The 144,179-nt window shown below is 41.1% G+C and overlaps 2 protein-coding genes across 5 annotated transcripts; both read right to left on the bottom strand.

Annotated features, from left to right (window-relative positions):
- Positions 1–31,383: 31,383 nt before the first annotated feature.
- On the bottom strand, positions 31,384–131,429 carry LOC147880627 (putative aldo-keto reductase 1). Of its 3 annotated transcripts, none has more exons than XM_087370482.1 (8): positions 131,359–131,429; positions 37,212–37,338; positions 36,933–37,100; positions 36,618–36,818; positions 32,906–33,078; positions 32,393–32,492; positions 32,047–32,200; positions 31,384–31,817 (listed from the first exon to the last, which is right to left on the bottom strand). In XM_087370482.1, exons 2-8 carry the CDS (start codon positions 37,251–37,253, stop codon positions 31,639–31,641), a joined length of 1,017 nt encoding a protein of 338 aa, XP_087226608.1. In that variant the 5' UTR covers positions 37,254–37,338; positions 131,359–131,429; the 3' UTR covers positions 31,384–31,638. The 3 variants fall into 3 exon arrangements, with proteins under 3 accessions (XP_087226608.1, XP_087226607.1, XP_087226609.1); XM_087370481.1 differs by lacking the exon at positions 131,359–131,429 and adding an exon at positions 37,415–37,497 and having other exon boundaries at positions 37,212–37,277; XM_087370483.1 differs by lacking the exon at positions 131,359–131,429 and adding an exon at positions 37,415–37,457 and having other exon boundaries at positions 37,212–37,287.
- LOC147880628 (uncharacterized) lies at positions 106,100–107,954 on the bottom strand. Of its 2 annotated transcripts, none has more exons than XM_087371107.1 (3): positions 107,107–107,954; positions 106,803–107,005; positions 106,100–106,522 (listed from the first exon to the last, which is right to left on the bottom strand). In XM_087371107.1, exons 1-3 carry the CDS (start codon positions 107,868–107,870, stop codon positions 106,365–106,367), a joined length of 1,125 nt encoding a protein of 374 aa, XP_087227233.1. In that variant the 5' UTR covers positions 107,871–107,954; the 3' UTR covers positions 106,100–106,364. The 2 variants fall into 2 exon arrangements, with proteins under 2 accessions (XP_087227233.1, XP_087227234.1); XM_087371108.1 differs by having other exon boundaries at positions 106,100–106,492.
- Positions 131,430–144,179: the final 12,750 nt, after the last annotated feature.

Raw genomic sequence — 144,179 nt, 5'->3', positions numbered from 1 at the left:
CACAAAACTTGCCTCCTTCAATTGATCCTTTTCATGTTGCTTTATGGAAGTCCCGACGGTCACCTTCCACACCCCTGGGGAGTGGCCAGGAACACCAAGTATAGACTGATCAACACACCACGTATGGGCAACAGAGGTATTGCAAAACCACACAAACTGTTCTTTGATACCATTAGGATGTTGTCTTCTCCCCTTGAAGCAAGGTGCAGGTACACCCTCAGTTGCACTTCGACCCAATGTATTTATGAGTGCTCCACAATGAGACTTAGATTCAGAAATGAATCCAAAGCATGTCACCACACTTCTTGGCTCTGTTCTTCTGATAGCCCAATTTGTCTCATGCACAACACTCTCCTTGTAGCTAATCTCATCTCCATTTACAATTCTAGTGGGAGGTCTCCTCCCTCCCATTGGTTGCTAAGTAGAGACATAAATATACTCTGGCCTATGACTGTCATGTTCCTTAATTGTAGTTGGAGTGGCAGAACCTCTTCTCCTTCTAATTTGAGTTTGCTCCATTGTGGGCCTTTTCATTTCAGTTGTGTGAAGGCCAGCCTCTTCCATAACACCATGGGCAACATCAACAAGTCTCTTTGTTGACACCTTGCCAAAATCCCAAATCAAAATCCTCTCCCTCAGCTTCTCCAATGCAGGTCTTGTTCCCAAGTGTTTGCCTTCCATGTAAGCTTTGTAGTGTGCACTTTGAAGCACAAACATTGCCAAATATGTTGCGGAGGCCTCATATAAGCTTATGTATTTAGCATACCCATGAGCAGCCCTCATGCTAGAGTGCTTGGTCTCAGCTAAATTCACAGAGGGCACAAATCCAGTGTCCTTATGTTGTTGCATGAATGAACCTCCCCACTGGGAAACCCACACATCCCACAATGCCAACCATGTCTCAAGGGCAGACAACTCATTCTCCTTAACATGAGTAGGTGTCCAAATTTCCTTTATTGCCTCCTTACAAATTCTTGCACTACTATCTGATTTTGCTCTTCTCCAATTCCTACACAGATGCTTATGCTCTTCCTGAAATGGATCCCTGATGCATCTTCTAGTATGCTCTACCATGCTCATCTCCCAGTTGTTGGAGTTGAAACATCGATGTAGATACCCTTTTTTACAAAGTGTCCTTTTCCTAGGACAACTATCAGCTAATCAACAACCTCATGTCTTTAAGATGTCAACTATTGGTCCAGGTTCTTGGCTTGACTTGGTGAATAGGATGAGGCCAAGTGGTAACTTGGGTTTTCAATGGTTGCACTTTGACCATGTTCATCGGGTGAAAGGATGGTCCACCATGGGTGCCCATGTATATGACCCTTTCATCAGGGAGCTTCTCACCATTGCATTATGTGAATTTAAGCTTGAAGATGCTGGTGCACAAGTAAAGTTCTGGCAACTGATGAATGAGCAAATGTTGAAGAATGGATTCCCTTTGCCTGAATTCAGAGGGTTCATGGCAGATGGTGCAGGAGCGAATTGGCTTGGAGTTAGAACAGTATATAATGGTGGACCAAACAATGTCATGGAAGGTAAAGAGAGAACATGTGGTTTATCCAGGCCATAATCAAATCGTTCTGATCCATGTCTAGATGATTGCACAGCTCTTTGAAGCCTCCTCCTTTGTGACAATGGTGTTAATTGTGTCAAGAACTTCATGGAAGCCAGCTTCATCCATCTCCTCTATGGCTTCCTCTTTGCCACCAAGCATCATTTCCATAACAATATCTTTGGCAACATCCACCTCGATATTTTTGCAAGAGAGTGCAGGGTTCTTTCTAGCACGGTCAGATACCATTTCATCCACTTTTCTCCATTTACCTCGACTACTTCCCTCACCAATTGGATGCTCATGTACTCCCACATGAATGGCACATCTTGTAGTATGTTCACGATCATGTGGAATGCAGTACTATATATAAGCTTTACATTGCGAAACACAGATAGGAATCTGACAACAATGAATGCAAAGCAAGGAACCACATTCCCTTTCAACTGGACCCACACGACATATTTTTCTTAGTTTTCCCCTCCATTGTGTCTCATTGTAGAGACCAGTCCGTTCCATATATGGACAATCCAAATTGCAACACCTCAAGCCTGTACACCTACTTATTCTAACCATCCCGTTGAATGACTCTTGCGAGCTAGTAGAGTACAATGTCCAAGCATGACCATCATTCTTTTGGTCCATTCCAAACATAGCAGACCCTTCAAGACAAGGTGGGAGCTCAAACAAAACATAACCATTATAGTTTTGTGGCAACTCTGATACTTGTTCTATAGTCTAAGCAGAGGCAAAGGCAACATGCAAAGCACTACTAAGTGGGAGCTGTTTGAGCAAGGTCATCACACTTACAGTCTCCTTACATGTCAAAACGGGTGCATGCCTTTGCTCTATGATGATAGAAAAAACACATTCTGACTTTGCTTCTATCTTGAACCCAAGCTCTCCTGCTTCAAGCTCAATGGGACGATGAATGACACCAACATCCTCTAGTCCAATCTCCTCTTGGAGAAGAATGTTATTGTTTTGCAGTTGAAAGAAATCTCTCAGCTCCAAAAGAGAAACCTCGCTTGTGTCATATCTAATATCCAAAGTTTGAGCTCCATGCTTGATCACAAGGAAAGATGGCATAGTTAGATACGAGTATGGATAGCAAGCAAAAAGCAATCCAAGTGGTCTAAGAGCTAGGATGACTGGCAGGAAGGAGATTCAACTGAGTATCAAAGAAGGAGACACGAATGACTAGCTAGAAGGAGATTCAGCTGAGTATCCATGAAGGAGACCCAAATGACGCGAAAGAAGGAGACTCAGCTGAGTATCCAAGAAGGAGTTTTAACAGAGTATCCAAATCAATGACGCAGCAGAGTATCCAAGGCTCGGGGGGGTCACTATGTATAAACCCTCTATACCGTGTGCGTTCAAGGCCTATTTCTAAAATCCCTTATCTGTAAAATTTTCATTAATAAAATGTACCCCTTTTCTATACAAATCTGTAAATTTTTTCCAAAACTATTTTAAATAGTCCCTTATGTATATTTATTTCTGTAAATTTTAGAAATAAAAAATATCCTCTTGTTGAACTCACGTGATAGGGTTACATATGATGAGTGACCCCCCCGAGATCCAAGGTTTGGTGGCCGCCATCCAATAAATCTTTGAACAGGACATCTTATCATTACATGGGATGTGCAAAGATCACGTATAAATGCTCACAAGGAGGCATTACCCTAAATGATGGCAGTAGCCTAAATGACGGCAAGTGAGGTGTCAACAAATTCAGCCATTCAAAACTAACCAGATAGTGCTAGTTCCCTAAACCCAATCCCATCATCTTTGGACACCTCTCCCCTCTCCTACACCTCCTTCCCCTCCTCCTAACCATCTCCTTCGCCATCACCTCCTTTGGGTCGTCACGTATAGATCGATGCATAAGGATGCAGAGAACGTTGCAAGTTCATTAATCGAGTCTATGGCAGAAGGTATCCCAAACGCTGAGTCCGCGTCCCTACTACTTGATTGCACCTTCGACCTGTGGATATGTAGCTGATATAATAAGAGATCCAAGCAGGACAGCAAGAGTAGCCTGATGGCGAGCCAGAACACCACCATTGTAGTCTAGCCGCTCTATGTGCTACAAACGATCTTGGTGGATCTAAACGTCTGGGCGATGGGCAATTTTGTGGATCGAGATCCGAATATGGTGATTTTCGGCTGATCTTGTTGAAGGGCGTGGACAGGGGAGGAAGCGTGCATCTTCCTGGCTTATTAGGTTTTATGAGAGCGCCAAATACAAATCTTAGTCTGGAGAAGAGAGGTGCACAGGTATGATTCATTGTTTTCTTACGAATTAATTTGGGGTAGTGATGCGGGGAGGCCTGAATTTTTGAATTGATACCTTCTTCTCTTTCTCATTCCAACTCTCTCTTCTACTTTTGTGCGAGCTCGATTGAACTCTCTGAGACTTGTGGTTGTCTCCTTGCATCCAACCTTTCTCCCTTTCTTCTTACGCTCAACACGTCTTTTCTACCTCTGGCTAAGAGTAGCTTCGTCTTCCATTTTGTCATGACATATCTAACCTGTCATGCGTAGCTGATCACGTGTCTTCAACGTCTTAGCGTGTGGCTCCTTCATTGCAGTTTAGATTTTTGGCTTTCGTATTTGCATATGGGCTCTTAAAGTTTTCTGGTAGGTTGATGACGGTAATTAGTTTGTTGATAATCTTTGTTCATTAGTGCCTCTTCTAGCAACGCAAAGCTTTTTCGTGTGCATGTTCCGATCTCTTCTAGCAACACAACGCTCCTTGCAACTTGGCAAACAGATCCCCCAACTACTCATGAGAGCCCCATGAAATGGGGCCGTGATATCGCGGCCCCCTGGGAGCATGCTTTGCCCCATTTCATGGGCTGCTGGGCTGCTCATGATAGCCCCATTTCATGGGGCTCTCAAGAGCATCCCAGCAGCAGGAACCTCCAAGGCTGGAACCTCCAGGAGCCGTGCTGAGAATGGCTCCGTCGGCCTTGAGATATTCTGAGAAAGCAAACTCCCTCTGAGTTTCCGCGAGCATGTCTGCAAATCTTTGCACAAGGTCCTTGTCCACCCAGGGGCTCTGTTTCAAGAATGCAAGGATGATCAACCACAGGCATGTAGCATTCTTGAAGCGTCTGCAGATATCTCTCGAGGCAACAAACGACATTGATGTATTTTCTGAGATCCGCCTGAGGATTATCATCCATGAGCGTTTTCTCGATGGCACGGATAGCGTGGAAAGCGTCCAGGAGGAAGGACGTTTGTTGCAGAGTGGCATCGATCTTAGAGGAAAGCCCACGAGTGAGGGTGGCAAGGCTACGGAGAGTATTGATGGCGGAGTGCAAAGGAAGAAATCTACGATGGAAATGGAGCAGTTGGGAGTGGGAGGAGGAGAGGGAGGGCTGAAGGTGAGAAGCCTTGTCCAAAGAGGAGAGGAGGAGAGATCGGGAAGCCAAGAGCAGGGGGAGTTCGTCATTGCTAATGACCATGACCAAGAAGCGGATTCAGGTGGACAATCGGAGACAATACAAAGTATTGGTTTGCTAGTAGCAGCAGCAGGAACCTCCAAGGCTGGAGGAGCAGTAGGAACCTCCAAGGCTAGAACCTCCAAGGCTGGAACCTACAATATCTCAAGGCACGCTGCTGGTAGTCGTAGCATGGGCTGCTCATGAGAGCCCCATGAAATGGGACAAAGCTTACGTTTGCAACCGATAGTTGATCAGAAAGCTCAATTTCAAACACATATCTATACTATATTAACGAGGCTATTCACTGAGAACCATGGAATGAACATGAGCCCCTAGATCTAAATTGATGAATGGAAGCCCTTAGATTAAATCTACTTAGTCCACGTTGAGTTCTTGTCTCATTTCAAGCCTCCTTGCATGTCTCTCCTCATGTTCATGACCAGGCCTTCTAGCGAGGTGATTCAATAGAGGTACCTTTGGTTTGGATGTATGGGATTCATTTTTCCTCACTCAGATTCGGCTATGGCTACAGGAAAACATACGACAAGGTGAATTTAGGGCAACTGTTGGCTATGGCAGCCACCATGGATTGCTTCACCTTTCCGTCCCCCAGTATCTCACCATCATTTGCAAATGTTACTTCCTTCAATTTGTTCAATTTTTGCTCTCTTGAATCAAAGCAAAGCGACAAATGTTCTTCCCCGATCCATCGTTTTGCATCAGGACACTCTTCCTTTCTTTTGCATGGGTACACCCAACGTTGCATTCTGAATGCTCAAAATTGAGCTTACGTTTGCAACCGATAGTTGATCAGAATGCTCGTTAATATAGTATAGATAGTTGAATTGGATTTGAAATTCAGAATATGGTCACTGGAAATTGAAAGGAAGGACCATCGGACGGTGCCAGGTTTGCGGGAGGCGTTTGGAGATCGGGTCTGATCGTCGTCTATGATGTTCAAAGTCGATTGGTTCAAACTGAGGTGGCGCAGTTAGCTCTCAAACCCTTCTGAGATCTTGGCCCTTGGGGCGTGCCAAAGATTCGTGTTCCGATTGAAGACAGGTAAGGTCTCTCTTTGGTACTGTGCGTGGGCGAGAGAGAGAGATTTGGGTTGTTCCCATTTGGCCATGCTCACCTTCAATTCACCCGGTGTCTGTTCGCATCTCCTATCTTAGGATTGGCGCAAGTGCATTTTGGGTGCTCTTTTTTCTCTGAGAGTTCATCGCCTTAAGGGACGCCTCTTAGGAGGTGCAGGATGTTCGCTTCTGCCATGCTTTCCGGCAACCCATTATTTCAGGATATGTGCACATGTGTAGCGATCGAACGTTGAATAATGTCGCCCTCGATTTGCAGCCTACAGGTGTTCCACCAGATCTGTTTTTCAGAGCACCAAGGTTCTTATTATAACGTTGAATTATAAGAATGCTCTTGAGAGCCCCATGGGCTGCTCATGAGAGCCCCATGAAATGGGGCAAAGCATGCTCCCAGGGGGCCGCGATATGAGCCCCATGGGCTGCTCATGAGAGCCCCATGAAATGGGGCAAAGCATGCTCCCAGGGGGCCGCGATATGAGCCCCATGGGCTGCTCATTAGAGCCCCATGAAATGGGGCAAAGCATGCTCCCAGGGGGCCGCGAGGCTGCAAATCGATGAGCAGCAGCCCATGAAATGGGGCAAAGCATGCCCCCAGAGGGCCGCGATATCGCAGCCCCCCGGGAGCATGCTTTGCCCCATTTCATGGGGCTCTCAAGGGCATCCCAGCAGCCCATAAAATGGGGCAAAGCATGCTCTTGAGAGCCCCATGATATGGGCAGTCTATAAAGAATTCAAGGATGGGCAGCTTCATCTTCCATTCTCATTGGTGGAGCTAAGGCTTGGAGATCTGCTTTCTACTGCTTAGCAGCTCCCTTCTTACTCCTCCGAGTAAGGGGGTCGAGCGAGTAACCTGACCCGAGTCAGGGTGACCCGAGTTAGCTAGCCGAGTTAACCAAGGGTTAACATTCACCTCGGCTTAGAAGAACATGTGTCCTCAGATCTTCAAACTCCTGTGGACATTGTGGCCAGAACAACTGAAGCGGGGTCTGGATTTCTCTGCCAATGCCTGGTCCACTCGCGGATTGAGTTGTCCCCTTTGCCTGGCATAGACCTGCGGATCTCTTTGTCAAATGCTGAGGTATGCCATTCATCGGCACTCACTGTAGGCGCTAGATTCCCATCCCGATCCACATAAGTGGTCAAAAAGTTGAAGACATTCTTGGGACGATGGGGAAAACTAGTGACACCGCCTCACCCCTCTGCTCTTGAAATGCAATCATTGTTCATGGGCTGCCCCATTTCATGGCCAGCAGCCCATGAAATGGGGCAAAGCATGAACTCGCGGCCCCCTGGGAGCATGCTTTGCCCCATTTCATGGGCTGCTGGGTTGCCCTATTTCATGGGCTGCTGGGCAAAGCATGTTGCCCCCTGCTCATGAGAGCCCCACGAAATGGGGCAAAGCATGCTCCCAGGGGGCCGCGATATCGCGGCCCCTTGGGAGCATGCATATCGCGGCCCCCTGGGAGCATGCTTTGCCCCATTTCGTGGGGCTCTCATGAGCAGGGGGCAGCATGCTTTGCCCCATTTTATGGGCTGATATCGCGGCCCCCTGGGAGGATGCATATCGCGGCCCCCTGGGAGCATGCTTTGCCCCATTTCATGGGGCTCTCATGAGCAGGGGGCAGCATGCTTTGCCCCATTTTATGGGCTGCTGGGATGCTCTTGAGAGCCCCATGAAATGGGGCAAAGCATGCTCCCAAGGGGCCGCAATAAAATGGGGCAAAGCATGCTCTTGAGAGCCCCATGGGCTGCTGGGCAAAGCATGCTGCCCCCTGCTCTTGAGAGCCCCATGAAATGGGGCAAAGCATGCTCCCAAGGGGCCGCGATATCGCGGCCCCTTGGGAGCATGCTTTGCCCCATTTCATGGGGCTCTCAAGAGCATCCCAGCAGCCCATAAAATGGGGCAAAGCATGCTCTTGAGAGCCCCATGGGCTGCTCATGAGAGCCCCATGAAATGGGGCTCTCATGAGCAGCCCATGGGCCCATGAAATGAGGCAGCCCAGCAGTCCATGAAATGGGGCAGCATGCTTTGCCCCCTGGGAGCAGCCCATGAAATAGGGAGCTAGAAGCCACTTCAAAATCTCTTTTGTTTGCTGTTTTTTGGTAAACTTAGTACATTATAGCTATAACTAGTTATATCTTGGTAAACTTTTACTAGTCTATTAACTAGTCGGAGCTGTGTATATGTTAGTTGTATGTTTGTATATTTCTTGGAGGTAAGTATATTCTAGTGGTTACGTATATGTTAGTGGACTATATCAGACTAGTGTTAGATGTCACAATACTAACAAATCCACAATGACAAAAAAGTGACTAGCCAGTAGTCTACTTACTTTACTCACATATAGTTAGTATACTTACGAATTAACATGGATGTTACTATGAGATGTTACTGGTATACCCGTGTTATTATACTATGTGACTAACATAACCGAGCTTTGTGTGTGCAGATGGAAACAGGAGAAAGTGTGAGCCCTACCAAGACGAGAGGGAGGGGCAAAGAGAAATCTCGGACACCACCTAAAAAAAAAGGGGGAAAGAGGACCAGAAAGGTTTAAGAGGAACTCGAGGCGGGAGATCAAGGTGGGCATAAATCAGAGATGGATGTTCCTGCTAGCACAGAAGACACGGCAGATGTTGTGGATGATGAGATGGACTCAGTGGTGGAAGATATTTCCTTGGATCTTGTTAGTGGGGTTGATGTTATTTTAAGATGCAGGATTCTCAGTTCAGATGAGTGTCCTAGGTTGCCCTTGTGTAGACTTCTTACATATGCCAAGGTTAGGGGTTTGAGAAGTGATGTGGCTGCACTTAAGAGTGCTTTTCAGCATGAGGGATACCTCCTAAGAAGGGTGTATTTATAGTTTCTGTTTGCACTGGGAGTGGAGAGGAGACAGAGGTTACATCAGAGATCAGGCAGACTTGGTCACCGATGTGGCGAGAAGTTAAAGCCTGATTTGCTATACCTATCTAACAAGATGTTCTATGTGTGGGAAGGAAACCATAGAACCATGGCTTGGATGGCTGTGATTGAGGAATCATATAGAGAGACCAAAGCACGGCATATTAGGGTGATGTGCACCTTGATTGACCCACGAAAGACAACTGAAATTTCTCTTTTGGCAAGTTTGCAGCGCATGAACTCGTAAGATTTGTTTAATAGTACTACCTTCAATTTCAGCATTTGCAGCCTCTGTTTCAAGGTCCCAAGGAAAATCTGAGTCATCATTGGTATGGGTACCTTCTTCAAGTTCATTATCCCATTCCAGGTCAGCCATAAAGAATGGCATCTCTAGATCGATTGGTTCTTCATGTTGGAGTGGAGGATCTACCTGTAGCGCCTTAGCTTCGATCTATGAGAAGATGGGGTCTAATGAATGGCAGTTATCGATGGTTGTCAATGTTTGTATCCAGTTATTGACATTGCTTTGTGAGTCACCCGCTATGGCATGCTGTTGCAGGGGAGCTGATTTGCTTGAGATTATAGTGGAAGATGTGCCATCCAATGCTCTAGGCACAATTGGTTTAATAGCTCCTATCCCCACATTCACCTTGACTACAGTGTCTCGATTCTGGATTGTTAGTCTATCAGTTCCCAAGTCATGGAGGACTGATGCTTCCTGTAACCAAGGACGTCCCAGTAAGATTTGATAGGATTTTTTGGGGAGATCCAAGATTGTGAATTGAAGGGAAAAGCGGACTCCTGCGATCTTTGTGGACATGCCATTCACTATCCCGGCTCAGTGGTTGTCTATGATTGAGTTTTTAAATTGTTTAATTGTTTACTTTTTAAATTGGGCTGGCTTGGACCTAATGTCATTGTCCTAAATCAGCTCGGTGCTTGGAACATCATGCAATATATCACCATGCTGGTTTAGGTCAGTTATGTGATTGTCTTAAACCAGCATGGTTGAACATCAATATATCTTGCAATAGAAAGAAACAACAATTATTGTTATTATCTGATTATTAACTAGTCCGGTGGTTGTAATTGCTATGTTTTCTAGTAGTTAAATATTAGTTAAGTTTAACTTTTAGATTGGTTTGGGTCATATACTAGTTAATTTCTAAATTGGGCTAGCTTGAACTTAATATGATTGTCCTAAACTAGCCTAGTGGTTGGAACTGCATGCAATACATCAACGAGCTGGCTCAGATAAAATAGCAGTTATATGATTGTCCTAAACTAGTGTGGTTGAAACAAAAATATATTTCACAAACAAAAACAATTGATGACCAACTCGGTTGTTGGTTGAAATTGCTATGTTTCCTTGTAGTTAAATTATTTAAGTTTCATTTTTGGGTTTGTTTGGGTCATATACCAATCAAGTTCCAAATTGAGCTGGCTTGGACTTATGTGATTGTCCTAAACTAGCCCAGTGGTTGAACATCATACAATATATCACTGATTTAGTTCAATTCAAATAAGAGTTATTGATTGTCCTGAACTAATGTGGTTGGCCATAAATAAAGAGAAATATATTTTGAAATAATTGATGATCACTTCGGTGTGGTTGAAATTGTTGTGTTTTCTAGTAATTAAATTAGTCTATTTTAATAGTAGTTAAATTAGTTTAGTTTAGTTTATCAGATGGTTTGGGTCATGTTTGGATTGTGATGGTCAAAAATCAGCACGGTGGTTGGAACAACGATATATAATTCATACAAACTAAACTAGCCTAATGGTTGGAACATCATACAATATATTATTGATCTAGTTCCAAGTCAAACAAGAGTCATGTGATTGTCTTGAAGTAATGTGGTTGACCATAAAATAAATAGATATATATTTTGAAATAATTGATGACCAGTCCGGTGTGGTTGAAATTGTTGTGTTTTCTAGTATTTAAATTAGTCTATTTAAATAGTAGTTAAAATTAGTTTAGTTTAATTTATCGGATGGTTTGGGTCATGTTTGGATTGTGATGGTCAAAAATTAGCCCGATGGTTGAAACAACAATATATAATTCAGTTTGTTAATGTGATTGTTGTTTAGTTGTTTAATTACTTCTAATCTCATGTAGCACTATCTCTGCTGCATTGGTGGATTTCATTGTAGAAAATTCATCTTCCTATTGTATTGCTCAAAAACATATTTGAGGGAAGTTTCATAGCAACTCTGATTGCTTGAGATGACAATTTGGATTTGCCATCCTTGCAATTATTCAAGTAAGTCATCACACTCTTGGAGATTGCCTTTGAGAAAGAGACCATATATCTGCTCAATTGCTCTAATACTACTTGAATTTGCTTGAACTTAATGATTCCTCTCGTACCAAAAAAGCATTGCCTTATCTGTTTCAACATATCCTGAACATCAGTTGGCAAGCTCAAAACCTTGACTCCACCATCTCCAATCTGAGCGTTTGGGTATAAATGTAAAATATCATTTCTCTTCCATGACTTCTCCAAGAATTGTGCTTGAAAATCACCTCCAAGAATTCCTAGCATCTTTTCAATCATTCTTTCACTAATGTTAATATTGTGACTCTGATAAACAATGTAATATTGTGATTTTTCAATCATTCTTTCACTGATGTTAATATTGTGACTTTGATAGACAATGTAATATTGTGATTTTTCAATCATTCTTTCACTGATGTTAATATTGTGACTTTGATAGACAATGTATCCATCCTTCACGTTCACTTCATCTATTAACTTGGGGAAATTGGAGATAGAATCCAAATTAGGCTTTTAAAGAATATGTGAGGAGCTCTTGTATGTCACAATTTCTGAGATTAGGATAGGAATGATTATGTGAAGAGATATTGCATATCACAATTTCAAGAGTGGGGGAGGAAATATTGTGTGAGAAGCTCTCCATTTGTGTAGAGGGGGAGGACGAATTGTATGATATTCTCTCAGACTATGCAGAGATGGAGGAGCAAGATGACATGTTTTGGATCTCGGTGTGCACAAGGGGATCCATTGTGAGAGGGGATAGAAGTTGTTAGAAGAGTGCAACAGAGAAAGGTCAAGACGTAACGGCAGTGAAGAGAGTCAAAAATGGCAAAGAAGTAACTAGATGAAACAGTGAAGACAAAACAATGAAAGGAGTCTAAAATGATGAAGAAAGGAGTAAAAAATGGTGAATGAAATGGAAAAGTGGAGGCTTGAATAGAGTGAAGGCCATCGCAGTGGTTTGGCTCAAGCAAGAGCCACCATGGTGTAAGGCTTGAATTGGTGACTAAAAAATTGACAACACAAAAAATTGCACTCTATATAATCGCATGCACATCAATTTTTTTGTGTGGCCAATTTGAGTGGTGATTAATTTAAGGTGGCTTCCTAAGATGGCTCATGATTATTTGGATGGCACCATTGAGCCGCTAGTCAACACAGTAGCTCAAATTTTGATTAATTTAAGGTGGTCCATTAATATTAGAGTGCCACTATTTCTATTTAATTGTGGCCTCAAACACGAAAAATGCTATGCTCTCATCCGGCCCTACTCTACTACTTTGCTCCATGTTCCCTCCTCCAGTTCTCATCTTCCCCTGCTCTGCCACTTTTCTCCATGCTCCCTTCTCTAGCTCTCATCTGCTCATCTACCCCCTTGCTCATCTGCCCCACTGCTAACCTGCTCTTTCACCATGGCAAGAACTACAGGAAATGCAACCAACAACACTATCCCCCCTCAATACAACATGATCCCGATCTTGAACTTGATTTATCATACAAGGTCATTGTGTTGCACTTGCCAAGAATTGAAATGCCTGCTCTTGTGAAATGCCTACTCTTGTGAAATGTCTTTGTAATCTCCATCAATTGGACCCTAGATCTCTAAGTTGCCATCTTGGATGGCATGCAATGTGCATGTAGCTGGCCTCTTTATGATTGTGCTCTATGGATTTCCTAGAGAATAAACGGCCAATGATTTTTAGGGCAGAGTTTTCTTGTGTTATTGGGGAGGCTAGAATTTGAAACTTGCATTTATACATGGACTTCAGACTCTCCATTGGCCTCTCCATCATCTCCTCCATTGACTCCGCAAAAATTCAGACACAGCAAGCTAGGTTGGCCTTTATGAATAAGATAATGTATCATGGTATATAATCAATTGGCAATACTAAGTTGTATAAATATCCTCTTTTGAAATTTTTCTCAACGAGACACATAACCGCTCAGCAATGGTTGAGTGGTTATCCTCGCCAGATGTAAAATTTTAGGCTCTAAGGCTCTTAGCAATTGCCGAGTCATGATTATAATTGTATTCTTTTTGGTTCATTTGTTGCTCCATGAGGCTCTCAACATTTGCTGAGTTGTTAGTTTTTATAAACTATCTTTAAATGTAGATGTAATTTCTTTTGTTCAATTTTTGCACGATGAGGCTCTCAACAATTGTTAAGTTGTCATAAATTGTCTTTGGATGTAATCTCTTTACTAAACTTTTGCTACCTAGATAGTGTTTTTATTGCAAACAAGGGGAATTTCGAATTGTCCTTTGAGTACTTCCTGTGGAATATTACAACCTATGGAAATTTAAATTGTTTCCTAGGGATGCGTCTTTTCTCCGCCCTCCCTTTCGTTTGCTTGAAGCATGCCCCAAAAAGTCATCCTCAAACATGAGCTGCTGCAAGACAATTTATCCATTAGAAACACGATGAGTTGCAAGACAATATTTAGAAAATATAGAATGCTAAATATACATCATTATGAATAAGAAACTTATGATTCTTGTCATCAACAAGTAAATGATCCATACATAAGCCAATTGATGTGTTGCTCTATTGGACGGTTGTCGTAACCGGTATTGCTATGTTGGACAGTAGGGGTAACCGGTTCCTTTCCCATGCTTGTAATGTTTAGTCTCTCTTGTATTTCTTGGAATTCACTTTTGTTGGGAATGGTCTATTCATAATGAGCTGACTCGGCTAATGTGTCTGCAGTAGAGAGGAATTTAGAATCCTTCACGTTTGAGTCCAATAGTAAATATTTGTCTATATTTGCTCCACGAACTCTTCATCTTCCTCAAGATTTTGTGTAATGATTGTGAGGCAATAATCCTCTACTGTTTAAAACACCATCTAAATATTTGTAATCAAAACATGGTTGCTCTCACATGTGGGGAGGATTGGAGTAGGAATGAATTCAGGAGGAGACTCTAAATTAGATAATTGCTAGAGACCTATAACCAATTTGGTAATTTCTCTCCTAACCACTTCAGTATCAAGCCTCTGGCTTAACTCCCTCTCTAGATCTAAATTGATCTCCTCAATAATATCATGGGCTTCGTGATCCTCTTCCCTAGTAGTATCCTATCTGTCCTCCTCTCTTGGCTCCTGCCCTTGTAGTATACTATCTGCTTTCCTCTACTTCTTAAATGTCCTCATGAACTCCATCTTCTCCAAGAACCATATGCAAATAGCAGACAAAGCCATTCATGTATTCAACTAGACGGCATTTTTTATTATGAACGGGACATGCCATGTCCATTCTCTTTTTATTTAGTGGCACCCTACTTATGTCTCTATTTATCTTATGTTCCTAATCTCTTATAGCCTAGATATCATTGATGTGAACATACTGAGCACCCTCAATCATTACTGCATCCCTTGAAGTGTACTCTTTAAATTGCACCTCTATCTCTTCAACATACAGGCCCATGAAGACACTACTAGCAAATCACTAATGGAGAGATTGTTGTAAAACATACAAGAGATCACTAAATGACGATGATGCTGGTGAACATTTTATAGAAAATAAAATAATTTTTCTCTCTGTGTTTCTTCAACATTTGCATCATCATAGATCTCTATATCGAGATCAAAATGATCCATTTGCAAGATGTTAAAAAGAGTATCGTTGGCAATGATCAAAATTTATTGAAGTCACTACAACGCAATATGGGGGCTCTTTTTGGATCAAAGAGGCTCTATCGTGCTTGGCGACTTCAAAAAATGGGACGTTCCCGAAAGAGATATCATGTTGTAGTGATTTCGAATGTCATACCAGGGAAGACACTTGAACCAAAGAACCCCAACAAAACACTTCTAGACAGCAGCAGAAAGAAGACGATGGGAAAATGATTTAACTAATAGATAATTGCTTTGCGATGGGGAAGACACTGGAACTGAGAGAGAATTACTTCTTGATGGGGAAGACACTTTAAGTGAATGCTTCTAGAAGCAACAAAAACATAGAGAATGACTTCCCCAAGTAGAAAGGACACTTAAGGAGTGATGATATGGTGGGAAATTTAGGAACATGGGAAACAATTTCTAGAATTTCCTATGATCTGGACATCTTTCATGGCATAAGGTGCTAGCAGACCCTCACTCTTTTCCCACAAATACACCAAGATATTAACACTAGGGAAAAAGAGTGGACGCCTTCTTGTCAGACACGTGTCACACATAGATTTTCTATTTTGTCGCCATCGTATATCACTACTACCACTACACGCCAACGTAACTACAACATTTGTTCTTGTACTATTCAACTAAATCCACTCACCTCTGACAAGAGACCACTACACGTCAACTTACATGCAATGACCATTCTCGCTACTAGTTTATGGGGAATTTAACACATGCTAGACTTTTTGGACTGTTTTCACTCGACCGCCTATGCTTTTGCTTCCTTGGTTCTTGCCTCCTGCCTCTTGGATCCTCGCTATCGAGTTGTCTTGATGGGACAAATTGATGTACTGGGGTCAATACCAAGGATTACAAGGTATGTGGTTGTGAGTGTGTGAACACGTGTGTGTGTGTGTGTGTGTGTGTGTGTGTGTGTGTGTGTGTGTAGGTGTGCCTAGGTTAGGTGTGGCTGATGATGTGTCAATCAATAGGTGTGATTGAGTGAATCTAGGAGTGTGATGTGTGATTTAGAGATTCATGGAGATGGTGGCATGATTATAAGATCTTGGTGGCTTCTACTATGACATCATCTATGATGTTCATTGGATGTATCTTGGTGCCTATATATTGGTCTTCTACTCATGAATAAACAATTATTATCGTGCCTCATTGTCTATCTTGTGATCTCTCATTCTTTACTTCATCATGCTTCCATGCTCTGCCCAACATGTGGTATCAAAGCCACCTTGAAGCTCCTGCCTGATGGCATTCCTCTCTCTGCATAGATTTGTATCCCTTGTACTGGCTCTATTGTCTTATGAGAAGTTATCTCTGACTCCTCAATCAAATGTGTTACACTTTACCCTCACTTTACATTGATTTTCTCTACTTAATGGTGACTACCATATGCCCACATTGCATTGAACCAAATTGAATGGTATTGCAGTGGTAAGGGACTATTCTTTAGCATATACATAAAGGTTATGAATGACTATAAATAAAGGAGTTTTGATTATATACCTATAGATCACAACCCTGTGTAAATTCTTGGATTCCCTATTTGACATAATCTCCCCTCTTTGACTAGCATCCTTGAGAGTAAATTCTAACCAATCGATGGGGCATTTACGATGAATTACTGATAAATCTAGGGGACAGGGCCTCCCTCTATTTCTCCTTCACCATGCTTTTCTATCCTTCTCTCTTTAGCTCTTTCTTCTTGTTGTGTGTGATCCATTTCTCAAATTCTCCAAAATTCTAAAGAAAAAATGTGTTCACTTTGAGTTGCAAGGAGAAACTCATTCTCTTTTTCTTTCCTTTTCCTTGTCTGATCTCTTTTACAACTCATGGATCATTGGTATCATCCTAAAGTCTTGGCATTTCTAGATTTATTTGCATAAAACTCTATAGTGTAAAACATTGAATCTTGCACCAGCCATCCTTTTGCCATGCTACCCTCTGGTCTATCTTTATGGTCAAATGAATGATTGGGTGTAGCCATTTTTAGTGAAGTTCAAGATATATATTGCTTACGGCTAACTTTCTTGATTGACTTATGCATTTTTTCATAAAATTGTTCTACACATATATTCAAGAAATTGTTTATTTGAAAGTGCACTACTTGAGCTTTCCATAAACCAAAGGAGGAAACCAATGAGAACATTTGATATGGTTTAGGGGGTCTCAAATATTGTGCTGCAATTGTATGCAAACATTTGGGGGAAAGATCAATAAATTTTTCTCATTTGGCTGGAAAGGCAAACTCTATGTAGAAATGTACTCTAGATTCATGGAGCTAGTGCATGATAATCATAAAGCTTTGATATTTGGTGAAATTATAGCTATAAAAAAGTTGATATACCTGGTTAAGGATGAGGAGGAGGTTGAAGGCTATGGAAACTGATGATACGATATCCAAATGGCAACATAAGAAAAATTTGCAAAGAATGCATAGGGAGAGACAACACCAAGAAAGATTCCTCGTTGTTGAGAAACTAGCCTTTGAGGTAGCATTTGCACCCATTTAAGAAGTTCCATCAAAACAAAGAACACGTGCTATGGTTTTAAGGCAGCAACATCAGCTCCTTTGGGAGACTAACAAGCTCTTTGCTTTAAAAGCTTTAATTTACACCTGAAGATTCTTCAAGCTCTTGTTTTCTAACACCCTGGGACTTGTTTTTCTAAGAGATCATATTCTATAACTTGAGGGATGGCCTCCAAAATGTGAAAGGGGTGCATAAATAAGATCAACTAAGTTGCAAAGAGGAAGTGAAATTTTTATGGCATAGTAACACAAGAGTTTCTCTACATAAGAATTATGTATGTAGGCTAAAGAGGGGATGCAAACAGTATGAGCAGCACATCATACACATGATTGACACAGAACAGGTGGTATCGAGACTTGCAATGCTAAAATTTGGCTATTTTGTTTTCTTTGAAATCATTATGTGGGTTATATTTCAGCCACATCTTATAAAATTTTGGGGGGGGGGGGAGAGAGAGACAGAGAGAGAGAGAGATTATATTTAAGTTGCAAGGAAATTTCTCACATGTGATAACGAGATTGATCTATATTATGAAAAGGAGACAAAACTCTCTAGGACAATAGAGTTTGACATTCAAACTGTTCAGCCCAACCAGGCTTATTGCAATGTACAAATAAGAGATCTACGCATAAACTATAGACCTCAAAGGTTGACAGAGGAGCTCAACACACAATTGAGCAACACAAGATGGACTAATTGCCTGACACATAGTCGGATTATGATGACCACATAGGCCGCTTCAAATTGAGGAAACAAAGTGAGGGGATGCAGACATAGCAGCAACAGCCACAACCTCATTACTTGCCCTTATATAGATATTCATGCTGACTCACTTCTGAGATACCACCTTGGCTTTGAGATACCACCTTGCCTATTAGAAACTGTGATTGCGTCAACAAAAGGTTGCAACTCTTTCAAGATCCCAAGGGAAACTCTCATGAACTCCAAAACTAAGGGAGGAAGAGATGATCTTCACTATCCTCATACCACTATGTCGAACCTTGCATGAAATAGTGTCAAGTGACACAATACCACGTGATACTTGAACCTTAGGAGGGTGATGCTCCCCGCACAAGGTTTACTACACACACCAGTATTGATAATAGCCCCCCATAAACTGAGGGGGGGAGGAAAATACTACTATTAAGCCAAAACTATAAGCCAAAAGTGAATTATAATGCTTCAAGCTAAAAGGCATAATCATCATCTAAATAGCTATCTTCTTCCAAGTTGGTCACATGAATGTATTCTTCATGTACCAATCTGGCTACCTCATCCATACCATTGTCTTTGAGTAGGCAAGCCTTAGAACTTCTCCCCTACTTATCATCATATGATTTCTTGTAACAATTGTTCTCTTCATGACCTTCTTTTCCACGATATTTGCAAGTGACCATTGGCTTCTTACCATCTTTCTTTTTCTCCTTAGCTGCAAAAGCTTGCTCACTATTGCCAATTGTATGCATCTCTGCTCGTCTTTCTTCACTCAACAGGATTGAAACCGCCTCTTAAAAAGTTAATGCATCTAATTTTAAACAAAGAATAGTCACTAATTCAGTGTACCTCGAGGGGAGGCTAGTAACTTGTAAGTAGTATTTCTTTAGCATCGTCATCCTCATCAATTCAAGCTGAGAGATCCTGCAACTGCTTTATGATAGACTGCATTTTATTGAGGTGAGTTGAAAGTAGATCCCGATCTCCCATCTTGGCTCTGATACCAATTCTTGGTATTAGATTTAAGTTACAAGGAAATTTCTCACACATGATAACAAGATTGATCTATATTATGAAAAGAAGACAAAAACTCTATGGGAAACAGAGTTTGATGTTCTAACTACTCAGCTTGACAAGGCTTATTGCAGTGTACAAATAAGAGACCTAGATATGAACTGTAGACCACAAAGGTCAACTGAGGGGCTTAGCATACAATTGAGAAACACAAGATATACTAATTGGCTGACACATATTCAAATTATGCTGACCAAACAGGGTTCTTTGAACTAAGGAAACAAAGTGAGAATGATGCACACACAACAAAAACCATGACCTCATTACCCACCCTTATATAGATGTTCATGCTGACTCACTTTTGAGATTCCTCCTTGCCTTTAAGCTTCCACTAGCTAGGGCTAGCCAATCAAAAATTGTGGTTGCCTTCACAAAAGGTTTGCAACTCTTCCAAGATCCCTCAGGCATGAACTCCAAAATTGAGGGACGAAGAGATGATCTTTGCTACCTTCATTCCACCACGTCGGACCTTGCATGAAATAGTGCCAAGTGGCACAATACCATGTGACACTTGAACCTTAGGAGGGTGATGCTCCCCCAACAAGGTTTGCTACACACACCAATATTGCTAATGAGAGAGAGAGAGGGGGTGGGGGGGAGGGATATTCTTTACCAAGCCTAGTGGTTGAAATAACAACCACCATGCTGGTTCTAGTTGGGGATCTATGCTAGTGTGATACATTGAATGTTCGATGTGTGCACTGAGTTCTAAAGTCCCAATTGTGGAACATGAAAGGAAAACCCCAACCTAGCCAAAATAGTAAATTTCTTATCATGTTGCTAGTTATGAATCTTGATTGTGTATAATAGTGGTCAGGTACTTGAGGTTGTATGCTTTCATAACTAGGGGCCAATGCATAAATGGCCCCTAGTTATTCTTTCAAAACTAGGGGCCAATGGTTAGTCACTTGAGGTTGTATACTTTCATAACTAGTGGCCAATGCTTATAACAAGGGGCCAATGCATAAATGGGTTTAGCCATTTTTTGTGAACTTCATGGTGATTATGGAGAGCCAATATTTGTTTCCTAGTTTTATCCACCATGCTGGGTGTGTCGTTTTGTAGAGGAAGATTGTTTGATGAATCCATGAGGCTACAACTTGTTGGGGAGGCTTCCAAGCAAGATAGAGGGAGCTACTTATTGAGGAGGGGAGAAATAGCTACAGAAGCAAAAGAGACCAATGGTTGTAGCGACTATGTTGGTTGCTACAACTACTATTATGCTGGTTAATTTTTGTTTGCATTTTATGAAATTTGGGGGGGATCGAAGTCGTTGATATTAAACCATGTCATGATGGCACTACTAGTTACTACCAATTAGTGAGCACATCCATGAATTTGATTTTATCCTGCATGCTTGATATTAAACCATGTCGTGCTGGCACTACTAGTTACTACCAGTTAGTGAGCACATCCATGAATTTGAGTTTATCACGCATGCTTGATCACAACCACCGTTTGGCCTAATGCAAAGATTGAGCAGTAAAAATCCCTAAATTTTATTTTTAAAAAAACTTGTTGATGTCAACAGGTCATGAACTAGTTGACCAACATATCACCATGTAGTGAATATATACACAACGTAGTATGCACAAAACACATAGCATGCTAACGATCTATATCATGTGATAATAAAATGTATTCTAATATTATCATGCAGTGTTACTACATAGTGTACAATATTTAGACACATGCATGGCTGACATGTGTGTCCTTTTTTGCATGCTTTTAGGCACATCAGTGTTTTCCATTGGCTGGGCATACCATCTGGTATAGCAAAATATTGACTTTTATCCCACATATATTGCCATTTTTTTGCTCTATAGATAGCTCACTAAATCCCAATTTTTGGTGATTTTATTGTGTTTGTATTAAAATTTTACATTCATTAGTCTAGGATTTGCAGCACCTTAACTAACCTAGAGAATAGACTTTGACCTGGCATGGAAAGCTATGAATGACTTGAGATCTGGTCGTGTTGGAGCATTGCTCCATGTGGATCGATGCCCATGCTTCCCAATGAATGTGCAATCTGTAGGCCACCTAGATCCTCATCATGTGTTGCAAGGGAGGACAGGTTTTGTAGCCTAAGGTCTCTATGGGAGCCAGTGGTTTTGTCCAAAGGGAGACCGTGAGTGGCACAGGAGTGAATGCATTTGCGACACATGCAAGCATTGCAGTTTGAAGCTGAAGAAGAAGACATTCAATGTTTGTCCAAATGAAATGAGGGAAGACAACCATGTTTCTCTAAAATGGAGGAGATTTGAAAATGTCAATGTTGAAGGATCCAATAAAAATAGATGTCTACTATCATATAAGAGCACCCAACCAAGGGAGCTTGTAGGTCACGTGGTTCAATCCATACCAAAATATGTGCTTCGCAATTTCATGGCCAGCTGGCAGCTGGCAGGATAAGCAGGTGAGATTGCTTGCATAGGAACTGCAAAGCGATGCAGCTGAAGAAGAGATTGTGATATAGGAGGAATATGATGCAGCTTCGCAGCTTGAGCCTCGTATGACTGTAAAAGAGCAGCAAGGTGATGAGCTTGGCAAAGCCAAAGAAGAGCAGGCAAAAGAAGCAACTCCTGCTCTCACATTGAGCTCAGGTGACAAGCCCCAGGCTGGTGAAACTCAGGTAGGTATACTTGTACAGGAAATGCAAAGTGAGGAAGATCAACTACCATGTGATTACTCAAACATCCTCTCCCCCCCACCCACATTGAGTTTGGGTGACAAGCCTAAGGTTGGTGAAACTCAGGTAGGATTGCTTGCAAAGGAAATCCAAAGTGAGGAAGACCCCAACTACCATGTGATTACCCAGACATCCTCTCCCCCCCACCCACAGTTTTGCCGGCTCATGAAGAAAAGGCTACCAGAGAACTACCACCTGAGCCCTCAGAGCTTGTAGCTAAGGATAATATGGAAGCCATGTATGAATATAAAGGTCATACACATGAAGAAGAGACTGCAGTACAGCAGGAATACGCTGCACCTTCTGAACAAGTAGGTCCTACAGCTTTAAAAGAGCAGCAAGGCCAAGAGCTTGGAAAAGAAAAGGAAGAGCAAGCACAAGAAGCAACTCACCCTCTGACATTGAGCTTGGATGACAAGGCTGAGGATAGTGAAACTCGGGTAGGATTGGTTGCACAAGAGGTGCAAAGCGAGCAAGGCAAACTACCATGTGAATATTCAGATATCTTCCCCCCAACCACAGTTTCAATGGCCAATGAAGAAACGGCTACCAGAGAAGTACCAGCTGATCTCTTAGAGCTTGTTGTTGAAGACAATAGGGAAGGCACATGTGAGTGTGCAGTTCGTGCAACCAAAGAAGACACTCCTGTTCAGAAGGAATATGATGCGCCTTTTGAGCTAGAAGGTTCTAAAGCTATAAAAGAGCAACAAGGTGAGGATCTTGCTAAAGTGAGAAAAGAGGTGGAACAAGAAGCACCTCCCCCTCTCATGCTGAGCTTGGATAACAAGACTGAGGCTTGTGAAACTCAGTTAGGATCGCATGCACAGGAGGAAGTGCAGAGGGAGGAAGAAAAACTACCATGTAACACTGGTCCTCTTACCAAGACACTACGAACTTGGTTTGCTTTCTTGAGCTCCTTACCACGAACCAAGCTCTGATACCATGTGAAGATAGTGGGAGAGAAGGAAGGAGTCTCACTTGCGGCTTTCTCACATACACAATGGGGGAATACACACAAAGGTGGAGGCTGAAAACAGTTTTCCTCTTCTTAGTTGTGAAAGCCAAAAGAACTCTAGTACAAAGAAATAGAAGAACCCTATATGTGGGTCTCAAACCAAACTCAGCTAACTAAGGTGGCATACTAACTGAGCCACGAACTAGAGTACATAAGGATAGTTGTCATCCAACTATTATTCATGGGCGGTGTACCAACCGCATCTGCAGCTAACAAGTCGGTGACATAAATGCACAACGGTCACCCTGGCATATCACGAGTGGAGCTCGATATCTCAACAATGATAACACATATGAGAGGATACACTGGTGTAATAACCTCTAAATGGAGTGCTCATACTATGAAGTCCATAATTGTTAATTCTATGATCAACATCCCTTTCAGTGGTAGGTTGGATGAGGATAAATTAAGGAGATTTGGTCCTAAACAAAAAAATAGACATAGTACAAAGTAAAAAATAATGTCTTACCCATCCTATTCTACTTGCAAGGGATGCCTTTGCATTTATGTACAAGTTGACATAGGGTGGCATTTTCCTTCTCGTATGAAGCATAGTTTTTAATTGACTTCTCAAGTGCATTTATCGTCCTCTTATTTTCCAAGAGAGTTGCCCTTATCGAGGATTCATCTCAACATCACGTGTTATCAGATCTAGGCATATTCATTATTTTCAATTAAATTTAGTGTACAATTAGTCATTTGTGTGTGCTCTCTAGTTGTGCCCTCTCTCCTCATCTCCACTCTTCTTCGAGCTCTTGTCTCCATATTTGTTTATGGTATCAAGCGCATGGTTCTACCTTTTGCTAAGGCATTGACATCCTTGTGAGAGCATGAGAGATTGAGTGATTGAGAGTCATTTTTTGATTATTTCAGAGAGATTTCCATTTTCTTTTCTTGAGTGATTCTTGAGAGTTCTTTGGTGAGAATTCCTATCCATTTCTATCAAAGATCTCTTTTGGAGAGAGAGATTTGTGTTTGTAGTTCAATTATGAGGGACTGGAGAGGCCCGATTGCATATTTATCCTTCGTCCTTCTGTAGCATGCAAAGCTTCTTCAGCTCTTAGAAAAGGTAGCCTAAGGTAGGTTCAAGGAAGCTCCTAAGGCTATCTACGTCAACTTAGCAACTAACTACAATGACCTATCTACAACATGGAACAAGCAAAACTCCATCAACACAGTGACCCTCAAGGCTTGGTTGACCAAGCGATAGCCCTCCAGTAGTGTCAATGCATGCCTACAACATCTAAGCAACCTAAAACGTGGGTAGGAGGCAAACAGGGTGCAACGCTATATACACAAGCAACAAGCAAGCAAAGGCCATGGATCTATAGCCAACTACATCCACAACCTTAACCTAAAGCATGAAAATAAAACAATGCCATAGCTATGGACTCTAATTGGCTACATGCTTCAACAAGTCCAAAATCATAGCTTATGCAAGAGTGACAAAGTGAATAAATCTTCAATGGATGCAGCAGCGCCAAAAGCTTCAGCAACAAACAGTGATCTACAACACCCATAGTCGCCTCCCACAACACCCAATGACTGATAGTGCAATGCACAGCCATGATAGATAAAGCACCAATGCCTGCACGTGCTTAAGCAGCTCCACGCATAGACGAAGCTTCCAATGCTCCAATACAAGAGTAGCACTCACAAGCCTCCTGCGACCAAGGGGAATGCCATCAACCTCTAGCCATAATGCAAAGCCAACAATGCATCCAATAGCACATCCAATAGCTACCTACAATGTAGTAAGTGTCTAGCAAGCACTGATCCCTCCAACAAAGAAGCTTCATTGAAACCATCAGCTATGATATCGTGAAACGACCAAACAAAATAGACAATGCAGTTTTAGACAATAACATAATATTTTACAAATTTTGTCAGCACCTACATAGATGCTAGAGCATCAAGGAATATTCCTCCTATTCTTATCCAACCAAGGGTTGGGCATGCATGTGACATGTGACAACCCTACACACTTGACAAGTGGTACTAATCTTATCTTCACTCCTTGGGCTTTTGATCAAGGTCTTGCCATGTTGCACCCTATCTTATCTTGCCATGTCAACAAAGTGTTCACACTATTATGTCATTAGTGACATGTGACAACACCTCATTTGGTCTACCACATCAGCAAACAACAATGCACTAGTGTCATGCAACATCTTATCTATCAGCTTAGCAAACTTATGTCATTTCCACATCAGCTTGCCAACTTAACGCTACCACATCACCCCGACTACGACATCACCTACCATGCTAGTGCAACCATGTCACAAGCCATGTCAGCACAGCCACATCATTAAGGCCACATCACCCTTCCATCTCAACACTGTCATGTGGTTTACATCCCCTTGGCAGGCACACTTATCTCTCCACATGCACTACATGTGCACATAGTTGCCACCTCATCATTGTGTTCCATTGGCACACCTCTTCACAAGCACACACTACATGTGAATCTGATTGCCACATCATCATTTTCCCTTGTTTTTATCTCCACCTAGATCAAGCCATATTCTTGGTCTAGGAAGAATTTTAGGGTGATCTAGGAAAAAACATTCAATTCTTTGTGCTCTATGTGCTTGTCTCATCAAGCGCACATTTTGGGTTTTAATCACACACTTTTAAGGCTCAACATCAAATCCAATTATTGCACACATATAATCCCCTTCATTGATGCATCTGACCCAGCACCTAAATGGAACAAAAGAAAAAGAAACTATGTGCTTCTTTTCATCACTTGATGATTGTTCTAGCTCTAGATCAGAGTATATTAGTTCACCCATAGAGAAAACTCCAAAGCAACCAATCAAAGAAATGCTCAAAAATTTCTGATTAGTTCCTACATGGAGTCAATCCCTATGCTCACATGCAGTCTCACATAATCACACGTCCTAAAACCTGATGTCTACACATTATTGAGCATACTTTAGTGTATTTAGAGGTATTGACAGATTGTTTAGTAAGAAGATTTGCACATGATTCCTCTTTACACTCACATGCCACCATTGTAAAGATGTAACGGCTATTTTTTGGCATTTTTGCATGTTATATTTGAGCCTTGTAAAGCCTCTTGGCTATCCTTGTTATAAATTTTGACATAATCCTAGTAATAGATTGGATGATATGTTTCTTCACCAACAGTTTAAACTGCAATTGATTCAGATAGTGTCTCTCACAGGCACTATGAGTATATTTCTTGCATCATGCCATTCAAGAACGCAAAGGTCATTCCAATGAGGTAGAAGCAGAGGTAGAGCATGTTAGAGGGGAGTGGTCATCATTAACAAAATCAACAACAGTATCAACATCAGCATCCAAGAGAAAATCATTCCAATAAAGGGAGATTTTAGGAAAGGGGAAATGCATCCAAGTAGTTGTCAAACATTCAGTGCAACTACTCTCATAAATTTGGACACTATGAAAGAGATTGCCACAAAAAGAAATATGACCAAGGACGTCAATCTAGCAGCAATAGAGGGAATTTTCATGGAAGAGAAAATCATCACAGTGGACATTCAAGTCAGTGTCATTATGCCAATGATCCTAACATTGTATCTGGCAAGTGAGGATATGAAGAAGACTAAGATAGTGTACATTGATATTGATTGTAGTTCCAAAGGGGAATGCAACTATCAGGTTAATCGAGCAGATCAAGATCCTTGGTACATCATCTCACATGACAAAGTATCAGGGATGGTTTAGAGAGATGAAACCATTAAAAGATCCAAAGAATATTATCTCTCTATTTTCTACACTGCAGATAACACACCGAATCCAATTCGAGGGAAAGGCATTGTCCCTATGAACAATTTCATCGGTATGAAAGGATTGGTGAAAGATGTACAATATGTTCCAAATCTCAGCAATAACCTCTTGTCAATTGGGCAAATGACAGAGTATCAAGTCAAGCTAGTGCACAGATGCCTCAACTGTATGGTTGCCCAAGATCACTTGGGCCACGTTGTTACGGATCAAAAGCCGTTGGATGGCCGTCATGTGCCGGTGGTGACACCCTCTATTCTGAGGTTCTTCAGGTACTAAGTTTTTCACCCAATAATTGTTGTGTTTAACTTTTTGTTTGGTGATCATCAAGACGCTCTCCATTGATAATCTCTCTAACCAATCTTTGAATATATAGGGAAGTTACGCATTCGGACCAGGTTCGGCAAAAATTCTCTAACAAAACCCAGGTGATTTATGTGTGTTTACATCTGCATCATTTCAGAAGCCTCAAAGAGGAAGAACGGATCATACTGTCAAGATCAGGGCCTGGGGGAACTCACTTTGATGAAGAGATTGCGAGAGCTTTGCAAGCTGCAGGGAAACATTCAACTAGTGGTACTCGCATAACCACTCAGAATTGTAGTTACATAAGACAACTGTTTGACCTTTTATAAAATCTGCATACAAAGGAAAGGTGTCGAGAAATACACCTATGAAATTTATCTCAATGCTACATTTCGTTGATGTTCAAGTGTGTTGTCCTGCCAATTAACAGAGTGGACAAGTCAAGTCTCTTTCAATCAGGACAGTGCAGATGGAGATGTCCAAGCTTGAAATTTCAGGCAAAGTTCCTCATAAGAACGTCCCTTGAGGTCTTGGCATTGTGCTTTGTGGATACTTGTATTTGGGCTTTGAGGACACTTAGACTCCATCACCAATTGTGAAGTGCTTCATTTCGTCCACGTAGACATTTGCCAATGCATTAATGCTATCCAAGCTCTCTACTATGTATATACGTATACATACATATGTGTGTGTGTATGTATATATATACGATCAAAGCAGGGTGAATCTGACCAGCAATAGCAAGCCATTACCTAGCTTTAATCCAATTACTCTCTCTCTTAAGTCCACATCAATCTAAGGTGAGGAAAATCACACACACACATACACACACACACACACACACATACTTCCCCAATAGTTATGAATTATTTTTTTATGTACCCCCCTGTGAAATCTCCCCTTTATACTCTCTTTTTAATCACCCCACACACCAAGCACACTAATCCTCCCATAACTCCACTAATCCCTTCTCAACCCATGCACTCATTCGCTCCTTAGTCCACTTGTGACTAAAGATTTTTTTTTAATTCTCTAAGAATCCATATGGTTGTCTATATTCCTAGGTAAGTGAACCCTGACCTTGGAACCTAGACTTGTTATATTTTTTTTTCAATGTTGTGTTTGTCAGACTCAATATTATTAAAAACTCTTAATTTTGATGGAAGTTTTTGCAAACTTTGGTTGTTGCTTAGGTGTCCTAAACATTGTTTCCTTAAATGTTCCCCTTTTTTTTACTTTTTATCCAATTGATGGAATTAATTGTATGGCTCAATTATTGATGGGACATTTTAATCTAAACACACACTTTGGTTTTCCAACTAGCCTTTGGTCGGGGCTAGTGCCATACAGTTAATTCACTTCCATTGGATAATTCTTTAGCATGGATAATAATCCCTAGTCATTTTCTAATCCACCTTGTTTTTTACTAACCTTTATATCTATTTTGTAGAAGTGGTTTTACGCATGTACTATTGGCATCATTTTTTCATTTTGACACTTATCATACAAATCCACTTTTATTCACTTATTATCAGTAGTTGGGGAGTAAGTTCCACATGGTAACACACACTCTCTCTCTCTCATGCACACACTCACACTTTCATCCTCACATATACACACACACATACACACCTAAACACTCTTTCTCTCTCTCTCTCTCTCTCTCTCTCTCTCTCTCTCTCTCTCTCTCACACACACACACACACACACACACACACATTTATCCTCACTCACATACAAGTATGGCTTAATCACACTCACATATACACACACACATACACACCTAAACACACACACTCTCTCTCTCATGCATGCACTCACACTTTTGCATGGCTAGTTGGCACTTTACCAAGTGACACTTACAAAACTCATAGTTGGTTATCTGAGTTACCATTGATGCTCAAACTTATGTTGCTGGGTGATTTTTCTGGTTTATGCAAGCCGCCATCACTTTGATTGATGAGTTATCTAACATTGATCGCTCCTGATGAAGGAGTGCTATCACTAGGACTAGTACAAATATATTTTCTTTACATTTGCCTTGGATTTGTGTGATTTGGTAGGATTGTATTAGTTAGCTCATTGGCACATTGGATGTATGATTGGGTTGATTTCAAAAAATTGTGTTTGCTATCATAATGAATCCTTGGGGCACTCTGCATGATTGTCACAGAAATAATATCTTGGGCTTTCTATGGCCCTTTAGTTTAATGGTGTTGTTGGTCAAGCATCTTGGTATTTAATATGTTCCGTTTGTTAGTTTATACATATAAATTAATTCTTTTTTTAATAGGTATGGACATATAGCTTAATTATCCCTTTTGTTAATTTTATTTTTTAGACATATGGGTTTCCCTTTATAAGTCTTGACATAATAGACTTAGTGTTCCCTTTACAAGCATGGATATATAGCTAGGTTAACCTTTTTTGGTTTTCTTTTTAGAATTATGGAAGTATAATTAAAGCATAATTTTTCTTTTTAGAGCTATGGAAGTATAGTTGAATCATACCTTTGGTTTCTTTCTTATCTTGGCCATATTGGTATTTGGTCCGTTTATTGCCTCATGTTGTAAATTTATATTGGTTATTAAATTTGCTCATGATTAAAGTTGGTTGCAAAGATTATTATCTTTAGAATGATTGTTTCTTTTACGTACTTAAGCTTATTTTTGCAATTTATATTTTGCAATTTGTAATGTTATACATTTAAATAAAATTTCTTGCATTGTAATGTTGCTTGTAATTAATGTTAGCTTTAGAGTACTTGTCATTAATTCTACATGTTAAAATTGATGTTAGATGTATAAAATAGTGTGACTATATGATGGTGAATATAACATAGTCACCTTGAAGGCAAGAAAGGTGAAGTAATTTTACAAGGTTGCTGAAAAAGACCATTCACTTCTTTCCTAATACGAGAGGAACCTGCAAGTTCTGGCAGGTTCAAGTAGCAGTAGAGCAATAGATATCTTTATCTTCAAGACAGGAGGATTAGTCCCATCCAACATCCCTCTCTCCATAGTTCAAGATCAACAGATGAAAAACCATGGATACCTACGTAAATTCCCTTAAAACAATGCCAATTGCAAAACCTTTGCGCTAACCACAAGCTTGACAGCTGAATTCAAGTCACCCTCCTTTCTTCAAGCAAGGACCTCCACCTTCAATTGTAGAAGCAAACATCTAGACATTGATACCATGTTAGAAACCTAAGCATGTTTCAACAAACAGGCAGATACCATGCTAGATAATGACCTTGCATCAAACTGACCCTTAGACAACAGGCCTGCCAGGATACTACACACCACCACTAATGTCACTTATAACATGGGCCACAGAAGTAGATGAAGAAACACAACCAGATGTGCAAAATACAGAGCCAGATGTACAGCCCAAACACAATGCAAATATATAAATAAATGAAGTGCAAAAATTCTCAGAAGTATACCAACACCACTCGGCTCATTTATGCCATCAACACAGGCCAGCATGCTGCACTCCTTGCTGTGGATCCTTAGGCTAGGGATTGGTTTTCCCATAAGCCTTTCATATGCTAGCACTCTCATTCTATCCATACGAATGAATACATATTCACATAGAATGTTGAGATTGCACCCTCAACATAAGGCTGAGCACCATGCATAAAAGTAGAACTATGGCACCAGCTCCTCCTGCTTGTAAGAAATTCACCTGCGCACCACCAAGGCTGTAGCTTTTGCCATGCTTTAAGCTTGCTGTCCATTCAATAAGGGGCATATGCAATATGCAGGCCCTGCCATGGCATGCAATATCTACTAAAAAGAGAAGCTACTACAGAGCTCAAAGAAGGCTGGGTGAACATTGGTTTGGGGGTCTATCCTGTGCATTGGTGCAACAGCCTGGCTGCAGATCGCACAGCCAATTGAGCCATTTAAGCTGCTTCTCTATCAACTGTAGCAACCTGGGTGGGGAAGCTCTGACCTTTGTTCATTGACAAATGTGCACAGTAGCCTGAACAACAAAAGTGCAACCACCCTCTCTTCCTTGCACACATATGGCAGTACAGTGCACAAGCTTGGGAACAGCCTGGGAAAGCTGAGAGCAGCAACACAAGCTCTTCCAACATCTATAGCCATGCAAATGCTCAAATTCCAAGTTTGGGCTTGGTGTATCACCTGCAATAATATTGTTCACCAAGAGGAAAGAAAGAATGGACTTAGGGGAGAGAATAGAGGAAGGAGAGAAGAACATGAGGGGTTGCAGAGAGTCATGATAGTGATCGAAGCATTCATTTCGTATAGTTATAGCCTGTTCACATGCTACAAATCAGACAATGATCACAAACAACATTCACATGCACTTGCAAATGACATCACAACCATAGACAATATCACACTCGGCATAAATATGAGGGCATAATGCATGTGCCTTTCATATCAAAGACCTTGTAGATGTCTGCCTTTTGGAAAGATCCTGCAGATGGACACCTCCAGACTTGGAAGGTGGTGTATAGTAAACCACTCTCCCTGAGGTAAACTTACTGGCCAAGAAAGTAAAAGGATGTCTAACTCTTCCAGTTACCCATATGAGATTGATTGTCTGTCAACTTAGGTCCCAGATAAAATATAAAGATTTCTCATGCCGGCAGTGGAGTGTTAGCAAACTTGTATGTTTTGTTGTAGTCGGAATCACAGTATCTCAGGCCTGCAATTTCATCTGCAGGTACTGCTGAAGCAACATCTTCGAGATCTTTCTTTGACAGCTTCACATTGAGAGAACCTAAATTCTCATCAAGATTCTTGACCTTTGATGTGCCTGCCAGAGCAACAGCATGTCAATGTCAATCTTCACAATAAGTAAAATTTAATATGACATCGTCCTTCCCAGACAGAAGATAGTTTCTACTTCTATCTTCTACTGCTGAAAGAGCTGTGGGCACCATTTTTACCTGGAATAGGTACAACATCATCCCCCTGATGTAAAACCCACGCTAGATTCTACTTCTATCTTCTACTGCTGAAAGAGCTGTGGGCACCATTTTTACCTGGAATAGGTACAACATCATCCCCCTGATGTAAAACCCACGCTAAGGCAAGCTGCCCAGGTGTACATCCATGATTCTCTGCCAGTTTTGCAATGCGCTCATAAAAAATTGTATTTTTCTGTAGATTTTCAGCCTGAAATCTAGGATTTCGCTCCTGAGTGGATAAAATAAGAGAGGAATATTAGACTAGTACACAACCATGCATATAAATGGTCAAAATGAGAGCTCTGTATTGATGGTATTGTCAAGCCTACCCCCTCCCGCCCCCCCCTCTCTTTTTGCCCCCTCTCTCACTTCAAAGGAAAAAGAAAGACTCATGACAAGAACAAAAGCATATCTGTGATACCAGTCGACCGTCTGTTTTTGATAAACTCTCAGCTGTAGCTTTTCCTGAAAAAAACCCCCGTCCAAGAGGACTGTACACCACAATTCCTATACCCAGACTCCTGCAGGTAATCACAGGATCAAAACAGATTCGGTTACCTCTTTTTCACCTTGGTATTGCCAGAATTGTTTTTCACAAGCCTTGCATTTATATCCCAAGTGTGTAATTAATAGAAGGAAACTAATCCAATATCATGTCCCTAGAATTACATCACATCTCCACACACAACAATTTATTAATAGAAAGTATGAGTCTTGTGAAACGCCTTCGGAAAGAGGAAGGTCAATTAAACTCTGTACTGTGGCTTCAAAAAAGAATGCGGAAACAACAAGAACCTTTTGATTAAGTTTGCAATTATTATATGATGACTATAATGGGATCATCTGAACGCTGCAGATAAGAGAAAGAGAAACTTTTTATGCGATGCATCTAGACACAAAGAGAAACATGGTCAATAGAAAATTAAATCTTTACCTGCATAATGGTATAACATCCTCCTCAACATCCCTTGTCCACAGAGACCATTCTAGCTGCACAGCACTGATTGGATGAACAGCATGCGCGCGCTGAATCGTGTCTGGACTGGCCTCAGACAAACCTATGTACTTTATTTTTCCTTCTTCCACAAGCTTTTTGAGCTCCTCCATCTGTTTACAATCCCAAATATCAAACTATGGGAAAGAACCCTCCATCTCGAACTCTATTGATGCCAATCAAGCATAGGACAATCCACAAAATTACAAATAGCAGGACATTTTGAGAAAAATAATATAAAGCAGTGCAGACAACTACTATTCCTTTCACTCTTACTATTATTGCACAGAAGTTGATCAAAATTTTCAATATTAGGGGCATTAATTGAGAGCCTTCCATCAAAAACCACAAGCTAAGATCCCAAGGAATCACGGATATTTACAATTAAGCGAGTAATATGTGCGGACAGAACTTGCAACGACTTCACTCCAGCAGAATCAGCAAAGTTATCAAGAGATCTTCAAATACATGCGCCAACTGTGGGAACATCTATACATTGCATCGAACCCCCAACAGATCTATTCACATATTTGTTTTATGTGGATACGGCATATCTTTTGACTGAAGAGATTAGAGAGCAGCACCCATCACAGCACTCCTTCCTGGGAAGCGCAGATATTGTCAATTACAAATAACATTGAGGCCCAAAAAGGTTGAATTTGGTTATGGATTGGTAACATGTGTATGACAGTACATAAATGCGCAGAGATGTACAAACACACGCCTCTTAGTAAGACTAGAATATTACCAAACTTCCAAATAAGATATTCTGTAAGATGAATAAATAACAATAAACACATACATACATCCATACACACATTTGTATTGTGTATACACGACCTACAAAAGTCGTTGGGTTTCTCTTCATGATAATCGTATCTCGTCTATGGCACACACTTCTCGGTGGTGTCGGCAAAGACTGCACCACATTTGGGCTTCTAAGATCCCTCTTCGGAAAAAGTTTTTCCTATGAAGAGCCTTGCTTGGTTCTTCCTTTTGGGCAAACCTTGGCTCCTCGACGTAATGCTCCTACCACTTGTCAACAACGATGCTTGTCCTTATGGGAGTCTATGCCTCGATGTAAGGTGCCACCCCTTGGCCCCTTAGCCGAATCCCGAGCTAGCTCGCATCCGCCTCATATCCATGTCAAAAACCCAACATGAGTGTTGGAAAGGTCACCTCCCCATCTGTAAGCCCCCAAATGAGGAGAGCGTGGGGGAGGGAGACCTAGGGCAGGATGTGCCCAAAGAGAGATTACCTGGATGTGTGGATCTGGGACAGATCTGGGGCATTCATGGTTGGTGGGGTATCCCAAGGATGAAAGGTTGCATCAGGAGCAGCTCATGTGCAGGAAGATGGCGGGGACACAGTGTCTTGGATCAGGCTTGGCATGAGGCACTCAGTGGACTGCAGCAGGACCCTATGAAAGGCACGATGACATCAGCAATGTACGGAACTGTACAGCACTGTAGAAGGGCCTGGCAGAGGCGCTTGCATGACGGGGTCCTTGGCAAAGTATATGGGCAGGTCTATGGCCTGCAAGCATGGCTGGCAGGTGGCAGGACAGCAGCAGCAAAGGGGCTGGACCCTACATGGAACAAAGGGCCAGCAAAGGGCCCTAAATAGGGCTGGATAGGCAGCCAACCAGCCAACCAACTGGTCGGTTGGTTAGGGCTGCTACAGACCAGCCAGTCGGCCAATTTAGGGCTGGCTGGTCGGTTGGTTCAAGGGGGCCTTGAGCCCTATAAAAGGAGAGGCCTCAGGCCTCATTTCATCATCCAGCAGCCAGCACTCCAGGAGGCAGAAAGGAGCAGCAGGAAGCCACCCTCTGGGCCTATATCCAGGAGGTGAGAGGGTGCTTGAAGGGCTGCAGACTTAGCCAGGAAGGGCTGGACCTTGGCTGTCTTCTAGGGCAGCAAGGTGCTGAGATCATCATACCTTCTGGAGCAGCCATTCAGAAGCAGGTTGGAGCAGTGGAACAGGGACCTGTGTGCTGCAGACAAAGCTTGGCAGGGGCTGCCCACCTAGGCTGATACACAGGCAGTAAGGTGGAGAAGAACTCACTAGACGGAAAGTCTACAGACGCTCGAGGTGGAGCACGCGGACTCGAGTCTAGAGATAGCCAGCAGATAGGAGAAGGACCTTGTGGTAAGATCAGAGAACCACATCATTGGTGGGACTCTGGATCTGTCTCTTTTGTATTGTGTCCATAGTTGTGGACGGAAATATATGTTTTGGTGGTTTCTCTATCTGGTTGGTACATTGTCTATTGATGAGTCTGCACATCTATTGAACGCACATAAGTAAAGAAGTTTGTGATTCCACACCCACACCACACTGTGTGAGCTCCTGGGCATTACTATAAGTCTTCCGTTGTGTGTACCCTTTGTTGGGTAATTTCTAACAATGAGCTGCCCTCCTACGTGCGGGTCTCACATGTTGTGCCCGTCTCCTCAAGATGATCTTTTCTAGCATTGTGTTGAATCTCATGATTTCTTACTCCTCTTACAACAACGGCCACAAGCTCGTTTCCCCACTGCTTCCCTCGGCAAGAATTTCTGGTTGTTTGATTTTCATCCTCAAAGGCAAGGTTATAAACTTTTATTTTATTGGGTTCTTTATTGGGCACTGTAGACCCTATGGCACGACCGCAACCATCAGGTCTTTGGTGATCCCTCTCTGGCCAAGTATCAGTACTCCCGGGCATCACTAAAAGAATCATTTTATGATTGTCCACATGCATGGGATCTAGATTATCTTGCCTTTTTGTCATATAATGATATCTTCTGATGTTTGTAGCCGGTTGTCCCCTTTCTTGGGGACTGCTCTTTGCAATATAATGACAATTGGATTTCACCCAAAAAAAAAAGAGTGTGTGTGTACATGTCATCTTCTGATTTTGTACCAGCGTATCCCCTCCTTGGGGAATACTTTTGTAATATAAAGCAAATGGATTTCAAAATGTGTGTGTGTACATAGACAGATAGAGAGATGAATCCGAGAACATGCACAAATTCTTCCTCTGAAAAAATTCAATAAACTGTGCAATCATGACAGTGACAAAGTTAAAAACTGTAAATTCCATCAGGTATAGCAAGGACTTGCTACTATGACATCCCGACTGACTTCATCGACTCCCAATAGAGGGTGTAGACCATAGTATAAGCATATGCTCTCACATATACACACCCTTTATAGAACTTAAGAGTATGTGTTCTAGACTCTAGGTTCATCGTGACTTGGAAAATGTCTTCAATTAGAATTACCATAAACTGTGAATGGCAGCCAGATAGGGCTGTCCATGAAAGATTATTGATAAATTTGCATCAGCATGCCATGCTAGTGCATTTTCGCTTCATGTGCTTTTAGTCTTCACGTCGCTGGACCAGCGTGCTCTTATAATGTTGGAACTCCGCGTGAAAGCCACAACAGCATGCAAGTAACTCTATACATACTGCACATATTTGACGCATGACAGGCAGACAATGCAATAGATCAGGCTAACTTATTAAATAAACTATTGCAGCCGCCACACAACCCGCTAGTTACGTTAGTTGGTATATATACTTCAAGATTCAAGCGTCGTACAAAATAATTTGCTGTAGAACACTGATTTGATATCAAAATGCAAGGGAACGAATTTAATACGAACCGTTTCTTCAATGGGCACGGATGTGTCGACTCGATGCTGATAGTAAAGATCAATGTAATCAACATCCAGCCTTTTCAGACTAGCCTCACAAGCTTGTCGCACATATTCTTGACTTCCTTTCACCACTAACGTACCATTTTCGAAAACATTCCCAAACTTTGTTGCGAGCTGAATTTTCTCTCGAGGGAAATGCTTCAGAGCCTGTTGCAAGAGGAGGTCTTTATTGTCTGCTTGAAACTTACATCCCTTTGCTAATGCAGAGGCGTAAAGGATGCAAGATATCACATGTAGCTAGGAGGACGATCCCGAAAGCACCTTGCCAACCAAGATCTCGTTGGTGAAAGGGCCGTACATATCAGCAGTGTCAAAAAATGTAACTCCTCGTTCATACGCATGCTTTATGAGCGCAATGCTTTCTTCCTCCGATGGGAATGGCGGGTATGCAACTGAAAGTCCCATGCATCCTAAGCCGATAGCAGGAACCTGATACGGGCCACAAGTAAAGCAAGTAATGTCACGATTTGCAAATCAATATATACTGGCCGTTTTCCGTAATAGCTGTCGAAGGTTGAACCAAGAGCAAAGCAAACTGACCTGGAGGCCGTGAGCCCCGAGTCCACGGAGGGGGAGGGACATGATGCAGAACCGAGAAAGGCGCAGCTGATGCAAGCTTAGCAGGAATCAGTGAGGAAATGGTGGGAAAAAAGGGCAGAGATGAGAACGAAACAACAAAGAGAGACATAAGAAGGGAGAAGAATGAAAGGGAAAGAGGGAGGATGAAAGGGAAAGAGAGGTACCTGGAGACAGGGTTGGGAAGCGGAGCAGGAGCAGGAAGAAGACGGCAATGGTGGCGAAGAGAAGAAGACGAGAGTTGAGGAAGTGGGAGGGAGGAATCGTCATGGCTTGCATCACTATTGAAAATTCATTCCCTACACCGTCTAACGTCCCTTTCATCTCCCTTCATGAGAGCAACGTAACACAGCACGTGCATTTGCCATCTATTCGTGGTCATACACAAGGTCAATCCAACACCTCGCGAGAACCCCAGGGGGAGTTTCGCACAACACATGGCAGCGCGGTGCGAACAACTAGAGTTGTCTGCCACTCTTTGTGTCAATCTGCGGCACTTGTCTCTTGGTAATCTACTCTCGAGTCTCTTTCCGCCCATGGGAATGGTGAGGTGGCATTATTTAAGGCACTCACCCTACGGTCTTCACTTTTCCAATGGTCAATTTACCCGATTTTAGATTAGAAAGCCTTCAGATCGGACGATGGAGATCTCGTTTCCACCGACCGTGGCCCTTGACGATAAAATCACTGTTCTGAGGCAATATTATGGTCCAAACAAGATGAATGCTCATAAAGCATTCAAACGGCCTGCCTCAAATGCGTAGCTTGGAAGAGAGAGAGAGAGAGAGAGAGAGAGAGAGAGAGAGAGAGACGACTTCGATGTGCATGAAGGAGAAGAGGGGGAGGGGTGATGGGCTTGCCTAATTCAAATAGAAAGAGAGAGAAAGAGGGAGGAATAGGTAGAGATAATCAATCATAAAAAACAAAAAACACACAGGTGGACCAATCAACAATTCACAATAAAAACTTTAAAAAATTCTGAATTTTGCCCATCTCAAAACTGAAGCCTTCACTAAGGCTACCTACAGTAGGCCAAAAACCATCAACATTGGCTGAAGGATTTTCGCAATGAGCGAAAGCTGATTTTTCAACTTAACATCTGAGGAAATTCCCGATGTTAGCGGGTGCTCCTCTACATCCGAGGAGCAAGGCAGATTTCCAGGACAATGGCTACTTTTGGCCCCTCGGGGTAGCCTTAGCGACCCTTGAGTTTTGGCAAAGCCAAAAATCGTGGTTTTTGAATCCAAACAAGTTGAATACATTCAAAAGGCCTGCCCTCGAAGTTGAGAGAAAGGAGAAGAAGAAGAAGAAGAAGAGAGAGACAAAGGGGGAGAAAAAAATGGGGACAAAAATAGCAAGCACCAATTGGATGAGGACAAAAACGAGCATGCCAAAAATAGCATTTTATCATCTCCACCAAAACCAACTGATCACTATAGCCTTTCCTACAGGCAGGCCAAAAATACGAAAATGTGCATGCGTCCACGTTTCAACCTGTGATTCGTTGGTTTGTGATTAATTCGGCTATGCATGTATATCCACCCGTTTGCAAATTCGGTGGCCTCATGCAGGTTCAATTCGCCTTTCATTCGTTTTCAAAATGCTAACTCGTCATACGTGAATCGTGAATATGACCTGCACCTCATTTATGACGCAGTATTCGGGCTATCAGAATAGTGATCACGCGGGTTGCAGCTGGGTTGTGGAGGCATCTTGGAGAAGAAAGATTGGCGTTCGAAACCTACAAATCAACAGTCTAGAGGGTAGTAGAGATCTCAATAGGCTAAAGGGAATGAAATATGGTGTTATTGCTCCAGGGTGTTTGCAGAGCTAACCAGCGGAAAAGTTGTGCTCTAGGGAGTTTGTCAGGATGAAACGGCGGAAAATTTGTCCCTTAGTCTTCAAGTAGATATATTGTATTCATTGTAGAATATTTGCCTCAGAAGATGGAAGACGAACCTACGTTTCATTCTTCCTTCTTTTGTAATGCATGGATTGCCTATTTAAGCACAGCATCGGTAGCTGAGAGTATCGCACTTCCGCTTCGCTTTTGTCAATCATTGCTTCTATTTTCCATGGAAGCGTCGGCTGAGTATATGGACACCACTGACATTGGAGCCTTTGTGAAAGGTGTTTTTTTTTTTTTTTTTTCGAAAAGCTGCGATTATATTAAATTGAAAGAAAAGAGAAAGATTACAACGCTGCCCGGAGGCAGAGTCAACAACCCCAACATGCTGGGGGGATTACCAAAGGAAAGTCCTATTCAAAAGGGAGGTGCTACTGTCTCTCCTCTAAAGAGGATTTTGCTAGCACATTCTACAACAAGTTTAAAATCTGATTTTTGAGTAGTGACAGGGCTACAAGGATTTCTTCTTGTTTGACTAGGTTCTCCTCCATTTGAGCCAGCTTGGGATCTTGTTCTTTGTACGTGTGGCCTTCCATCTTCTGCTTCAGGGCCTGCATCTTCTTCCTCGCGTCTTTGAAAGAGTCTTCAATCTGCTTACAAATGTCAAGGATTAGAGGATGCAGTATATCTTTAAGCGTACCTTGAAAGAGCATTTCATTACGGCTGATCCAAACATTCCACAAGTAGGCTGCTCTAATACTATTCCAAAGAGTTGTTGGCAATCCATAGATTTCTCCTAGAAGGAGTTCCTTAACTGAAATAGAAGAAGGATGGATGCAGGACATGAGTTTGTTAAACCAATTTAGTGCGGGAATGTTAAAGCTGCATCCCATAAACAAATGTTGGAGAGATTCATTTTCAGTTTTGCAGCGGCAACATTTACCATCTCCCTTTCCTATCCTTAAAGCCCTCATGGAGGTCCACACAGCATGATGTAAGATTAACCAAAGTAGGCAAGACTTTTTGGGGCTGATGTCCCTTTTCCAGCAGTTGCTGAACCTAAATTCCCATTGTCTTACATTCCAATTGATTTTCCAAAGTCTATTAAGTTTAAATTGAAGACTGGAATTCAATTTATGAAGAGAGGGGAGGGGGAGAAGCTGACTCCCTTGATGCCATTTAAAAGATTGGATTTTGAATTCTCCTTTGAAGTGGATCCTTGCTGCCCTGGAGTCCCAAAGGTCTATCCTTTCCTTCACAAGAAGATAATCAGAGTTAGACAGTTTGAATAGACTTTTAAGACTCCTTTTATCCTTCCATCTCCTATTGGCGTAATCCCATATGTGTCCCCAGAGCCGAATGCCCTTCTTGTGCAGTTTATAAGCATGTTTCAGATCTCCAGAGAAAAAGTTCTGAAGTTGAGTGCTGAACCAAACAGAGTCCAAGTGAGCCCGTGAGCAGATATGATTGGAGTATCTTTTGAGGATAAGTTGCTCTTTGAACTTGTTCCAAGAGTTCCAAATCCCCTTCACCAACTGGGAGCCTTTCGGAATGATTTTGAGAGGGCTACAGATGAGGGGGATAGTGTCCAAATTTTTCCAAGTAGGGCAGTCCTTAAGTCTAAAGTCCATGTTGTGCCTATGGAGCAGAAGGGACCAGTTGTCATTAGGGGAGAGAAGACTTCTGATGACCCATTTAGCAGCCATTCTGTCAGATAGCTCACAAAGGTTAGGGATCCCAAGACCTCCCTTCTCTTTGGGAGTGGTGCAGAATTCCCAGGCCACTTTGGGCAGTTTGTAGATGCTCCCGTCTCCACTCCACAAGAAGTTCCTGCACAATCTGTCAAAGGACTTTAGGTCAGCATTAGAAGGCCTCCAACAGGAGAGGAAATATATGGTGGCAGGAATCACTATGTGTTTGAGGACCAAAACTCTAGAGGCCATGTTGAATTGCATCCCTTTCCACTTGTCGAGCTTGGCTTTCAACTTGTCAAGGACCCACTCCCATCTTTGGTGTAAGGAGACACCAAATCCCATCGGGATACCAAGGAGCCTAAAAATATCACCATCCCTAATCATTTTGCAACCTTGTTGCAGGAGCCAGTCAGGGGGGAGTTTGTTCATAGTCTTGATTCCAGTCTTGGAATGGTTAACTTGGCTGCCACTGGCCAAACAGAAAGTGCCCAGACAATCCCAGAAAGAGGAGATTGATTGGTCATCGTTATGGATGAGAGCATTGGTATCATCAGCAAAAGTTGCAGGCAGAGGTCAGAGGGGCTATCGGGAATGGCAATTCCTTTTAGGGCGCCTTGTTCCATCTTATCCTAGACAAGCCAACCAAGGGCATCAGCAGAGATGGCAAAGAGGAGGGGGGCTAAAGGGCAGCCCTGCCTAATGGATCTCTTGAGAGGGAAGGGGTCAGACAAAGAACCATTAATGGCAACTCTAGATCTTGCATTGCCAAATAGAACCATGACAAATTTAATAAATTTTCTTCCCAAGCCCATGTCATGAAGGGATTGAAAGACAAAATCCCAGTCCAACCTATCATAAGCCTTGTCAAAGTCAATCTTAAAGAACATAAAGTCTTGGTTGGTAGACTGGGCATGCTCAATACCCTCCCACATGCTAATGATAGCATCAAGAATGTACCTTCCCTTGATAAACCCCTTCTGTTCCTTTCGGATCCAGGAGTTTAAGTGGTTGGAGAGTCTCAGAGCAAAGGCTTTGGCATATATCTTGTAAGCAGTGTTAAGACAAGTAATTGGTCTCCAGTTATTAAGAAGGTGTTTTTCTTCTCTTTTATGAATAAGCTTGATAACTCCCTCGTTAACAGAAAGTGGGAGAGAGCCATACCTGAGGGATTCGTTCCACACCATCAAAAGGGGAGAAGTAATACAGTCCCGAAAGGTTTGGAAGAATTCGTTCGGAAGGCCATCAGGGCCCGGACTTTTGCCTTTTTTTAGCTGGTCAATGGTGTACTTCATTTCAGTTTCGGAGAGGTCCCGGTTGAGAATGTAGTTCAGCTCCTCTGGGACAACAGCTTTTCTACAATGAGCTATAGTAGCTCGGGCCCTGGTCTTCTCAGTAGAGTAACAAGGATCCCTACTGAAAATTTCAGAGAAATAGCTTCTTATGTACTCTTTATTCTCCTCTTGGGAAGAGATGAAGAGACCATCTTTTTTCTGCATAAGGGGAAGGAGGTCTCTTCTAGACTTCTGTTTAAGGGTCCGAAACATTTCCTTCGAGGGTCTATCGGCTTTACCAGCCCACCAATTCCTAGTGTACTTCTTAATTTGGTTGCCCTCAATAAGCTCTTCCCTTTTGAGATCAGCCTTGGCTTGAAGGATGTCAGAGAGGGCTACTCGATCTCCAGCAAGCATTCTAGTTTCAAGGGTTTTGAGGGAGTCATACTTGGCTTTCCTCCTGAGCCTGCCTGATTTGTTGGACAGATCTTTTAGTCTCTCTCAGGAACTGCTGGATTGATTTCACAGCACAAGCCCAAGCACGGGAGGGAGAAGAGGGACCTTCAAAATAGGAGGACCAAATCTTCTCAATTTGATCCTTGACAAGGGGGAGGTGAAAGAGGTCCTGATCCACATGAAACCACCCAGACTTGATATTAAAATTGGAGTTGGAGAGACTAAGCAAAATAGGTTTGTGATCTGAAAGACAAATGTCTTTGAAGACCTTGACCTGAGAGTTGTTGAACGAATGAAGGAGACCTGAGGAGACATAAGCCCGATCCAATCTAGCCTTCCTATGATCCTTTCCTTTCTGAGAATTATCCCAGCTGAAATCATTGGAGGACAAGGCATCGACCAGGGCATGGCTGTCTTTACATTTATTCCACTCTCTCTTCTCCCTACCACTTATAACAACACCCTTCCTAAAATATCTATCAATGCTAGACTCTACCATATTAAAGTCACCAAGCAAAATAACCGGAAATTGAAAAAAAGAGAGGGAGGCCCAGAGGGAGGGTCTAGCAGGCCCCCAAGCATACACAGAGGCCACCACAAAGGTCTCCTCGGCTTGTATCTCTACCGCTACCCACCTGTGAGAATCATCATAGAAAATGTTAGTGATTGATGACCCCCATTTCTCATGGACTCCAAGGGCAACTCCCCCCTTCCTTGGGGGGTGGTTAGTGTGGAACCATCTGTGGGAGGTTGACACAGCTTTGAGATTGTACTCAAGAGTCTTGTCAACAGCCTTTAATTCCTGCAAGCAAATAAAGTCAACATTAATACTGTTGTCACTCATCCACTTCTTAAAGACCCTCGGTCTGTCTAGATCTGTTAATCCTTGGGTGTTAAATGAGATGGCTCTTATGGCTTGTTTCATTTCGAGTTAATTTTTCTGTTTCCTAGCTAGGGATCCTTTCTTCCCTATAGATTGGTGGGGGATTTCCTGGCTAGTACCCACTTTGGAGAGCCTGCGTTTAGCATTGAGGTGTTGGGGCTTACCTTGAACCTTGGGTGACTTTTCTAGAGGAGGTTGGAGGTTCCTACCTGGCAGAGTTTCTTCTTCAGTCTGCGAGAGAGAGTTGTCTTTCTCCATGATTGGCTGATCCAGATCATACTCATTTAGCTCCCGAGATAATTGTTGGTCTATGTTGAACTGAGTGTCATCAACAAAATCGTCTTCTCCCATGTCATCTGTGAAGGATTTTATGTCTTCTTCCCCTGTCAGTTCTACATTATTTTTCCCAGCATCTTTAGATTCCTTTTCATGTGGCTGGGAAACAATTAGAGCTGGTTCAGTCAGGTCAACGAGGAGAGGAGAGAACTTATTAAAGTTCCTACTCTTCTACCCTTGGGAGGGGGCTAGCTGAGACTCTGCAGCAGACTTTTTTATTGTCTCTGGGCAGTCTCTTACAAAATGACCAGTACGCATACACTTAAAGCAAGCATTAGGAAGATTTTTGTAAGAGATTTCCTGTTTTCTGACTATGTTTCCTGCTGAATCCTTAATCAATATGAGTTCGGGCATTGGACCCAACACTTCCATCTCAATGAGCACCTGCGGGTGCCATCTCGGGTTGATGTCTGTGAAAGGGCGTTGGCCAAGTAATTTCCCTAGAGGTTCAACAATTAATTTCAGTATAGGGACGAGATGAGCAGGCAAATTAGGGAATTCTACCCAAACCGGCATTCGGGTGGGTTTTGGGCCCATAGGGTCAAAATCTTCGTTCCATTTGAACAAAGACAACGGGGAATTGCGAACCATCCACTGTCCCCCCCCCAACACATTCAACGCTGCTTCTTGACTCTCAAATAGAAAAAGGAAAAAATTATTAGGCAGATACTGTGTAGATAATACCTTGTTTCCTCTAAGAATCCAATTTTGTCGAGTCCACTGACGAAGGACTTCCGCAGGAGGGCGAGGGCCATGGCATAGACCAACCAACGCACGTTCCTGATACATTTTGGACCAGCTGAAAAGAAGGTTGGAAGGGATTTGAACAGAAGCCATACCTCCCTTCGATGCTGCAAGTTCGCTGTTCTCACCTGAGGCTTGATTGCTGGTTGTATATTTGCCTTGAGCTTGGGAGATTTCTGCTGTAGAGTACATGTCCGCTTGGAGATTCCCAGCAGAAAAGCCATCTCTCCTGGAAAGAATTGGAGGGCTTTCACCCAAGAAGGGGGCCTGGGGTGGGAATGGAGTCCTGAAGCTCCCAAATGCCGGGCTGTTGAAGCGGAAGCTATCATTGTGCAGGGGCTGGGAATTAAAGAAGGGTCTCAAAGGGGCTGAAAAGGGTTGGAACACAGGGTTCCCCGTTAGCGGAGGAAAGGAAGGTTCCCCAGGCACGCGAGGAATCCCGAGGGAGGTTCCAAACATCCTATTAGGCTGAATATCCAGGGCTACCGTCGTATTGGATCGGGCTAGAGTCTCGAGCTGAGATAGTCGGCCTGTATGGCTTTGAAGGAGATGGTCGTTTCCTTGCAGTTCCTGACCTTGGAAGGCTTCGTGCTCCAAGTCGAGGCAAGGGGGAAAAACTGCTGGATGGCGTGAAGCAGGGGAGTCTTCCACCATCTCTGTGGAAGGGCCTACCTCACCCATGGTGAGGTGGCCCTCCTTTAGGGGGACGGAGAGCCTGTGCGGAAGGGAAGGGGGGGGGAATAAAGCAGACAGAGCTGGAGCTGAGGGAAGGAAGCTTGCATGCGAGGTGGAACGGACGGGGAGCAACGGCTCCTCAACGGCGCTCGTCTCGCGAGCCGAGAAATTCCTTACAATGTATATGTTTTTCAGACAACGTCCTTCAATTCCTTACAATGATTTGCACTTCTGTAGTCTCTCGAAGTCTTGTCTAAGATGACGGTTTGTATTTGTCTAATGCTTGTCGCTCATGCAGGTCTTGCGAAGGTTTGTCCTCAGATGATGGACTCACCTCTCACCCCCGATGCATGTAAGGCTTCGTTGGATCAGACGCTTGACAAACAAACTGGAGCAAAGGCGATTGAAGATGCAGGTTAATACAAATCGTTTTTTTCGCTTTTTTGTAGCTTTGAAAGCACTTATCGATACTTGTGTTGAACAATAGCACTTCAGATGAGGTCTTTGTTTCCATGCTCCATTTCTGCATGAAGCATTTACTTCGTCCTGTTACATTTTTGGTATAGTTTCATAGTTCGATCGTAGGCAAGGAACGTGTACCGTAGTCGCTCCAATTGTGTTTCGTTAAAGACTGCAGATGCTCCAATTGACGAAATTATAGTATTGCTATAGAGATAAAGTCCCTTCTTCGCTGAACGGTATCTCTAGCTCTATTTCTCATTTTCGCCACAGTGAAATGGAAGTGCCTTCTGTCTTTGATCGTTCTCGTTTAGGCCCCACAGTACCAGCGAACCCGCTCCTTCACACATGCATCACACAGCTAGGCCATCGCCACCAATGCCACTGCCACCCCCAATATGCTCCTGCTATGCCCGCCCATGTCTCCTTCTCTCATTTCCCCTCCTCCTCCGCCACTGTTCTCTTCTCTCTAATTAATTCAATTCCCCTCAAAACTCATCACAACCGTACACTGCCGCTTCAAGCCGGCCTTCCTACTAGCTCTCCTCAAATCCTTGAGTTGCTCTTACACTGGTGCCACTTGCACAGTTCTTTCACTTACATTCTGCAAACGTCTATCTACCTTCTTCATTTGACTGAAGCTATTTCCTTAGTTCCAAGGTTGAACGAGGATGAACATTAGCAGTTCACGTCCTACTGTAGTGTAACCTCAAGAACGTTGGATTATTTAGGTGGTGTTGGCTGTAGTTCCACTCCTCTAGAGAGATAAACAGCCAGATGTTTGTAAGGAACATTTGTTTGCACTAACTCTTGAACTTTGGAAACCCCTTCGAAAATATAGAATGCTGGGTGATAAATGTTTCTTTTTAACGTGTTCTTCTATTTGAGTCTTAAGTGCAAGTAGAGGATAATAAAAGAAAATGGTTTTCATCAATTTCACAAATTTTAAATTTGATTCTTTCGTTTTAAACTAACAATAATCTTTTGGAGCTAGAATTGCCATATCTTCATGCTCTTACGTGGAAAAAACATCATCTCCACCTAGTCCTAAGGCAAATGCATTTGTTCTTACATCCCCAAGTAGACCCCCTAAAGAAAATCTCTTGAAGAATTCTCCAATTAATAAGACACCACGACGCTCGCTTAAGAATTCTTTCCAAGAGGTGGTGGCTTATGCCCAAGGTAATCATCATTTCAATTTATAAAATCACATTGGAAATGGCAACATGTAATTAGTCTTTTTTTGTTTTGTTATATTCAGTGAAAAAGCTTATACGAGACAATCCGGAGTATGTAAATTTTAAGTCAACTATTACATCTCGTGTACAACGTGCAAGCAAGCCTATGCACATGTGTTAAGAGTTCACGCTCAACATCATGTGATCATGTGTGCATAGCACCATCACGTGATCATATGTGCATAGCACTAACCTTGTAGAGTGCTATAATGGAAAGGGTTAGATCCCTTAACCCTGACCCTAAAAGGGTTGGTATATATTCTATTTTTTCAACTAAATGTGTTAAGAGTTCACGCTCAACATCATGTGATCATGTGTGCATAGCACCATCACGTGATCATATGTGCATAGCACTAACCTTGTAGAGTGCTATAATGGAAAGGGTTAGATCCCTTAACCCTGACCCTAAAAGGGTTGGTATATATTCTATTTTTTCAACTAAATCTAGTGTACAGTTAGTCATTTGTGGTGTGCTCTCTAGCTGTGCCCTCTCTCCTCATCTCCACTTTTCTCCTCTCCTCTCTTCATATTTTGTCATGGTATCAGAGCTCCCTTGCCTTCCGCTGAGGCATTGCGATCCTTGAGAGTGTGAGAGAGATTGTGAGATTGAGAGTTCTCAAGTGGTATCTCTTGATCCAGGCAGAATTTGAGGGCGCTCCAAAAAGGAAAGTCGCTCATTTTTTTGTGCTCTACGCACTCGTCACATCATGCGCACATTTCGACGCAAGTTACACTCACATTTGAGCCTCGCCGATAAAACCACTTTCTTCACGCCCATTTGCCTCTACATCGACGCATCTGACCCAGCACTTAAAAAGAACAAAAGAAAGGGAATTATTTGCTGTTCTTTCATCGATCGACGGTTGGTTTAGATCTAAATCAGATTAGACTAGATCGCCATAGAGGGGACACTTTGAATTTCCCCAAGTTGCCAATCTAAGCCATGCCCGAAATTCCCGACTAGTACCTACTCGGAGTCAGTCCATACGCTCACATACGGTTTCACATCATTACATTACCTGAAACCTTACACACATCAGTTCAGTGAGCAGACTTCAGAGTACAGAGGCATTGCAGATTGTTTTAGTGGGCAGATAGTATTTGATTTCACACACACATGCCACCATTGTAAAGCCTATTCGGCTATCTCATGGCATCATGCACATCATTTCAACCTTGTAAAGCCTCTTGGCTATTCCCGGCATCATTGCCACAAGCCTTGTAATACAGATCAGATTTTATATATTGCAGTTCTATCGTCACCGATGGTTCAGAGATGTCACTTGGCATAGTCAGTGTATTTGCAGTTGATTCATACAGAGATCTTCATGACACTTTTGAGTACATTTCTTGCACCATGTCGACTAGCAACCTCAATCTGGAGGCATCTGCTAAGTTAGACAACTCCAATTACGGTACATGGAAATACCAAATGGAGACCATTCTTGTACTTCAGGACAAATGGGAGTATGTCAATGGGTCTACACCTAGACCATTGGACAATCCAGCTACCAGTAGCTCTAGTCCATCTGTTGTCACAGCACCAGCAACGGGATCTACATCGGGATCTACATCTACATAAACAGTTTTTGCACCAGTAACAGATCCTGCCATTGCCCGAGCTCATCAAGCAGAATGGGATAAGAAAGACAAGTATGCCTATTACCTGATCAAGCAGAATGTGCAAGATGTCATGCTAGGACAGCTCAACATAGTCAAGACATCAAAAGAAGCATGGGATATGTTCCAAGAACACATCCAAGATTCTCACCCTGAGAAACCAGATCAACCAGAGTTTCCGCAACAGCAGTGAAACCGGTCATGCTTATGTACTCCGCATAAAAGACTACAACAATCAACTTGCAGCAGCAGGGGAGACTATGAACCCTGCAGAAATGGTTCAAGTCATTCTGAATGGACTAGGAGAGGGATACAAGAATCTAGTCCAGAGTATTGCCATCCAATGGCAAATTCTGACACTGGAAGAACTTCAGTCAGTTCTACTTGGTGAAGAACTCAGAACTCAAGCTATTCAAGCTCGAAAAGGTCATTCTAATGATCAGGCATTCACAGCTTCAGACAAAAGCAAAGGCAGAGGTAGATCATATCAGAAAAGTAGTCATCATCAACAAAATCAAAGTCAGAATTAGCATCAGCATCAACATCATCCTCAGCAACATCAGAATCAGCAAAGAGGAAATCATTTCAATCGAGGAAGATTCCAAGGACGAGGGAATGCATCCACCAATGTGTCAAACATTCAGTGCAACTACTGTCACAAGTTTGGACACTATGAAAGAGATTGCCGCAAGAAGCAGTACGACCAAGGCGGTCAATCCAGCAGTAATCGAGGGAATTCCCGAGGCAGAGGAAATTATCGTGGTGGACATTCTAGTCACAGTCATTTTGCAAATGAACATGGAAATATGTTTCTTGCAAGCGAGGAATTGCATCAGACTAATACAATGCATCTAAATGCATCTAGACACTGATTTCAATCCCAAAGAGGATTACAGCTATCAAGTCGACCAAGTGGAACAGGATTCTGGGTACATCGATAGCGGTGCATCATCTCATATGACAAATCATTAGGAATGGTTCACAGAGATGAAACCATTAAAAGGACAGAAAAATGTCATCTACACAGCAGACAATACACTGAATCCAGTTCAAGGGACAGGTGTTATCCCTATGAACAATTTCACTGGTACAAAAGGATTAGTGAAAGATGTGCTCTATGTTCTAAAGCTCAGCAAGAACCTTTTGTCAGTAGGTCAAATGATGGAACACAATTACAAAGTCATCTTCTACGGTGATGAATGCACTATCAGAGACAAATCCAAAAGATGTCAGCTAGTAGCAAAAGGTGTCAAGGAAGGACGCTTATACAGAATGCTAGCTACACTACCAGATAAGCATGCCATGTCAGCTCAACCGCAACAGATGCCACTATCGGCAAAATGGCACAAGAGATATGGTCATGTCAATTTCAAGTACTTGTTAGATCTCAGGAATCAAAATATGGCAATTGGGATTCCGAAGCTACAATTTCTTGGAAAAGTTTGTGAAGCATGCTGCTTCGGCAAACAAAAGCGAACCAACTTTGTCAGAAGTACCTCTCGTGCACGAGGTATTATTGATTTAATTCATATAGATGTATGGGGTTATGCCCAGACCCGCAGCATCAATGGTTCACTTTACTACTTGACTTTCATCGATGACTACATCAGATATTGTTGGGTCCAGTTTCTGAAAGAGAAATCTGAAGTGTTTTCCAGATTTCAAGAATTCAAAGCCATGGTAGAAAACTAGACAGGTAGAAAGATCAAGGTCATGAGATCAGACAGAGGAGGTGAATACATGTCTTCAGCATTCATGAACTTTTGCAGAAGTCACGGCATACGAAGACAATTCACATGTGCAGATACTCCTCAGCAGAATGCAAGAGCTGAAAGGAAGAATGGAACTTTAGCAGACAGTGCTAGAGCAATGCTTAGTGAAAAGCATCTTCCAAATCAGTGTTGGGTAGAAGTAATAGCTACAGCAAACTATTTGCTTAATCGGCTTCCTACCGAACCGATATAGGGTATGACTCCTTATGAAGCATTCACTGGACACAAGCCACACATTGGGCATCTCTGCATATTTGGTTGCATAGCATATGCTCACATACATGATGATCATCACAGGAAATTGGATGCGAAGTCATGCAAATGCATCATGGTTGGCTACAGTGAAGAAAGCAAAGCATACAAATTGTATGATCCCATCAACCGCAAGGTCATTATCTCCAGAGATGTAATCTTTGATGAGGAATTAGAATGGAAAACCTCACCTACACAGGAGATAGAAGCATCGACTTCACATTCATCTACAGAACAGGTTGATGAAGAAGAGCAAGAATTGCCAGCAACACCCCAAGCAAAGCCACAGTAGCTCAGACGGTCTACTAGGGAAAGCAGACCTCCAGCTAGATTGACATATCCTCAAAAAGGCAAAGCAATTCAGGTGGAAACCACCAACTATGCTCTTATGACTACCATCATGGCTACAAAAGAGCCAGTGTACTTCGAAGATGCAGTAGACAAGCCAGAATGGCAAACTGCTATGAATGAAGAAATGGATGCTTTGTATAAGAATAATAATTGGGAATTATGCGACCTTCCACCAGGAAAGAAGGCCATAGCAAACAAATGGGTATACAAAGTGAAGTACAATCGAGATGGAAGTATTCAGAGATACAAAGCCATACGGTTCTTGATATCACTAGCGACACTAGCGACACTCAGCAAATGGAATGTGTATCAGCTCGATGTCAAGAATGCATTTCTCAATGGTTACCTAGATGAGGAAGTCTACATGCAACAACCAGCAGGTTATGTTGAACCAAGAAAGGAGAATAAGGTTTGCCATCTCAAGAAAAGTCTCTACGGCTTAAAGCAAGCACCCAGATGTTGGTACAGCAGAATTGACAAGTATTTTGCTGATCTGGGATACGTGAAATCCAATGCAGATCATACTCTCTACTACAAAGTTCAAGGGGAAGACATTACTATTGCACTTTTGTATGTAGATGATCTGATTATGACAGGAAGCAAGGATAGCTTCATCAGAAAACTGAAACAAGACTTATCTGTAGAGTTTGACATGAAAGATCTTGGACTTATGCACTATTGTCTTGGAATTGAGTTCTGGAGAGATTCAGATAGCACATTCATGAGTCAGCTCAAGTATGTTGACAGTCTCCTGAAGAAGTTTCATATGGCATATTGCAAGATTGTAGCCACTCCCATGGAACAAAGTTTGAAACTTACTAAAGATTCAGAAAAGCCTACAGTCAATGACAGATGGTACAGGCAGCTCATCGGATCTCTTATATATCTGACAATCACACGGCCAGATATTTGTTATGCAGTAAGCTCACTAGCACAGTTTATGGCAAATCCAAAGCAGTCTCACTGGAATGCAGCCAAAAGAGTCTTGAGATACATCAGAGGTACAAGACAGTTTGGGATAGAATACAGAGGAAGTCATCCACGGTTGCATGGATACTGTGACAGTGACTAGGCCAGAGATCATGAGACCAGGAGATCGACACAGGGATATGCATTTTTCCTTAGTCAAGGTGCTATATCATGGTTGTCAAAAAAACATCCAACTGTTTCTTTGTCTTCGACTGAAGCAGAATATAGAGTGCTCACTACAGGTGCGTGTGAGGCTATATGGCTCAGAAGACTATTGTCAGAAATAAATTACTTTGATGAGTCAAAGCCAACAACAATATACTGTGATAATCAATCAGCTCAAGCATTGGCCAAGAATCCAGTATATCACTCCTGGACAAAGCACATTGATTTCAGAGAGCACTTCATCAGAGAAAGGGTGTTACTTGGTGACATCACACTGTAGCATTGTGATAGCAAAGAAAATGTTGCAGACATCTTTACCAAACCACTCGATAAAGAGCTATTCGAGAAACACCGACTAGTGATGCAGAGGAAGGACATTCCCATTAAAGGGGTGTGATGGAATGTAATGCTCAGTCCTTCTTCGATTCCCCAGAATCATCATCTTGAGGGAAGGCCTACTTCATGATGTTGATCTTGAGGGAAGGTGTTGAGAGTTCACGCTCAACATCATGTGATCATGTGTGCATAGCACCATCACGTGATCATATCTGCATAGTACTAACCTTATAGAGTGCTATAAAGGAAAGGGTTAGATCCCCTAACCCTAACCCTAAAAGGATTTGTATATATTCTATTTTTTCAACTAAATCTAGTGTACAGTTAGTCATTTGTGGTGTGCTCTCTAGCTGTGCCCTCTCTCCTCATCTCCACTCTTCTCCTCTTCCCTCTTCATATTTTGTCAACACGAGCCGTTCCATGCAAAAGAATGGCCCACCCAAAAAAGGACCAATTGAAGTGATCAACATAGATTTTGATTGAATAATCAATGGACTATAAAATATTTTTTATTTCTTAAGTTTAAACATATTGTTGAGAAGACTCTATGTTTGAATTATTTTGAAATTTAATAATATTGGCATTGAAAAATTTCTCCCAATGTTACTTTATGATACAACAATAATTTTATGTAGAATTAGAAAGATGTTGTTACTATTGCTTACACTTGTGATGTGAAAATAATTACCTCACGCATTCAAGCAAAGTGCTTACAAAAAATTTCATGAGTTTCTTATGTAATTAGAGTATTTGCAACTTACCTTTGCTTACTCTTGCATTTGCAGCAAGCAAGCAACATGCATTGAAGGAAGAAAATGATGAAGTAAATTCATACAATGCATTACCCCAAAACTTCCCATGCACTGCAAAAGCCATTGTGCCATCCAAAGAAAACTTTGTAGGGGGTGGTAATTCTTTGGTCTCTCTAGGCATTACCCAATTATCTGATTGTGCATCATATAGGTTTGTCTTTGAGGGAAAACTCCTTTGCAAATATGGCATTACAAGGTCATCAATCCAAAGTATCCAACCTTCTTGAAAGGGGACTTAATTGACAAAATTTTGTTCACATAGAGTCACCTTGCTCATTCCGTCTACATACATTCACCAATTTGTCAACTTCTTGCAAATTGGTGAATTTTATAGAATAGAGGGTGCAACTCTTGTGACAAAAGGACCAACTGAAGGTGGGAAAGTTCTCTCTACTTGTTGATGCTACTACTTGGATCATTAGAGGAGAACCTTTTGAAGGCAACCTTCATTTAGAGCCCGATCACTCCATTCGCACATATGTGCCTTGGGCCGCGGAGAATATCAACTTTGGAAAATTGTCAATCTCTAATGTCATGGGGACACTTGCAATAGTTATTATCAAAGTTGCAAGTGATAAGGGAATGGCAGACCAAATCATAGTTGCTAATGGACCAAGAGATGAAGACGAGCTACTGTAAGTTAATTCTTTTATTGATGTTATTTTAGTATTCACTTTCTTAGTTAAGCCATTTCACTCAAACAAGGTTGAAATACTATATTTGGGTGTGCAGTTGTCTTTTGTAAAGGAAAGAAAATTAACTATTACTCAACTTGTGCAAGAGTTCAATGAAGAAGGAGTTGTTATGTATATCTTGAAGAATGTATCATTCATAAAGGCAAAGGGAACAATTTGTGTGTTCGATGTCACCATCTTGGCGGACATTCCTGAAGGGCCAACCAAAGATGACCTTAAGCAAGAATTTGTTAGCCAAGTGGCTCGTCTTGGCTATGGAACACAGGTGAGAACATATGAATTTAAGTTAATTTGCTTTAAACTTTTACTAATTTTGTTTTCTTTTGTTGTAGGTCTTTGGTACTCTTCACTTCACAAACATCAATGCAGATTTGTTGGAATATGTTTGCGAGGTTTGTGGCGGAGTTCGCGTTAGCCCAGATCTTCTTAGGCCGTATTGCTTTTCTTGCAAGAGTGCTCAAGCAATTGCTCAAATTCCTTCATTGATAGTTGAGATTGTTCAACGTGGTGGAGAGCAAGTTCTCATGCATATTCGTGGGCCATATGTTAACATTGTAATTTTCCTAGGAGTTCCTTTTGTAGAACTTTATGAGCAAGATCTCATGATGGCTTGAAGCAAGCTTAGGACTCTGAAACCTACTGGAAGCTTTACAGAGTAAATAGTTTGGGCTTTATTATTGCATTTCAAGCAAATGCATGATGTATGACTCTTTTTCATAATGAATTTTGTCCACTTTTGTGTTATGAAATTATTCAATGATTTTACATTACTTTCTTCATCTTTCATCTTAAATTGTTGGATTACCTTGGTTTACATTAATTAGAGCCACAACATGAATAGTTTTGAATGTCTTCAAGAGAAGCAACTAAGGACAAATGAAGAATTTACATCCAATTACCCAAAGAACACAAACACACTTGTTTGCCTTCTCCAATTCTACCCTTCGCTAACTTACGAAAAGTTGTTAACTACACTTTGTGAGAACATTTGCTTGAGTTCAATAGCAAAAAATACACCATGGCACAAGTTGAGTATGTACAATAACAATGCAATAACAAAGCAAAACATACAAAACTTAGTAGAAAACTCTTCAACTTCACGTGCACTCATTGTAGATATACTTCAACGTTTTCATGCCATATTTGGAACATCGTTCACTTTGATGTGCTACAATGGAATAAAGTTGAGTAAGAAAATTAGTATAGGAAAAGCAAAACAAGCTCTTACCAAAGCCTTACTTTTGGATGAGTCAAACGACATATCCACAATTATTTCACTATGTCATCTCCAACAAAAGCGTAGATATAATGTATGGATGGAAAAAGATGAGAACTTGTTGCAAAGTCTTATTCAGCAAGATCCAACACTATGCACAAAAGATATCTCATTGTTGCTTCATAGCAATGATTTGGAAAGTACATATCCACTACAAGCAACTATAAACAAAATTTATAAAATAAGAAGAAATATATTTTCACATGGTACTATTCAAAACAAAGTACTAATTCCAAACCCAAGCATCATTGGTCAAACTTCTCAATGCAAACGAAAGCGAAATAGAATAACTCCACATCAACAATATGCACATAAAATCTTAGATACTCCAACCCACCCATGTTTTGTTGTCGATCATTAACATTTAAGTCAAAATTGCAAAAAGTGAAGGAGAAAATGAATATTTTCTTGCAAACAAATGCTATTAGTATAACCAATTCACACTCATCAAATCATTCTCTTTGTTCCATTTGCTATAGAGACATCAACAATAATAAAGTACCATTGCTATGTTCCAAAAACATGAAGATATCTGCTAAAACAACTTACACAACAAAACTTAATGACGTTGAAGCACACTTAGTCTCTATTAGGATACCATTTGCCCAAATTCGAGAGTTGACATATGAGGGCCAATTTGGCCTACATGGTAGTGTCGTAAATGTGTCTGCAGACGTCGACAGAGCACAGCGAGTGTTGCCTCGGTTTTTAAGCAAAAACGACACAATTGCAGTAGCAATCAAACGAAAAATTTCATTTAAACACAACTACATGAGTGGCATTGTTTGTCCTACATTCACAATGCTTGCTCTAAATGAATTATTGAGAACTACTCTGTACAAGCAATACAATGTCTCCATAAATACTTGGGAGGAACATGTAAAATCTTTACAAGAAGAAAACTTACAAAATGAAAACAAAGATGATTACCACAATGAACGAATTGATGAAGATATTCAAACTGATACATTAGTTCATGGAATATACACAAGTGAACAAGTTTTTGATTTTGAAAACCAAACCATTGCAATCGCTCCTTCAGAAGGATACTCCCCATTGAGTATATTCAAAGACAAACATTGTGAGGAACTTGCATTCCCAAAATTATTCTTTGGTACTCCTTGAAGTTATTCTATCCTAGAACGTACTTCATACCAAGTCATTACTTCTTGGGAATTAACAAACATTGACCGTCGATTTGCTCTATGCATAGAAAATCTCTTCTTCAAAACAATGAAAATCCTAGTGCGACAAGTGCTTTTGTCATCTTGGGTTCGAATGCAAAAGGCACAAACAAATGGAAGAACTCTACAAGTAAAAGATGCACTTTTGGATACAAACATTGAAAAACTATTGCAATCTAACATAGGGTATTGTGACTTCTCTCACCTCTGCACATCTGCTGATTACAAGTACTATCTCAAGAAGAACCTCTTTGCAATGCTATGCCAATTAGGGCACCTTCATTCTTCATCACATTGTCCTATGCTGAAAAGTTGTGGAAACCATTGGTAGAATCTTTGGAAATGCTAAACAATCTTCCTGAAGAAACCAACAATGTTAACTACAACATGCAATTGAGAAACTTGATTTGATCAAAACCTATAACCATAGCCCAATATTACATCCACAAATTCCAAGCCCTCAAGACACTTCTTCGAAAAGATGACACCTTTTTGGGAAAAGTCAATGACTTCTTCTTTGTTACTGAATTCAAAACTAGAGGAAGCCAACATGATCATGGACTTCTTTGGATTGACAATGCACCAATTTTTCGGTGTATCCACAAATTCAAAGATTGAAGATTTTGTGGACAAATACATCTATACGAACATTTCATTATTCCCCTTCCCACAAAATAAATCCAGACTCATAGACATAGAAAAACATGCTTCAAGAAAACAAAAAAATGTAGATTTGAATTTCCTCGATTTCCCATGGAAAAAACCCGTCATTTTACCATTGCATGTACAAGTAGTAGACAAACAAATGAAGAACATGAAAAAAATCAACTTTTTGTTGTTGGAAGAAACTATATTGTCATTAAACTATAATGATTTTTTGAAAAAACTTGGATTCTCTGAACAAGAGTACATTTCAACACTATAGGCATCTATTTCACAACCAACACTATTCTTAAGAAGAGAATCAAAAGACATATACACTAATAATTTCAATCCAACATTGTCGACACTTTGGGGAGCAAATACTGATATACAATCCATAATAAACCCATATGGAGCTGCTTCATATTGTACATCTTATATGATAAAAATCGATAAAGAGACCAGTGAAGCTGTCGAAGCAGCACTCACACAAAGTATAGAATCAAATAATGCAGTGAATAATCGCATTCAATGCGTAGGAAATGCAATTCTTAATACACAACACATTAGCTTGCAGAAAATGTCTCTTCCTGCCTCTATCAACGTCATCAAGGCAATTTATGTACATAAACACAAATCCTCTAGACAAAAGAACACTACTATTAAAACGTCGAGAACAACTTCAACTACTACATCCAGAAGACACAAACATCTTTTTCGACAACAATGTTGACAAATATTTAAAACGTTCAAACACTCTTCATAGCATTTGTTTGGATACTTTTGCAAGTGAATATACACTAACTACAACATCGGCAAAACAAAGGAGAAAATAAAGAATAATAAGATTTAATAATTACAGTGAATCCAATGATGCCGAAAACTATTATAGAGAACAATGTACTTTATACCTTCCATACCACAAGGCTGAACCATCCCTTAATGAGACACTCCTACATGGCACGACAAATACAATCAAAACAAACAAACAATAATCAAAAACAAAGAAAAATACAATAAACTTATTCCACAATTTCCTACAAAATCAAATTCCACTTCTAGTGCTTCCACATCAGCATCTAACAAATCCAAACTACATGACATAACTAAATATGATATTGGAATGGAAATGCCTAACAACAAAATAAAGCATCAAGAACATGAAACCACTTTATTGACTTCTAAATTAACACCAAATAATGAATACTACGCAAACTTAAGGAAGCTTAACAATGAGCAACATCTAATTCTTGAAGATATCACGTTGAAAAAAAGAATAGATCCACATACTCAAATACATGTTTTCTTGACAAGAAATGCAGGAATAGGAAAAACATACACACTCATGGCAATTGTACAGTCATTGGCTAAGATATTACTCACACAAAGATACCAATGATATCAACCTTCCAAAGGTGCTAATGCTAGCATATACAGGTAAAGCAGCATTCAACATTGGCGGTACAACCATCCATGCAGCTCTTCGCTTGCCCCTCATGGCATCCCACTATACAAGCCTTTCAGCAAAAACATTGCAAGAGTTTTCACAACAATATAGAGATGTTCAACTAGTTGTATTTGACGAAGTTTCGTTAGTAGGGTACAACACGTTGGTGGCTGTAGACATGCGTCATCATGAAATTAAACACAACCACCTAGAGCCATTTGGGGGAATTGATATTATCTTATGCGGGGATTTATGCCAAGCAAGTCCAACAAAAGATTCATGGGTTTTTATGCAACAATCAATAAACAATTCAATGGTGACATCATATTGGAAAGAGAAAGTTCTTCTTTACGAATTAAGCATACCAATGCGGTAAAACAATCCTATGTACATTGACATCCTAAACAAAATAAGGACTACACAACATACGTTTGAGGACATTACTTACATTAACAAACACTTATTCAAAAAACCAATACAAAAACAAAATATACCTCACTTATTCTACACAAATTGTGCAAAGGACAATCACAACAAACAAGTATTTGAATTGCTAAATAATAAACCACATATTCTTCATGCTATTGACAAGAAACACAAAACATGTGCAATAAAAAGGCAATAACAATAGATCCAAAGAATACAGGAGGATTGCAGAGGATTGCATACAACACTACTCTTAAAACCCGAAATGATAATAGAAATTTACTCAGGAAATTTGGACATTTTAGATGACATTTCAGATGGATTGGTTAATGGCGCCAATGGTGTATTCAAAGACTCCAACATACAAGCAGATCATGAAATATCGTGGGTTTTGTTCACCAACATTAATATTGGCAAGAAAGCTAAATACAATTCCACTTCGCTTTACAATGAAAACATCCCATTAAATTGGACACTAATACATACAATCACGCATGAATTCCAAATAGGAAAAAACTACTTGAACACTGTTTCGTGTACACAATTCCCAATACAACCTGTTGCTGCTCGAATGATCCATTGTTTGTAAGGATTGACAATGGAATCCCTTGCATTTGATCCTTCGTCCATCAAAGCATATGGCCTAGTGTATACAGCACTCTCACATATACGAGACCCAAGCAACCTATACCTCCTAAATCCAATAGAAGAAAAGCATATCAGAGTAGAAAGAAATGTTATCATGAAATGCAATGCTTGTGAAATGAATGACAATGGATTGCACAACAAAAACACTTCTCAACACATAAAAAACAACAAAATACATTACAGTCTCTTAGCACAAGAGCCCTAAACTCACACTTTGAAGACATATTACATGGCAAAAGCCTATTAAGTGCCACAATAATTTGTTTTCAAGAATTGCATAACAAATTCAACACACTAATGTTACCTAACTTAACATCCCTACAAAAAACAAATGGAGTAGGGATTGCAACATGTTACAAAAATGAAATGCAATTGCAAAAAGAATTATGCATACAAAACAAAGGTTGCGAATGCTTGTTAACTACCTTCAAAAGCACAAACATGGACAATTTTGCAATCATAAATGTATACAATTCTCCTTCATCATCCACTTCTACACTTTTGTATTCACTACAAAAAATTCTTTCAACCTTAGAACCAAACACACCAACAACAATAATAGGAGACTTCAACATTAACTATAAAAATTTCAACAAGAAAACTAAAGACCTACATACATTCATGACAAAAAGACATATGACACAATTAATTCACCAACCAACAATTGTTCGCGGTTCAATTATAGACCACATATGGACAAACAAACCAGAACAACATACTCTATCAGGAACTAACTTCATCCATTGGTTAGACCACTCACTTATTTACACAAACATGCATTCACCTTAATGGTAGGCCTTATGAATGTAATTCAACTTGTTCACCTCAGCATAGATGTAGCAAACCTTGACGTGGGAATGCTCTCTAATGTCCCACTTGTCACACCCACCGACCACTTATGGTTGGACGAAAAGGGCGGAGGGAAGCCTGGAGAAGCAGTGAGCAGCTGGTACAATGTAAGCCACGTCTTCCAAGGGCTTCCCAATCGGGGAAGAGCAACCAAGGCCCTTTTCCGACCATCAAGCATCGACAATAGTTAATATGATAAAAGAGACGGTCGGCAAAATAGTTACTCACATTTGGCAATGTGAGCGGGGTAAATGGGAGCGACGATGACATCAATGGTGGGTACATGTGGCGAGCATATGATGTGGCAACATGCAAGGGCATGGGTGTGGATTTGATGGTGCCATGTGGCAAGGGCATATCAAAGTCATGGACGATGCACAACGCTAATTGATTGGTAAATTTCTGTGTAGATAAATTGTTCTACACTCGCTATTCACACAAGCAGAGTCCCTCAATAGATTGTTCTACATGGGTAGAGTCCCAACCTGTGGCTAGACTAGTTTGTCTTTGCTACTTGTGGTCGGCGTAGTCATGGGACAGTCTACCTAGAGGACAATCTATGCACTGAGTGCTCAGTAGTATGCTTTCTTAACCAAGCAGTCTGCTCTAGCTACCCCAATGCTAACTATCCCATCGATGCGTATGACATGTGGTGAATCATGATAAAGAAGCTAACAATGAAAATCATGATGTGTCGCATTGAAATCTTGTCTACTATCATTTTCGAGTTCGTGAATCATGGGTGGTTGTCATTTCAAGGTTTGTGGAATGCAACATGTTCATGATTGAATTGATTTAAAATTCGAATTTACTTTCCAGGTAGGGCTTTTACCATAGGTTTGAGTTAGAAAGAGCTATGATTGGACGATGGAGATTTCATTTCCACTGATCAAGGCCATTGATAAGTAGGGGAGCGCCTAGGTTAGGGAGCCAAAATCTACCTAGATTCTCATCAAGATGGCTAGCACATGGCAATTCTCAGTCATCAAGGTAACCATGTGTCCGCTCTGCTCGCGCATTGCCACGTGTATACACTCTAGTTGTCTTCCATGTTTGCTTGCATGCTATCATATCCGCATGTGCATGCTACCATGTCATCGCCGCGTGCCCTATTGCCATTTCCTCCAATCGTAGTAGCGATCGTCTGCATAATGATGTGTCTTCTTATGGTTAAATGTTCTCTATGCTTTTGCTGAGTTGGAGTGTTTCCATGAAAAGTTCTATACTTGGCTGATGATATGTAAGTACGTGGTTCATCGATGCGGTTCCACCATTTTTTTGAGGGTCAGTTTCTTGGATTTAGGGTCTCTTGATCAAACAGCTTAGATTAGCTCCAAGTCAACTAGCAACCTTGACAAGGTAGGGGTGGGCCACAGGGGGGGTGTTTTGGGGAGGAATCCAAGAATATTTTGGCGCTAGTAGTGTTGGAATCTTCTCAAATTCCAACTCAAATTACCAACATGTGGCCCTCCTATCCCCATCAAGGTTAGTTGGGAGGTAATGGGGCAAGATGTGATCTTACTCATGTATTAATTCTATTAGTGGTATTTCGCAAGTTTTTTAAATGCATTTTTTGTTGTCTATTGGGGCTGCTGGTGTGTAAGTAGATGGTCAGTTTAATTTTCTATTGAGTTTCTATTGCTCTTTTCAGGTAGACATTCCTTGTTATAGAGTGTGTTAATCAGACAACTCTGATCACATCGGAAGTGATCACCAACCTTGACAGGTGTTTACAAACTCCGAGCACCCATGCCTGCCCATGATGCATTGAATGCATCCGAGCTATGGGCTAGACATGGGCGGGCGATCTTGCCTCCATGATCTACGGACATGCCCACAGTGGACTATTCTATAAACACCCTTATTCAATTGTTCCATCTCCTCACATGCTAGCATCCCTATATATTTAACTTTCCTAATGGAATAATGTAGCATTTAGGTATCACATCGCCCCTATTTTAGATGTCCTCACCACGTGATGTATTTCCACCTCTGGGTATTTGTATCGTGGGCCATCACGCACTATTACCACCTTAGATAATAATTTAGCCGACTCCTCCCACATGCTCTTACATTTATTTTCTGGGCCTCGGCTTCCCACTCTAAGTGTTTCATACAACCCTCCTTGCTTGGCAGATTTAGCTCACCTTGCGACCATAACTTGCATCAAGCATTAGTCTCGAAAGGCCTTCCCATTTCAAGAGCAAACATAAAGTTTAAATACTCTTAATCATTCCCTTTCCACATAGGAAACTCTTTTCTCTTCGTCTTCTTCTCTAATGGAAAGCTAACCTTCTCTTCTTCTTTTTTTCATACAAACAACAATTTGCACATGCAAAGAGCAAAAGAAAACCATTTCTTAATTTAGTATATATAAATACCTCCCTTTTGTAAGCCTTATGATATTGACAAGGCCACATCTCTACACACAGAGCCTATTTTGTCCAGCAAGTGGTGAAATAGGGAGAAAGAGAGGGGTAGCTAAAGAGCCTTGGCTACTTGTAGAAGACCCATGTTATAGATTCAATAACCTGCTTCACATCAACCTACTCTTGAAAAAAAACATTTTACTCCTCTCAAGCTGGCCCATCAATCTTCTTACATCCATACTTCAACCAAAAGAGTTTGATCCATTCAATATGCTCAAGATAGTTTGCTCTGATCCCTTATGGAACTACTAGCTAGAGCTTGGGTTGCCCACAATTCATATTGACCCATGTTAACATATGCAATTTCCATTGGTTTAAAATTAACACAAATCATGGAACATGCTTCATCATGTAGAATAACATCATTTCATGAGTGCTAAGCAATACAAGTGATAGTGCACATGGATCACACAGAATCACATCACGAGAAGTTCTCCCATAGTAGTGCCTTCAATAATGGGCAATGAGGATGCAATACTGATAGAGAACTTAGATTGATGACTATATGGAAGGGCACTCTTGCAACATCTGGGGGCATGGAAGAGGGTGGATTGGTGTTAGAATTTTTGACATGTGGCATTTCATGGTGATCGTGCAGTGAGGGTGCCCCAACCCCTCAACCATCTAGCCACTCCAAGGACCTCAACCCCTTAAAATGGATCCAGGAAATTAGACGTCCTTATCCATCAGGCTTCATATACCTAGATATTTGGGCACCCACTTTTGTATGTGGGATTAGTCTAAGCATTTTGTTGCTTGTGGTCCACTCTGGTTGCACCAAATGTTTGCTACAACCTTGGATGGTCCGTGCATTGTGCGTTTAATGTTTTTGTTGAGTGGGTCAGACCTTTTGACTCCTCTACATGTGTGGCATTTCTACTTACCTTTGCTATAGTTTCTTGCAGTTCTCTACTCGCTTTGCATGTTGCATAAATCTTTGTGCTGCATAGTACTTCGTGGTAGTTCATTGATTGGCTACCCCTCCCACTCGCCGTCTATTATACAATTCTTTTCTTGGACACCATGATAGGGGCCTTCTTGTGAATCTTTTTGCCACGGTTTGCTACATTATGCCACGTGTCCTACTATCCATATACTTCTGCCACATGGACTATGAGCACTTTGTTTTTGCCTAGCTCTTCTACACACTAACACATGGCAAGGTGTTGACATGCACTAGTGCTCACAGGAAATCAGTGGCTCCTGGCTAATACCATGTTGAGATTTTGAGATGTGACATTCCATGGTGGTAGATCTGTGTATTACGGGTGCGCCAACCTAGCCACTCCAAGGACCTCAACCCCTTAAAAAGGTCCAAGGTATTGGAGGTTCCTATCACCAAGGCTTTGTATACCTTAGTATTTGGGCACCCACTTTTGTATGTGGGATTATTCCTTTGACACTTTTACAACACACATCATACATTGGATAAAAATTTCCTCTCACAGTATGCTCCATCTACTAATATTGATTGTGATTATCGTGTGGTTCTAAATGATTGCATCTACATTTTTGACATCTATCTAAATCTAACAAATGGTTGTATTTTGTCCAAAATGATATTCTTTACTCCCAGGTTATAGTTAAAGCTCATTACATTACTCACAAAGAAACGTTGTTGGAAATGGCCACCATTTCATCCATCTCAGTTTCATTGTCCAACAAAACAAAGAGGGAGAATTCAGAGGAACCATCCCACCTCTTCCACATAATGAATGTGTGAATAAGATATGAGTATCACAACTAAGATCAAGACTTTTTGTGTGGTACCCTTGTGTGTAGAAACATGGTATCCCAAAAAAGCATAATACGTGTCTTGGATGACAAGAGGACATTCCCCGCTTTTTTCTAAATTGTGAATAATCTATGCATGTTTGGAAACTAGTTAGTAATCAAATTAATCCTTTCCCTTTTAATTATGTCTATTTGTTACTAGAGGATATACCTCATATCATGTAGGAGGATTGGCTAACTCTCAAGAACCACATAAATTGGGTATTTGTTGCAAAAGATGCTAATCTTATTAGAGGGGAATTTTTGGGATGTGGTTCAACTCACACTTTCATGGTGGATGGCAACATGAACATGGTTAAAAACTCAAATAATGTGACATGATAGCTCAACAATTTCATAGAAACAATAAGAAGGATATCCATCTTTCAAAGAAACACCTAGAGATTGCCAAAGAAGTCTAGAACTTTCTTGTTAACATCATTAATGCCTGCTTAAATATGTTACCTGATATTATTAATGATGTTATTCTCGGTCCTACTCAAGATGTTAAGGTTGATCTACACCAAGTTGCTATTGACGTCCCAAGGTGTATGTTGATTTACCCTTTCATGATACTATTATTCAAGTACCATTTAAGGAAGATGTCACCTAGGCTTATATGCTCATACTTATGATGTCCAAGTGTTGGCTGCTATTGTTACATGGGATGTTATTACCTTCATGCTACAATGCCTTGATCTGGTTTGTTTTTTGGGAGGAGAAGGCAAATTTTTGTAATCTTTGTATTTTTTATGACAATAATATACACCTCAATTCATTAAAAAAACAAGAATCGAGTAAGAATAGCACATTATCCATAGTGTTATCCTTCCTCTTATCAAGTACTCATATGTTTCTTCTCCTTACTCTATTGCAAACTTGTGCCTCTTGGACATCAAACTTACCTTTATAGCCACAAGGATTCCTCAAAGATTTGTTTTCACTTTCATTTACTAACCCCACCCTTCATTAGCTAACTCTAACTCTCCCTTGTCTATTTATTTGTGCTTATTCTTATTCTTTTTTACACTTAAGCCTAGTACCCACTTAACCATTTGAGCCTTCCAATGTCATATCAATTTTAATTTAGAGGAGTTTCCTAGAACCCAAAATGCAATAAACCACTTCAGCCATAGTCCTCATTTTAACAGTTCGTATGGTGTATTAAGAGACTCCTCTCAATATGATGACTCAAACAAATCCCTCAATGAAATATAATCCATAAAAGGGATTTTCAAGGAATTTCAAAGTAGAGAAGAAAAGAAAAATGTTATGAAAAACTCCAGACTTACAAACATGGCATCAAAGACCTAGTCTAATGAGAATCCAATAGAAGTTCCACTCAAATCAAATATGGGACTTAAGGAGGAGAATGAGAATACACTGTACTTACTCTGCTATCCCTAATACCACTAGGATCTTACATCACTCCCTACTAACACCTTCTCCCTACTAACTTACAACTTAGATTTTTCTCTTTGTTCCTCTTTCTTTGAAATGTCACAATTACTCATCTATAATCCATCCACCCAATGTTTAACCATTGCAATCAATCAAGCCATTCCATTCCAATTAATGTGGAATCCATTGCTACCAGATGCAATATCCATCTTTCTAGCAAAATTTTTCCAAATGGCAAAAATTAACATGATGCTCACCAAGAATGATCTTCATCGACAACGAACCAACAACCATGACCATTGCATGATCCATGGGACTGGATAGGAAGGGGAATGGTTAACAGTATGCCACCACTGGATATTAATGTCGTTTGATGGATGATGGCAAGTTCGTAGAGCTAGGATTGTGCCTTGGAGCTATATGGGCCCAAGTGGTTGTAACGAGAGAGAGAGAGAGAGAGAGAGAGAGAGAGAGATTAAGGGTGGAGCTCCCTTCAAAAGGTGACATGTATAAAAGTTCAAGTTGTTGACTTTGGTCTTCAATGTTGGATGCACAAAATTTGGAATACAAGCTCCCTTTTCTCTTCCAAGGGTGTTTTTGTGGATGGCTCGTTCTTTGCATTGCTCTCACAGGGAGTAGTTTGGAGTGGAGGCTCCATCGGCATTCCTTCAAGATCCCCTCGACACGTGAGTCACTACACAGTGAAATTCACACTAAAGTTTGTTTATAAAATTAGCCCCTTAACCTAGTTATACAAATGCATCTACTAGATTAGGCGATTGATCACCCATCCTTCCTCCTATAGTGGGCCTATCTATAACTATTCTTGATCTTGCCTCTAATTGTATCGATGGTTGTGCGATCAATTTGCACTTGTTTTGCCTTCAAATCGCTTTGCCTATGTTAGGTGGCACTTTGTGCCAACAAAGAGCAAGTGGCCTATTGTGGCTCTCCACTATCTTTAAGATTGTTTTGGAGCTCTATTGTAAGAGTGCATGCACAACCTACCAAGATCTCCTCCAATCCAATTCCATAAGAGTAATAAAGCTCTTGAATGACTAAATTAGGGGTACTAATTGGGAGAACAAGAAACTCATTTGGACCCCTTTTTTTGTCATCGGAGTCACCTTGCAATCAAACTCATCCTGTAGATCTCTGGGTGTAGGATCACTTGTTGTTCTATATGTGGAGGAATGCCTTGGGATACCGGGGGTTAATGTGTCTTTGACTAGCCCCAAACCTTTGTTTGGTGAGGAGCTTCTTCCATGGTAGCAATGTGTTATGAAGGGCTCCAATATCTTTTGTCATAGGAAGTTCTTGTGGATCTACTCCATTTGTATGAGTAGGTTCTTGTGGGTCTACTGCTATGGAGTTGACAAATTGTCATACCGAAGGAGTGGGTTTGTATTTCTTTGTGGGTTTGCCTTGCCCTTTGTGGACCTTGCAGTAAGTTCTTGTGTTACTACTCCCTTTTTAGGAGCAGGTTCTTGTGTAGCTACTGCCAGTGAATGCTTTGTTGTTGCTATTGTCGACTCAAACCTTTCAGAGCTCTCCTCTTATTGGTGATGCTTAGGGATCCCGTGTTGGTGATGCTTAGGGCTTTCGTGTTGGTGATGCTTAGGGATCCACACTGTCATCGTATTTGAGCTTGTAGTAGTCCTTCTTGATCCCATATCTCTAGTGCCTTTGTCAATTACATCCTCTAGCATGTTCAACTTCCATTGTGCCATTGTAATAAAGTGATGTATGTCCACTAGAACAAATGTGAGTAGGACCGTAGTGTCTTGGAGAGCTTCTATTTTTGTTGAGTCCAAGTTGGTTCTGAGAAAGTTGCTAGCAAAAATAATTCGTCATTCTCATCGGAAGGTTCTTGTGTGACTTCCATTGTGTTTGGCATGGTTGGTGTGACACATGTAGCTGCCACAAAGCTTGATGTTGAATTTTGTACTAAGGAAGGTTCTTGTGTAGCTCCCAGAGTAGATTCCCTTTTTTTCATGTCAGGTTCTTGTGTTACTGTCTCTTTTTTGGAGATAGGTTCTTGTGTAACTGCCATTTGCCTTGAAGATGATGCAATGAATTCAAAGGCTTTTTGATAGATTAGTGATCGAGTAGGTTCTTGTGAGGAAGTACTCTCTCGATCGGAACTTCCCCACTTTTTCCAACATTGTTTCATGATGATACTAACACCTGCTCCTCCGTCTAAGATTGCCATAGCTTTTCGATCATGAAAGGAGATGGGTAACACTCCATTTGTGTCATCACTCTCAAAGTATTGGCCCAGTTTGTTGTCTCGGAAGATCTTATGCTTGATTGGGAGATTCCATATCCTCAGGGTCAGAGGGCTGGGGTGTCACTATATGCCCATTCGTCCAATCACAGAGGTCTCTCCAAAGGGTTGAGTTGCCTCTGAGCAACGTCACAATAGGTATCTTCACCTCAGTGGATAAAAATGAGGCTAAACCAACAATGTCTTGCAGCCCCATAGCTGGTTCCAATCCGATTGAACTTAGTTCCTTAAAACCATAAAAGGACCTATCATCATCCTCTTTTAAGTGTTGTAGGGCGGGGTCATCTTCAAACATATGTTGCATTAGGGATTGATCCCTCTATTGAAGGGCATGTCACATTTTCTTCATTACCCTTTCAGGTTTTTGCAAGGCTTTTGAGGCTCGAGTGTTTATCTCATGTCTTGGATGAATTGTATAAGCACTCTTGCTTGTCTTGAGCCTCTTCTCACATTCATCTTGGCACTTGCATACCAATTTTTGCGCCTTGGTAAGACATTGTTTCTCCACCCATGGCGATACATGAGGAGGTTGTGGAATGGTGGGCCCTCTCCCATACATTGGTTGTCCTGATGAAATGTTCCATGGATTTAGTGGCACAAGGTTGGGATGGGAGGAAATGCTTTAGAGCCTATTGCAAGAGCCGGTCTTTATTGTCTGCTTGAAGCTTAAATCCCTTTGCTAATGTAGAGGTATAAAGGATACAAGATATCACATGTAACTAGGAGGATGATCCTGACAGCAGCTTGCCAACCAAGATCTTGTTGGTGAAGGGGCCATACATATCAAAAGTGTCAAAAAATGTAACTCCTCATTCATATGCATGCTTTATGAGCACAATGCTTTCTTCCTCTAATGTCCAAATGAAAGTCCCATGCATTCTAACACGATAGCAAGAACCTGATATGGGCCACAAGTAAAGCAAGTAATGTCATAACTTGCAAATCAATATATACTGGCCGTTTTTTGTAATAGCTGGATTGGGAAGAAAAATAGACCCCGAACATTGAGCCAAGAGTAAAGCAAATTGACTTGGAGGCCATGCGCCTCGAGTCGACGCAGGGGGAGGGACATGATGTAGAACATAAAATGTCACAACTAATCGCTCGCATTGTCAAATGTGAGTAACTACTGTGGCAGCCATCTATTATCATGTTAACCCCCTCCTATCAGCCCTCAATGGTAAAAAAAGGGCCTTGGTTGCTCTTTCCTAATCGGGAAGCCATTAGAATGGGCAACTTGCACTGTACGAGCCACTCATCACTTCTCTGAGATTCCCTCCAACCATAAGCGGTCAGTGGGATGTGACAAGTGAGACATTAGAGAGAATTTGCATGTCTGGGTTTGCTACATCCTCTTTCTCTACTAAGGTGAAAAAAAGCCATTGTCTTGGAAATATGCCTTGCTCCTCGGATGTAGAGGAGCACCCACTAACATCAGGGATTTCCTCGATGTTAAGCTAAAAAATTAGCTTCTGCTCATTGCGGATTCCTTTAGCCAATGTTGATGGTTTTTTGGACCATAATATTGCCTCACAATAGTGAATTTATTATAGAGGAATAGAGATGCAAATTTTGTACAATGTTCTCTCGCTCTTCCCGTAATTCTATGCCATGATTTCCTGCTATACCTCCGTATGCATATAGGAATTCTCTCTTATGGGGTGCTCACGAGTTGTTGGATCAACCTTTTGATTGTATGACCACAAAAAAATGGCAAATGCACACTCTTGGGTTAGCTTCCACCCTCGGATGCCTGCTCGGCCTCCTCCTATGGTTGATGGTCGGGAATCTATGTCGAGTGAACATTAGGAGTTGGAAACCGGCCCTTATACTACGGGACGGGTGTTGGTTTTCTTGTGGTAGCAAGGATTTTGTATTCCAACAAGGGGGGACACGGAGGCAATCCAAAGGTTTGTGTTAAGTTGTGAGGGGGACAGAGGCAATCTAGAGGTTTGTGTTACGTTGCTCTCATGAAGGGAGATGAAAGGGACGTGAAAGGGGTGGAGGGGTAGGGAGTCAATTTTCAAAAGCTTTTGTGATGCAAGCCATGACGATTCCTTCCCTTCCTCCTTTCACTCTTCTTCTTCTCCTCACCATTGCAGTCTTCTTGCTCCCGCTCCACATCCCAACCCTATCTCCAAGTACCTATATCCTTTCATCCTCCCTCATTCCCTTTCATTCTTCTCCCTTCAATCAATCTCCTCCTTCGTATATATCTCTTTATTGTTCGCATCTCATTTTTTGCCATTTTTCCCACCATTTTCGCACTGATTCTTGCTTGTAAATCCAACTTGCATCAGCTACATCATTTTTAGTTCTACATCATGTCCCTCCCACTGCATTGACTTGGGGCACATGGCCTCCAAGTCAGTTTTCTTTGCTCTTGGTTCAATCTTTAGTGTCTATTTTATACAACATGTTCTTCCCAATCCAGCAAGTTTTCTCCCTTATCTGTTACGAAAAACAGCCCATTTTCTATTGATTTTCATATAGTTGCTGTACTTGTGCCTTGTATCATGTTCTTGCTATTGGATTAGGATGCATGGGACTTTCATTTGGATACCAGCCATTCCCATTGGAGGACGAAAGCATTGCACTTATAAAAGTGTTTGATCTAGAAATAGAGTTACACAGCCATGACCAAGCCATCCCAACTTTTTGGCAATGAGTACAAAATCTGGAGAGCTCTAACCTCATCATCAACGTTTACTCCTACAGACCTTAGTTTGCATGTATTTGTATTGAATTGATTCAAATGATCAACTATAGACCCACCTTCCTACATCTTCAGGTTGAATAGATGCTTCATAAGAAATGCCTTGTTAGGAGCTGATCGTTTTTCATACAATGTATCCATCATGCTCATCAAGTCCTTTGTTGTCTTTTGTTCAAGAACATTAAAAGCCAGTTGACACTACCAAACATAGTCATATCATTCCTAGTGCCTTTTTGTCAAAACCTCCTAGTCCTCAACTGACATACTTGCAAACTTCTTTATGATCTGACCTAATGGCAAGAAAAGGTCCTCCTAGTATCGATAATCCTCAATTTGCATCTTCCAATGCTGCTTTTCCAAGAAACTGAAGCTTTGGAATTCCAATTTCTAAGCTCTATCAAGCTTTTGAAATTAACATGTCCATATCTCTTGTGCCATTTTGCGAAAAGTGGCATCTGTTGCGGTTGAGCTGATATGGCATGCAAATTTGGTATTGTAGTTCTTCCAGTGTCAAAATTTACCGTTGGATGGCAATAATATGGACTAGATTCTCATATCCCTCTCCTAATCCATTCAGGATGACTTTAATCATTTTTGTAGGATTCATGGTCTCTCCTTCTGCTACGAGTTGATTGTTGTAATCCTTGATCTTGAGTACGTAAGCATGACCGATTTCACTGCTATTGCAAAAACTCTGGTTGATCTAGTTTCTCAATGTGAGAATCCCGGAAGTGTTCTTGGACTCATAAAGAGCTATGAACATATTCCATGCTTCTTTTGATGTCTTGAATGTGTTGAGCTATCCTAGCATGACATCTTGCACATTTTGCTTGATCAGATGATATGCATATTTGTATTTCTTGTCCCATTCTGCCTATGCTCGGGCAATGGTAGGATCTACTATAGGGTGCGGGCACTATTGGTGTAGCTGTAGATCATGCTATAGATTATGCTGCTGCTGGTGCTGTTGTGGCAATAGGTGGAGTAGAGCTACTATTGGTTGGATCGTCCAATGGTCTAGGTGTAGACCCATCGACATACTCCCATTTGTCTTGAAGTACAAGAATGGTCTCCATTCAGTATTTCAATGTGCCGTAATTGGAGTTGTCTAACTTAGCAGATGCCTCCAAATTGAGTTGCTAGTAATAGACATGGTGCAAGGAATGTACTCAAAGTGTCTGTGAAAATCACTGTGTGAATCAATTGCAAAACACTGACTGTGTCAAGTGAAATCTGAACTGCAATATATAATCAAATCCCATTATAAGGCTTGTGGCAAATGATGTCGAGTATAGCCAAGAGGCTTTACAAGGCTTGAATAAAGTGCACAATGCAAAAAAATAGCCAAATAGGCTTTACAAAGATGGCATGTGTGTGTGAAATCAAATCATATGCAATCTGCCCACTATTGAACAATCAGTCAATGCCTTTGAACACTCTAAAGTTTGCTCACTAAACTGTGGAACATCAGGTTTCAGGTAATGTGATGATGTGAAACCACATGTGAGTGAAGGAACTATTTAGGAATTTTTTGGCATGGCTTCGATTGGCTGCTTGGGAGTTCTCTCCACTATGGATGATCTAATCTACTCTAAACTAGATCTAGACCAACCGTCGAGCAATGAAAAAGTAGCAAATAATTCCTTTTATTTGTTTGTTTTAGGTGCTAGGTCAAATAGCACACTTTTGAGTCTCGATAACAAATCCACTTCCTACACGCACATCAGCCTCTACATCTCTATTGGGTTAGATGCTATGCACATATGATCACATGATGTTGAGCATGGTTTCTCAACACCTTCCCTCAAGATCAACATCATGAAGTAGGCCTTCCCTCAAGATGATGATTTTGGGGAATCGAAGAAGGACCAAGCGTTACATTCCATTATTATTATCATCTCAATATTTATAGAAGGGTTGTACAAGGGGGTTTCTTAAACATGCCTTGAATGCACGTGCTATATAAAGATTCTACTACTGAAGTCTCTTGACACTAAATATGTGTGACTTGGTTAAAATGATGATGATGAATGACCAATCTTTGGCTAGACTGCCAAATTCTATCATTGACATCTAGATGATCATGTGTCTTTGGCTGTTAAGTCTTGAATTGATAGTTGGCATTTAGCCCCACTGACAAATGTTACAGCCTTCAGATCTATACCTTCAGATCTATAGAGCTATCATGGAGGTAACTAATGGCTCTTTGAGGATTGGATACTGAGTTACGCAGGCTTCTTTAATGGATAGATGGCAAGTGAAATTCGCACTCTAAAGTTTGTTTATGGAATTAGCCGCTTAACCTAGTTATACAAATGCATCTACTAGATTAGGCAATTGATCACCCATCCTTCCTCCTATATTGGGCTTGTCTATAACTATTCTTGATCTTGCCTCTAATTGTATATGTGGTTGTGCGATCAATTTGCACTTGTTTTGCATTCAATTGCTTGCCTGTGGTGGGTGGCACTTTGTGCCAACAAAGTGCAACTGGCCTCTTGTGGCTCTCCACTATCTTTAAGATTATTTTGCAACTCTATTGTAAGAGTGCATGCACATCCTACCAAGATCTCCTCCAATCCAATTCCATAAGTGTATTGAGGAGCTTGAATGACTAAGTTAGGGGGCTACTAGTTGGGAGATCACAAATCCTAGTGTCTATAAAGGTAAGTCTTTTGTCGAAGTGGCACAAGTTTGCAATAGAGTAAGGAGAAGCAGCATATGAGTACTTGATAAGAGGAAGGATAACACTATGGATAATGTGCTATTCTTAGTCAATTATTATTTTTTGAACAAACTGAGGCTTATATTATAGTCATAAAAAATACAAAGATAACAAAGATTTGTCTTCTCCTCCCCAAAAACAAAACCACGTGAAGGCATTGTAGCATGAAGGTAATAACAATGAACATCCCAAGTAACAATAGCAGGCAACACTTGGACATCATAAGTATGAGCATATCAGCCTAGGGTGACATCTTCCTTAAATGGTACTTAAATAAAAGTATCATGAAAGGGTACATCAATAGCAACTTGGTGTAGATCAACCTTAACATCTTGAGTAGGACCAAAAATAGCAACATTAATAATATCAGGTAAAATAATTGAGTAGGCATTAATGACATCAATAAGAAAGTTCTAGACTTGTTTTGAAGGCACTACTATGGGAGAACTTCTCGTGATGTGATGATATGTGATCCATGTGCACTATCACTTGTATTTCTTAGGGCTCATGAAATGATGTTATTCTACTTAATGAAGCATGTTCCATGATTTATGTTAATCTTAAATCAATGGAAATTGCATATGTTAACATGGGTCAATATGAATTGCGGGAAACCTGAACCGTAGCTAGTTCCATAAGGTATCAAAGGCGCACATTATCGTGATCCTATTGAATGGATCTAACTCTTTTGGTTGAAGTATGGATGTAGGCAGATGTATGCGCCATGGTACAACTTGAGAGGGTCAAATGTTTTTTTTCAAGAGTAGGTAGATCCGAAGTAGGTTTTTGAATCTATAACATGGATCTTCTACAAGGCCCATACCTAGGATGCATTCAATGCATCATGGGTAGGCATGGGTGCTCGGAGTCTATAAACACCTGTCAAGGTTGGTGATCGCCTCTGATGCGATTTGAGTTGTCCGATTAACACACTCTATAACAAGGAATGTCTACCTTAAAAAATCAGTAGAAACTCACTAGAAAATTAAACTAACCATTTACTTACACATCAATAGCCCAAATAGACAACTTTTCACACATTGTCAAACATTACACAAAAAATGCATTTAAAAAAACTTGCAAAATACCACTAATAGAATTAAAACATGCGTAAGATCACCTCCTACCAACCACTACCTCCCAACTAACCTTGATGGATAGGAAGGGCACATGTTGGTCATTCAAGTTAGAATTTGAGAAGATTCCAACACTACTAGTGCCAAAATCTTATTGGATTCCTCCTCAAAACACCCCCCCTGGTGGCCCAGCCCTACCTTCTCAAGGTACCTAGTTGACTTGGATCTAATCTGAGCTGTTTGATCAAGAGACCCTAAATCCAAGAAATGGCTCCTCAAAAAAGTGGCGGAACCCCATCAATGAACCACATACTTACACATCACCAGCAAGATATAGAACTTTTCACAGAAACACTCCAACCATTAGGGGAGAATTGGGGTCTCAAAAGGGCCTCCAATTAGTGTTTCCTAATTTCAAGGGATTAGAGAGTGATTTGAGGTGTACCAATGAGAGTGCTAGAAGGTGTGGGGCAATGGTATGTTGAGGTGGAGGGTGGGCAGGCCTGCAGAGAGCCCCTATTGGTTGCTCCCCTTACACTAGGGACCACCCAAGCCATCCCCCCCCTGTTAACCCATGTTTGACCCTCCTACTAGGTGCACCTCCCCCACATGAGCCCAAAACTGCATTCAATGGGATGGTAGGGCCCAAATGGCAAATTTTTCTTCTCCCCTCCCTCTTTCTAGGGCCTCTGCCCCCCACTGTTCTGGTCCAGCCTGCCAAATCACTCAGATTTGAACCAAATCCCACGCATTTTCCCTCTTTCCTCTCTTTCTCTGCTCCCTCCTGCTCTGGCCTGCTTGCTGCAGCTCCTCTCTCTCTCTCTCTCTCTCTCTCTCTCTCTCTCCCCTCTCCCTCTCATGTGCCTCTATTGGAGCTGCTCTGTCCCTCTCCTTCTCCCCCTCCTGTGCCTCTGTTGTTGTTGCTCTATTCCTCTCCTTCTCCCTCTCCTGTGTCTCTGTTGCTACTGCTTTGTCCCTCTCCTTCTCCCTCTTTTGTGCCTCTATTGGAGATGCTCTATCCCTCTCTTTCTCCCTCTCCTATGCCTCTATTGTTTGCTGCTGCTTTGTCCCTCTCCTTCTCCCTCTTTTGTGCCTCTGTTGGAGTTGCATTGCCTTGTGTAGGAGTCCCATTCTTGCTATTGCAACCTCTGCAAGCATGGTGAGGAGAAAGGCTACAAGACCACGCAATGCTATGACCTCTTGTGTCTTCCACAACACCAAAAATTCATTGGATGAGTGGATCCCTTGCACCTACAACTTAAATGATTGGATAGTGATGAAAGGATCGACCAAAGGTCCACATAAGCTTCCCAAGAGCAAAAGAGGTGACATCTTGCATGAGTGGAAGGGGCGCATCTTGAAGTTCAAGTTTGGGAAGAAAGGATGGCTCGCAAAAGTGCAACATGTTTACATGGGAAAATATATGCGGCTTCCTCCATCATTCAATTAATCTAGGATACCATCACACTGTGAGCATTTCTATCTATGTACCTTTTTCACCTGTAAGTGTAATGAGTCCATTTCGAAATTTTGTGTTTGGTTTCTAAGAGCTCTTATTCATGGTGGCAGATGTTTTTCCTTCGGACCTCGAGGAGTGGGAATCAGTTGAATCATTCATAGGCAAGTTCACTGCGATTCATGAGGATTTAGATAAGCAAATGCATGTCGGGGAGAAGTTGGCCTCCTTGCGAATGAAGAATGTGTATTGGTATAATGCAACATACATCACTCCAACGACATCATCAAGCTATGGTCGTCTGCAAACCATTGCACCACCACAACTTCAAGACATGGATTGCAGCAATGTGGACTCGAGGACATTGCAATCGTACAAGGACAAGATTGCAAAGGATGTGGGCATGGCCATGAAGTTTACATTCGGATCCAAATCGGCAAGGTTATCTTGGTTTATGCCTCTGCACATTTTTGCTTCTTTATTTCAGAATATACATATGCATAGAACAAAAACTATGTTGTCCTACAAGCGTGTAGATGAAAATGCTCTTGAAGATTTACTTGGGATGAATTGGGGAACCAGGTCAGGTGACCAAAAGGGTGATGTGTTTCAATGTCACACATGTAAAGACAATGTGGTCATTAGATACCATTTGTCACACCAAATGTTGTATTTAGCTTTTAAGTACAGGCGCTGGTGGAAGAAAACGAATGGCCGGTGGCTTCCCCTAGACTCTAATGATGAAGACAATACGGGGGTAAGTTTGTCTATTCATGTTGAAGAGGGATATGTCAAGAATGTGAATGTCACATCGCAATGGACTCTAAGGGATGTGCGAGAACACCTATTGGTCATGGAGGACGGCATGTCAAAGTCCTTCTACTTTACCTTAAATGGTGGTAAGATCAACTGCCGTGTGGAGAAGTGCATGCATAGTGCCAATTTCATTCCTCCTGCAACTTTGAAGATCATCAATACCACTACTAGTAGTCATGATAACAAGAACCATGCCTTGCAAGGTCATTATTTACTAATAAGATGTCAAGCATCACATACCCCCCATCCCCCCCATCCCCCCCTCCCCCCACCCTTGCTACCACTCCACCCCTCCCCTTGCCCTACCCCATGCCCCTCCCTTCTCTCCCCCCTCCTTCACCATGTCCCCACTTTTCCCAGCATCCTGTGAGTAACAAAATGTGGTCAAAATAAGCAAGATATTAAAGAGTGAGTACACAAATTTTGGTCAAAATAAGCAATATATTTATTTCATATTTGTATACAATTACACCATAGCTTATGTTGGTAGTTGGACCTATCTACTCCCTTCTCTCACTCTAGCTTGCAACCAATGTGCGACTCCTCGACTCCCTATGGATGCTTTCCAAGCACTATGCCTTCTATTCTTTGATACAATTTGAACTGCTTTTGCAAGTTCTGATGCCTTTGCCTTTTCAGACTTCAAAATCCTTCCTAGTAAACATCTAAAAAACTAGTCGAACATCTCATGCAATGCATTGCTGTGAGTGACACCACCACCATGCCTTGAGTTCTTGAAGTAGGCTACCTTGGCTCTATAGTGCGACTTCTCCATGCCTTGTCTATTCCAAATGGACAAAGGACCCCAATTTTGTACAAACCATGGTCTGTGTGCATAGAGAATATGCTGCAAACATGATGAAAATCATTGCAGCAACAAAAATTGTTTATAAAGTGCTTAATATTATGACGGTGCCAAGATTACCATGTAATGCCTAATGTGCGACTCCCCCCATGCTTTCACCACCATTAATTTCATAAACTCTTCACAGCCATCTTGAACCTTTCATAATACATCTCATCGATTTGAACCTGGCGAAGCAATTTTATCAATGCATCTACCTTTGTCCATACTTTAGCTCTCAAAGTTGCTACTTGAGGATGAGAAGCCTTATTGGTCATGCATTCACACAATGCTTTCCAGTATTCCTAACCCAAACTACTTTGAGACAATGTATGCTTGTCTTTGTCGAGATTGTAGTTTGATAGGAATCTCCTTGCCTTTCCTCCACCCATGGACACTTTTGCAAGAAGATTTTGTGTTGCCCCAGACATTTTCTTATTCTCCTTAAGTTTGATATGTCCTCCATGGAATCCCATCTCTGACAGCAACTTCTCAACTTCTGCAATGCACCGTGCAGATACTTCTTGTGGAATTAAATTCCAAGCATAAACAAGATGCAAATACAGCAACTTATCAAGTACGCGTAGTTTTGCATGTAAAGTACATATGTGTACTCTCTCAAGTGGAATGGGCAAGATGGGATCCCACTTTGAATCCTTCTTGTCACGATTGGGAGCTTGCGTTTGGTTGCAAGATAGAATGCCATTCTCCCATTGTAAGCCAGCCTTTTGCTGACGTTGCGAATACATGCAATAAAGGCATGTGTTCATTGCATTTGCCCCTATATCACAACCATGCAAGCACTTGAGGGTTTTTAAATCACCAGCAAGATGCCATTCAACTTGAAAGGTTCCATGGCCATTGACTGTCAATGTTTGCCCTTCCTCTTGTCATCGATGGGATTCATGTTCTTTCTAGAACCCACTTCAATGTCTCATGGCACTCTTTCGGAGTCTCAAATGCTGCAAGCCACCATATATCTTTCTCTGATTGCACTAAGAAATCTTGCTCTACTTCTTCATCCCCTTGAACAAAGGCTAAGGCTTTATTCATAATGTAGATGCTGACTCTCTCTAAATTGTGTTCTTTCACCAATTGAGCTTCATCCATTTTGATGACAAATATGAGCTTTCCATTGCAATCTGTACAACAAAAGAGAAAAATCATTAGGATAAACATGATATAGGAAATGAACTAGTAAAGTGCAATGCTATAATGGATTTCCTCTTACCATCTTCTCTCATGCCATAGAATTTGACCATTGCTTGTTGCAGTTTCTCAGCATCTAAGTAGACATTGTTGAAAGCATTCATCTCAAAGGTTTGCAAGCTAGATTTCTTTTTACTCTTCCAAGTCATTGTGCCCCTTATGCAATGGTACCCTCCAAGCATTTCTCTTGCACATTGGTTTGTTTCTCGCTGTGCACGTCTCACAGACCAAGGTGTGGGTAGGGGCACTGTAGACTTCTTATACTTTCCCAAAATAGCAGACTTGAAAATTTTAAAAACAGATGTGTAAGCTTCATGACTTACACCGGCAATATCACAAGCTGCAAGCATATCCTTTGCATCCAGAATATCCTTGAAGTCCTTCATCACCTCTTCAGCAACTTGCACACGTAGGCGCTTGTGTCTTGGGTCCCTTAGTATCCCAATGACATCGCTTGACTTCAATAAACTAGCTAGAGCATATGAACAGACAATATCATCCCCGTCCATTCTTCCCATCACATCTTCCATGAAGTTCCTAAAGAAGAACACAATAAAAACTTAGTCACAAATAGTGTAATCTCATTGGAACATTTGATAACCAACCTTGTAGCCCGGACTCTCCTCTTTCTAGCACCACCAATGGGTGCCAATGCATCCATGTTATGTAAGTAACTTCTTTTCCTCTCCTTCAATCCCAAAGGTGTTTCTTTCATCTTTTGCACTCATTCTTCTGCCTTCTCTCGTTCCTTCTCTATGGCTCATCAAACTTGATTGTATATAAATCTTTCCAAGCCTTTTTTGGACTCAGCTAGCCTACAAAGTGACTCTTCTAATTTATGTCACTCCAAGTCCAATACATTTCGCTCCAAGTCCAATGCTTTGGCTTTATCATGAAGATCTTGGTTCTTCCTTTGAAGACCCTGCATAGAGTTATGCATTGCAACAATGGTGTTATTTCCTAAATGTGCTAGCATCTCTGCGCATCTCGCTTGCTTGCATAGCCATTGACTGAGCATTGTTTAACCGATTGCAATAACCAAGCAACCCCGCATATCCATTTCCAACAAACCAAAGTAGCTCATGCATTGTATGGAAAGGGGGGCTCTTTTGGTTGGCAGGATCTAAAGGATACAAGGATCCTTCTACCCAAAGGTCGAGATGCTTCTTTCCTTGCGAACGAAGACTGTGGATTTTGGAAGCTTCCCTCAATCCTAGACTACGTGTGCTTGCATATTTAGCCTCCAACTCTAAGTGAACCTGGTACTTGTTGGAGACATCCTCGAATGGTGCCATGACTAAAGGAGTGTAGAGAAGGAGAAGGTGTGGAGATGCAGGCTTGAAGGAGCAGCACGCAGGAAGAGGGAGGGCGAGGAGGAGGAGGGGTGGGGGAGGGAGGACCAGTAGTTGAAGAGGAGGGAGGGTAGAGGAGGAGAAGGTGTGGAGGGTGAGGAGGAGTAGGCATGGAGGAGGGAGGGAGGGAGGAGGGAGAAGCAGGAGGGAGGCGAGAGGAGGAGCAACGGTGGAGGAGGAGGGAGGGGGAGGGGAGGAGGAGTAGGCATGGAGGAGGGAGGGAGAGGGAGGGCAGGAGGAGCAGGAGTGGAGGAGGGAGGGAGGGAGGGGGAGGAGGAGGAAGGGGGAGGAGGGAGTGAGGAGGGGGAGGGGGAGGAGGGAGGGAGGGAGAGGGAGGAGGAGGGAGGGGGAGGAGGAGGTGAGGAGGGGGAGTGAGGGAGGGGGAGGGAGGAGGGGGAGGGAGGGAGGGAGGAGAGAGAAGGAGGGAGGGAATTCAAAATTCAAATTTTGAATTTTGAATTTTTTGGTTCCCACCTAGGAGTAAGAGTTGTGTAAGAGGTGTAAGAGGTGGGGTCACTTTTGAGCTTAACCCACCTAGGTGAGGGGGGGTTAGGACTTTTTGGGACCTAGCTTGGCCCTTTTATTAGGACTAATCCATTTCTTAATCCATTCCTTATGAGGCCCTTTTGAGACCCCAATTCTCCCCTAATGTCAGCAAAAGCATAGAGAACATTTAACCATAAGAAGACACATCATCATGCAAAAGACCGCTGCTCCAATTGGCAGAAATGGCAATAGGGCACGTGGTGATGACATGGTAGCAAGCAATGATTGTGTGACATGTGGATATGATGGCATGCAAGCAAATGTGGAAGACAACTAGAGTGAATACACGTGGCAATGCATAAGCAGAGCGGACACATGGTGCCTCTTGGCTTACCTTGACGACCGAGAAGTGCCATGTGCTAGCCATCTCGATGAGAATCTAGGTAGATTTTGGCTCTTGACCTAGGCGCTCCCCTATTTGTCAACGGACTAGATCGGTGGAAATGAAATTTCCATCATCCAATCATAGCTCTTTCTAATTCAAACCTATCATAAAAGCTCTACTAAGAAAGTAAATCCAAAATTTAAATCAATTAAATCATCAACATGTTGAATTCTACAAACCTTGACAACAAACCACGATTCATGAACTCGAAAATGATAGCAGATGAGATCTCAATGTGACACATCATGATTTTTGCATCGTCAGCTTCTTACTCGTGATTCGCCACATGTCACATGCACCGATGGGATGGTTAGCAGGCACAATCATAGACTAGAGCATACTGCTTGGTCAAGAAAGCATATTGCCGAGTACCCATGTGAACAATCTATTGAGGGACTTTGCCTACGTGAATAGTTTGCTTGCATAGAAGTTTGACAATCAATTTACGTTGTGCATTGTCAATAACTTTGATATGCCCTTACCACATGGCACCATCAAGTCCACACCTATGCCCTTGCATGTTGCTACATCATATGACTGCCATGCGTACCCACCGTTGTCGTCATTGTTGCTCCCATTTACCCCGCTCATGTTGCCAAAAGTGAGTAACTATTGCACCGCCGTCTCTTTTACCGTGTTAACCCCCTCTTGATAGCCCTCAATGGTCGAAAAGGGGATTTGGTTGCTCTTTCTCAATCGAGAAGCTCTTGGAAGACATGGCTTACACTGTACTAGCCACTCACCGCCTCCCCGCACTTCTCTCCACCCTTTTCCTCCAATCATAAGCGATCGGTGGGATGTGACAAGTAATATTGCCTAGTGAGTGAGATGCCTTGAAGGAAGATGAAAGGGACATTAGAGAGCATTCCCACGTCTGGGTTTGCTACATCCTATTTCTCTGCTGAGGTGAAAGATAGACATTGTCTTGGAAATCTACCTTGCTCCTCGGATGTAGAGGATGTTGAGATATCGAGCTCCACTCGTGATATGCCAGGGTGACCATTGTGCATTTATGTCACCGACTTGGTAGCTGCAGATGCGGTTGGTACACCGCCCACGAATAATAGCTGGATGATAGCCATCCTTATGTACTCTAGTTCGTGGCTCAGTTAGTATGCCACCTTAGTTAGCTGAGTTTGGTTTGAGACCCACATATAGGGTTCTTCTATTTCTTTGTACGAGAGTTCTTTTGGCTTTCACAACTAAGAAGAGGAAAACTGTTTTCAGCCTCCACCTTTGTGTGTATTTCCCCATTGTGTATGTGAGAAAGCTGCAAGTGAGACTCCTTCCATCTTTCCCACTATCTTCACATGGTATCAGAGCCTGGTTCGTGGTAAGGAGCTCAAGAAAGCAAACCAAGTTCGCGGTGTCCTGGTAAGAGGACCAGTGTTGCTTTCCTTTTTCGAGTTTGGGAGCAAATCTCTACAGGTAGCATAGCCAGAAGTGCAAGAGTGCACTGTCTCAGATTGAGACGCCCTTCGTGGTGTGGTGAGAGGCAGTATATGATTCGAGACCATTTCGGGGGCCCGTTTTGGAGGCGGAAGTTCTCCACAAGCACTGAGAAAAAGGCCCTGTTTTTGCTGTGCGACCACTGTTCTGCAAGTCGGTGGAAAGTTGCCACAGAAATTGCATCGTATGCCTGTGCGCGCGCAGAGATATTGGGAGTTACAGAATTATCCTTATTGCCTGTTGATGCAAAATCGTCACTAGGAAGTGACTGTGTGGTCAAATACCACTTTCGTCAGCTTTGCAGATTTGCCCTTGTGAGGCAGAAGCTGTGTTTTTTGCAGTGACAGAATATTTTGTAGTGTTCTGCAATGGCGTCTGATTCTCTTTCACAGATTGTCACTGAAAAGCTTGACAAGAACAACTTCCAAGCATGGAAGTCTAGAATGACGAATTTCCTTATGGAAAAAGGCTATTGGGAGTTCATTATAGGAAATGAAGAAGAACCAGTTCTTCCTAATGTTCCCAATCAACAGGAAATGCAGGCATTTAAAGGATGGCATGAGAGAGCCAGAAAAGTTATGTACTGGCTGTCTATCAGTATTTCAGATTCTATGATTGTGCATATTCAGGATGCAAGTACACCAAAGGAGGCATGGGATACTTTGGCAAAAATGTACACCACAAAAAGCCAGGAAAATGCAGCTCAAGTAGGAGTTGCACAATGTGCACAGAGAAAGTATGAGCATCAATGACTACCACATGAAGGTGAAGAAGATTGCAGATGTACTTGCTTTCATTGGGTCACCAGTGGAAGATGATGATTTAGTTTCTGTGACCTTGAATGGTTTAGGAAAGGATTATGCACAGTTTCGGACATCCATTGCCGTCCGTGAAAAATCTCCTGATTTTGAGGAGTTGTTTGCCCTTCTAATTTCTGAAGAGCAGAGAAATGGTGGTGCATCTTCTTCAGGAGGAACTTCAAAAGAAACTGTCTTCTACTCAAATGCTAGAAGAGGTAGAGGAGGCCGATCTAGAGGCCGTGGTAGAAATCAGAATATGCAGCAAACTCAAGAAAACCAGTCCTATGGTGGAGGACGTGGTAACTCTAGAGGCAGGGGGAGCCAAAGAGGTCGTGGTGGATGGCAGAGATGCCAAAATGCAAACAGCAATGTTGAATGCTACTATTGTGGTAAAATGGGTCATATGGCTAAAGACTACTACAAAAAGCAGAATGACATCATGAATGGAAAATTGCAGCAAGGGAATTATGCATCTTCTAGTAGACAGGGTGATGACAGAAATGAGCATCTGTTTATGGTGCAACACATGACCAATTCTGTGACAAGTGCAGAAGAAAGCAATGATGTGTGGTATGTTGACTCAGGTGCATCAAACCACATGACAGGTCATGTAGAATGGATGCAGGATGCAAGGAAAATGGAAAGACCAGGATTTGTGGAGACTGGTGATGATACTGCACATCCTATTGTGCAAATTGGTAAAATCCCTTTGTCTATGCAGGATGGGAAAAAGAAATACCTGTCTGATGTATTTCATGTCCCGAATATCACCAAGAACCTGGTTTCTATTGGTCAAATGGTTGAGCAGGGCTTGCAGGTCAGATTTAATCCTCATGGATGCTTTGTTGAGGATATGAAAAATAACGGTCGCTTGATAGCAAAAGGAAAGAAGAAGGGTAGGATGTTTACGTTGGATGCGGACATGCCTGAATTGAGTGCATCAATGTTTGCACATGGGACTGGTGTAGTTGCAGATATTGATATTTGGCATAAACGCATTGGTCATGTCAATGTACAGCGACTTAAATCAATGCAGGCCCAAAATATTGTTGCAGGATTGCCTAAATTCAAGGTTGCAGAAATGCATAAGATATGTGAAGCCTGTCAATTTGGAAAACATGCAAGGAAACCATTTCCTAGACATGTTCAAGAGAGTAAGAAGCCATTGGAATTAATCCACTCTGATGTGTGGACTACTAAAGCTGCATCTATTGGAGGCTGTCATTATTTTGTCACTTTTATTGATGACTATAGCAGAAAAGTTTGGGTGTATTTTATGAAAAAGAAAAGTGAAGTGTTTAGGCATTTCAAAGCTTTTAAAGCTATGGTTGAAAAAGAAACAGGCCTGCAAATAAAATGCCTAAGGTCAGATGGAGGGGGAGAGTACCTCTCAAATGAGTTTGCAAGGTTCCTGCAGGAGCATGGCTGCAGGAGCATGGCATAAAGTAACAATATTCATGCACTCATACCCCACAACAAAACGGACTTGCAGAAAGGAAAAACAGGCATATTGGAGAGGTATCTCGGGCCATGCTAAATGAAAAAGACCTACCAGATTATTATTGGGGGCTGAAGCAGTTGCTACAGCAGTTTACATAATGAACAGGACTCCCACTGCAGCAATACATGGCATGACGCCAGAGAAGATGTATACTGGTAGGAAACCAGATATTTCTCATTTGAAAATTTTTGGTTGCATTGCCTTGTTCATGTGCCAGATGAGTTGAGGTTCAAGTTGGATCCAAGAGCTGAGAAGTGCATCTTTATTGGTTATTCTCTGCAATAGAAAGGGTATAGATGCTATAACCCTTCTACTCGTAAGTTTACAGTGAGCAAAGATGTTGTTTTTGATGAGATGAGCAGCTGGTATAAACCAGTAAATGTGATTGATGATGTAGATGCACAAAATGGTAATGCTGCAGAGAATTCACAGCAGCAATCACAAAATATCAGTGGACCTGCAGTGTCCTCTAGCAGTGGTTCACATACTTCACCATGGACACGCAGATTGAGATTAGGAGAATCTCCTCAAAGCATTGCAGATAGTAGTACGCAGGTATCACAAAAAGGAAAAGAGAAGGTAGATCAGTCCATGTTTGATGTGAATGCAGGTCACTCTTATGTGGATGGTGAATCCAGTGGCTCAGAACAGAGCATTGATGATGAGTTGGGTATTCCTTCTATTGTTACACCTGGAGTAAGGAAGACCAGGGATGTTTTGAGAGCACCTGAGTGAGCCTATTTTGCGCAGGTCTACCAGAGCTAGATATCCTATGGATAGGCTGAAATATGATGGATTTACAGCCATTCACTATGCCTATATGGTCAAAGTGATATAGGAACCAGAACCCACTTCTTTTGAGCAAGCCATGGGAAAAGAAAAATGGGAGAAAGCCATGGATGAAGAAATGGATGCCTTGGAAGAAAATGCTACATGGGAATTGGTGCCTTTTCCTAAAGACAAGAATGCAATTGGCTGTAAGTGGGTTTATAAGGTCAAGCACAATGCAGATGGTTCTGTGAACAGATACAAGGCAAGATTAGTTGTCAAGGGGTATGCACAGACATATGGCATTGATTATGAAGAAACATTCAGTCCGGTTGCAAGGATGGCAACCGTAAGAGCAGTCATTGCTATGGCTGCATCAAAGGGATGGTCTTTACATCAGATGGATGTAAAGAATGCCTTCTTGCATGGTGATTTGCAAGAAGAGGTCTTTATGGAGCAGCCACCAGGTTATGTTCATGCTGTTCATCCAGAGTTTGTTTGCAGGTTGAAGAAAGCCTTGTATGGCTTGAAGCAAGCACCTAGAGCATGGTCTGACAAGATAGGACAGTATCTTGTCACTATTGGCTTTCAGATTTCCAAGGCAGATTTCTCACTTTATGTGAGAAAAACAGAGAAAGGTATTATGCTGCTTGTCATTTATGTTGATGATTTGATCATCACAGGTGATAGTGATGAAGATATCCTTCATGTGAAAATGCTATTGAAGCAGAAGTTTGAGATGAAGGATTTGGGAGAGCTGCGTTATTTCTTGGGCATTGAGGTGATTAGATCACCAAGTGGGATACGGCTCTTGCAGAGGCAGTATGGATTGGACATGCTGTCCAAATATGGGATGACAGGCTGTAAGCCTATTTCAATCCCTTTGGAGCAGAATGTGAAGCTGAGCACAGATGCAGGTGAGCTTCTGGAAGACCCTACTATGTACAGATGCATAGTAGGAAGTTTGATTTATATGACTATTACGAGGCCAAATTTGAGCTATGCTGTTGGATTGGTAAGTCAGTTTACGCAAGCTCCAAGGAAACCGCATTTGGATGCGGCTAGACGCATACTCAGGTATGTGAAGTCCATATTGCAGTATGGACTATTTTATGAGACTGGGGTTCAGATACAGTTGCATGGATACACTGATGCTGATTGGGCTGGTAGTATTTCTGATAGACGATCTACCAGTGGATATGTGTTCTCTTTTGGGAGTGCTGCAGTCACTTGGAGCAGCAAGAAACAGCCTACAGTTGCCTCTTGTCGAGCAGAGAGGCTGAGTATAGGGGTGCAGCAATGGCTGCATGTGAGGTAGCTTGGTTGCATAAGCTACTTTATGATATGCATCAGTCTACAGATGGGCCAGTTGTCATTTATTGTGACAACATGAGCAGTATACACTTGGCAAATAACCCAGTCTATCATGCTAGAACAAAGCACATTGAGGTGCATTATCACTATGTGCGGGAGAAGGTTTTACTACGACTTATTGATCTAAACACACTATTCAAAATTTTTGGACTTTCTCTCTTGGTTTGGACTTTTTTTTGGAGCATATCCTCTCCACTCAACTTCACTTAGTGAGCTAAAAAATTGGGTTTTTTGAGCACTTAATGGCTCACTTATATACAAATATGGCCTTATTAAGCTAGTAAAAAGTCAAGTGGTAACCTCTAATTTTAAAAAAAATGGCTCGCTGAAGCTATAATTCCCAAACTCATGCATGGTGCCCCCATCCAATAACTATAATAATAATAATAGTAGTCTCCTAACTCAAGTTCAATTTTAACACTATGAAGTGAAAATATGACACCATATGAAAAGAGTTTGTTGAATTCAACATATAAGTGGTGTATAGATACACCATTTTTTTGAAAAAAAAGAGTTTGTTGAATTCAATACATAAGTGGTGTATAGATACACCCTTTTTTTAAAAACAAACCATACAATAAATTATCTTATTGGTGGTGTATAGATACACCATTTGTATGGAAAAAAGCATACAAAACATTATCTTATGCATCTGAATCTCGTTCAGAGTCATCAGATTCATGTAATGTATTTGAGCTTGATGGGTCAAGTCTTGCCAAATGATGTTTAATATGGACACGACTTGGATCAGGGATTGTGATACATTTTTCAACATTGTATCCATGCTTCTTTTTAAAACTTCGTGTCCTCGATTTCCAGCAATGAATAATGCTACTGACTTCCACCTCTGTTAATCCCTCATTATTTGGAACCCATTCACATTTCTTTTGCAAGCATCCCTCATAGAGTTGTTTTATTGTATATCTTCTCGGGAGATTTTTTAATGGCTTTGGTTCATACCATAAAGCTGTAAATGTTATAGGAGTTCCCTTGTCATGCCTTTCTATCTTAGTAACCTTTGCAACCCAAATTGGGCCACCTTGGTCATCCAACTCTGAACCCGGATCAGATGCCCAAACTGCAACAAATAGACCCTCTTCAATCTCATTACATGGTATAAACTCTGGTAAGGGTTTGTCTCCCTTCCTGCCACAATATTTTCGAGGTAAAAGGCATTCCTCTGCTTCCTCCATATCTACTAACATATTTATATCCAAAGGAAAACTTGGTGACCTAGCTTGTTCCGGCCAAAAGGATTCAGAGTATTCAATGCTCATTAAGTTTTCTTGTCTTTCTAAAGATTGGATAAGTGCTTTAGTTGATTTAATTGTCTCCAAATTCTTAGTTGATTGCTCAGGATATTTCTGCATCATACTTTGAAGATGTTTAATGAAGGCTTTCAAGCCTTTCATTTCATCTATGTCAAGTGATTTGTTTTTTGCAAGAACAAATCTAGTTTCCTCCAATGGAATTATTCGTTGTAATAAAGCATATGACTCACTCCATAAATGATCTCCATCTACTGAGTAGTGCTTCCATTGCATCACTGGAATATTGTTATGCATGTGAAACCGAAAGTAGTGTGGATTTGTGTGTCCTATTAGGGCATCATCTCCTGTTTGTAAATGTGGCTCTATAAATGCTCTCCAATCTACCATCCTCTCTAAGATAGCCACTTCTGATTCTTCGTTGCGAGAACCTCCAATTTTTTTCCCAATTCGAAATAGCATATCCTCCATTGTCAAAACATCCATTGCCTTCAACTCACCAGAGATAACACTGAAGATTTGATCTATGTCTTCATGTGTATGGCCGACAAGAAGAAAGCCAACTTCCGCTTCTTCAAATATTTTCAAACCAACCAACATAGAGCATAAAGCAAATATATATTTATTCTTGTTCTCTCTCCAACAATTATCAGCTTGTATTCGCAATGTGTTAGGCAAACATCCGCGAGCATCTCTGACCTTTCTTATTGCTTTCATGATTGATGTAACAACCTGGTTACTATCATGGTCATGCAAACTATCAATCCATACATCACAAAAGATTCGGTATCCATGTACTAATACTCCACACAAGTGTGTTTTTAGTCCACGTTTGCCCTCCAATGCCGGTGGGATACATCTATATCGTGGCAAAGTGGTTGTATTCTGGTCCATGCCATCAATGGTGATGCACATGGACTTATCGACATGTGAAATAGCTTCCTCTCTCCAAGAAGCATACAACTTTCGAGCATCCTGCACATGACGTAAATGGATTGATCGCCATTTAATATATCTTCCTCGTTGCTGCTCACATTTACTATGTTCAATGGCATTTTTTAATTCATCACATGTCTTACATTTTGACATCCTTTGCTTTGATGGTGTCTTGACATGGCAAAAATCTCTACGCCAAATTTTGTACAAGGTTGATCGTGAAATCATGCTCTCGTCTCTGTCTTGTAAAGTTTTATTGACAGTCTCTAGGACGACCTTCTTTGTCATTCCCAAAGGAAGATGTTGTTGGCATTCGACACGTCCATCTAGCATTGTTTGTTGAAGATGAGGCTGCGGTAATGCATGGTCTTCGAGAACTTGCTTTAATGTTGCGGTTGCATTTATGGTGCTTCCATGGCATTTAAGCTTGTAGGTATTTCCATGAATTGTATGAATAACTTTTTCTTTCACCTCTGCCCAGATGGTCCAATATGTGCCATGTGATAGTCCAGTTAACCATTGATATCCTCAATTGCAAATGGGTCTCCCATTAACCATGGGTTTCAATCTAGGTTTACAGTGTCCTGTGCTCAAATCTTGATTAGTGCCTTGATGAAGAAAGCATGAAAACTCTTGAAGAAGATAGTTATGTCTATTAGGCGTTGTCTTACTCTAAATACCAAGGCGTATGGCTGCACAATCATCTTTCCCAACTTTTCTAATGCAAAGTCTCTTGCAACAAACTCGCATAAGCATCCTTTCCATATTCTCCTCGGATAGCATCACATGTCTCTTTGGTTCTGGAATTGATGCCATGATTCTTCGCCTCTTCACACTCACATACTTTCTTTTTGTAAATAGTGTCTTGCATTTTCTAGTTGTAAGACCATCAAACCTCGAATCCATTTCCCTTGAATCTTCATCTTTATAATCAAATGCTGTGTAGGCTTGAGAATTATTTGATACCTTATAATATCTTGGAAATGGCAATCTGGTCGACATGTTCATTGATGTCAATTTGTTGCCAATGCCTCTTGAATCTTGTGGTTGAACTGTTTCTCCTTCGTAACTCAAGATTCTCCCATCTATATTCTCTGGCATGCTAGCAACAATATTCTCAGATTCTCTGCCTCTTTTGCCTTGTATTCGAGTGGTAACATCATGATCATTGTCACTAATATCATCAATTCCTGTTATTGCATCACTTATCCCATTGATCTTTGTGTGTATTTTTCTTTGTGGTCCCATCTTATTATTCTCAACACATCTTCTGTCTTTTATATCAATAAGCATGTTTGAGTCACTTGCAGCACAATATACCAGTGAGCCTGTTCGAGTCACTTGCAACACAGGATAAATCTTCTATACCAGTGAGCCTGTTCGAGTCACTTGCAACACATGACAAGTATACCAGTGAGCCTGTTCGAGTCACTTGCAACACCAGTGAGTATATTTGAGTCACTTGCAACACAAGAAACCTTTTCTACATCAACATCTGTTACTGTAATGTCCTGATACCTGTGAGCATGCCACTATGATACTCTTGATTACTACTATAGCTTCTTATCAATTTGGATCCCATTTGTGTTATAGTCTTTTTCTTCTGATAATATTCTGTTGTGTCTTCCATGACATTGAAGGAAACTGTCTTGGGCAAACTTGATTTCAAGAAAGCTAACCCCCATTTACAAGTACTATGAACTTGTAGTTGAGACGTAGTATTATGGACGTCTAATTGTGAAGTACTATCCATTGCATTTTGAATGATACCTACACTAGTCAACTTAATTATCTCCACTATACAGAGAAAACTCTAAGCATAGCCCTTAAAGTTGCCAATTGCTAAAACTTCTCCGGAGCGAGATAACATCTGTACTTTTTTCCCCTGGATATAAGTTTTCTTGATATCTTGAAAGTATGTCTTTGGAACAATTTCGTCTTGGTCCCAGAGTATTCTGTGTGCTTGCATATCAAATATGTCACATTGTAAGATATCTCCCAATGTTTCAAAGTCTCCATGTGGATATTTTAAATGTACTTCAGGATTTACAACGTTGGTGATTATCACTACACATCTTCTCTCACCACAACGTTGAAAATGACACACATTCATAGGATCAAGACTATGAATTCGTCCAAAAGCCACCACTTCATTCTTCTTATATAACACCACATCCATACCCTCTGTTAGGGTGAATACCTGTTTTATGTATAAAAGTAAATTAGCAACTCAAAATGAACATTTAATAAATAATCATTGAGCTTATTATTACTTAATAAATTCTATATCAAAACTAGCAGAGAAGGCATTAACCTAAACCCTACATCCTAAACTTTAAATAATTAATACCAAAACATCTTAACCACCGTAAATCCTAAACTTTAAACATTTAATTCCTAAACCCTAAATCCTAAACTCCTAAACAATAAATCCTAAACCTTAAACCCTAAACTCTAAATCCTAAACCCTAAATCTTAAATCCTAAACCCTAAATCTTAAATCTTAAACCCTAAACCTTAACCCTAAAATACAACCAAAATTTAATGAATTTTTTTAATTTGTGCAATAGGTTGGATATATCTCCCAACTTGTTGCTTGAGCAACTGATTGGATATATCAAGCAAGAGGTTGGGGGATATATCCAACTTATTGCACAAATCAAGAATTTTTCTTATTTGTGCAACAATTTGATATACAATTGGGAAATATATCCAACCTACAACTGAAAAATCTTGATTTGTGCAAGGTTGAGCAGTAGTTGGATATATCCCCCAAGCAACAGGTTCAACAGTTGGATATATCCCCCAAGCAACAGGTTGGAGGCCGGTTGGGGGTATATCCAACCTGTTGCACAAATCTAGAATTTTCTAGATTTGTGCAACAGGTTGGATATACCCCCAACCTGTTGCTCAAGCAACAGGTTGGGAGATATATTCTAGATTTGTGCAACAAGTTGGATATACCCCCAACCTGTTGCTCAAGCAACAGGTTGGGAGATATATCCAACAACAGGCCTCCAACCTGTTGCTTAGGGGATATCCAACATGTTGCACAAATCGAGAATTTTCTTGATTTGTGCAACAGGTTGGATATACCCCCAACCTGTTGCTTGAGCAACAGGTTGGGGGTATATCTAACATGTTGCACAAATCGAGAAAAATCATAAAATTTTGATTGTATTTTAGGGTTAGGGTTTAGGGTTTAGTATTTAGGGTTAAGGATTTAGGGCTTAGGATTTAAGATTTAGTGTTTAGGGTTTAGTGTTTATGATTATATTTTTAGGGTTTAGGGTTTAGGATTCCGGGTTTAGGGTTTAGGGTTAAAAATATAGGGTTTAGGGTTTAGCTTTTAGGGTTTATGATTATTGTTTTAGGGTTTAGGATTTAGGTTTTGAGGTTTAGTATATAAGATCATGAGCTTAGAGTGTAGAATCTAGGGTTTAGAATTGAAAATTAGGTTTTAGAATTTAAGTTATAGGGATTAGGATTTAAGGTTTAGGGATTATAACTATTATATAAGTTTAAGAGCTTAGATTATATAACCTAAGATTTAGGAAACTTTAGGATTTAAGATTTAGGGTGTAAGATTTAAGATATATAGACTATATAAAATATGCATTCTAAAGTATTTAGTTTAGATATATATAGACTATATGTTATGCTTTCCAAAGTGTTTTGTTTATAGGTACGATACATTGCAAAGGCTTTACTTTAAGTAAGTATAAGTCTACCTAGTCAAAGTATCCTACTGATTAGGGACAAGCACATAGGCTAAAAGCACACCGATTCATATATTTTTACATTCATGCTGCATGGTGTATCAAAAGGTACGATCCTTTGCAAAGGCTTTACTTTAAGTAGTTACAAGCCTACCTACTCAAAGTATCCTACTGATTAGGAACAAGTACATAGGCTAAAAGCACACCGATTCGAAGAAGTGATGTATGCACACTGATTAGGAACAAGTGCATGGTGTATGAGAAGAAATGAAAAAGTATTTGATAAGAAATATTCGAAGAAATATATATTCCATATCATGGACATTATAAGAAATATGTATTCCATATCATGGATACCATGGATATCTGGTGCTTGCTAAAGTAAAAAAAATGATATGGATGCAATGATAATGTAGTCTTCTAGATTCTATGGTTTTAAATACTTACCTTACAAATACATTATCCAATTTTGCATTCTTTCGACTAACTAACAAGTATTATACACATGGAATCATGGATATCTGATGGTTACTAAAGTAAAAAAATGATATGGATGCAATGATATTGTAGTCTTCTAGATTCTATGGTTTTAAATACCTACCTTACAAATACATTATCTAATTTTTCATTTTTCGACTAACTAACAAGTATTATACACATGGAATAAAAGCATACATGCTAAAAGTAAGTGTGTAAATTTTAATATTTTCTTAATTTTAAAATTAATTTAATTCTTTTATTGACTACTTTTTAAAATTGAAAGATTATTAGTATATAATCTACATAATTTTAAATGTTATTAATGTATAATATTAATTATTTATATATTTATTTAAATTTATATAATAATTAATTTATATTTATATTAGTTTTTAAGTTAATAATGTATAGAAGAGCAATATATTCACTAATTCTTCATTGTTTTAAGACTAAGTATTATATAAAGCACATATGCTAGAAGATCTCCTTTCAACTTTTTTCTTAAATTAATGTATTTATATAATAATTATATAATATTTATATTAATTTATAGATTAATAATATATATTTTTAGCAAAATTATATTTTAACATTAGTTAATAAAATTTTATTATATTATGGGGTAAAAATATTATAAATGGATTTCTTATATTAATAAAGTGTAGTGAGAAGAGTTTTTTGAAAAGATTTATGATTAAATTTTGTTTTGAAGTTGTTGCATACGCAATAGGTAGGACATTTGAGTGGTTTTGAGGTTGATAGAGATATTCGTAATAAAGTGTAGTGAGAAGAGTTTTTTGGAGGATTTGTGATAAAATTTTGTTTTGAAGTTGTTGCGTACGCAATAGGTAGGGAGGTTTGAGTGCTTTTGAGGTTGAGAGAGAAATGTTATAGATTGTTTTTTTTTTTAAATGAGTTTTTTGGAGAGTTTTATGATTGAATTTTGTTTTGGAGTTGTTGCGTACGCAATAGGTAGGGAGGTTTGAGTGGCTTTGAGGTTGAGAGAGAAATTTGTAATAGATTATTTTTTTTGGTTGATGAGTTTTTTTGAGAGATTTATGATTAAATTTTGTTTTGAAGTTGTTGCGTACGCAATAGGTAGGGTTTGAGTGTTAAGTTTTGTTTTGAAGTTATTGCGTATGCAATAGGTAGGGAGGGGTTATGAGAGTTTGAGTTAAAGAGGAAAATTTGTGGAAAAAAAGATTTAATGCTTAAAATGGTTTTTTAAGTTGTTGCGTACACACAAGTTTTTGAGAAAAAGATCGGATTTGAAAAAAAATTCAAATTTATAAAAACTTGATTCTTAGAAGTTCTTGCATACGCAATAGGTTAGAAATGAACTCACCTCTTGCAACATTTTGAAAATTTTTGCGAATCCTGCAACAGGTTGATGAGAGGAGAGAAGCGTGGAGTGTAAACGAATGATCTTTGAATGAAAGAGAGAATGAAGAATGTTCTACTTATAGTGAACCTAAAAGAACTAAAAAAACCTTAAAAACTAAAAAAAGCTGACTTGACCTAAAAGCTATCCATTTCCTATAAAACTCTACTTCTCCTCATTCTGTCTCACAACTCTCTTATTCTCTCTCACAACTCTCCTGGAGCTCCACCACCTCTCCACTCAGGTACTCCCTCCCTCCCTCTTCTCCAACTTCCTCTCTCCCCTCCTCTTCCCCTCCCTGCCCCTCTCCTCCCGCTTCTCCTCTCCCTTCCCTTCCCTTCCCTTCCCCCTTCCCCTCTCCTCCCTTCCCAAGGCCCCTTCCCCTCCCCCTTGCCTGCTCCCTCCTCCTTCCCTCCTCCCGCCCCCTTCCTTCCCTTCCCCCTGCCGCTTGTCGTCGCTCCCCCCTTCCCTCTGCCCCCCCTCCCTCCACCCTCCCCCTCCCTGTCGTCCCTCCCCCCTTCCCTCCCCTCCGCCCCTCCCTTCCCTCCCCTCCGCCCTCCCCATGCCCCCCCCTTCCCTCCCCGGCCCCCTGCCGTCGACCCCTCCGCCCCCCCCTTCCCTCCCCTCCGCCCCCCCCTTCCCTCCCCTCTGCCCCCCCCCTTCCCTTCCCTTCCCTCCGCCCTCCCCACGCCCCCCCCCGCCCCTGCCCCCTACCGTCGACCCCTCCGCCCCCCCTTCCCTCCGCCCTCCCCACGCCCCCCCCGCGCGCCCACCCCCTGCCGTCGACGGAAGGGGGCGGGCATGCGGGGGGGGGCATGGGGAGGGCGGAGGGGGGGGGGCGGGCGCGCGGGGGGGGGGGCTGGGGGGGCGGAGGGAAGGGGGGGGGTGTGGGGGAGCACGGGAAGGGGAGGGGGGGCGAGGGGCAAGGGGAGGGGGGGCGGGCGAGGGCCGGGGAGGGGAGGGGGGCATCGCCCCCCTCCCCTCCCCAGCCCGCCCTCCCTCCCCTCGCCACTCCCCCCCGCCCCCTTCCCTCCGCCCGCCCCCCGCTCGCCCCCCCCTTCCCTTGCCCCTCCCCTTCCCTCACCACACGTGTGGTGAGGGAAGGGGAGGGGCAAGGGAAGGGGGGGGCAGGGGGGGGCGGGCGAAGGGCGTGGGGGGGGGGGCGTGGGGGGGTAGGGGGGGCGAGGGGGGGCGGAGGGAAGGGGGGGGTGTGGGGGGAGCACCGGAAGGGGAGGGGGGGCGAGGGGCGAGGGGGCGGGCGAGGGCCGGGGAGGGGAGGGGGGCGATGCCCCCCTCACCTGTTGCGTGCCCCCCTCCCCGGCCCTCGCCCGCCCCCCCTCCCCTCGCCACTCCCCCCCGCCCCCTTCCCTCCGTCCGCCCCCCCCTCGCCCCCCCCTTCCCTTGCCCCTCCCCTTCCCTCACCACACGTGTGGTGAGGGAAGGGGAGGGGCAAGGGAAGGGGGGGGCGAGGGGGGGGGGGCGGGCGAAGGGCGTGGGGGGGTAGGGGGGCGAGGGGGGGGGCGGGCGGAGGGCGTGGGGGGGGGGCGTGGGGGGTAGGGGGGGCGAGGGGGGGGCGGGCGGAGGGCGTGGGGGGAGGGCGTGGGGGGGAGGGGCAAGGGGGAGGGGGGGCGGGGATGGGGGGAGGAGGGGAGGGGGGGCGGGCGAGGGCGAGGGGAGGGGGAAGGGGAGGGGGAAGGGCAAGCGGGCGAGGGGGCGGGCGAGGGCGAGGGAGGAGGGGCAAGGGGGAGGGGGGGCGAGGGGAGGGGCGGCCGGCGAGGGGAGGGGGAAGGGGAGGGGGGGGCATGGGGAGGAAAAGCGGGCGAGGGGGCGGGGAGGGGGGCATCGCCCCACTCACCTGTTGCGCACGCAACAGGTGGGGGATCCCCCACCTGTTGCGTGCACAACAGGGGGCAAGAGGAAGGGAAGGGGGGGCGTGGGGAGAGCAAGGGGGTGGGCGGATGGAAGGGGGGCGTGGGGCGGGGAGGGCAAGGGGGAGGGCAAGGGGGAGGACACCTGTTGCGTGCGCAACAGGTGCGGGGCGAGGGCAAGGGGAGGGGCAAGGGGAAGGGAAGGGGGTGCATGGGGAGGGAGGGCGGGCGGAGGGAAGAGGTGGGCGTGGGGAGGGCAAGGGGGCGGGCGAGGGGCGGGGAGGGGGACATCGCAAGGTGGCGGGCAAGTGGTGATTGTGGGGAGAGAAAGGGGGCGTGGGGCAAGGGGAGGGAGCGCGGGCGGGGAGGGGGAGGGGCTCACCTGTTGCAGGGCAGCAATGCCCCTTCGCCTCCCCCTCCCCGCCTGAGCCCCCTTCGTCTCTCCCTTGTCCCACGCCCCCTCCTCGTCCCCGCCGTCGTCCCCTCCTGTCCCGTCCCCTCCCGCTCCCCCTTCCCCGCGCTTTCTGCGTCCTGTCCCGTCAAAATTAAAAAAGTTAAAATAAATAAAACTTAAAAAAAATCAAAAAATTAAATTAAATTTTAAATATAAAAATAAACTAATTAATTAAAATAAAATAATTAAAAAAGAAAAAAATATTTTTTATTTTAAAAATTAAAAATAAATAAAACTTAAAAGAATATTTAATTAAAAATTTATTTAATATTTTGAGTTTGAAAATCATTGTATTTCTCATTTTATATTTTTGATTGTTTTTCAGAAAACTATAGCTTCCATGGCTTCCAGTTTTGGTTCCAAGGTGTCTTTCAAATACCTTGAACATGCTTGGTATTTTATGGAGCGCAAATCAAAGTATTTTTTGGTGATCACTTCAGAGAACATATCAAGCCCGAAATATTCTGCAGAGGCAGTAAGAAATGGTGGCATGGTATCAAACATCAATATTAAAGAAAACAATTTGATAGAATTGTGTGCCAAGGAAAGAATGACGAGGTGGTTTACAAGTTACGAGTTACTTCGAAGCACTTCTTGAAGCCATTACCAGATTCAATTGAGGGATCCCAAGAATTACTTAATGCCTTAGAAGCATTGAAGAAAATGTGGGATGCATTTCCAAGTGGTGGTGTTGAACCTTCAGCAGCACTAAGTATGCCATCTATAACATATAACCCTCAAGTACCGTCAATATCTGTGGCGGTAACTCCGGTAACTCCAACAAGTGTAACTACAGTATCTCCAACTGTACCTACACCATCGACTGCTGCAACTACAGGAACAAGAAGGAGTGATCGTGGAGCAGACTCAAGTGCTATAGCTATTCCCAGAAAGAGAGCAAAAATAACTCCTACTCCACGTGGAGATCGCTCAAGTGCAGGCTATTTAAAACCAGGCGAAAAATTGGATAGCGATGAAGAGAAAGATCAGCAAGAAGAAGATACAAGTCTCGAAGACTTTTCTATAAGTGTGGCGGACTTACATCCTCCAGAGGATGAGGGATACATTTGGGGATTTTCACAATTTAGCGTGGCCACAATGCTTATTGATCGAGCTTCATCGTTCACAAATCAAAGAAAGCTCGATAAGATATTTGCACGCAAATTGTATGAAGATACAAGGAAAACAAGAACTCCCATTGCCACTAATATCACTCTTCGTCCTATGGCGTTTAAGAGACATCAAGAAGATGATCCTACATTGCCTGATGTCACATTTCAAAAGCGCGTGGACTTTCTTGATGCTTTTGAGAACTTTAGAAGGAGTGACTTTGTTCGTGGAGAGGCTTTGTACCAAAGCCGATATGGGAGTGACATCGAGAAGAGATACATGTTGGCAAAGAATAGATTCTTAGAAAGATGCAGGTTTGAGCCCATTGATGGGCAACACTTTTGTGAGGCTTGCAGGATCGCCCTTGATGAGGGAAGAAAAGGAAACTTGCCACAGATTGAGTGGATGGAAAAGTTTCAACGGGTCATTTGTCATATATGCATATTTAATGATGACTCGAAGTACATTCTAGAATCAGAGAGGCTGAATTCTGCTCCATTTAGGTTGAAAAAAAGCTCTTCTCTTTCTGAGATCTTGATAAAGGCAAGGGAGTTATGGATGGGCTGTGGAAAGCCACAAACAGTGAAGGGCAGGAGACCTACATCGGAGCACATGGCAAAGAGGACTCGGTTCTATAGATGCTTGAAAGGTGTTGTAAGCAATACGCAAGGCATACCAGGTAATAAGGTTGAGGCAAAGGATTTGAACACCGCCGTTGCAAGATACAGGGATGTTACCTGCATTGTCTTCCGTGAGGACTCAGTGTTTCAGAGCATCGTGGATGTTTGCCAAGCATATGAAACAGGAAAGATATCCTTTGAGGCACCAGAGCACATTGCAACTCAGAGGAAAGAAATAAAGAAACCGATGTCTATTGTTTGGTGGAGAGCTTTAAGGTTTGTTCCAGATGCAATAACAGAAGAAGTATGCAAGAAGATCCTAAGTGGTGACTGCTTCTTTGGAAAGAAGAGCAAGCATAGCAACTTAGATGAAGTGGTCACCCGAATGATTCAAAGTGAGGCTGCTCTCTCGACACTATTATTTTTATTGAAATCTGATGATGAGTTAGGTGGCAAGTCAATTGATGTGGATAAGAAGAAAGCACTTAGCCTAGGTCAACTCCTTGATAAGACATGGGCTAGAAAGTGGTTGGCTTCAATGGATGCAGATGCCACACCAACAAAGGATCTAAGAGCTAAAATGCCAAAGGTTGTTGAGACAGAATATATGGACATTAAGAAAAAGGCCTTGCAGTCTAGTACCCAAGGTAGAGCAATTGGTGGTTTAGATGATGGTTCTCCATTCAGCTTCTCTTATGATGTCCTGCTATCAGAGAATGATACAAAATTTGCACACATCAATGGCATTGATACGGAGCATTTCATAACAATGAGCGGTCATGCTTGGGAGAAGCCATGCGTATTTTTCATAGATGAATTGCAAGACCTTGCAGTGTCACGGATAGTTGAACTTGTGCGGTTTATTGTTGAAGGTCCTATGGCAGATAAGAAAAGATCAACGTTGGTCCTGTTCGTGACAGAATCACAAAGGGATGCCCTATATGCGAGTTTGACATCTTCATTTGGGTATTTACTTTCAAAAGTATACCATGGTATAGTCCTGCGTAATCATATGACTGTCTTGGAAGGCACTGCCATTCAAGTCTTGCAGCCTTTCTTGATGTGCTTCTTATCGAGGGGTGGTGGTAATCTAATCCAAACTCCTTTAAGGACTCTCGAGCTTCATTACTTTGAGGACCATAAGGTTAAGCTTGATGCAGCAATGGTGGATTACAGAAAGCCGATGGATCCTGATGTGATACTAGAGATGACAAAGAATTTATTGAATGATGGGTGGGAAGTAGCATTGTATCGAATGGGTTTTGTTGCTGAGAAATTGCTACGCCAAGGTAAAAATGTAAATGTCATTGATACCCCCCATCAAATTGAGTTCTTTGACACATATTACAGTTGCACTACTTTCTTTGAGGAGGAAAATCTCAAAGAAGAGGGTAGTGAGTCTGAGGGTGATGATTCTAGCTCAGGTGATGATGAGGATGAAAGCTCTGCATCCGATGACTTACGGCAAGAAGAAATCCGCACAAAGAATAAGGGTGATCAATTGTCAACTAGAGTCAAGGAGGTTCCACTCATCATACGGGAAGGTTCGCGGTAGCAAGAAGTTACAGTAGTACAGCACGTCACAGGTAAAGGTAAGGCTAAAGAGGTGGAAGCACTTCCCTTAAAATTAAAAGTGAGGAAGGCACCCTTGATCTTAGATGAAGGACAGGCAAGTGGATCGATCTTGGGTGAAGGACAGGCAAGTGGATCAGGCAAGGAAGCCTTACTCAAAGAAGGTATGGACGAGGCAAAGCATGACCAGGAGGAGTTACCAGGAGGCATAGATGGTTCTTCAACCATGACCTTACAGACTCCAGAGCAGCCTACTAGTCAGGAACCTAGTAGCCAGGTCCCTACTTACCAAGAACTTGGTCATGAGACTCTAGAGCAGCCTACTAGTCAGGTGCTTGGAACTGAAGAGCAAACTAGTAAGGACCTTGCTACTGAGACTCCAGTCTTAGAGCAGCCTATTAGTCAGGACCCTGGTAGTCAAGGGCCTGGCATTGAGGACATTGGTACTGAGTAACATGTTGGCTAACGGCTTTGTAATCACAAGTTTTGAACTTCTATGTAAAGCTAATATCTAATAAAAACTTTACTGCTTTTTTGATTTCTTTGCTCTCATTATTGTGTATAAAGATTGTTTATGAGGGCCATTTTATACTTAACGGTGTTTTTTAATACCAAGTGTGGTGTATATGTACACTACTTACACATAAAAGGATTTATCTACACTACCTTTCTAAGGGCTTTATGTACACCACCTTTCTAAAAGAAATGGTCATAAAGGTGTGTGCACACCACTTATACATAAAGGTGTTTATTTACACCACCTTTCCAAGAGAATTGGTCATCTATTATTGGTCATCTATTGATGTTCTTAGGTGATTATGAAGATGTTTATGTAGACCGTGCTTTGTAAGAGAATTGGTCATTTATTATTGGTCATGTATTGATGTTCTTAGGTGATAGTTGCTCAATTCACAAGAAGTTATGAAGATGTTTATGTAGACCACTTTGTAAGAGATTTTTGTGAAGTTATGAAGATGTTTATGTAGACCACCTTTGTAAGAGATTTGGTTATGCATTGATGTTCTTAGTACTTAATCATTAAATCTTTTGTTTTGAGTTGGCAAATCTAGTTCAAAATCATTAAATCTTTTGTTTTGAGTTTGCAAATCTAGTTAAAAATCATTAAATCTTTTGTTTTGAGTTGGCAAATCTAGTTAAAAAACAACATTACTAGTATATTCAAAATTTTTGGACTGTTTTTTAGTCCATTTCTCAAATTGGACTTTACACAAGTCCAAAAATTTTGAATAGTGTGTTTCTAGTTTACGTTAGCACAGAGGATCAGGTAACTGACATATTCACGAAGGCATTGGGCGCAGAGAAGCTGTGCAAGTTCAGAGACCTGCTTGGTGTGCAGGAATTGGGATTGAGCTCGAGGGGGAGTGTTGAGATATTGAGCTCCACTCGTGATATGTGAGGGTGACCATTGTGCATTTATGTCACCGACTTGTTAGCTGCAGATGCGGTTGGTACACCGCCCACGAATAATAGCTAGATGATAGCTATCCTTATGTACTCTAGTTCGTGGCTCAGTTAGTATGCCACCTTAGTTAGCTGAGTTTGGTTTGAGACCCACATATAGGGTTCTTCTATTTCTTTGTACGAGAGTTCTTTAAAGAGGAAAACTGTTTTCAGCCTCCACCTTTGTGTGTATTCCCCCATTGTGTATGTGAGAAAGCCGCAAGTGAGACTCCTTCCGTCTTTCCCACTATCTTCACAGAGGAGCACCCACTAACATCAGGGATTTCCTCGATGTTAAGTTGAAAAATCAGCTTCTGCATATTGTGAAACTCCTTTAGCCAATGCTGATGGTTTTTTGGACCATAATATTGCTCACAACAGTGACTTTATCATAGAGGAATAGAGATGCAAATTTTGTGGAATGCTCTCTTGCTCTTTTCCTAATTCTATGCCGCAATTTCCTACTGTACCTCCGTCTGCATGTGGGAATGCTCTCTTACAGGGGTGGAGGTGCTTCTCGCGAGCTTTTGGATCGACCTTTTGATTTTATAACCACAAATAGATGGAAAATGTACCCTCTTGGATCAGCTTCCACCGCCCTCGGATGATGCCTGCTCGACCTCCTCCTATGGTTTAAGGGTCGGGAATTTGTGCCGAGTGAACACGAGTAGTTGGAAATCGGCCCTTAGACTACGGACCGGGTGCTGGTGTTCTCGGGGCAGCAGGGATTCCCTATTCCAACACAAGGGAGGACAAAGAGGCAATCCAGAGGTTTGTGTTAAGTTGTGAGGGGGACAGAGAAGTAATCTAGGGGTTTGTGTTAATTAAGATGCTCTCATGAAGGGAGATGAAAGGGACATGAAAGGGGGGGTGGAGGGGTAGGGAGTCAATTTTCAAAAGCTTTGGTGCTGCAAGCCATGACGATTCCCTCCCTTCCTCGTCCTTTCGTTCTTCTTCTTCTCCTTGCAATTGCGGTCTTCTTGCTCCTGCTCTGCTTCCCAACCCTATCTCCAGGTACCTCTATCCTTTCATTCTCCCTCATTCCCTTTCATTCTTCTCCTTTCCATCAATCCCCTCCTTCTTATGTCTCTCTTTGTTGTTTCGCTTCTCATCTCTGGCCATTTTTCCCACCATTTTAGCATTTATTCTTGCTTGGAAATCCAGCTTGGGGAGGTGATGGATTTGTAACTCACATCTGACTACCTTGCAGTAGCCAAAGAATCATGGTACCAAGGGGAGGTGTTGAGCTATGGTGCCATGAGCACATATTAGAGGCTAAGGTATGGTATAGGAAAGAATCAAAGTAGCCACCCTAGGATGTGGACTACATGATGTGGAGATGTGGATCAAGGATATCCACAAGGGGAGATGTGGATCAGAGGATCCCACAGGTGTTGACTATTCAAAGGGATCTCTCTATAAGAAGCCTATCTCTTGTATTGCAAAAGCATAGATTTACAATAGATTGATTCATAGTTGCTCATCATCTCTTTCTTGGAGTTTCTTCTATGCTTTGAGCCTCCATAGTTCTTATGCTCATGTAGTTGCACTAGGTTTAGCACGATCCTACATTCTTTGACACTACCTAGTCAAGGTTACTAGTTGACTTGGATCTAATCTAAGCTATTTGATCAAGAGACCATACATCCAAGAAACTACCCCTCAAAAAAATGGTGGAACCCCATCTATGAACCACGTACTTACACATCACCAGCCAAATGTAGAACTTTTCATGGAAACACTCCAACTTACCAAAAGCTTAGAGAACATTTCACCATAAGAAGACACATTATTATGTAGAAGAGCGCTGCTACAATTGGAGGAAATGGCAATAGAGCACGCCGATCATGCAATGACTGTGACATGTGGATATGATGGCATGCAAGCAAACGTGGAAGACAACTAGAGTGTATACACCTGGGAAAGTACGAGTAGAGCGGACACATGGTTACCTTGATGACCAAGAAGTGCCATGTGCTAGCCATCTCGATTAGAATCTAGGTAGACTTTGGATCCCTGACTTAGGCCCTTCCCTACTTGTCAATGGCATCGATCAGTGGAAATGAAATCTCCATCATCCAATCATAGCTCTTTCTAACTCAAACCTATGGTAAAAGCCCTACCGAGAAAGTAAATCCGAATTTTAAATCAATTCAATCATGAACACGTTGCATTCTACTAACCTTGAAAATGACAACAACCCACAATTCACAAACTCGAAAATGATAGCAGACGATATTTCAATGTGACACATCATGATTTTCATCATCAACTTCTTAATCGTGATTCGCCACATGTCATACGCATCGATGGGATAGTTAGAACTAGGGCAGACATAGTCGTAGACAAGAGCAGATTGCTTGGTCAAGAAAGCATACTACCAAGTGCTTGGTGCATAGAATGTCCTCTAGGAGTACTGTCCCATGACTGCGCCGACCACAAGGAGCAAAGACAGACTAGTCTAGCCACAAGTTGGGACTCTACCCATGTAGAACAGTCTATTGAGGGAGTCTACCTATGCAAAATAGCGAGTGTAGAACAGTTTATCTGCACATAAGTTTTCCAATCAATTAGAATTGTGCATCGTCAATGACTCTGATATGCCTTTGCCACATGGCACCATGAAATCCACACCCGCCCTTGCATGTTGCACATCATATGCTCGCCACGTGTACCCACCGTTGCTATCATTCTTAGTGCAAACATTGCTACTTAAGGTGGTCAGATGTGGGTATTACAAGATCAAATCCTCCCTTGAGTGCTTACATGGCTACTTGCAGGTGGTCAGGCTTGATTTACAAACGTGTGGGCTGAAGGTGGCAAGGTTGTTGCTTCTCAATACATGTTGTCGATGGCGTTTTCTTCTTTGTTTGATGTAGCTTGATGCATGATGCTTTGTTCTTCCATGTGCCTTAATGCTTTATGTGTGGATGCCATGTTCTGTGCTATGGTCATCTCGTACACTTGTGCTTCCGGTATGTTTTTGCATTCATACATTGCTTTATCATTTATTGCAAAGGTCTTACCATGAGCATTTTTGCTTCAATGGTAGTGTCTAATTGCTAACAATGACTTTGACTTGATAGGCGCGTAGAGCTTAAAAAGACGATCACTTTTCCTTTTTCAAGCATGTGCGAATTCTTTCTGGATTACAAGTTATAAACTGTTGAAGTTTCTGTGAAGAAGAGGCCTTTGATGATGTGGCTGAGGGATTCACATGCTGCACTCATACTGTGCTTAGCAAGAAGCTGTGTGCTTAGGTGGCACTTGGTGATGTGGCACTTTAAACTAACCCCATAACCTAACCATGGCTATGTTTGAATACGTTAATTTAACTACAAAGCTGTAGGCATTCTCTTTATCTCCCTATTATCTCTTCTATATTACTTACATGCATTTGATATGCTTGTTGCCCAATGACGAGGAATATGCCTTTATTCAATCAATATTTTCAAAGCTTAACTATCAAAAGTGAGGCATAATACTAGTACCTCAAATTAAGAGTTTGTTCAAGTAAGTAAAGTTTATCATAATCTTTACTTATGGTGAAGATTAATGATAGCTTCATATCCTATGTTGTTAAAACCAATTTTTGTGAGATGAAAATGAATAAGTGGATTTCTAAATGTGATTTGATATTACCATTCTCATCATCTTTAGCAAAATATCTTATCCCTTTCTTTCAATCAATGTCTTGAATCTAACTTCTTAATTATTATTCTTAAAGTTTGTTCTCATGGACCCAAATTGTTTCCCTCAAAATAATGATTATATGATAAAAAGTTCAAGACTAAGTGCTATCATCCCAACCAATAACTTCTAGAATAATAACACGCTCGAAAAATCCTTTAAACAAGGGTTCTAACTTCTAAGTAAAGATATACTTAAAGAGTCTTGGAGTCGATAGAGTCTTGGGGTTATAACAATCCAAGCATAGATAAGTTAGGCCAAGAGCCAAGAAAATTGGATGAAGGAAAAGATATAATGTAGAGTATTGTAAGCAGCTCACTTCTACTATAGAGTACAGTGTAGAGTTTGTAAGTAGCTCAATTATATTGTTTCCCTTTCCAGGAAAAAAAAGGGAATGAAAACATAAAAATAGGCATAGATGTGTAAGGGAAGTTTCTAGACTACACTAATTAGTTATGTGCCAATCATTCTTCATGTCTACAAAGGTTTTATGTTACACTCTAGTGTCCAAAGACTATGGTTGATAGAAGAGCTTGGACAGTATCAATGCATTGGCAAATGTCTACGTGGACGAGATGAAGCACTTCACCATGGGTGATGGAGACCTAAGTGTCCTCAAAGCCCAAATACAAAGTATCTACAAAGCCCAATACCAAGACCTCAAGGGAAGTTCTTACGAGGGACTTTGCCTGCAATTTCAGGCTTGGGCATCTCCTCTTTTGGACATCTCCATCTGGTCGTAGCATACACCATTGTTTAGGCCCTAATGGGATCAGCAAAAGGTCGAAGAATGTTCAACATTAGATGTAATCACAAAGAAAATAAGAGAAAACAAGCGTGTACTTTCACTGTCCTGATTGAAAGAGACTTGACTTGTCCAGTCTGTTAACTGGCAGGACAGCACACTTGAACATCGACGAAATGTAGCATTGAGATAAAGTTCATAGGTGTATTTCTCGACACCTTTCCTTTGTATGCAGATTTTATGCAAGTTCAAACAGTTGTCTTACGTAACTGCAATTCCGAGTGGGCTATGCGAGTACCACTAGCTGAATGTTGTTTCCCTGCACCTTGCAAAGCTCTCGCCATCTCTTCATCAAAGTGAGTACCCCCAGGCCCTGATCTTGACAGTATGATCCGATCTTCCTCTTTGAGGCTTCCGAAACGATGCAGATGTAACCACACAGAAATTACCTGGGTTTTGTTGGAGGATTCTTGCCGAACCTGGTCCGAATGGGTAACTTCCCTGTATATTTAAAGATTGGTTAAAGAGACTATCGACGGAGAGCGTCTTGACGATCACCAAACAAAAAGTTAAACACAACGATTATTGGGTGAAAAACTTACCTGAAGAACCTCAGAACAGAGGGTGTCACCACCGGCACATGAAGGCCATCCAACGGCTTCTGATCCGTAACAACGTGGCCCAAGTGATCTTGGGCAACCATACAGTTGAGGCATCTGTGCACTAGCTTGACCTGATACTTGAAAACATCGTACTCAGCCTTGATATTTCTAACAGTTTTCTGAAGTGTATAAACAAATTTGGGAGTCTTACCCAACCTGCTTAGTTTCTCATAGACCACCTGCTCCGCGCAACTCTCATATTTATGCGACTTATCAGGCTCTTTGGGCATCTCCAACCCCTTTTCTGCAAATTCACTTTGCAACAGCTTCGTCAGCCTCGGGATCTTATGCTCATCAAACGCGCCTTCACCTTGAGGGGGCCAGACGTCCTTGCGCTCCTTGAAAGGAGTAGAATTCGGATGCCTGTCAAATTGGTTGATACGCATAGTTGCCCTCAGTTTGCTGCTGGCGCCTCTCATTTCGTGACCATCTTCACTCACAGCCAAGGAGATACAGTTGAAAACGCCAGACTTGTTAGCATTCTTGTCCCGGAGGACAGGGGACAAGCGAGCAAAAACTGCGAGGTCGACTATCCTCCAAAGATGAGTAGACCGCTCAAAGGGATCATAACCTGAGCTGCACAACCCTGACCACAGAGACTGAGCGTGCTGGAGATTTTGAATTTCGTTGGAATCGGTCTCTGTTGCGATGTTAGAATCTGAAGAGTAAAGCTCAAGGCTGCGCTCCTCAACAATACCATCCATGGAGATAGAGAACCAAATGAAAGAGAAGAACGTACAACGTGTAAGTTAATTTCATCATACATATCACTTCAAGTTAATTTCATATATTATTTTTACAAGTCTTCACATAGTAACTTTTTGGGCGTTTGTTTTGCCTTTCTCTCTCTCTCAAGGGCCGTGGTTGGGTGGAAGTGGTTGGGTGGAAGACTTCTTCCTCTGTCCGATCGCTCGCTCTTCTACCAAGGAAGATGCATATTGTGAACTTGCACATTGCAATCAATGTTCGATTAGGAATCTTGAGTTGCAGGTCACCATTGAAGGCTAGAAGACTGACTAAACGCACCAAATTCTGATGTGGCAAGAAGAAAATGTGCCTCCCATTGCAATCAATGCCTCCCATAGCTGTGTGAAAAGACTCCCTCAGGCTTTTCACTCATACATGGTAATTTTGCAAGGGCCTTAAATGATTGCTATCATGGAAGGATAATATGAGAGGGGATTTAAAGGTAAGGGTAAAATAGCCCTTAAATGAATGCTATCATGGAAGGATAACATGAGAGGGGATTTAAAGGTTGTCGTAATCTAAGAGTGAGGTTGTCCCATCTCCTTTGGCCCCCCTAGTGAAATTTTCACCTTGTTCCTTTTTACTTATTATTCTTTCGAACCTCGCTCTAGGACGTGGCTCTAATCCCACCACATGATAAGGAAATCTTTTTATTTTCTAACTTTGTTGTTCTTCTTCTTCTTTTTAAAAAACTGACACCCCACATTTTCTAGATTTATTTAACATGAATTGTTTGTTTCAATTTTGTACAAATGTAGTAATTGAGCATTTATCAACCACATGAATGTATGAGAAAGCAATTTCCTTAGAGAGCTGAAACATGAATACATACAGTGTTAAGTGCAACTATCCACAAGCTTGAACAAAAAATTCCAAGTCTCATAAAACCCATGAAGTGATCTATCCTTTCAAAAAATTTGCAAGAATCATCTATTCTGATGGAACTAAGAAATCAAATCCAATGGATGCCATCAATAGGCCAATGGCTTTGTCCTAAGGGAATTTGTCAAAGGGGGGGGGGGGACGGCTTTAGTGAAACTTATTATAGATTTTTATTCATTTGAGGATAATAATCTCGAGTGGTAGCATAAATTATGACCAGGGAACCAATGCAATGCTAAAACAAAGTTAGTTGGGATTGTTACAATAAAGGTGTGCAAGAAGGCTAGTTTTCTATGTGAAACTACATCACTTAAATTATGTTTTTGATGCAATAATTTTTTTTAAGAATCACACAATTGAGTTGTAAAAATGGATATCAATATTCCCAACCATAGTGTATTTTGGACTACTAATAAATAGCTTTAAATTGTAGGTTTGTTGATGCACATTTTTATACAATAATGGATGAGTGAAAGTATTATAAATTTTGTTATATTCTCACTAGCTTGAGATAAATATTTTTTGGGTCTAGGGCTCATATCTTTAGCCTACTTACCTCCTTATTAAGGGATTTTCTCTCAAAAATAAATTTATGGAAGATGTAACTGCTAGTGACAACATTATCAAGGTAATAATGTTGTTCTCACATTTCTTCATTGTTTGAATCACATATGCACATATAGCGCAATCCTACTGCTGTGTTACTACTACATCAAACAACATGCTCTTGATTGTTGACAATCGTATTGATATTTATTAAAGCATGTATTTTTCTATGTATATATGGTCTTTGCATGCTTCTATCATTTTTTTTTGGGTATATTGAAGATATCAAAAAATGCAACCAATTCGTCAGGGATCATGATATTCAAAGGGAGACCACGATCCTTATACCTCAATTAACTTGTTGGACTATGTTAACAATCTAGGAACCATTTGTAGTTCAGTAAATGGAGGATTTTTAGACTGGCATGAATTATATGATCATGATTGGGTAGATTGGAGTTCGCTTCAACTCACCTTATTTGGTTTTTGGGAACGTGATTGTCACCTTTGAAGGGGATGGCAATAATGAATAGATCCATGAGTCTCAAGCTGGATGTAGTTTCTTCACTACTAGATGACCTCAGAGTATAGGAACAAAGATAACTTTACATTTGAAAGAGGATCAAGTATATACTGCAATATTGCCTCAGGCGGAGAATCACATTATAAACACACAAAAGAGCACCTTATTAAGGAAATGACATTTTCTGTTTGAGGGACCTACAAGCAATCTACCAGTAGAAGGGGTGTCAAGAAAAAACAATCCCAAAGTAATAATTTATGTATTTACATGTCTAGAGGAGACATTAAAATCAAAACTAGTAAGTAAATATGCTAAATTTTATAAATTTTAGATATAAATGCACACTTATAGGTATCGTTATTAGAGTGACAACAAAGGAAAGTAGTGCAGATCCAAATTAGTGGAAGCATTACAAAAAGTACTTGTGAGTGATCTAAAAGAGTAGAAGGCTCCCATCATCCAAAGCCTTACTCTACATCCACAGATAAATCATATGTTGGTTTTATCAATGCATTGGGTGCTAGACACCTACTATTTCATGCCAACAGTGTGCTACCAGTTAATGACCAGTCACCATCATGGTAGCTTCTTGAGCTTGCATGTAATTTTATATCCCAAAGGTATTTTTTGATTAGTTTTAGTGCCATTTATTACTAGCAGCATGTCATTAAATATAGGCCCATTGAAGATGTTCATCACAAGCATCTCCTCCTCCCTATCGCCTACCTCAAAACTCTCCTCACCATAAACCCACATCAACACATGGTTAGCAAAATTTAGAAACAGGTAGAGTACTTTGAGTGTTTATTCTACCAGCGTTTTGAGATAATGAAGCATGAAGTTAGTTTCATGCTAATGTCGGGAGCGCATCTCATTCCGGCCACTTTGAAAGGTGGTGCCGACATTGATACCAGATACATGGGGATGCCTAAGGAAGAGGTGCTAGAGATGGCAATTGAAGATTTACAAGATATGATTAAAAAGGAGGGCCACATGCACGTTGCCAAACCTGCCTCCAAGACCTCGAAGGACAAACCATCCCCTAAGACCCCAAGAGAACTGTACTCTATTTTGAGAAGTACTTCTATAATAGGCAATAAACCCAATAGGGATGAGCCTTTGATAAACCTGGTAGTAATGAGTCTTTGAAAGTAACCCCTCTATTTTTTCCTTTATCATAGATTTTCTTTCTATAAAAATGTTTAGCTCTCTTCCTTTTGGCCCCGCTACTAGGTCTATGGAGAGTTGGGATGGTATTTTATTAATGAGGGCGGATGTCATGAAGTATATGGCCATGTTACTTGTGCAGTTGAACATGTGGTTAGTGCTCTTAAGTATATGGTTAATCATGTTCTTAATAGTCTTTGTCTTCATTTGTTCTCACATTGAGAAAGGGTATGTTATATTACAAATAAAGAGAAACGAGATACAGATCCTTGGGTATGCAGGCAGCTGCATGCAATTCCAAACCCATGGGACCTCGGTAGAGAGAGAAAGAGAGGGTTGGAATTAGAAAATATATTCTAGCTATCATTGAATATGTCCAAAACAAGTCTTGCACCACTGGGCTTGCATTCAGGGTAACACTGTAGCATAGATTTTCCAAGATCCGTGTGAGGAGACTATGTATGTCACCAAGACTGTGTGAGGAGATCTTATATGTCATGATTTCAAGGGAGGAATAATTGTGTAAGGAGATCTCTTCAAGACTAGAAGAGGAAATATTGTGTGAGACACTCTCAAACTGTGCAGAGGTGGAGGAGCAGGGTGACACATCTGGGAGGGGATGTTCATAATGATATCTTTTAACCTACTTGTTGGGAGGTAGAGGTTTAATGGGGTAAGTAAGGCCCTTCAGTGAACATTTATATTAGATCATATCTTAGTACTTCTAATATAGATAAGATGATATGGAGAATCATACTATATAATTTGAAAATGTCCATCAAATTATAAATTCAAACTAAGTGAAGCAGTCATAAAGAGAGAACCACCGTATCCAAGGATGGATAAATGCAAAGACAATTTATTGCTTTAAATTTGAATTTTTGAAAAGAGACAACCATTGTATCCAAAGATTGATAAATGCAAAGACAATTTATTACTTAAAACTCAAGTTATGTAGAAAAGCTGAACATATTAGAGGGGTGGTCAGCCCCAAAAAAAGACCCGGGTAATATATATCCAAGTTTTACTCAAGCATTTGATTTTTTTTTTTTGCGAGAAAAAGAAGAGAAGTTGTATTAACAAGAAAAAAATTTTAAAAAATATTTTCTACCACCAATAGTAGGTAGTCAAGGTCTATTTACAATAGATGCTAACACTTTGTATCTTTCATACTTTCTTCCAAAATACTAAATAGTTCTTCGAATGTCCGCCTTGATCTCATCAATATCCAACCGATCAGTTCTGACATTGCAAAAGACCACATTATCCTAAACTTCTAGACATGCGCTATAATCATTGCTCTTATCAATTGCTAGGCATCATACAAACCATCATTAAGACTACCTTTATCACCAAGAATAGTTATCTTCCAAGAGGGTCGAAAGGAAATTTGAACAGCATCAAATCACTTAATATTTTCATGCAAACTTTTTGACTAACTGAACAATCACAAAAAAAGTGCCTATGCGTCTCAATATTGGCCTTGCAAAATGGACAATAGGGTGAAACCGTAGGATGCCACTTAGATATTCTTTCCCTCATAGGCATCTTGCACCCTCCAAATAATTAGATTTAGCTTAAAAGAAGGTGTGGCTTTAATACTTCTTGAATCTACCAAGCCATAGTTCACATTTATCAAAAGGGACAATAGAGTTCCACTAAGTATGGACCAATTCTACTATAGGAAAAGAGGGAGGCACTTTGAAGTCTTAAAAGAACACCCATGCATTAGCTTTGCCAAACTTAATGCAAAGCCCTTAAGGTCATCACTACGCCTGTATATGTGACTTGATGGCCAGTCATCTATAATATTCTATAAAAGGTTTACGTCCAATCCAAGAGCTAGAATCTATGATCAATTGAGTCGATGGACCATCAATTTGCTATGCTCAGATCCCAAATATCTCTCAAGGATTTTAGGCCCTTTCTATACAGCTTGGCTCCACTCTTGGGTGCCTTCTAAGCAAGGCAACATTATCCCTAACGGCCCATCCTAATAACCAAAGCAATTTTGCTAATGAGGCATCCCCATATAGGTATCTGAAACCAATCCAATAGCAACCATTGACTTCACCCAGAATCGAAAAGTGATTCTGAGGTTGAGTCAAATTTAAAAAAAAACAGCGAATACAACAAAAAATGGTAGCCGAGATTCAAAGAGATCAAGTCTGAGATCTCTTATATTTAGTAAGAACTTGTGATGTACGCAAGGCTTCCATGACATAGGCTCAACACAGAGCACATGGGGGCCTTCAGCAACATACTTCGCAAACTGTGGGTTCTTATTATATTGAAGGCCTTCCCAAAGTTCCTCTATAGATGCGCTGTGATAGTTTGATCTCCTTCTCCTTCCCATTCCATTATCCCTTCTCCTTTTTCCCTTTTTCCTTCTCCTTCTCCTTCTCCTTCCCTTTTTCTTTTCCTTCTCCTTCTCACTCTCATCCCTCTTCTCATTTCTTAATTTTGCCATACTCATTCCTTCTTCTTATCCTTCTCTTTCCCTTCTCTTTCTTGATCCTTTCCTTCTCCTTCCCTTGCATGCATGTTTAAGTTGAATTTGTGATGCCTTAAGCATTCACAAATGAGATGGGGTAGGTTGTATGCAATGTTCTTTCCTTCTAGTTGGCGGTCATGCATAAAGCGTTATGCATTGAATCTTCATGCATGAAGCTTTAAAAATTTAAAGCAATAAGTATATGCTCAATTCATATGAATAAAGATTTGATGCATATGTTTCATATGCATAACTATTTTATGCATATGCATATGCATAAAGTCTTTAAAGCTTTATGCATATGCATATGTATAGGGTAGATCATGCTTTTTTATGCTTGTGGAAAGAGGGCATGCATGATGCAAATAAGGGATTGCATGAGGTAAATTGCATGAGGGTGGGATAGGGAAAGAGGACTAAGAGTATAGGGGTAGAGCATGATGTTTAATCTTATCAAAAGAGGGCATGATGGAAATAAGGGAATGTATAATATTTTTGCTCTTATTCTCTTCCTCCCTTTTTTTCTTCTCTTCTTTCTTTCTTCTCTTTTCTTCTTTGCTCTTCTTATCTTCTTCTCTTCTCTTCTAATCTTCTAATCTTCTTCTCTTCTCTTCCTTTATTTTCTTATTTCTCCTCTTCTATTCTTTTATGTTCTTCTTCTTTCTCTTATTCTCTTCTTTTCTCTCTTCTTCTTTCTCTTATTACTCCTAGTCTGAATGCTCTACTCATTACTTGCCTTATTCTTTGTGTCTTTGTGTATTTGCAATTCATCGTGTAACACTTATTTCATTAATTTTGGACTTGTCAATGTACAAATTCATTTTTACATATACTTTTGGACTAGTTTTTGGATAAAATTTAAGAAAAACCCAATCTTCAAAGCACATATAAAAACATAAAAACAAGCATTTTTAAATATATTTTTAAAGAAGATGAAACTCAAATTATAAAATTTAACACAGCCTAGATAAGTTACAAGAAAAAATAAGATTCAGTAGTTGTAAACTCTCTTAATATTTAATGGTGTTAATAGACACCTTCAAAAGTTACAAACTCTCTTGATATTTAATGGTGTTAATAGACACCTTCAAAAGTTACAGTATTAAGGAAACTCTCACCATATTTATAAAGGTGTTAACAAACACCAAAAGTTACAATAAGCCTGAGATATAAGTTACACAAAAAAATAAGATTAAGCAATTGTAAACTCTCTTAATATTTATAATAGTGTTTAGGAAACACTTTCAAAAGTTACAAGTGGAAGTAGCAAACTCTCACAATTTTTATAAAGGTGTTTAAAAACACCAAAAGTTACAATAAGCCTCTCACTGGAAGGCAAATCTATTTTCTCTCTCTATCCTAAATTCAACCCATTCAAGAGCTGAGCTCATCTCATCCTCATCGATGTAGTTAAAATTATAGAAGAGAAGTAAGGATCGATGAATTTTCTCCTTCATAACACTTTGTTTATTCCGAATGGCTTGTGCTTCCTAGGGTGAAAATCTTCCATAACGAGCCACATGAGAAGATATCTCACTTTGAAAGTCTGTCAGCTCTCTCCTATATGACAGCAATTTATCTATTTCACTAGTAGCCATACTTATTTTCCTTTTCTCCTCCTTCTCTAAGTCCTTCTGACAAGCAAGTCATCATTCTCGTACTGAGTTAACGGAGCTGGATTTCGCTTTCTCTCCTCTCTCTCTTTCCTTGGTTCTCGGCAATCCATAGTTTGGTGCTGCCAGTGGCTTCCTCGACGGAATCGATTACTTCAAAAAGATCCATGGAAATGAGAGGAGGAAGGTAGCGAGAGCGAGGAAGGTAACTAGAGGAGGTAAGGCAAGATGGAAGGAGTATGCTTGAGGAGAGGAGGTAAGGCTATGGGCAACCAAGATGGAAGGAGTAAGCTTGAGGAGAGGAGTAAGGTAAGAAGATCAAAGTGGAAGAAGTGTTTGCTGCGGGCGAGATATAGAAGACTAATGACTACTAAGGGGTTTATAGAAGTGTAGGCTCATAATGTGAGATGAAAGGAGTAAGCTTGAGGAGAGGACTAAGGTAAGAAGAGCAAAGTGGAAGAAGTGTTTACTATGGGCGAGATATAGAAGACGAACGACTACTAAGGGATTTATAGAACTACAGACTCATAATGTGAGATGAAAGATTTAGAATAAAGAATTGGTAGAGGCTGAGATGACTAGATTATCTGAAGTAACAGATGCAAGACCGTAATGCGAGACATGTGAGACATGTAAGACAGTGAGTACATTGAAATCTATAAAATAAAATGATCGGATGTAAGACCGTAATGCGACATGTAAGACAATGATCAATACATTGAAATCTATAAAATAAAATGATGGAACACAAAAATGATATAATTATTAGAATCTCATCATGAGATATTTTTTTAAAATAATAAGTTAGACTTGCTGATGCAAGATCGTAATGCGAGACATGTGAGATGATAGATTTTGAGTACATTGAAATCTATAAAATAAAGTGATGGAACACAAGAATGATATAATTATTAGATTCTCATCATAAGATATTTATTGTATATAGTAAGTTAGACTTCAAAAAAAGTAAAACCAATTTACTAAATTTAGAGAGGTGAGTTGTCCATTGAGTGAAGTAAAAAATAAAAGACCGTAAATGTGAGAGACACATGAGATGATAGATTTTGAATCGGTTTAAATCTATGAAATAAAGTGATTGAAGACAAGAATAATATAATTAGACTCCCTTCTTTCGTCCATCCTAGTCCTTCTACAAGCACATTCTTCGTTTATCACTCTTAATTTATCATCTCTCCACCCACCATGGATGTCCTTGGCATCATCGGAGACGTGGAGTCTGGAATCGACAGTCTCAAACAATGGGTTGTTGACCAAGGAGCAAGGAGAGATGCAAGAATTTGACAAGGCTCTCCACTGACACGGATGGAGAGAGAGGAATTCGATGCACAGAGGCGGACAGAGAGGGAGGAGACTCAGAAGATAGCAGAGAGCGAAAGACTTATACAATGTATTATAAAAGCACGACAAGATCTCTTGGACTTCTTAAGCAACCTACGTTATCAAAGCACTCGGCATGGTCGATTTGATCGGGATGCTGAAAGAACAATAAAGGCCTCCCAAAGAGATTATAAAGAAACAATCTGTGACTATTTGAATTTCTTCCTTCATTGTAATTATGTTGACGATACGGAAGTGGAGTCCGTGAAAGATTGGATTGTTGAGAAGATAAGAGATACTAATGATGAGATCTTCTAGTGTGATCTCGGCCTCTATGGCATGTCCATCATGATTGCTTGAATTTCTTCCTTCATTGCTTTAAAAATCTAGATCTTGTTTAAAAAATTAATAAAACCCTAAACCCTAAATCCTAACCCCCAATCCCTAAACCCTAATTCAAACCCTTGAAACCATAAACCCTAATTCCTAAACCCTAAACCCTAAATCTTAAACCCTAACTCCTAATTTCTAAACCCTAAATTCTATACCCTAATTCCTAAACTCTAACTCTTAAACACTAAGCCCTAAATCCTAAACCCTAATCCCTAAACCTAAATCCTAAACCCCTAAATCCTAATCCGTAAACCCTAACCACTAATCCCTAATCCCAAAATCCTAATCCCAAAACCCTAATTCCTAGACCCTAACCCTTAAACCCTAAATCCTAACACCTAAACCTAAATCCTAAATCCCTAAATCCTAATCCGTAAACCCTAACCCCTAATCCCTAATCTCAAAACCCTAAACCTAAACCCTAACCCCTAATTCCTAAACCCTCAATCCTAATCCTAGACCTCCAACCCCTAAACTCTAAACCCTAAACCCTAAATCCTAAACCTTAAACCCTAACCTCAAAACCCTAAACCTAAACCCTAACCCCTAACTCCTAATCCTAGACCTCTAACCCCTAAACCTTAAACCTTAAACCCTAAATCCTACACCATAAACCCTAACCTATAAACCCTAATTTTGCAAACCCTAACCCATAAACCCTAATCTCTAATCCCTAATCTCTGATCCCTAAACCCTAAACCCTAAACCCTAATCCCTAAACAGTAAATGTTAATCTTGACTCTCTAAACCCTCAACCCTAATAAATAAAAACTAATCCCTAATCTCTAAACCCTAAACCCTAACTCCCAAACCCTAAACCCTAACCCCCAAACCCTAAACCCTAAACCCTAACCCCCAAACCCTAAATCCTAAACCCTACCCTCCAAACCCTAAACCCAAACCACCAAACCCTAAACCCTAACCCCTAAACCTTGAACCCTAAACCCTAACCCCCAAACCCTAAACCCTTTACCCTACCCCTCAAACCCTAAATCCAAACCACCAAACCCTAAACCCTAACTCACAAACCCTAAACCCTAACCCCCAAACCCTAAACCCTAAACCTTAAATCCTACGAGTGTTTTCAGTAATATCATTTGTTTAAGTAATAGTTTTAATTAGGATTCATAAGTAGGAGTGGAATTCATAGTAGGAACGTGGGAATGGGAGTGGGAGTTGGGAGGGTGGTAGTGGGAGAAAGAGTGGGAGTGGGAGTAGAAGAGGGGAGGTGGGCGTGGGAGTTGGAGAGGGAGTGGGATTGTGGGAGGTGGGGATGGGGGTGGGGGTGGGGATGGGAGGATGGGAGTGGGAGTGGGAGTGGGAGAGGGAGTGGGAATGGGGGAGATGGGGGAGATGGGGGTGGGGGTGGGAGAATGGGAGTGGGAGTGGGAGAGGGAGTGGGAATGGGGGAGGTGGGGGTGGGGTGAGGGTGGGAGGATGGGAGTGGGAGTGGGAGGGGTAGGGTGGGAGGATGGGAGTGGGTGGGAGAATGGGCGTGGGAGTGGGAGAGGGAGTGGGAATGGGGGAGGTGGGGGTGGGAGGATGGGAGTGGGAGGGGTGGGGTGGGAGGATGGGGGTGGGAATGGGAGTGGGAGTGGGAATGGGGGAGGTGGGGGTGGGAGAATGGGAGTGGGAAAGGGAGTGGGAATGAGGGGGGAGGGGTGGGGGTGGGAGGATGGGAGTGGGAGTGGGAGGATGGGAGTGGGAGTGAGAGGTGGAGGTGAGAGGATGGGAGTGGGTGGGAGAGGGAGAGAAGATAATGTGATGGAGAGGCCAATGGGAGAGGAGATAATGATATAGCCTTAAGGACCAATGAGAGAGAAGCACTTAAAACCCTAGTTTTTATTATATATACTCTCCTCCTCTCATTGTTTCTCTCATTTCAACAAGGAAGAGCAAGAGGAGAAGCAAAAAGAGGAGCAAGAGCAAAAGCAAGCACAAGCATAGATCTCAACTTTCTTCCAGGTACTTTTTTTTTAAATTTGTATTCTTTGAAATTTTATTATAGAGAGAGAGCTTAGAGAGAGAAAAAAAGTGAAGGAGAGACTTTTAGAGAGAGATTATAAGAGAGAGAGTCTTGTTGCCTCGGCAGCAAAAGAGAGAGAGAGGGAGAAAGAGAGAGGGAGAGAGAGGAGAGACTTTTAGAGAGAGAGGAGAGATGTTTAAAGAGACAGAGAGGGTGAGAGGTAAAAGAGAGAGAGAGAGAGTGAGAGAGAGAGAGAGAGGGGAGGGCCGCACGAGAGGAGAGAGAGAGAGAGGGGGGGCCACAATAGAGGAGAGAGAGAGAGAGAGGGAGGGAGAGAGCTGCGAGAGAGAGAAAGAGAGACGAGAGGGAGAGAGAGGGGAGAGAGAGAAAAGACCGCGCGAGAGGAGAGAGAGGTGAGAGAGAGATAGAGGGAGAGAGAAGGGGGAGAGAATTGCAGGAGAGGCGAGAGATGAGAGCGAGAGAGAGGCGAGAGAGAGAAAGGGAGAGAGGGAAAGGAGAGAGAGCACGAGAGGGAAAAAGGGAGACAAGAGAGAGAGAAAGGCGAGACGAGAGGGAGAGAGAGAGAGAGAGCATGCGGGAGAGGGAGGGGGAGAGAGAGAGAGAGGGGGGGGAGACGCAGCGTGAAGGAGAGAGAGAGAGAAAAGAGAGAGAGAGAGAGGCGCCAGAGAGAACTATGCCTATGCTTGTAATGAGCGTTCTAGAGAGGCATACAACAAAGGAGAAATTACTTATCAAACCTTTACAAGTGTGCCTCAATTTCACTACTATTCTGCATGCATTTGTATTTTCAAGAACGAGAAAAAATATTTGATTGAGTTGGAAAGACTTAATCATGACATTCATGCACTACGAAAGATCGCCTCCACTTCAGAGATGTTGCTCAAAGCTAGGACCATATGGAGAACTTTTCATTCTCCTGTGACCACTCTCAAAAGAACTGCAACTAAAGTGGAAGCGGATAATGTTGTTGACTTCTACACATGCTTGAGTGCCATTGTACCAAGGGGAAAGCAGGAAAGAATAGAGGTGATTACAAGCTTTAAGACAGTAAGGGACAGGTATCAAGACTACACAAGCATACTTTTCCGTAGTGATGAAGTTTTTCATCAAGTCAAAGACGTGTGTCTTGCATGTGAGAAGGGAGATGTCACATATGAGGCTCCATCATTGATTAAAGACAAGGCAAAGAAGATTGAGAAAAAAGAGATGACGGCTCGGATGTGGAGGCCTCTAAGAAACTTGCCAGACAAATACACAAGTCTTACTGCAAAGAAATTAATGTCTGAAGAATGGTTTTTTGGCAAAAGGAATAAAGATCATTGCATGGAAGATTGCATCATCCAACAGGTCAAGCGTGATGCAGTAAAGAATGCAATTGAATATTTGCTGGCAGAAAAAAATATTCCAATTAGCCAATGTAAAATTGATCATAGCATTGTGAGGCAGATGGCATCAGCTTTACCATCGGCTAAACAAAAGGCTTGGGTGCATAAATGGGTGAAGGTAGAAGATGATGGATCTGAAATTACTCCTCATATGGCAAGTGACATTTCAGAAAATGTGTATGCATATGCACAAAAAGTCATCAATAAGCACACTCTCAGAAAAGAAAAACTTTGAACAAGGGCTTTTTTTTCATACATGAAATCATTTCAGAGTTTGGAAAGAGTGTTGAGTGCAAGGGAGTTTCATTGAATGATTTTTTGTCTGACGACACTCCTTGGGAGAGGCCTCAGCTTTTCTTTGTCTATGAAATATCACCGGATGACATTCGTCGACTCCTTGACAGAATATTACATACCACCATTGGTAGAGTGGGACTATGTAACATAGTCATATTTGCTTATAAAGATGACAAGGAAAAAATGTTTGCTACCCTAGAAAAACAATATGGCAATGAGCTTAAGATTTACAATGGTATATACTCAAGAAAGAGGGACAAGAGAGAATGCAGTCTCAAGATACAGAGTCTTGAAACCTTTTTCTTGTGCATGAAGAGCCCTTACAATGATCACTCCTTACAAAACAACATAAGAGGGAATACAAAGAGATTGCAACTACTACTGGAAGAGCATGAAGCTCCAAGTCCCCTCCATCACAATGCAAATCACTATGAAAGGCCATCAAAAAGTGCTGATCTTTTAATTAGTATGATGGAAATTTTTGTTGCCGTCCGGATGGGAAGTCACATTGTGTCGAATGGGACATTTGTTTGAAGCTCTTATCAGAAAAGGACACCATGTAAATATTATTGAGAGCCCTACTTGCTTGGAATACCTTGATACCGTGGCTTCTCTCACAATAAAGTATGATAAGAAAGGTCCGATCTCACATGAAGAGGATGCTGACATAGAGATGGCCATGTATGATGAGAGCAAGAAAGATGATGAAAATGCTGAAAGCTGTGGATATGATAGTGAGGACACCAGCGATAGTAAGGAAGCTGAAGGAGATGGATATGACACTGACCTTGCCTCAGAAGGTTACATAAAAAGACCACGAAGATATCTAGAGGTATGAAAACTTATCTTTAATTTTCTTTATTCATTTAAAAGCCTTTTTAAAATTATAATTAATTTAAAATTTTGAATCTCATAATTATTTTATCCTTTTATAGGAGGCAGAAAAGGAGGAGGATAAGGAGGACATAGCTGGAGTAGAGAATATAGGAAGCTCATCTCAAGAAAGCAAAGCTGCTCTGGCTATCCATCGGATGACTCTAGAAAATAATCATACCTTGTAGCAAATGGAGAAGTCATTTCAAGTTAGGTTTCAAGTTCGAGAACAAACTCTTACTTTTCTATTCGATGAAGAGGACATTTCAATCCTTTTAAACTTCAAGAAAGAGGTTAATGACAAGGTCATAATAGCCATCCTCAGGTTTTTGACACAAACTTTTTCTTGACTTTATGCTTTTGTATTTCCATTGGATCGAATGAACTAATATTCTTTTCTTTTTATTGCAGTATGGTTTTACAATAGCTTTCCCTATATATACAGAGATGTGCATATATGGTCAATCCTCTTGTTTCTAATGTACTTAGCAATAAGCAGAAGACCATAGATGATGTTTTTAAGTGGTTGCAACCTGTTGATTTGACTGCGGCGTGAGTTATCTTTACTGCATATCATGAGGAGTGAGTATCAATCCCTACTTAGCTTATCTCTTACATTGTGGAGGATTATATCAAATAATAATTATTCTTAATTGATAATGCAGCTCGCATTGGAGCTTGGTGATTGTGGACATCTTAGCCAAGCAATGTTTCTTTGTCAATTCAATAGCATCTATCCATGGCAGTGTGTCAGAGTAGGTATAACCTACTTGTGTCACAATTACGTTAATGAGATGCATCCTATGCAATGCGCACATTCATTTATGTTATCTATTTTGATGTGTAGATCGGCTCGAAAGTTGGTAGGTGCTATAGATGCACTTATGCAAATGGAAGGTGACTTAGAAGATCAAATAGAGTATGTAACATGCCCCGCAGCAAAGCAGAATGATGACCACAGTTGTGGGTGGAGAGTTGGATATAACTGCTTTTTGCTCCTTGCGCAAATTTTTAATTTGAGCGGCGGTGAAACCTCATTGTCGACATATACAGACTTGCATCTATATGCATTTATGTCATCTATCATTAAGGCATTTATTGATAATGTGGTGGAGTATCCAGAGGAAACATTGGTTGCTACATCCATAAGTTGTCCTAATGTAACCGCTGTATTGGACGAAATGGGGAGCACTTTTGAGGTTAGGATTATCATTAGCAAGCGACCTCATGTTTTGACATTTGGTAGCGAGGAAGTTACAATCCTCTCCGACCCTTTGAAAGAGGCTAATGACAAAGTCATGATGGCCATCCTCAGGTTTGATATGAACATCTCTTGGCTTGATACTTCAATCATTTGATTCAATCTGCTTCTTTAAACATTTGTTTATTTATTGCTACAGTACGGTTATATCGGTTATATCTCACTTTCCTAGATCAGTACAGAATCGCGTGTGTATGCTCGATTCTCTCCTTTCAGTTGTACTTAGTGATACCAAGAAGACGGTAGATGATGTTTGTTCAATGCTACAACCTTTAGACTTGGATGGCATTTTAGTCGTCTTTATGCCATATTATGAGAAGTAAGTATTGTCTCAATCTTTCTTTTACTCTTTTATTCGTAATATTGTGTCAATTAATACTTAATATTGTGATAAATCTCATCACTCTTTATTGGTGATGTAGCTCACATTGGAGCCTGATAGTATGGGATCTTGATGACAACCATTGTTGGTTTGTCAATTCATTTACAGGCTTTCATAGGGTGTTCAAGTAAGTGTTCTTTTATCATATCATTATGAACATGCATCTTACTATTTACTACACAAATTCACTTTGTCATATGTCATGATGGACAGGTCTGTAAACAAGTTAGTATCTATGATTATGAAAATCAAGGAGCATCAAGACCAACCAAACTTCCAGACACGCCTCACAATGGAGCAGAAAGACAAGTTTAGTAGTGGGTGGAGAATTGCCTACAACTTCATGTTGTTCCTCAATAAAATTTTTAAACATGTCTCAATAGAAGCATATACAAAGCTCGAGCTACAAGATTTTATGGCTAAGACTGTTCACTACCTAACTGCTACCATTGGGAAAGAACATGATGGACTCAATGAAGAACCTGAGGGAGCCAAAGAAAAACAAGAGGCAATTCAGTCTCCTTCTACATCACAGCCTCAAGTAGAAGCATTACAGTCTCCACTCGAATTAGAGACTCAATGCATTCTTCCTACACAAGAAGTAGAGACTCAATGTGCATCTACAACATCACATCTTGCAACGGAGGAAGAGATTGAGTCTATCACAATTGCACCAAAAGTAGAATCTCAATGTACACCATCCACATAAGAAGTAAAGACTCAATGTACTCTTAGAGCATCACAGCCTCAAGAGGACTCATCAGACTCTATTCAGTTGTAAATATTGTAGAAAGAAACATGAGTCCTTGAATATTTTTATCTTGTTTGTGTTGACTAATGATAGTGTTTTTTAAACTTATGTTAAATGTTACAATACATTAGGATATTTACTTATGATATTTATTCAATTTGTATTATTATTGTATTAGCAATTCTAAAAAAATAAATTGTATTAGCAATTCTAATATGATCTGCTCAACCCTACTAGACTTGTTGCAGAGAATACAAAACTATTACAAGCCATAGAAGCCAAGATCACACTAGAAGATTTCATAATTAGTCTCTCTTATCTTCTCAATAATCCAATCTTCCACAGACTCCACGTCCATATCCTCAACATAATTACAATGAAGGAAGAAATTCAAGCAATCATGATGGACATGCCATAGAGGCCGAGATCACACTAGAAGATCTCATCATTAGTATCTCTTATCTTCTCAACAATCCAATCTTTCATGGACTCCACTTCCGTATCGTCAACATAATTACAATGAAGGAAGAAATTCAAACAGTCACAGATTGTTTCTTTATAATCTCTTTGGGAGGCCTTTATTGTTCTTTCAGCATCTCGATCAAATCGACCATACCGAGTGCTTCGATAACGTAGGCGGACATTCGAAGAACTATTTAGTATTTTGGAAGAAAGTATGAAAGATACAAAGTGTTAGCATCTATTGTAAATAGACCTTGACTACCTACTATTGGTGGTAGAAAATATTTTTTAAAAAATTTTTCTTGTTAATACAACTTCTCTTCTTTTTCTCGCAAAAAAAAAAAAAATCAAATGCTTGAGTAAAACTTGGATATATATTACCCGGGTCTTTTTTTGGGGCTGACCACCCCTCTAATATGTTCAGCTTTTCTACATAACTTGAGTTTTAAGTAATAAATTGTCTTTGCATTTATCAATCTTTGGATACAATGGTTGTCTCTTTTCAAAAATTCAAATTTAAAGCAATAAATTGTCTTTGCATTTATCCATCCTTGGATACGGTGGTTCTCTCTTTATGACTGCTTCACTTAGTTTGAATTTATAATTTGATGGACATTTTCAAATTATATAGTATGATTCTCCATATCATCTTATCTATATTAGAAGTACTAAGATATGATCTAATATAAATGTTCACTGAAGGGCCTTGCTTACCCCATTAAACCTCTACCTCCCAACAAGTAGGTAAAAAGATATCATTATGAACATCCCCTCCCAGATGTGTCACCCTGCTCCTCCACCTCTGCACAGTTTGAGAGTGTCTCACACAATATTTCCTCTTCTAGTCTTGAAGAGATCTCCTTACACAATTATTCCTCCCCTGAAATCATGACATATAAGATCTCCTCACACAGTCTTGGTGACATACATAGTCTCCTCACACGGATCTTGGAAAATCTATGCTACAGTGTTACCTTGGTGCAAGACTTGTTTTGGACATATTCAATGATAGCTAGAATATATTTTCTAATTCCAACCCTCTCTTTCTCTCTCTACGGAGGTCCCATGGGTTTGGAATTGCATGCAGCTGCCTGCATACCCAAGGATCTGTATCTCGTTTCTCTTTATTTGTAATATAACATACCCTTTCTCAATGTGAGAACAAATGAAGACAAAGACTATTAAGAACATCATTAACCATATACTTAAGAGCACTAACCACATGTTCAACTACACAAGTAACATGGCCATATACTTCATGACATCCGCCCTCATTAATAAAATACCATCCCAACTCTCCATAGACCTAGTAGCGGGGCCAAAAGGAAGAGAGCTAAACATTTTTATAGAAAGAAAATCTATGATAAAGGAAAAAATAGAGGGGTTACTTTCAAAGACTCATTACTACCAGGTTTATCAAAGGCTCATCCCTATTGGGTTTATTGCCTATTATAGAAGTACTTCTCAAAATAGAGTACAGTTCTCTTGGGGTCTTGGGGGATGGTTTGTCCTTCGAGGTCTTGGAGGCAGGTTTGGCAACATGCATGTGGCCCTCCTTTTTAATCATATCTTGTAAATCTTCAATTGCCATCTCTAGCACCTCTTCCTTAGGCATCCCCATGTATCTGGTATCAATGTCGGCACCACCTTTCAAAGTGGCCGGAACGAGATGCGCTCCCGACATTAGCATGAAACTAACTTCATGCTTCATTATCTCAAAACGCTGGTAGAATAAACACTCAAAGTACTCTACCTGTTTCTAAATTTTGCTAACCATGTGTTGATGTGGGTTTATGGTGAGGAGAGTTTTGAGGTAGGCGATAGGGAGGAGGAGATGCTTGTGATGAACATCTTCAATGGGCCTATATTTAATGACATGCTGCTAGTAATAAATGGCACTAAAACTAATCAAAAAATACCTTTGGGATATAAAATTACATGCAAGCTCAAGAAGCTACCATGATGGTGACTGGTCATTAACTGGTAGCACACTGTTGGCATGAAATAGTAGGTGTCTAACTGGTCATTAACTGGTAGCACGCTGTTGGCATGAAATAGTAGGTGTCTAGCACCCAATGCATTGATAGAACCAACATATGATTTATCTGTGGATGTAGAGTAAGGCTTTGGATGATGGGAGCCTTCTACTCTTTTAGATCACTCACAAATACTTTTTGTAATGCTTCCACTAATTTGGATCTGCACTACTTTCCTTTGTTGTCACTCTAATAACGATACCTATAAGTGTGCATTTATATCTAAAATTTATAAAATTTAGCATATTTACTTACTAGTTTTGATTTTAATGTCTCCTCTAGACATGTAAATACATAAATTATTACTTTGGGATTGTTTTTTCTTGACACCCCTTCTACTGGTAGATTGCTTGTAGGTCCCTCAAACAGAAAATGTCATTTCCTTAATAAGGTGCTCTTTTGTGTGTTTATAATGTGATTCTCCGCCTGAGGCAATATTGCATTATATACTTGATCCTCTTTCAAATGTAAAGTTATCTTTGTTCCTATACTCTGAGGTCATCTAATAGTAAAGAAACTACATCCAGCTTGAGACTCATGGATCTATTCATTATTGCCATCCCCTTCAAAGGTGACAATCACGTTCCCAAAAACCAAATAAGGTGAGTTGAAGCGAACTCCAATCTACCCAATCATGATCATATAATTCATGCCAATCTAAAAATCCTCTATTTACTGAACTACAAATGGTTCCTAGATTGTTAACATAGTCCAACAAGTTAATTGAGGTATAAGGATCGTGGTCTCCCTTTGAATATCATGATCCCTGACGAATTGGTTGCATTTTTTGATATCTTCAATATACCCAAAAAAAAATGATAGAAGCATGCAAAGACCATATATACATAGAAAAATACATGCTTTAATAAATATCAATACGATTGTCAACAATCAAGAGCATGTTGTTTGATGTAGTAGTAACACATTGCGCTATATGTGCATATGTGATTCAAACAATGAAGAAATGTGAGAACAACATTATTACCTTGATAATGTTGTCACTAGCAGTTACATCTTCCATAAATTTATTTGTGAGAGAAAATCCCTTAATAGGGAGGTAAGTAGGCTAAAGGTATGAGCCCTAGACCCAAAAAATATTTATCTCAAGCTAGTGAGAATATAACAAAATTTATAATACTTTCACTCATCCATTATTGTATAAAAATGTGCATCAACAAACCTACAATTTAAAGCTATTTATTAGTAGTTCAAAATACACTATGGTTGGGAATATTGATATCCATTTTTACAACTCAATTGTGTGATTCTTAAAAAAAAGTATTGCATCAAAAACATAATTTAAGTGATGTAGTTTCACATAGAAAACTAGCCTTCTTGCACACCTTTATTGTAACAATCCCAACTAACTTTGTTTTAGCATTGCATTGGTTCCCTGGTCATAATTTATGCTACCACTCGAGATTATTATCCTCAAATGAATAAAAATCTATAATAAGTTTCACTAAAGCCATCCCCCCCCCCGCCCCTTTGACAAATTCCCTTAAGACAAAGCCATTGGCCTATTGATGGCATCCATTGGATTTGATTTCTTAGTTCCATTAGAATAGATGATTCTTGCAAATTTTTTGAAAGGATAGACCACTTCATGGGTTTTATGAGACTTGGAATTTTTTGTTCAAGCTTATGGATAGTTGCACTTGACACTGTATGTATTCTCCATGCATATGTTCTTTACAAATTTCAGCTCTCTAAGGAAATTGCTTTCTCATACATTCATGTGGTTGATAAATGCTCAATTACTACATTTGTACAAAATTGAAACAAACAATTCATGTTAAATAAATCTAGAAAATGTGGGGTGTCAGTTTTTTAAAAAGAAGAAGAAGAACAACAAAGTTAGAAAATAAAAAAATTTCCTTATCATGTGGTGGGATTAGAGCCACGTCCTAGAGCGAGGTTCGAAAGAATAATAAGTAAAAAGGAACAAGGTGAAAATTTCACTAGGGGGCCAAAGGAGATGGGACAACCTCACTCTTAGATAACGACAACCTTTAAATCCCCTCTCATGTTATCCTTCCATGATAGCATTCATTTAAGGGCTATTTTACCCTTACCTTTAAATCCCCTCTCATATTATCCTTCCGTGATAGCAATCATTTAAGGCCCTTGCAAAATTACCATGTATGAGTGAAAAGCCCGAGGGAGTCTTTTCACACAGCTATGGGAGGCATTGATTGCAATGGGAGGCACATTTTCTTCTTGCCACATCAGAATTTGGTGCGTTTAGTCAATCTTCTAGCCTTCAATGGTGACCTGCAACTCAAGATTCCTAATCGAACATTGATTGCAATGTGCAAGTTCACAATATGCATCTTCCTTGGTAGAAGAGCGAGCGATCGGACAGAGGAAGAAGTCTTCCACCCAACCACTTCCACCCAACCACGGCCCTTGAGAGAGAGAGAAAGGCAAAACAAATGCCCAAAAAGTTACTATGTGAAGACTTGTAAAAATAATATATGAAATTAACTTGAAGTGATATGTATGATGACTCTGATATGCCTTTGCCACATGGCACCATACCTACCCTTGCATGTTGCCATATCATATGCTCACCACATGTACCCCCCGTTGCTATCATTATTAGTGCAAACATTGCTACTTAGGGTGGTCAGATGTGGGTATTACAAGATCAAATCCTCCCTTGAGTGCTTACATGGCTACTTGCAGGTGGTCAGGCTTGATTTACAAACATGTGAACTGAAGGTGGCAAGGTTGTTGCTTCTCAATACATGTTGTCAATGGCATTTTCTTCTTTATTTGATGTAGCTTGATGCATGATGCTTTGTTCTTCCATGTGACTTAATGCTTTATGTGTGGATGCCATGTTTTGTGCTATGGTCATCTCGTGCACTTGTGCTTCCGACATGTTTTTGCATTCATACGTTGCTTTATCATTTGTTACAAAGGTCTTACCATGAGCGTTTTTGCTTCAATGGTAATGTCTAATTGCTAATCAGGGGATCAAAGATAAGGTGGCAACTTAGCTAGAGTGACGACAAAATAGAGTGGTTTTGCACTAATCATGAAGAAGGCAAAGGGGTGGCAATGACTCTGACTTGACAGGCGCATAGAGCTCAAAAAGATGATCACTTTTTCTTTTTGGAGCGTGTGCAAATTCTTTCTAAATTGCAAGTTATAGACTATCAAAGTTTCTATGAAGAAGAGGCCTTTGATGATGTGGTTGAGGGATTCACATGCTGCACTCACACTGTGCTTAGCAAGAAGCTGTGTGCTTAGGTGGCACTTGGTGATGTGGTACTTTAAACTAACCACATAACCTAACCATGGCTATGTTTGAATACGTTAATTTAACTACGAAGCTGTAGGCATTATCTTTATCTCCCTATTATCTCTTCTATATTACTTACATGCATTTGATATGCTTGTTGCCCAATGATGAGAAATATGCATTTATTCAATCAATATTTTCAAAGCTTAACTATCAAAAGTGAGGCATAATACTAGTACCTCAAATTAAGAGTTTGTTCAAGTGAGTAAAGTTTATCATAATCTTTACTTACGGTGAAGATTAATGATAGCTTCATATCGTATGTTGTTATACTCAGCCTTGATATTTCTAACAGTTTTCTGAAGTGTATGAACAAATTTGGGAGTCTTACCCAACCTGCTTAGTTTCTCATAGACCACCTGCTCCGCGCAACTCTCATATTTATGCGACTTATCAGGCTCTTTGGGCATCTCCAACCCCTTTTCTGCAAATTCACTTTGCAACAGCTTCGTCAGCCTCGGGATCTTATGCTCATCTCCCTCAATAGACTGTTCTACATGGGTAGAGTCCCAACCTGTGGTTGTGGTTGGCACAGTCATGGGACAGTATGCCTAGAGGACAGTCTATGCACCGAGCACTTGGTAATATGCTTTCTTGACCAAGTAGTCTGCTCTTGTCTATGACTATGTCTGCCCTAGTTCTAACTATCCCATCGATGCGTATGACATGTGGCGAATCATGATTAAGAAGTTGATGATGAAAATCATGATGTGCCACATTGAAATATTGTTTCCTATCATTTTTGAGTTTGTGAATTGTGGGTTGTTGTCATTTTCAAGGTTAGTAGAATGCAACATGTTCATGATTGAATTGCTTTAAAATTTGGATTGACTTTCCTGGTAGGGCTTTTACCATAGGTTTGAGTTAGAAATACCTATGATTGGATGATGGAGATTTCATTTCCACTGACCAAGGCCGTTGACAAATAGGGGAGGGCCTAGGTCAGAGAGCCAAAGTCTACCTAGATTCTAATCGAGATGGCTAGCACATGGCACTTCTTGGTCGTCAAGGTAACCATGTGTCTGCTCTGCTCGTACTTTCCCATGTGTATACACTCTAGTTGTCTTCCACGTTTGCTTGCATGCCATCATATCTGCATGTCACAGTCAGTGCATGATCGCCTCATGCTCTGTTGCCATTTCCTCCAATTGTAACAGCGCTCTTCTACATAATAATGTGTCTTCTTATGGTGAAATGTTCTCTATGCTTTTGCTAAGTTGGAGTGTTTCCATGAAAAGTTCTATATTTGGCTGGTGATGTGTAAGTACGTGCACGGTTCATAGATGGGTTTCCACCATTTTTTTGAGGGGTAGTTTCTTGGATCTAGGGTCTCTTGATCAAATAGCTCAGATTAGATTCAAGTCAACTAGCAACCTTGATAGGGTAGTATCAAAGAATGTAGGATCGTGCTAAACCTAGTGCAACTAGATGAGCATAAGAACTATGGAGGCTCAAAGCATAGAAGAAACTCCAAGAAAGAGATGATCCTTGTGGATATCCTTGATCCACATCTCCACATCATGTAGTCCACATCCTAGGGTGGCTACTTTGATTCTTTGCTATACCATACCTTAGCCTCTAATATGTGCTCATGGCACCATATCTCAACACCTCCCCTTGATGCCATGATCCTTTGGCTACTGCAAGGTGGTCAGATGTGAGTTACAAATCTATCACCTCCCCAAGCTGGATTTCCAAGCAGGAATCAATGCTGAAATGGTGGGAAAAACGGCCAGAGATGAGAAGCGAAACAACAAAGAGAGACATAAGAAGGAGGGGATTGATGGAAAGGAGCAGGATGAAAGGAAATGAGGGAGAATGAAAGGATAGAGGTACCTGGAGACAGGGTTGGGAAGCGAAGCAGGAGCACAGGAGCAGGAAGACCGCAATGGCAAGGAGAAGAAGAAGAATGAAAGGAGAAGGAAGGGAGGGAATCGTCATGGCTTGCAGCACCAAAGCTTTTGAAAGTTGACTCCCTACCCCTCCACCCCCCCCTTTCATGTCCCTTTCATCTCCCTTCGTGAGAGCACTTTAATTAACACAAATCCCTAGATTGCTTCTCTGTCCCCCTCACAACTTAACACAAACCTCTAGATTACCTCTCTGTCCCCCCTTGTGTTTGAATAGGGAATCCCCACTACCCCAAGAACACCAACACCCGGCCCATAGTCTAAGGCCCGATTTCCAACTGCTCGTGTTCACTCGGCACAGATTCCCGACCCTTAAACCATAGGAAGAGGCCGAGCAGGCATCATCCGAGGGTAGTGGAAGCTGATCCAAGAGCATACATTTTCCATCTATTTGTGGTTATAAAATCAAAAGGTCAATCTAAAAGCTCGCGAGAAGCACCTCCACCCCTGTAAGAGAGCATTCCCACATGTAGACGGAGGTACAATAGGAAATTGCGGCATACAATTAGGGAAAGAGCAAGAGAGCATTCTACAAAATTTGCATCAGTATTCCTCTATGATAAAGTCACTATAGTGAGGCAATATTATGGTCCAAAAAACCATGAGCATTGGCTAAAGGAGTTTTCGCAATGCGCAGAAGCTGATTTTTCAGCTTAACATCGAGGAAATCCCTGATGTTAGTGGGTGCTCCTCTACATCCGAGGAGCAAGTCCGAGGAGCAAGGTAGATATCCAAGACAATGTCTATTTTTCACCTCAACAGAGAAATAGGATGTAGCAAACCCAAACATGGGAATGCTCTCTAATGTCCCTTTCGTCTTCCTTCAAGGCATCTCACTCACTGGGCAATATTACTTGTCACATCCCACCGATCACTTATGATTGGAGGAAAAGGGTGGAGAGAAGCGCGGGGAAGCAGTGAGTGGCTGGTACAGTGTAAGCCATGTCTTCCAAGAGCTTCTCAATTAAGAAAGAGCAACCAAATCCCTTTTTTGACCATTGAGGCTATCAGGAGGGGGTTAACATGGTAAAAGAGACGGCGGTGCAATAGTTACTCACATTTGGCAACATGAGCGAGGTAAATGGGAGCAACAATGATGACAATGGTGGGTACACATGGCAGTCATATGATGTAGCAACATGCAAGGGCATAGGTGTGGACTTGATGGTGCCATGTGGCAAGGGCATATCAGAGTTATTGACAATGCACAACGTAAATTGATTGTCAAACTTCTATGCAGGCAAACTATTCTATGCAGGCAAAGTCCCTCGACAAATTGTTCACATGGGTAGAGTCCACCGAGCACTCGGCAATATGCTTTCTTGACCAAGCAATATGCTCTAGTCTATGATTGTGCCTGTCCCAGTGCTAACTATCCCATCGGTGCATGTGACATTCGAATCACGAGTAAGAAGCTGACGATGCAAAAATCATGATGTGTCACATTGAGATCTCGTCTGCTATCATTTTTGGGTTCATGAATCGTGGTTTGTTGTCACGGTTTGTAGAATGCAACATGTTGATGATTTAATTGATTTAAAATCTGGATTTACTTTCTTAGTAGAGCTTTTATGATAGGTTTGAGTTAGAAAGAGCTATGATTGGATGATGGAAATTTCATTTCCACCGATCTAGGCCGTTGACAAATAGGGGAGGGCCTAGGTCAAGAGCCAAAATCTACCTAGATTTTCGTCAAGATGGCTAGCACATGGCACTTCTTGGTCGTCAAGGTAAGCCAAGAGGCACCATGTGTCCGCTCTGCTTGTGCATTGCCACGTGTATTCACTCTAGTTATCTTCCACGTTTGCTTGCATGCCATCATATCCACATGTCACAATCATTGCCAGCTACCATGTCATCACCGCGTGCCCTATTGCCATTTTTGCCAATTGTAGCAGCGGTCTTTTGCATGATGATATGCCTTCTTATGGTTAAATGTTCTCTAGTATGCTTTTGTTGAGTTGGAGTGTTTCTGTGAAAAGTTCTATATTTGGATGGTGATGTGTAAGTACACGGTTCATTGATGGGGTTCCGCCACTTTTTTTAGGAGCCATTTCTTGGATTTAGGGTCTCTTGATCAAATAGCTAAGATTAGATCCAAGTCAATTATGTACCTTGAGAAGGTAGGGCTGGGCCACCCAAGGGGGGGGGGTGTTTTGAGGAGGAATCCAATAAGATTTTGGCACTAGTAGTGTTGGAATCTTCTCAAGTTCTAACTTGAATGTCCAACATGTGCCCTTCCTATCCATCAAGGTTAGTTTGGAGGTAGTGGTTGGTAGGAGGTGGTCTTACGCATGTTTTAATTCTATTAGTGGTATTTTGCAAGTTTTTTTAAATGCATTTTTTGTGTAATGTTTGTGTGAAAAGTTGTCTATTTAGGCTATTGATGTGTAAGTAAATGGTTAGTTTAATTTTCTAGTGAGTTTCTACCAAATTTTTAAGGTAGACATTCCTTGTTATAGAGTGTGTTAATTGGACAACTCAGATTGCATCGGAGGTGATCACCAACCTTGATAGGTGTTTATAGACTCCGAGCACCCATGCCTACCCATGATGCATTGAATGCATCCTAGGTATGGGCCTGGTAGAAGATCCATGTTATAGATTCAAAAACCTACTTCGGATCAACCTACTCTTGAAAAAAAACATTTGACCCTCTCAAGCTATACCATGGCGCATCCATCTGCCTACATCCATACTTCAACCAAAAGAGTTAGATCCATTCAATAGGCTCACGATAATGTGTGCCTTTGATACCTTATGGAACTAGCTAGGGTTTAGGTTGCCCACAATTCATATTGACCCATGTTAACATATGCAATTTCCATTGATTTAAGATTAACATAAATCATGGAACATGCTTCATCAAGTAGAATAACATCATTTCATGAGCCCTAAGAAATACAAGCGATAGTGCACATGGATCACACATCATCACATCACGAGAAGTTCTCCCATAGTAGTGCCTTCAAAACAAGTCTAGAACTTTCTTATTGATGTCATTAACTCCTACTCAATTATTTTACTTGATATTATAAATGCTACTGTTTTCGATTCTACTCAAGATGTTAAGGTTGATCTACACCAAGTTGCTATTGATGTACCCTTTCATGGTACTTTTATTTAAGTACCATTTAAGGAAGATGTCACCCTAGGCTAATGTGCTCATACTTATGATGTCCAAGTGTTGCTTTCTATTGTTACTTGGGATGTTCATTGTTATTACCTTCATGCTACAATGCCTTCACGTGGTTTTGTTTTTGGGTAGGAGAAGACAAATATTTGTTATCTTTATATTTTTTATGACTATAATATAAACCTCAGTTTGTTCAAAAAACAATAATTGAGTAAGAATAGCACATTATCCATAGTGTTATCCTTCCTCTTTGAGAGTGCTCTCAACGGAAGCAAGAACGCTCCAAGAACGGAAGAGGGAGAGAGAGAAATGGAGAGCCACACAAGTTTTGGTGGGTGCAAAACCACCCTAATCTTCTTTTTCATTCATTTATATATGTGTTTGAGTATTGTACATAACCGGGGTAAAGGCACAATGACCTTTAACCCCCATAACCTCCCACTTAAAGGACAATGTGCCTTTAAGGGAGAACAACCACTGAGCATACTATCCAATGCCCATCAATACATGACAATACTCAAACAGTTGACTAGGTAGACTCTTCGTCAGCATATCTGCAGGGTTATCATTTGTATGAACCTTGACAAGCTCTATGTGCTTGTCCTCAAGTACCTCTCTGATGAAATGGTACCTGAGCTCAATGTGTTTGGTCTTTGCATGAAAGATCGGATTCTGTGCTAGCTGAATAGCACTCATGGAATCACTATGCAATGTCGGTACACCTGTATGAATCCCCAAATCTCCCACTAGCCAATCAAGCCATATAGCCTCCTTGCATCCCTCTGTGGTTGCAACACACTTAGCCTCTGTGGTAGACAAAGCAACGCACTTCTGTGCGCAAGACATCCATGACACTGCACCACCTGCAAAGGTGAACACATAACCAGAAGTGGATCTCCTACTATCCACATGCTCTGCATAGTCTAAATTTGTGTACCCAAGTACACGCATGTCTCCTTTACCAAAGCAGATGCACATCTCCTTGGTACCCTTCATGTACCTCACGATGCACTTAACTGCCTCCCAATGCCTCTTTCTTGGATTAGCCATATACCGGCTAACAACTCCCACTGCAAATGCAATGTCTGGTCTAGTAGCTATCATAGCATACATAAGACTCCCAACTGTTGATGCATAAGGAACCTTGGCCATCATGGCCCTCTCCTCATCTGATTTGGGACTATCTATATGACTTAGTTTCACATATGGAGGCAATGGAGTACTCATTGCCTTCCCCCCCTCCATATTGAAACGCTGCAATACTTTTGTAACATACTCCTTCTGTGAAAGCCAAAGGAGTTTCTTACTTTGATCACGCATGATGCACATACCAAGAATATGACCTGCAAGTCCCAAATCCTTCATATCAAAGGCCTCATGCAACTTGGCCTTTAATGCATCTAGCTCATAAGTATTCTTGCTAGCCAATAGCATATCATCCACATATGAGTGCTTGATAAGAGGTGTGGGGGTTAAAGGTCACTGTGCCTTTACCCCGATTATGTACAATACTCAAACACATATATAAATGAATGAAAAAGAAGATTAGGGTGGTTCTGTACCCACCAAAACTTGTGTGGCTCTCTGTTTCTCTCTCTCCCTCTTCCGTTCTTGCTTTCGTTGAGAGCACTCTCAACTGGTATCAGAGCTCGGGTATCTAGCTGAGCATGTGTGAATGCCTGGAAGCTTAGCAGCTTTGTGGGAGGAAGGAGAAACTCTGTGGGAAGCTTTGTGGGTGACTTTACTTGCATCCGAGTGTGTAGGGACCTTGGAGGAACCTTTGGAAAAGTCACTTTGGCTTTGCGAAGTGGTTTTGAGAGCCTATTAAGTGTTTTCAAAGAAAAAGTCATTTTTTGAGCTTTTTCCTGTTCTGTTCGATGACAGAGACTCCGTATTGACTTGTAGAGGCAAGTATTGCTTGCTTTTGGTGTCCACTTCACTTAAAGAGCTTGGAAACACCTTCATTCTTGATTCTAGGATCATTTCATTGGATTTTTGACTCACTATGTCAGTTTCTACGTTTTTCTGCCCGGGTGTTGGAACTCAAGTTTGGAGCAACCATTTGCAGATCTATCAGTTTCGGTGGACTCAGGAGGTCCTAAAACTTCTATGTTGCTCATCATTCACACTCTGGTGGAGTTTACAAATAGCTCTATTTCCAAAAACGTTTTTCAATCCGTGTGTTGGACCCAGTGATTGAGACCACAGTTTCCAAAACCGTCTATCCCATTGCATTTCGGATGCCCAAAAACCCCTACCTATCACTTCTTGCACGATTCGGTGGAGTATTTTCACAGTTATAGATCTCTGTGTATTCAATTTTGTCTCTCTGTTATGCATTTTTCATTCTAAGGTTTTGAAACCTTAGATTTATGCCACATAGCAGTGGATAAGTGTTGACTCCCATTTCTCACTCATCGGTTAGGATTTTGGAGTTTCGGGAGAAGAGAGATATTTGCAGATTTTCCTGCTGAGTCCGATTATGCTATGGCACCCATGTTTTGAGGCATCTCAGGTTCTATTTTTAGTAGCAGTCTTTTCCATGGGACCATGATTTCTAAAGCATACCTTATGCAGATCACTCTGGTTGCAGTTTGAGCCATGTGTGCTCATTCGTGGTGTGCATTGGGTTGCAGTGGATGATTTATAGGCCATTTGGATGCATTGCGATCCTTATTGGATGCGCTGACAGACAGGCCCAGATTGCCTTGTGGGATGCTATTTTTATGGACGCTTTGCACATGGATGCTATTTTATGCTGAGGGACAGCTTTGACACATTGTAGGTGATGCACTGATAGTGTTATGCTCTCTTGGATGAGATATTATTAATGCATATGCCCATGGATGGTGTTTATGCTTGAGCCATTTGGCACCTATTGGCATTTTGGATTGCCATTACAGTTGGCATTTTCTTTTGGGCTAGATTTGCTCATATGGATGCATAGTACATGCACATGAGCCAGCTGCATCTTTTGATGCTTTGCGCTTTGAGTTTTTGTGATATTTCAATCTATTGTGGCATACACATTTGGGTGCACCTGGTATTTAGTGTGATTCTCTCTTGTAGGCACTAGCATTTGGGATTTTGCTTTATTTGCATCATGGCATCCTCTTCCATGTCTGAAAAGGAGTTTTTCAACATTAAAAAGTTTGATGGGACAAACTTTTCTTTGTGGAAAGAATAGATAAGGGATGTGCTTATTCAAAAGAAGTAGATTAAACCCTTGGTAGGGATTGAAGCTAAGCCTAAAAATATGTCTGAGGATGATTGGAATGAGTTGGATGCATTAGCAAAGTCTACTATTAGACTTCATCTTGTAGAGTCAGTTTATTTCACAATAGTAAATGAGCAAACTATGGAAGATTTGTGGAAGAAACTGTGTGCCACTTATGAGAAGGAAACTGCCTCTAATAAAGTTTACCTCATGAAGAGGTTGTTTGAGTTGCAGATGAAGGAAGGGGTCTCCATTGCTTCTCACTTAAATGAATTCAATATTATTTTCAGCCAAATTCAGGCTTAGAAGATGAATTTTGATGCGGAGACTAAGGCAATATTTCTCTTATGTTCATTGCCATCCTCATGGGATACCTTCTGTACAGCTGTCAGTAACTCTGCACCTGGTGGAGTACTGAAATTTGATGATGTTGTGGGTAGCTTGTTGGCCGAGGAGATTAGACAGAAGTCTATGGACGGCAACAAGCAGGATGCAGCCTTAAATGTGCAAAGGGGCAAATCACAATTCAGGGGGAAGTCCCATGAAAGAGGGAAGCCTCGTAGCAAATCCAGGGCACGGAACATTGAGTGTTACCACTGTGGCAAGAAGGGCCATATGAAAAAGGATTGCTACAAGCTAAAAAGAGAGCAAAAGGATAAGAAAAAGAATGCAAATTGGGGTGCAAATCAAACGGAAGAGAGTCCAAGGGAGGACAAAGGAAAAGTGAAGATCGAGGAGATCAATGCAATCACACATGATAGTGACAATGACATTCTCTTCATGTCTAGTTTATCTGCAGAGTTGCTTACCACTTCAGATGATGCATATTCCTAGGATTGGATTTTGGATTCTGGTGCTTCATTCCATGTTACTCCCCATAGGGAATGGTTCTCCACTTATGACAGTGGAAAGACAGGTTGTGTGCATCTTGGAAATGACTATGCATGTGACATAGTGGGAGCAGGTGACATAAAGTTTTCTTTTGCAAATGGGTTTGCATTTATTTTGAAACATGTGAGACATGTGCCTAAGTTGACGCCAGACGACCCATATAGAGAGATAGAGCTACGAGCAAATCAAGGGCAAGATAACCCTTAAAATCCCTAGAATAGTTGATTTGTTTATCCCATGGACTAAAATGATAGATTTAGTTGTTCTTCCATCAAGAGATCCCAAGTACTTAGCAGTGGCTATTACCAAAGAAAAGGCATCACAACCTTACCATGGTGGTGGAGTGGTGATAAGAGAAACTGAGGGATTTTAAGTGACCACTATAACGGCTCTTCAACTCACAAACACAATAGGAGCATCATAGATGAACCCATAACCTGTATCTTTCATCAACCTCTAAATTGCTTGTAAGATCGTGGGATGAATCCATAACCAGTATCTTTTATCAACCTCTCAATTGCTTGTAAGATCCCACGCTCTGTAGACTACACTATGCTGGAATCATAATATTCACAAACATAATATAGGCAATCCTTCAAGTTGATTTCCCATAAAGATAAGCATACATAACATCTAACAAGAGGACTAGTGCTGAAGCTAGGAACCTCTTCTCCCACAGGTCTAATATTTTCTACAAGATAGGGGCGGCTTGTCAACACAAACCAATTTCCTGTCATATTCTCTATTTTTAACCCTATTTTCTCTAGATTTGGTGTTCTATGTGGAGCCTGATCTTTTTCTAGAGGTTGTTTTATCCATGTTTTGGACCCAAGCATGTTTATATCCATTCTATGAAGTGGGGTAGGGGGGCACCCCCCAAGGACTGTCATGGGGGGGTTCAAGGGGCCAAAATAACATGAAAATTGGTGCATGAGTTGTGTGGTCAAAATTGTAAGATAAGGGCATGGCTCGCATAGCACGAGAGCAGTGGATATACCGCTTGTATCTTGTATCTTCTTGCTTACTGAATAAGAAAAATGCAGGACTGGTTGTATCTCCATGGATGTAGCCCACAATGGGTGAACCACATATATCAGTGTATCTCTCTCTCTTCCATTTTGTGTGCTTTTGATATGTGTATTCTAGGTGTGATTTTTTGTGAGATTTTGGTCACGAGATTTTTTTCCAACTTTTATGAATTTTGTGAGCTTTTCATTCACTTGAGGGGGGAAGAGAGAGAGAGAGAGAGAGAGAGAGAGAGAGAAGGGGGGAACATGGAGTGGGGTTGGTTGGGAAGTTTGGGTTGTGGTTAGCAAGAGAGAGAGTCAGAGCGTTTGTTAGAGCAACACCCATTTGACTCATTTGGAACAAGGTTCCTAGTGCGGAGCAACGATGGAAGAAGGCAAGTTCAAAATTAAGAATTTCAATGGCAAGAACTACTAGCATTGGAAGATGCAGATTGAGGATTATCTATACTAGAGGGACCTTTTCTTGCCATTAGGTGAGATCACAAAGAAGTCTGCAAGTATGTCAGTTGAGGACTAGGAGGTTTTGACAAAAAGGCACTAGGAATGATACAACTATGTTTGGTAGTGTCAACTGGCTTTCAATGTTCTTGAACAAAAGACAACAAAGGACTTGATGAGCATGATGGATACATTGTATGAAAAACGATCAACTCCTAACAAGGCATTTCTTATGAAGCATCTATTCAACCTGAAGATGTAGGAAGGTGGGTCTATAGTTGATCATTTGAATCAATTCAATACGAATACAAGCAAACTAAGGTCTATAGGAGTAAACGTTGATGATGAGGTTGGAGCTCTCTAGACTTTGTACTCATTGCCAAAAAGTTGGGATGGCTTGGTCATGGTTGTGAGTAACTCTATTTCTGGATCAAACACTTAAAATAAGTGCAATGCTTTCATCCTCCAATGGGAATGGCTGGTATCCAAATGAAAGTCCCATGCATCCTAATCCAACCAATAGCAAGAACGTGATATAGGGCACAAGTACAGCAACTATATGAAAATCAATAGAAAAATGGTTGTTTTCCGTAACAGATAAGGGAGAAAACTTGCTGGATTGGGAAGAACATGTCGTATAAAATGGACACTAAAGATTGAACCAAGAGCAAAGAAAACTGACTTGGAGGCCATGTGCCCCAAGTCAATGCAGTGGGAGGGACATGATGCAAAACTGAAAATGATGTAGCTGATGCAAGTTGGATTTACAAGCAAGAATCACTGTGGAAATGGTGGGAAAAACGGCAAAAAATGAGACGTGAACAATAAAGAGCATATGAACGAGATTGATCGAAGGGAGAAGAATGAAAGGGAATGAGGGAGGATGAAAGGATACAAGTACTTGGAGATAGGTTTGGGATGCAGAGCAGGAGCAGGAAGACTACAATGGCAAGGAGAAGAAGAAGAGTGAAAGGAGGAGGAAGGGAGGGAATCGTCATGGCTTGCATCACAAAAGCTTTTGCAAATTGACTCCCTACCCCTCCACCCCTTTCATGTCCCTTTCATCTCCCTTCATGAGAGCAATGTAGACAAACCTCTAGATTGCCTTTGTGTCCCCCTCACAACTTAACACTAACCTCTGGATTGCCTCCGTGTCCCCCCTTGTTGGAATACGAAATCCCTGCTACCCCAAGAAAACCAACACCTAGCCCATAGTATAAGGGCCGTTTGGAACCAGCTATGGGGCTACAAGACACTGCTGGTTTAGCGTCATTTTTATCCCTTGAGGTGAAGATGCCTATTGCGACGTTGCTCCGAGGCAACCCAACCCTTTGGATAGACCTCTGTGATTGGATGAATGGGCATATAGTGACATCTCAGCCCTCTGACCCTAAGTATGTGGAATCTCCCAATCAAGCATAGGATCTTCTGAGACAACAAACTGGGCCAATACTTTGAGAGTGATGACACAAATGGAGTGTTACCCATCTCCTTTCGTGATCGAAAAGCTACAACAATCTTAGACGGAGGAGCAGGTGTTAGCATCATCATGAAACAATGTTGGAAAAAGTGGGAAAGTCCTAACCGAGAGAGTACTTCCTCACAAGAACCTACTCAATCACTAATCTATCAAAAAGCCTTTGAATTCATTGCATCATCTTCAAGGAAAATGGCAGTTACACAAGAACCTGTCTCCAAAAAAGAGACAGTAACACAAGAACCTGACATGAAAAAAAGGGAATCTACTCTAGGAGCTACACAAGAACCTTCCTTAGTACAAAATTCAGCATCAAGCTTTGTGGCAACTACATGTGTCACACCAAACATGCCAAACACAATGGAAGTCACACAAGAACCTTTTGATGAGAATGATGAATTATTTTTGCTAGCAACTTTCTCAAAACCAACTTGGACTCAATAAAAATAGAAGCTCTCCAAGACACTATGGTCCTACTCACATTTGTTCTAGTAGACATACATCACTTTATTACAATGGCACAATGGAAGTTGAACATGCTAGAGGATGTAATTGACAAAGGCACTAGAAATATGGGATCAAGAAGGACAACTGCAAGCTCAAAGAAGATGACAGTGTGGATCCCTAAGCATCACCAATAAGAGGAGAGATCTGAAAGGTTTGAGTCGACAACACCAACAACAAAGCATTCACTGGCAGTAGCTACACAAGAACCCGCTCTTAAAAAGGGAGTAGTAACACAAGAACCTACTGCAAGGTCCACAAAGGGCAAGGCAAACCCACAAAGAAATACAAACCCACTCCTTCAGTATGACAATTTGTCAACTCCATAGTAGTAGACCCACAAGAACCTACTCATACAAATGGAGTAGATCCACAAGAACTTGCTATGACAAAAGATATTGGAGCCCTTCACAACACATTGCTACCATGGAAGAAGCTCCTCACCAACAAAGGTATGGGGCTAGTCAAAGACACATTAAGCCCCGGTATCTCAAGGCATTCCTCCACATACAGAACAACAAGTGATCCTACACCTAGAGCTCTACAGGATGAGTTTGATTGCAAGGTGACTCCGATGACAAAAAAAGGGGTCCGAATGAGTTTCTTGTTCTCTCAAATAGTACCCCTAATTTAGTCATTCAAGAGCTTTATAACTCTTATGGAATTGGATTCGAGGAGATCTTGGTAGGCTGTGCATGCACTCTTACAATAGAGCTCCAAAACAATCTTAAAGATAGTGGAGAGCCACAATAGGCCACTTGCTCTTTGTTGGCACAAAGTGCCACCTAACATAGGCAAGCAATTTGAAGGCAAAACAAGTGCAAATTGATCGCACAACCATAGATACAATTAGAGGCAAGATCAAGAATAGTTATAGATAGGCCCAATATAGGAGGAAGGATGGGTGATCAATCTCCTAATTTAGTAGATGCATTTGTATAACTAGGTTAAGGGACTAATTTTATAAGCGAACTTTAGAGTGTGAATTTCACTTGTAGTGACTCACATGTCGTGAGGATCTTGAAGGAATGCCGATGGAGCCTCCATTCCAAGCTACTCCCTATGAGAGCAATGCAAAGAACGAGCCATCCACAAAAACACCCTTCGAAGAGAGGAGGGAGCTTGTATTCCAAATTTGTGCATCCAACATTGAAGACCAAAGTCAACAACTTGAACTTTTATACATGTCACTTTTTGAAGGGAGGTCCAACCCTAATCTCTCTCTCTCTCTCTCTCTCTCTCTCTCTCTCTCTCTTGTTACAACCACTTGGGCCCATATAGCTCCAAGGCACAAGCCTAGCTCTACGAACTTGCCATCATCCATCAAATGACATTGATATCCATCGGTGGCATATTGTTAACCATTCCCCTTCCTATTCTTGATCCAGTCCCATGGATCGTGCAATGGTCATGGTTGTTGGTTCATTGTCGGTGAAGATCATTCTTGGTGAGCATCATGTTAATTTTTGTCATTTGGTAGAATTTTGCTAGAAAGATGGATATTGCATTTGGTAGCATTGGATTCCACTATAATTGGCATGGAATGGCTTGATTGATTGCAATGGTTAGACATTGGGTGGATGGATTATAGATGAGTAATTGTGACATTTCAAAGAAAGAGGATGAAAGAAAAATCTAAGTTGTAAGTTAGTGGGGAGAAGGTGTTAGTAGGGAGTGATGTAAGATCCTAGTGGTATTAGGGATAGCAGAGTAAGTACAGTGTATTCTCATCATGGATGATTTTTTCTTGTTAGTTTCGTTAAGAAGTGAAATTTTTATATTGATGTCGAAAGTTTGTATGCCCTAATAAAAATAAAGGTTTGAAACATTCGCCAAGTTTTGAAACTTTTATGTGAAAAAATTTAAAGTTTCGCCAAGATTTACAACTTTTTCTTCAAAATTCAAAAGAAAATATATAAAATTGTAATATATTCTATCAACATTGTGAAACTAAAAAATTAGCTC

The sequence above is a fragment of the Dipteris shenzhenensis genome, chromosome 32, assembly GCF_047967505.1.
Source record: "Dipteris shenzhenensis isolate YYH24624 ecotype China chromosome 32, Dip_SZ_1.0, whole genome shotgun sequence".
Lineage (NCBI taxonomy): Eukaryota > Viridiplantae > Streptophyta > Polypodiopsida > Gleicheniales > Dipteridaceae > Dipteris > Dipteris shenzhenensis.
Note: the sequence above shows the minus strand (reverse complement) of the source record. Positions and strands in the feature narration are given on the sequence as shown.

Coding starts and splice junctions, on each gene's coding strand:
- LOC147880627 (XM_087370482.1), bottom strand. CDS start 37,253: ATGTCCCTCCCCCTCCGTGGACTCGGGGCTCACGGCCTCCAG. Junction 32,493..32,905: donor GATGTTATACCATTATGCAG/GTAAAGATTTAA, acceptor GATTACCTGCAG/GAGTCTGGGTATAGGAATTG. Junction 31,818..32,046: donor TGATGTTGTACCTATTCCAG/GTAAAAATGGTG, acceptor TTGCTCTGGCAG/GCACATCAAAGGTCAAGAAT.
- LOC147880628 (XM_087371107.1), bottom strand. CDS start 107,870: ATGGATGGTATTGTTGAGGAGCGCAGCCTTGAGCTTTACTCTTCAGAT. Junction 107,006..107,106: donor TCTGTTCTGAGGTTCTTCAG/GTAAGTTTTTCA, acceptor TTAAATATACAG/GGAAGTTACCCATTCGGACC. Junction 106,523..106,802: donor GAAACAACATTCAGCTAGTG/GTACTCGCATAG, acceptor TGATCCCATTAG/GGCCTAAACAATGGTGTATG.